General features: G+C 43.5%; 5 protein-coding genes and 1 pseudogene across 9 annotated transcripts in view; 2 read left to right on the top strand and 4 right to left on the bottom strand.

The window, feature by feature from the left end:
- The window catches only part of LOC124034102 (ELMO domain-containing protein 3-like), a 10,145-nt gene extending 10,085 nt beyond the window's left edge, over positions 1–60 (bottom strand). Inside the window, exon 1 of one of the 2 annotated variants that reach the window (XM_046346844.1) lies at positions 1–60. This exon is cut by the window's left edge and continues 40 nt beyond it. The gene's annotated coding sequence lies outside the window, so the exon portion shown is untranslated. The other variant, XM_046346845.1, reaches the window with a different exon arrangement.
- A 2,490-nt stretch (positions 61–2,550) lies between these two features.
- Positions 2,551–6,927, bottom strand: star (steroidogenic acute regulatory protein). The gene is made up of 7 exons (XM_046345201.1): positions 6,662–6,927; positions 6,254–6,361; positions 5,993–6,123; positions 5,647–5,805; positions 5,205–5,389; positions 4,927–5,020; positions 2,551–3,423 (listed from the first exon to the last, which is right to left on the bottom strand). The coding sequence occupies exons 1-7, from the start codon at positions 6,723–6,725 to the stop codon at positions 3,301–3,303; spliced, it is 864 nt and encodes a 287-aa protein (XP_046201157.1). The 5' UTR covers positions 6,726–6,927; the 3' UTR covers positions 2,551–3,300.
- Positions 6,928–28,616: 21,689 nt separating this feature from the next.
- LOC124034101 (G protein-coupled receptor kinase 5-like) lies at positions 28,617–108,943 on the bottom strand. 4 transcript variants are annotated; one of them, XR_006838519.1, is made up of 16 exons: positions 108,276–108,943; positions 43,930–44,025; positions 43,595–43,707; positions 41,091–41,168; positions 39,417–39,514; positions 38,930–39,022; positions 37,197–37,260; positions 36,966–37,106; positions 36,149–36,339; positions 35,869–35,906; positions 35,660–35,749; positions 32,250–32,458; positions 31,304–31,441; positions 30,866–31,067; positions 30,635–30,766; positions 28,617–30,509 (listed from the first exon to the last, which is right to left on the bottom strand). XR_006838519.1 is itself a non-coding variant. In XM_046346841.1 (16 exons), the coding sequence occupies exons 1-16, from the start codon at positions 108,325–108,327 to the stop codon at positions 30,426–30,428; spliced, it is 1,755 nt and encodes a 584-aa protein (XP_046202797.1). In that variant the 5' UTR covers positions 108,328–108,936; the 3' UTR covers positions 28,617–30,425. The 4 variants fall into 4 exon arrangements, 3 of the variants coding, with proteins under 3 accessions (XP_046202797.1, XP_046202799.1, XP_046202798.1); XM_046346841.1 differs by having other exon boundaries at positions 30,930–31,067; positions 108,276–108,936; XM_046346843.1 differs by lacking the exon at positions 108,276–108,943 and adding an exon at positions 49,275–49,398 and having other exon boundaries at positions 30,930–31,067.
- A 5,470-nt stretch (positions 108,944–114,413) lies between these two features.
- LOC124033230 (U6 snRNA-associated Sm-like protein LSm1) lies at positions 114,414–116,088 on the bottom strand. The gene is made up of 4 exons (XM_046345200.1): positions 115,890–116,088; positions 115,590–115,658; positions 115,230–115,345; positions 114,414–114,899 (listed from the first exon to the last, which is right to left on the bottom strand). The coding sequence occupies exons 1-4, from the start codon at positions 115,933–115,935 to the stop codon at positions 114,729–114,731; spliced, it is 402 nt and encodes a 133-aa protein (XP_046201156.1). The 5' UTR covers positions 115,936–116,088; the 3' UTR covers positions 114,414–114,728.
- A 6,671-nt stretch (positions 116,089–122,759) lies between these two features.
- Positions 122,760–131,042, top strand: LOC124034100 (BAG family molecular chaperone regulator 4-like). Its single transcript, XM_046346840.1, has 5 exons — positions 122,760–123,022; positions 125,691–125,813; positions 126,040–126,283; positions 126,389–126,643; positions 129,132–131,042. The coding sequence occupies exons 2-5, from the start codon at positions 125,692–125,694 to the stop codon at positions 129,597–129,599; spliced, it is 1,089 nt and encodes a 362-aa protein (XP_046202796.1). The 5' UTR covers positions 122,760–123,022; position 125,691; the 3' UTR covers positions 129,600–131,042.
- A 5,514-nt stretch (positions 131,043–136,556) lies between these two features.
- Positions 136,557–142,761, top strand: LOC124032985 (annotated as a pseudogene).
- Positions 142,762–144,179: the final 1,418 nt, after the last annotated feature.

Below are 144,179 nucleotides of genomic sequence, written 5' to 3'. Positions count from 1 at the left end.
TTCCACAGTTAACTTCAAGTGCATTCTGGGAATTGTGGTTTCCTGCCCTGCCTAAACTGCCTGTGCTTGGACGGTTCCTTTTCGATTACGTCATGGCTAAAGCAAAGCCAGTGATACATTTCCCAGAATGGACATTGATTGTACTGGACACTGCAAATCGATGGTATAGTAAACTGTTTATGGTAAAATAACCAAATGCACAGGTCCTGTAAAGTGGCCTGAATAATGGTATGTGTGGGTGTGCGCTGAGGCCATGGTTGTGATCGGATGCTGTACAGGTCAGAGGAGGTCAGAATGATGTGACCTTACTCACTGTACTCTATACCTTTGTTGAAGCAAAGTAGAAAAATAATACGTTTACGACTCTAATTTCATGTCTTCACGGTCCATCCCTCAAACCCCCATAGAGACATCTGGCATTTAACACAAACTGACTTATTTGACCGCTCTGCATTGGTTTCCCATTGGCACAGATCTAGAGTCAGGTTAACCACACCCAATCACAAAACTGTCCAGCACCTGGACCAGGGCACATTTTATTCATTTGGCTGACTGCACATTCACATGCTCTTCCGCTTTTAAATTTGAAGGGGGAAAAAATACCTAAAATGAGAGGTTAAACATTGCACCAAAACATTACGATTAGCGCTACATGCGGTTAGTTCACCAGTGTGTTTACAGTTATCCAATGGTGGAGGGGTAGGAAAGCAGTTATTGGTAGGAAAGCAGTTATTCCTGGTGACTGGCTGTCCCTGGCTGTGGTCAGCTCGCAGGGCTCGGCATGGACATGTACTCTGAGAAATAACAGCTCTCTGACCAGATCCCCCTGGGCACACCACCTATGTAAACCTTTGACATCATTGTGGTAGAACATGTGTGGGCCGGGGTGACGTACAGTAGGTAGTTAGACTGGTGCTCTCCATCCCATCCAGCGTCAGGGTTGGCCTGCCTGGCGGCCACAGAGAAAGACTGGGGGCATGAGGACTATATTGCAGTCGAGGACATAGTTTATGTAATTTCAAAAGAGGGAATTGAACCGTGGTTGTCATCTTGGTCAAGTATTGTATTTGATATTCCGATTGATTGTTTTGTCTATTTTGTTGGGGTACTTCACTTATTTCACTTTATGGCTGTGTTTTGAGGTTATACATTCCCTTCCCCCTTTACCCTTAACATATGTTTGTGATAGTGTCTCTTCTTCTCTTCCCATGTATTAAGCCTTGGAGTGCCTTGAACACTTATTCTACTGTAAAGGATTTCATGCAAACTTCAATTATTATGCCTCAGAACACAGTTCCAATACATGTATTTTTTCCATAACTGAAACCCACCCTCTTAACTATTCACAATCCTCAAATAATCTGTGTATGCAACAGTCAACGTTGTTGCTATGAGTTTAATTGCCTAAGAAGTGTAGGTTAAAATGTTTACAATTTATACTTTAAACCGCTGCCAAGAATATACCAATGTTAGTTATGACAGTCACCACAGGAGGTTGGTGGCACCTTTTATTGGGGAGTACGGGCAAGTGGTAATGGCTGGAGTGGAATTAGTGGAATGGTATGAAATATGGTACATCAAACACATGGTTTCCATGTGTTTAATGCCATTCCATTTGCTCAGTTCCAGCCATTATTATGAGTCGCCCTCTCTTCAACAGCCTCCACTGACAGTCATTGCTCATGTTAGATTTAGCTCATTACCTCAATGTTAGCTGTTACTCAAATTCAGAACATTTCCTTTACCAATAAAATGTATATCTTCATCCAAGTGAAATGATTTTGTCAGCCTTACTCTCAAAGATTTTGATTTAGGCAAGTGCAGCATGCTGTGCTCTGACGTGTGCATCTGTAATCCTAGAAGACGCTGGCTTCTATTAAAGAAAAAGCCTGTCTCTCTGACAAATATGACCCCCCTTTTTCACCCCTGAAACCCATTTTCCTTCAAAGCGCACACCATATCCTAGAAAAGTACAGAACTTTCTGGAACAATTGCAACTATAAATCATAGGAAAATGTTACAAGGACAATAACAGAGGGCAGACTTCCCCTTTGGCGTGAGTTGTGCTGTTGACTTCATCCCGGGGAATGTACTGCAGACCCAGGCCAAGGCTCACAGTGCTGCAGAGTCCTTCACACACATGTGAATGGTCAAACACCTGCTTGCCTTGGCAAACACAACAGCCAAATCCATTGAAGACAGGAAAATATTTTATGAACTAAACTTTGTGGTTAAAAAATACCTTTTTGAATTCCTCCCCTCAGTTGAAATGGAATATTTACGTAATGATTGTGAGGACTTGAGACGGTTCGCTTGTTTGAGTTTTTCTGTGATGTTCTTGTCATATTATGGTTGTATTAGGTCGATGTGAGATGTGTTCAGATGTGTAATAATTTGGTATTTTTCATTTGCGGCGTATTAAATGATTTTATGACTGACGATAGTATTGATCATGTTTGAGTGGTATGCCTAAAATGTTTCATTTGTAAGTGCTTTTCCACATTTTGTCAAGCGAGATAATAATAGAAGAATAATCCTTGTACATTTGAATGATGTTGAAATCATTTATTCACTTGGCAGTCATCCTAACCCAGTGTAATGCAATGACATTGTTCTACAATAAATATAATATTGAAACAAAAGTGCACATTTCACATTGAGAGTGCAATGACAATGTAATTACCAGTGCCATGGCTGGAAAAAAAAGTGACTTGGGTGGTTATTGTGCCGTAGAGACACTATACAGACTTGTGGGAACGTGTATATGTTTTGAGAAGGAGGTGTGTGAAGGGGGCTCACAGGTTGCATCTAGTCTTAAGTATCCTCTCCTAGGGCTATGATTACACAGGCAGCCACATTCTGATCTTTCTTTTCACAAATTGGTCTTTTGACCAATCAGATCAGCTCTGAAAAATAGCTAATATGAAAAGATCTGATGTGTTTGGTCAAAAGACCAATTAGAATGGAAAATTTCCGAATTGGGCTGCCTGTGTAAACGTAGCCCTAGTCTCTCCCCTTCATCTGGACTGGTGTGTGAACAGGTTAGGTGTATAGGAGAGAAGGAAAGGACATGAGGAGAGCAAGCCACTTTATACTGTTAATGCATCCAGAGTTCAAAAGAAGAAGGTTTCATTCAATTGTACTGAAATTCTGTCCTAAGAACTCAAGAGAGTAGTTAGAATTTGATTCTCTTGGAGTGCCTTTGATGGAGAAAGTGGCAAAGATGACTGGGCGGAGCTGTCCATTTAGTGGCCTGCCATTGGTGTACACACTAATCGAAAGGTCAAAGGGCATGGTGTGTCAGCATGCTGGTGCCATCTCCATGGAAACACTGTTGTCAGCCATCCTTTGCCTCAGGTGGTTGGCAAAGTCCACCTGCGTCTGAGAGAGTACTTTGTTTATGATGGTCTTTGGGATCCAACCCTGTGAGAGAACGAGACAGGAAGAGAGAACATGATAAGAAACAACAATTAAGTGTCTTCAATGCAACCATCATCAACCACAACCTTAGGCAGTGATCAGTAGCATCTGATTATAACAACACAGGTGTGTTATATTTAACAGAAATACCTCATTATGATTAAAGGCCGAACAATATATATGGGTCCATTAGGATCTTCTGATCTTCTTGACCCTAACCAGTCAGGCTTCAAGACGGGTCCCTCAACCCAGACTTCTCTCTTCTGTGTCACGGAGGCTCTCCACACTGCCAAAGCTTTCTCTCTCTCCTCTGTTCTCACCCTCCTAGATTATCAGTTGCCTTCAACACAGTGAACCATCAGATCCTTCCTCTCCACCCTCTCAGGGCTGTTCGTCTCTGCGAGTTCTAATATTGCATCCTACCTGACAGGCCTCTCCTACCAGGTGACGTGGAGAGGATCTGTGTCTGTGTCACTACTGGTGTCCCCCAGGGCTCGGTTCTAGTCCCTCTTCTCTCTATACGCCAAGTCACTAGGCTACGTCATATCCTCACATGGACTCTACTGTCATTACTATGCGGATGACACTTATCTACTTTTCTCCTTCCCCCCTTCTGAAACCCAGGTGGCGACACACATCACTGCATGCCTGGCAGATATCTCAACTTCAACGTCGGCCCACCAATATCTCAACGTCGGCCCACCACCTCAAGATCAACCTCGACAAGACGGAACTGCTCTTCCTCCCAGGGAAGGCCTGCCCGCTCAAAGACCTCTCTATCACAGTTGACCACTCCACAGTGTTGCCCTCCCAGAGTGCAACGAACCTTAGTGTGACCCTGGACAATACCCTGTCATTCTCTGCAAATATCAAAGTAGTTACCCGCTCCTGCAGGTGCATGCTCTTAAACATCCGTAGAGTACGACCCTACCTCACACAGGAAGTTGCGGAGGTCATAATCCAGGCACGTGTCCTCTCCCCTCTGGACTACTGCAACTCGCTGTTGCCTGGGCTCCCCGCTTGTGCCATCAAACCCCTGAAACTTATCCAGAACACTGCAGCCTGCCTGGTTTTCAACCATCCCAAGTTCTCCCATGTCACCACGCCTCTCCTCACACTCCACTAGATTCCACCTTCAGGATATGCTTAAACCCTACACCACAACCCGAGGACTCCGTTCTGCCACCTCAGGCCTCTTGGACCTCCCACCCCTATGGCTGCCCCCCACCCCCACCCTCCACCCCCACCCCTCCCAGCACTTGCACTCTACTCTACATTATTGATTAAAAATTGACTTTCTATGGCTGGGATATATGGTTGTCTCACCTAGCTATCTTAAGATGAATGCACTAACTGTAAGTTACTCTGGATAAGAGCATCTGCTAAATTACTAAAATGTCAAATGTCAAATTATGAAAATGCTTTTTGCAGAGGGTGTCAAACCAGATAGCTACAGTTGTATCTGTCTGACCCTAGTGATAAGATACAGGTTAATGGCCTCCATACCTTTAAATCTATGCTTAACAACCAGGTGAACTTGGTCTTGTTGGGGTCATCGGCACTGGGCCGCATCACTATACATGTTGGTCCATTCTCTGCCCTGAAAAAGTCAACAATAGTGTGTAGAACACTTATGTTAGCATATGTTGGAGTCCAACACAATATTCAAATAATTGTTTTATATGGTGTATTGTTAGTGACTTATCCATCCATCCATCCATCCATCCATCCATCCATCCATCCATCCATCTTTCCATCCATCCCTTGGGTCTAAATTAGCCTACCTAACAACTCCCCTCTGTTCGGGCATGGTGGGGTGCTGAGTGGACATGCCGGCAAGGAAGCATGTGGACCCCCGGCGCTTGGCACAGCGAACACTAACGAAGTCCCGCGGCCCCACCACGTTGCCAGGCGTGGGTCCCGACACCTCGTGGGTCACCATGGTCTCCTGACCTATCTTCTGGAGGATCTAAAGGGGGGAGGATAGGAAGAAAATGGGAGGAAGGGAGAGAGAGAGAGAGATGGAGAGGAGAGAGTCAAAAACCTCTGTATATTCCTCAATGCGAGAATGTACATTGTACCCAGAATAGAAGACTGCAATCTGTGTACACATGAGCCAATTCCTCTTAATGTTTTGTATTGTTGTTGTGTTATATATGCGATTTAGCAGAACCTTTTTATCCAAAGCGACTTACAGTGCCTTGTTTATAAAGTTGATTGTCCCACCTTGACCTCTTTGACGTTAGGGTTCCAGTCTCCCATCTGCTCCATGTTGCCCACCAGCTCCACATAGAGGTTATCAGAGCGCTGGTCCAACAGCACCTCCAGCTTAAACACCTTCCCCACATCAGGTAACACCTTACTCAGCACCTTGTCTCCATTCGCCTGGGATCATGGGACCAGATAATTAAAACTCATAGAACTGCAAGGATAAACAACAACCATAAACAACAACCTTTTATATTGCAATTTCAAAAAATATAAACGTCTGTAATTACTACGTTGAATAGGTGAAGAGGGGAATTTCCGTGTGCCAGCCCTCCTGTCTTTGGCACTATATCTCCATACTCACAGCAATGATCTCAGTGGTCCATCCATCCTGATCGCCGAGGATGCTGATAGACTTCTGCAGCGCCTCCTCTCCCTGCTTCACATATGACATCTCCGCCTCATTGTAGCCCTGCTCCTCCTCGATCCGCGAGCCTGGAGCACAGCACAGACAGAAAACAACATTATAAATAGAGTTAGAGTAGACTTTCCTTTTTGGGTATTTGTGAATGAAAGAAAGAAAAACAAGTAAGAAGTGTATTCTGAGTGGAGGGTGTGGACTTACTGAGCAGTGAGCTCCTGCGGCGGACATGGCTGATCCAGCTGCTAGGGTTGGGGCCTGCTAGCATGTTCAACTCATGGTGAATGGCCACCATCGCATTCTTCCTCAAACCTGGGACAAGGAGAATGGGAGAAAAAAGTAGATAAGAACAGTGTTATAAAAAGCAGTAGAGGAATCTACGATACATTCAATTGTTAGTACAAAAGTTAGTACAATTTAAAAATCTTTAGTGCCATAATTTAAAAATATATATTATTTGTTAAACCAAATTACTAAATATATTGTTTTGTTAGCTAACGTTCCACAACTGAAAATTACAGTTTCAGACCATGCCATGGCCACAGGGCCACAAGGCTATGAAACAAGGCTATGAAACACTAGAGAATCATTCACAAACTGTCTCTCACTAACCTGTCATGTTCCTCATATGTCTGTAGGAGATGCCAGCGCACAGTTTGAAAGTTGCAGGCAACATTTTGTATCAATTTAGTGTTTAGTTTCTGAGTGAAATAGATATTTCTAAAATATAAAAGATATAAAAGAGAGGACCCGTTTAGATTCTCGATTTTGTTCTTGGTGTCTCAAAGAGAGAAATAGACAATCCTAGAACTGTAAAACAGAGAGGACCAGTCTGGTTGTGTTGTCGAGAGGATTTTAGATTCTGTTTGTGGGAGTTGCAGTATGTGTGTCTATATAAGCATGGAGCAAGGCCGTGATGCTGTCACCTCGGAGATAAACACACACATCATCCCGCCGTTCTAATGACCCTGTGGCCAAGGATACCTCTTGGACAAGCTGAGAATGTCTCCAGGCTCTAATAAACATTGTGTCAGATAACATCCAGTGCTCCGGCACACTACACTGCACCACACACACACACACACACACACACACACACACACACACACACACACACACACACACACACACACACACACACACACACACACACACACACACACACACACACACACACACACACACACACACACACACACACACACACACACACGCCAGTTGGTGGAGAAGGACCAGTAACAGTCACATCCGCTCACACTCCCAAGGTCCCTCACCGCCAAATCACGAGAATGTATGAAATAAACAGTTTTTACTGGATGTTTGCTGGACAGAATATTCTGGCAACAGTATGTGTTGAAACCACCTTTATGGTGAGTATGATCCCATCTCTAACAATATGATATGATCTAAACAGAGCATGGTGCTCTGACACTAAGAGATATTGGACATCTTTAGCTTGGCAGAAGTTGACTGTCCTCATACAGTGCGTGGGCAATTCCACCGATTATGTGCCTTTTGAGAAGTGTAACTTGGTTGTATATAAAACTTTGTATATATACAGTACCAGTCAAGTTTGGACACACCTACTCATTCAAGGGGTATTCTTTATTTTTTACTATTTTCCACATGGTAGAATAATAGTGAAGACGAATAATGAATAATAATGAAGTACACATGTGGAATCATGTATGAACCAAAAAGTAACCCTTTGCCTTCGATGACAGCTTTGCACACTCTTGGCATTCTCTCATGCATTTTAATTAACAGGTGTGCATTGTTAAAAGTTAATTTGTGGAATTTCTTTCCTTCTTAATGCATTTGAGCCAATTGTGTTGTGACAAGGTAGGGGTGGTATACAGAAGATACCCCTATTTGGTAAAATACCAATTCCATATAATGGCAAGAACAGCTCAAATAAGCAAAGAGAAATGACAGTCCATCATTAATTTAAGACTTGTCAGTCAATCCAGAAAACTTCAAGAACTTTGAACATTTCTTCAAGTACAGTCGCAAAAACCATCAAGCGCTACGATGACACTGGCTCTCACTAGGACCGCCACAGGAAAGGAAGACCCAGAGTTACCTCTGCTGCAGAGGATATGTTCATTAGAGTTACCAGCCTCAGAAATTGCAGCCCAAATAAATGCTTCACTGAGTTCAAGTAACGCAAACATCTCAACATCAACTGTTCAGAGGAGACTGCGTGAATCGGGCCTTCATGGTCAAATTGCTGCAAAGAAACCACTACCAAAGGACATCAATACAAATAAGAGACTTGCTTGGGCCAAGAAACATGAGAAATGTACATTACACCAGAGGAAATCTGTCCTTTTGTCACAATCGTCGTATTGAGTAGACCAAAGCGCAGCGTGGTGTGAATGCATGATTTTAATGAAAGACGAAAAAAACAGGAAGTATACAAACTAACAAGACGACCGTGACCGCTATCAAAACACTGTGCTAATGTGCAACATAACATAGACAATAATCCACCAACCACAATACAAAACAGGCTACCTAAATATGGTTCCCAATCAGAGACAACGACAAACACCTGCCACTGATTGAGAAACATATCAGGCCAAAACACATAGAAATAGACAAACTAGACATACAACATAAAATGCCCACTCATATCACACCCTGTCCAAACAAAACATAGAAACAAACAACGCAAATCATGGTCAGAGTGTGACACCTCTGGTCTGATGTGGCCAAATTTGAGATTTTTGGTTCCAACCGCCGGGTCTTTGTGAGACGCAGGGTAGGTGAACTGATGATCTCTGCATGTGTGGTTCCCACCAGGAAGCATGGAGGAGAAGGTGTGAGGATGTGGGGGGTGCTTTGCTGGTGACATTGTCAGTGAATTATTTAGAATTCAAGGCACATGAAACTAGCATGGCTACCACTGCATTCTACAGTGATACGCCATCCCATCTGGTTTGGTCTTAGTGGGACTATCATTTGTTTTTCAACAGGACAATGACCCAACACACCACCAGGCTTTGTAAGGGCTATTTGACCAAGAAGGAGATGGATGGAGTGCTGCATCAGATGACCTGACCTCCGCAATCACCCGACCTCAACCCAATTGAGATGATTTGGGATAAATTGGACCGCAAAGATGGAAGGAAACGCAGCCAACAAGTGTTCAGCATATGTGGGAACTCCTTCAAGACTAGTGGAAAAGCATTCCAGATGAAGCTGGTTGAGAGAATGCCAAGAGTGTGCAAACCTGTCAAAGGGTGGCCACTTTGAAGAATCTAAAATCTTAAGTACATTATGAATTTGTTTAACACTTTTTTTGGTTTACTACATGATTCCATATACATGTTATTTCATAGGTTTGATGTCATCACTATTATTCTACAATGCAGAAAATAGTACAAATAAAGTAAAACCCTTGAATGAGTAGGTGTGTCCAAACTTTTGACTGGTGCTGTACATTCATCAAAACAAAATGATACTGTCAACATTGCAAATACATTAATCAAAAGAACACGACTGTCTGCAAAAATATTAACACAAACATACTTATCTATTGAGTCGAAGCTGACAAAAACACTGTCTGTTTTTTAAGTAATCCCAGTAGATCAATATATTTTATTTGCAGTCACCGAATCACTATCAAATTGTGCAGAATTTTTAGCTATTACTCTATTACTCTATGCATATTTTACTTTAAAAAATGTCATACACATCAAATCCAATATTGTTCCTTTTTTTTTAAGAAAATGGAAAATAAGCACATTATGTGCTAAATTAATTCACTGGTATCATCACAATCCAATTCCGTGTATTCAATACACAGGCTGTTCTGCTCATAGGTTCGTAGTTTTCCATCGGCAAGTAGAAACACAATCCCCAATAGAAATAAGCAAAGGTGAACAGAGTGGAGGAACACAACTGATATGAATTTACAGGTCTCAATCCACACCAAAGCAAAGCTCTGTAATGGAAGGTCAAAATGTTGGAGATGATGACTTAAAAGTAACTCAAGTTAAGTAGACGTAAATTAATTTCATTCTCTGGATTTCTGCAAGTCCGCAATGTTGTAAGAAATCATAAAAATGTCATGGTGTCGTTAACTTAGATCTGTACCTATATTGTACCTTTACTACTGATTTAAAAAACATTTACAATGTGCAGTAGAATTGACTGATTCCCAGAAACAGTGAACACCTTTGCAACCTTTCCTCTTCATGTGTTGATATTCTGTGAACGTAACACTTTACAATAAATGTTGTATTCACTGATGACAATTGTATTTCAAGTTTTGCAAAAGTTGGTCTAAGATATGCATTCCAGGTACAAAAGCAAGAAAATTCTGCAGATTGTATTTAAGTATTTGATCATTGTTGTTTGGAACATTTAACCACAGTTCCAAAAATAAAATACACAATTGTGAAAAACTGTAATAAAATAAATAAATAAATAGAAATACTATAGTAAGTGCCTATTAACTACTAAATAAAGTAACAGGGTTGACCGTAACAGGGTTGACTACTTCATCTTTAATCATCCATAAACCTTGGAATGAGAGCTTGTTGTGTGCAACAGGGAGGGGCAATTGAATGTTAAATCATTTCTATGGGTAGCAGGGTTGACTTACTTGACCTGCTCAGTTTTCCACCAAACAATACCCAATAATTGCCATAAAGAGTAGAACCAGTTCACCTGCATTTAACATTTGATTTGACTATTAGATGTTCAATATTTATTTTGAAGGGGGGAAAAAGGAATAGTTTCACAAGCGAGAGTTCAGTTCAGCGAGAGTTCAGTAATTAAAATGAGGGACAGGGTTTTTTCCTGCCTCAAAATGATTCACGAATTACATGAAATAAATAATCATCTACAGAAATTACTTTGTCAAAGCAACAAAATAACTAAGACTTTATAATGATGAATGTTGGGGTTGAGGGACATGTCAAAATTCGGAATTATGGCACCTAAGCACATGTCCCACGGGCAAACTCATGTAAAGTGTAAATCCGACCTGAAAATGTGCCCTATTTTTATTTTATTTTACTAGGCAAGTCAGTTAAGAACAAATTCTTATTTACAATGACGGCCTAGGAACAGTGGGTTAACTGCCTGTTCAGGGGCAGAACGACAGATTTGTACCTTGTTAGCTCGGGGGTTGAACTTGCAACCATTCCGGTTACTAATCCAACGCTCTAACCACTAGGCTACCCTGCCACCCCAAACTATAGCCTACCAGATATGCTGCAGTGTAGAAATAATTCCAGTATCATGGTACAAAACGGACCAGCCAAATGTCCATGTCTGTGGGGTTGTGTAACCCTCTGGAAGGTGTCCATCCTTTTACTGTAGCTGTGACTGTGGGTTGCTAAACCACTGACTGTCGCTTGTGGTAACAAACTATTACTCAAGGAGTCTTACATGCTTTTTTAGCCTTGCTTTCTGAGTCCAACCAAAACCCAAATGATCTTGTGAAAATATTGCTCCAATGACTTGCGTGTCAACCTAGGCAGAGAAAGTCAACATTGTTCAAGACCATTGCAACAGCATTCATATCACTAGAGCATAAGAGAACAAGCCATCTGAACTGAAAAGTCAATAAAAAGTGTCATGGAAAAAAGAGAACAGATCATAAATCATGAATGACCTTAACCTGAAACCCCTTGTCCCTCTGGCTGCATTGATTTATATCTTGGGCCTTAAAGCCTTATCATGGCTGAGTTCTGAAATAAAAAATGGAACACAGAACTCAAGGTTACTTTTGTAACCCGGTTCTGTGATAACATGAGTGAGACGTATCACATCATGGGAAATTGTCTTAGTGCATTTCATTACAGGAAGTAACCAATCACACAGCATCTGTCAGAGACAGACAGGTCGAGTGTCGAAAAAGATGGGCCCCTCCCCATAAGGTGCCACTCGGGTGCCCACCGGTCATTCTCAAGCATGTCTCTCTTCCTTGCGCTCTGCTTCATGGAGGGACAAGTGGTGAGATATCTCACTCATATTATCAGAGAACAAGGGTTACGAAAGTAACCTTGAGGTCTCTTGCAAATACTTGTTTTGATGTATCACATATGGGATATGGCCAACTACCATATCGCAGACATGCTCTCCGAAGTCAAGGTAGTCTTCAAACCGTACCATCCCTCAGAGGCTCTGACACTGAGGACAGTATGCACCAACAAAGGTGCAGTGACATCGTTGGTGAAAACCTCATAAAATGTATGAGGTCAACATGCCACATCACAAATCTCCTATGAAGAGATGCCTTTGAACGGTGCCCAAGAGGTAGCCAAACCTATGGTGGAACTAGCCCTCAGGCCCTCGAGGGCTTCAACCATTGCTATTATAGGTCAATATAATCCAATTAAAAGCTCAACAAGCGTACTGGACACAAACAGTAGAGATGCACTTCTTCAATTAGAAACTTGTCACTGACCTTAGGCATGAAGGCAGGGTTAGATAATAACATACAGTGGGGCAAAAAAGTATTTAGTCAGCCACCAATTGTGCAAGTTCTCCCACTTAAAAGATGAGAGAAGCCTGTAATTTTCATCATAGGCACACTTCAACTATGACAGACAAAATGAGAAAAAAAATCCAGAAAATCACATTGTCGGATTTTTAATGAATTTATTTGCATATTATGGTGGAAAATAAGTATTTGGTCAATAACAAAAGTTTATCTCAATACTTTGTTATATAACCTTTGTTGGCAATGACAGATGTCAAACGTTTTCTGTCTTCACAAGGTTTTCACACACTGTTGCTGGTATTTTGGCCCATTCCTCCATGCAGATCTCCTCTACAGCAGTGATGTTTGGGGCTGTTGCTGGGCAACACGGACTTTCTGTTATGCTGGTGAATGAGGACCCAAAAGCGACTTAACGAAAACAGAGTCTTTATTCCAGTATAGACAAAAGTAATAATCCTGGATATAACAAGGAGCAAACAAAACAGGAAAAACTAAAATCCACTCGTAGTAGCGAGGACCGACTGGAGACTCGACCATAGACTGCAGGTTGCTTCAGGAAGGCACCGACCGTAGCAGACTAAGACACCTGCTCACACGCAGCATCTGAAGAAGACAAAACACGACAGGGCGAGACCAGGACACAGAACAGCGAACATCATACAAGGATCCGACAAGGACAGAAGCGGAAAACAAGGGGAGAAATAGGGGCTCTAATCAGAGGGCAAAATAGGGGACAGGTGTGAAAAGAGTAAATGAGTGAGTTAGGAGAATGAGGAACAGCTGGGAGCAGGAACGGAACGATAGAGAGAAGAGAGAGAGGGAGGGGGAGAGAGAGGGATAGAAAGAGGGAACGAACCTAATAAGACCAGCAGGGGAAACGAACAGAAGGGAAAGCACAAGGACAAGACAATATATGACAAAACATGACAGTACCCCCCCACTCACCGAGCGCCTCCTGGCGCACTCGAGGAGGAACCCTGGCGGCAACGGAGGAAATCATCAATCAGCGAACGGTCCAGCACGTCCCGAGATGGAACCCAACTCCTCTCCTCAGGACCGTAACCCTCCCAATCCACTAAGTACTGGTGACCACGTCCCCGAGAACGCATGTCCATGATCTTTCGTACTTTGTAAATAGGTGCGCCCTCGACAAGGACGGGGGGGGGAGACGAACGGGGCGCGAAGAAAGGGCTTGACACAGGAGACATGGAAGACAGGGTGGACGCGACGAAGATGTCGCGGAAGAAGCAGTCGCACAGCGACAGGATTGACGACCTGGGAGACACGGAATGGACCAATGAACCGCGGAGTCAACTTGCGAGAAGCTGTCGTAAGGGGAAGGTTACGAGTGGAAAGCCACACTCTCTGGCCGCGACAATACCTAGGACTCTTAATCCTACGTTTATTGGCGGCTCTCACAGTCTGCGCCCTGTAATGGCAAAGTGCAGACCTCACCCTCCTCCAAGTGCGCTCACAACGTTGGACAAACGCCTGAGCGGAGGGAACGCTGGACTCGGCGAGCTGGGACGAGAACAGAGGAGGCTGGTACCCCAGACTACTCTGAAACGGAGATAGCCCGGTAGCAGACGAAGGAAGCGAGTTGTGAGCGTATTCTGCCCAGGGGAGCTGTTCTGCCCAAGACGCAGGGTTTCTAAAAGAAAGGCTGCGTAATATGCGACCAATCGTCTGATTGGCCCTTTCTGCTTGACCGTTAGACTGGGGATGAAAACCGGAAGAGAGACTGACGGAAGCACCAATCAAACGACAGAATTCCCTCCAAAACTGTGACGTGAATTGCGGACCTCTGTCTGAAACGGCGTCTAACGGGAGGCCATGAATTCTGAACACATTCTCAATGATGATTTGTGCCGTCTCCTTAGCGGAAGGAAGCTTAGCGAGGGGAATGAAATGTGCCGCCTTAGAGAACCTATCGACAACCGTAAGAATCACAGTCTTCCCCGCAGACGAAGGCAGACCGGTAATGAAGTCTAAGGCGATGTGAGACCATGGTCGAGAAGGAATGGGAAGCGGTCTGAGACGACCGGCAGGAGGAGAGTTACCTGACTTAGTCTGCGCGCAGTCCGAACAAGCAGCCACGAAACGGCGCGTGTCACGCTCTTGAGTAGGCCACCAAAACCGCTGGCGAATAGATGCAAGTGTACCCCGAACGCCGGGGTGGCCAGCTAACTTGGCAGAGTGAGCCCACTGAAGAACAGCCAGACGAGTAGAAACAGGAACGAAAAGAAGGTTACTAGGACAAGCGCGCGGCGACGCAGTGTGAGTGAGTGCTTGCTTAACCTGTCTCTCAATTCCCCAGACAGTCAACCCGACAACACGCCCATCAGGAAGTATCCCCTCGGGATCGATAGAAGCCACAGAAGAACTAAAGAGACGAGATAAGGCATCAGCCTTGGTGTTCTTATTACCCGGGCGATAAGAAATCACGAACTCGAAATGAGCGAAAAACAACGCCCAACGAGCTTGACGTGCATTAAGTCATTTGGCAGAACGGATGTACTCAAGGTTCTTATGGTCAGTCCAAACGACAAAAGGAACGGTCGCCCCCTCCAACCACTGTCGCCATTCGCCTAGGGCTAAGCGGATGGCGAGCAGTTCGCGGTTACCCACATCATAGTTGCGTTCCGATGGCGACAGGCGATGAGAAAAATAAGCGCAAGGATGGACCTTATCGTCAGACTGGAAGCGCTGGGATAGAATGGCTCCCACGCCCACCTCTGAAGCGTCAACCTCGACAATGAATTGTTTAGTGACGTCAGGAGTAACAAGGATAGGAGCGGACGTAAAACGCTTCTTGAGGAGATCAAAAGCTCCCTGGGCGGAACCGGACCACCTAAAGCACGTCTTGACAGAAGTAAGAGCTGTGAGAGGGGCAGCAACTTGACCGAAATTACGAATGAAACGCCGATAGAAATTAGCGAAACCTAGAAAGCGCTGCAACTCGACACGTGACCTTGGAACGGGCCAATCACTGACAGCCTGGACTTTAGCGGGATCCATCTGAATGCCTTCAGCGGAAATAACAGAACCGAGAAATGTGACAGAGGAGACATGAAAGGCGCACTTCTCAGCCTTCACGTAGAGACAATTCTCTAAAAGGCATTGGAGTACACGTCGAACGTGCTGAACATGAATCTCGAGTGACGGTGAAAAAATCAGGATATCGTCAAGGTAGACAAAAACAAAGATGTTCAGCATGTCTCTCAGTACATCATTAACTAATGCCTGAAAAACAGCTGGAGCATTAGCGAGACCGAACGGCAGAACCCGGTACTCAAAATGACCTAACGGAGTGTTAAACGCCGTTTTCCACTCGTCCCCCTCTCTGATGCGCACGAGATGGTAAGCGTTACGAAGGTCCAACTTAGTAAAGAACCTGGCTCCCTGCAGAATCTCGAAGGCTGACGACATAAGGGGAAGCGGATAACGATTCTTAACCGTTATGTCATTCAGCCCTCGATAATCCACGCAGGGGCGCAGAGTACCGTCCTTCTTCTTAACAAAAAAAAACCCCGCTCCGGCGGGAGAGGAAGAAGGCACTACGGTGCCGGCGTCGAGAGAAACAGACAAATAATCCTCGAGAGCCTTACGTTCGGGAGCCGACAGAGAGTATAGTCTACCCCGAGGGGGAGTGGTCCCCGGAAGGAGATCAATACTACAATCATACGACCGGTGAGGAGGAAGGGAGTTGGCTCTGGACCGACTGAAGACCGTGCGCAGATCATGATATTCCTCCGGCACTCCTGTCAAATCACCAGGTTCCTCCTGAGAAGAGGGGACAGAAGAAACAGGAGGGATAGCAGACATTAAACACTTCACATGACAAGAAACGTTCCAGGATAGGATAGAATTACTAGACCAATTAATAGAAGGATTATGACATACTAGCCAGGGATGACCCAAAACAACAGGTGTAAAAGGTGAACGAAAAATCAAAAAGGAAATGGTCTCACTGTGGTTACCAGATACTGTGAGGGTTAAAGGTAGTGTCTCATATCTGATACTGGGGAGAAGACTACCATCTAAGGCGAACATGGGCGTGGGCTTCCCTAACTGTCTGAGAGGAATGTCATGTTTCGAGCCCATGCTTCGTCCATAAAACAACCCTCAGCCCCAGAGTCTATCAAGGCACTGCATGAAGCAGCCGAACCGGTCCAGCGTAGATGGACCGACATGGTAGTACAGGATCTTGATGGAGAGACCTGAGTAGTAGCGCTCACCAGTAGCCCTCCGCTTACTGATGAGCTCTGGCTTTTACTGGACATGAATTGACAAAATGTCCAGCAGAACCGCAATAGAGGCAAAGGCGGTTGGTGATCCTCCGTTCCCTCTCCTTAGTCGAGATGCGAATACCTCCCAGCTGCATGGGCTCAGTCTCTGAGCCGGAGGGAGGAGATGGTTGCGATGCGGAGAGGGGGAACACCGTTAACGCGAGCTCTCTTCCACGAGCTCGGTGACGAAGATCTACCCGTCGTTCTATGCGGATGGCGAGTGCAATCAAAGAGTCCACACTGGAAGGAACTTCCCGGGAGAGAATCTCATCCTTAACCTCAGCGTGGAGTCCCTCCAGAAAACGAGCGAGCAACGCCGGCTCGTTCCAGTCACTAGAGGCAGCAAGAGTGCGAAACTCTATAGAGTAATCCGTTATGGATCGATCACCTTGACATAGGGAAGCCAGGGCCCTAGAAGCCTCCCTACCAAAAACTGAACGATCAAAAACCCGTATCATCTCCTCTTTAAAGTTCAGGTAATTGTTAGAACACTCAGCCCTTGCCTCCCAGATAGCTCTGCCCCACTCTCGAGCCCGACCAGTAAGGAGTGAAATGACGTAAGCAATCCGAGCTCTCTCTCTTGAATATGTGTTGGGTTGGAGAGAGAACACAATATCACACTGGGTGAGAAAGGAGCGGCACTCAGTGGGCTGCCCAGAGTAACATGGTGGGTTATTAACCCTAGGTTCCGGAGACTCGGAAGACCAGGAAGTAGCTGGTGGCACGAGACGAAGGCTCTGAAACTGTCCTGAGAGGTCGGAAACCTGAGCGGCCAGGGTCTCAACGGCATGACGAGCAGCAGACAATTCCTGCTCGTGTCTGCCGAGCATTGCTCCCTGGATCTCGACGGCAGTGTTACAAGAATCCGTAGTCGCTGGGTCCATTCTTGGTCGGATCCTTCTGTTATGCTGGTGAATGAGGACCCAAAAGCGACTTAACGAAAACAGAGTCTTTATTCCAGTATAGACAAAAGTAATAATCCTGGATATAACAAGGAGCAAACAAAACAGGAAAAACTAAAATCCACTCGTAGTAGCGAGGACCGACTGGAGACTCGACCATAGACTGCAGGTTGCTTCAGGAAGGCACCGACCGTAGCAGACTAAGACACCTGCTCACACGCAGCATCTGAAGAAGACAAAACACGACAGGGCGAGACCAGGACACAGAACAGCCAACATCATACAAGGATCCGACAAGGACAGAAGCGGAAAACAAGGGGAGAAATAGGGGCTCTAATCAGAGGGCAAAATAGGGGACAGGTGTGAAAAGAGTAAATGAGTGAGTTAGGAGAATGAGGAACAGCTGGGAGCAGGAACGGAACGATAGAGAGAAGAGAGAGAGGGAGGGGGAGAGAGAGGGATAGAAAGAGGGAACGAACCTAATAAGACCAGCAGGGGGAAACGAACAGAAGGGAAAGCACAAGGACAAGACAATATATGACAAAACATGACACTTTCAACTCCCTCCAAAGATTTTCTATGGGGTTGAGATCTGGAGACTGGCTAGGCCACTCCAGGACCTTGAAATGCTTCTTACGAAGCCACTCCTTCGTCGCCCAGGCGGTGGGTTTGGGATCATTGTCATGCTGAAAGACTCAGCCACGTTTCATCTTCAATGCCCTTGCTGATGGAAGGATTACACGGATCAGTCGTCCTGGTCCCTTTGCAGAAAAACAGCCCCAAAGCATGATGTTTCCACCCCCATGCTTCACAGTAGGTATGGTGTTCTTTGGATGCAACTCAGCATTCTTTGTCCTCCAAACACGACGAGTTGAGTTTTTACCAAAAAGTTCTATTTTGGTTTCATCTGACCATATGACATTTTCCCAATCTTCTTCTGGATCATCCAAAAGCTCTCTAGCCAAATTCAGACGGGCCTGGACATGTACTGGCTTAAGCAGGGGGACACGTCTGGCACTGCAGGATTTGAGTCCCTGGCGGCGTAGTGTGTTACTGATGGTAGGCTTTGTTACTTTGGTCCCAGCTCTCTGTGGGTCATTCACTAGGTCCCCCCGTGTGGTTCTGGGATTTTTGCTCACCATTCTTGTGATCATTTTGACCCCACGGGGTGAGATCTAGCATGGAGCCCCAGATTGAGGGAGATTATCAGTGGTCTTGTATGTCTTCCATTTCCTAATAATTGCTCCCACAGTTGATTTCCTCAAACCAAGCTGCTTAACTATTGCAGATTCAGTCTTCCCAGCTTGGTGCAGGTCTACAATTTTGTTTCTGGTGTCCTTTGACAGCTCTTTGGTCTTGGCCATAGTGGAGTTTGGAGTGTGACTGTTTGAGGTTGTGGACAGGTGTCTTTTATACTGATAACAAGTTCAACAGGTGCCATGAATACAGGTAACGAGTGGAGGACAGAGGAGCCTCTTAAAGAAGAAGTCACAGGTCTGTGAGAGCCAGAAATCTTGCTTGTTTGTAGGTGACCAAATACTTATTTTCCACCATAATTTGCAAATAAATTCATTAAAAATCCTACAATGTGATTTTCTGGATTTTTTTTCTAATTTTGTCTGTCATAGTTGAAGTGTACCTACGATGAAAATTACAGGTCTCTCTCATCTTTTTAAGTGGGAGATCTTGCACAATTGGTGGCTGACTAAATACTTTTTTTGCCCCGGGGCTAACAGTTCCTGAATGGTTAACTGACAGTGCGTGTAGCTCACTCACTGGCTTTGCAGCGTAAGGGCAATTAGTAAAGTGGTTTGGAAAAAGGAGACATATTTCATCTCCACATTTTTCAGTGGCTCAAAAAAGGCTGCTGTGAAAAAGCCTCAAGCATAATAGACAGGTCCCAAGATGAACCAAAGGCTTCGACACTGGATGTAAGCGAAGCGCACCCTTCGTAAAGTGATATGACAAAGGGTGCTACCCTACTGGGTAGATGTCAAGGCCTATAATTATAGGCCAAAATAATGGTTAAATAAACCTTTGCAGTAGAGAAAAACTCCCCTGTGTCAAAAGGTCCTGGATGGAGCCTCAAACATGTCACTTGCACATTGAGCGTGTAGAAGGGTCTCTGGGCACTCTGGATAGTCTCAATGACTTTGAGTGGTAAGCCTGTTGCATTCAGAGTCATCCTCTCACTGGTCAGACCTAGAGGGCCGTGGTTACTGGGTGAGAGTGGGAAGTATCTTAGCTCGCTTGGGTCATACAGATTCCTGTGTAGTTACAAGGACTCGTTGTAAAGCCAGAGAGGGATCTCTCCTACTCAGAGTTTCCCTGGCCATAGAGGAAGGAGCGTTACCCACCCCAAAAATCTGAGGGGGCACAAAGTATGTGAGGATGGCTGGAGGGTGGTCCGGAGGATGGTCCAGAAGTTGGAGAATTTCAAATTTTTCAAATACATGAAACAGCTTTTTACCGCAATCTAGAATCATAATCAGTATGCTTAATTGCATTGGTCTGCATATCTCAGGGTAAAATATTGAAAGGAATTGTTATTGCTAGCTATTCTAAAGTCTACCAACCTTGTCAGTAAGCATGCCAGCTAAGATAGTTAGACATGCTAGCTACTCTAACTTGATAGATAGCCTGAAATGGCTTCTTCGTGCCCCTGTGCCCTCTATGTGCACGATGCCTCTGCATAGAGGGGCTATTAAGATGAGGGAGAGGCTCCTTCACTCTGACTAAAGTAGAGAGTAGAAAAGGCACAGAGGACAAAACATCACCCTTGCCAAGGATGTGGCAGTGTTTCCACACCTAGAGGTTTGTTTTCACTACTTGGGAATGGAGTCTCCAAACCCTACTGGGTTGACGCTTCTAACAGGTGGAATGCTCTAGAGGTTGGAATATGCTAGTGCACATGTGTCAATCAATCAAATCTTCTTACATCAGCTTTAATCTCATAGTGCTGTACAGAAACCCAGCCTAAAACCCCAAACAGCAAGCAATGCAGGTGTAGAAGCACACAGTAACTGTGGAACCTAGTAACATTTTTGAGCAGAGCTTGAACCTTTCGGACTGTGTCTCACCATTGTGGTAACAAAGAAAAAACTCTTTCTACTCTCTTTTTCTCCACCTGGCATTATAGTAAGAGTCAAGAATAGAAAGAGGATGGAGCCTTGAGATGGATTTCAAAATCATCTCGGGTAAGAGACAAGGTCATAGTGGCGGGCACTTAGGCCCACGCTTGGCCGTTCCACATCCTCAGTGGCCTTTATCATAGGGTTCATGGGAGGTTGGGGCCTTGTGGGCTGAAGGGGTTTCGTAGAGGGCGGCTGCAGCAAATTACTGTTTGCTTCCGGTCTAAGACCTTGTTGAACGCGGAACGAGGGAGAGCTTGGTTTGTCATTTTGAAAAGTTTGTTGTTTTGAAAGTGTATTGGAAAGTTTCTTAGTAGCTAGCTAACTTGTTTGTTTGGATCCCGCGATGCACTTGGCATCAATTGCTGGGACTGCTACTCTCTGTCCAGTGATCCTGCCGAGGCCAGGTCTGAGGAGCTATTTGGTGTAACAGCTAGCCTAGCTGCTGGCTAGCTGCCTATCAAGCTAGTGGGGTTTCTTGAGGGCTTGGACCACGGATTGGCGGAAGATTGAGGTGGAGCATGCCCACAGGACTGGAAAACACACCACTGGCCCAGGTGACAGGCCCAGGCCGATAGTGGTCAAGTTCCTGAGGTTCAAAGGACAAGGTCTCTGTTCTGGAAAGAGCCAAGAACTTGAGAGGAACGTAAATCTTCCTAAACGAGGGCTATCCTGAAGCTGTGCGCCAGAAGAGGAAAGAACTTATCCCAGCCATGAAAGCTGCCCGAGCGAGTGGGGACATTGCTTACATCTGCTATGACTGTCATGTTTTGTCTTATATTGTCTTGTCATTTTGCTTTTCCTTCTGTTCGTTTTCCCCCTGCTGGTCTTTTTAGGTTCGTTCCCTTTTTTCTCTCTCCCTCCCTCTCTCTCTTCTCTCTATCGTTCCGTTCCTGCTCCCAGCTGTTCCTATTCCCCTAATCAATCATTTAGTCTTTCCACTCCTGTTCCCTATCTTTTCCCCTGATTAGAGTCCCTATTTCTCCCCTTGTTTTCCGTTTCTGTCCTGTCGGATCCTTGTATATTGTTCACAGTGCTGTGTCTTTGTATCGCCCTGTCGTGTCGTGTTTCCCTCAGATGCTGCGTGGTGAGCAGGTGTCTGAGTCTGCTACGGTCAAGTGCCTTCCCGAGGCAACCTACAGTTTGTGATCGAGTCTCCAGTCTGTTCTCGTCATTACGAGTGGAATTGTTTTTTATGCTTTATTTACCGCTCCGATTTGTCTAGGAGTATTGCATATTTCCTTTACTGGATTAAAGACTCTGTTTTCGCCAAGTCGCTTTTGGGTCCTCATTCACCTGCATAACAATGACAGGCTCATTGTCCACCCTCCCTCCCAGAAGCCTGGAAAGGATGAGAGAGCTAAGACTATGGGTTCGTAGCTTCAACCCCGCAGCACACACACACACACCAATTGATTATTAAAGGACTGCTGAATGTATATGTTTTTGTCTCTTGCTTTGTTTGCTCTTTTCCATATTGTGTCTATCTCTGATAAGCTACCCAGGAAAGTGCTGAAAATAGCTCATATTAATAAATGTATCCTTAGAAATAAGGTTCATGTAATCAATAACTTGCTAACATCAGATAACATTCATATAATAGCCATTTCTGAGAATCAATTAGATCATTCATTTGATGATACAGCAGTACCAATACAAGGATACAACATCTAGACGGAAACACTTATGGGGGAGGTGTTGCTGTATATATTTAGAGCCATACCCCTGTAATGCCAGCTAGCAGAAGACGCCCAACAGCCACTCCTGGGCTATAATACCCTTTTTGCCAACTGGCCCAGACCCACTTCTACTGCCGGTACGGGGCACGGAACCCCGCCGATCCTTCACGACTGGACTACCGACAAAATCTGCTGAAGGGGGTACTCAAACTGGCTCCGCGGCACTGCTAGCCGCGGCCCACTAATGTTAGCTGTCTAGAGCACACCGGACTGTTAGCTTAAGAGGCCCAGAGGACAAATTCTTGGCTTGGTTTACCACACAGAGCCCTGCTGATCCGTCTGCCGACATATTCAGCACGAGGGGGCCACAATAGACTTTCCTTCGTCGCGACGTCCTTCTAAGGCCTTTCTGCTAGCTGCTAGCCCCGACCCTCTAGCTTCCTGAAGCCACTCACTGGACTCCCATGATCACTCGGCTATGCATGCCTCTCCCTAACGTCAATATGCCTTGTCCATTGCGGTTTTGGCAAGTATTTATTGCCTTATTTCAGTAGCCTCTAGCCCTAGCCCTGCTTGAGCCTCTAGCCCTGCTCAATACGCCTTAGTGAACACTTTAATTCCACCTCCAACACATTCGGTGACATCATCTGGTTTAAATGATATTCCGAGAGACAATATCTCTTTCATCGTCACTCTTGTCTGTACATCATGCCTTGAATCTATTCTATCGTGCCCAGAAATCTGTTCCTTTAACTCTCTGTTCTGAACGTACTAGGCGACCAGTTATTTTAGCCTTTAGCCGTACCCTTATCATACTCCTCCTCTGTTCCTCTGGTGATGTGGAGGTTAACCCAGGCCCTGCAGTGCCTAGCTCCACTCCTATTCCCGAGGCTCTCTCATTTGTTGACTTCTGTAACCGTAAAAGCCTTGGTTTCATGCATGTTAACATTAGAAGCCTCCTCCCTAAGTTTGTTTGTTTTATGCACTTCCCTAGCACACTCTGCCAACCCGGAAGTCCTAGCCGTGTCTGAATCCTGGCTCAGGAAGACAACCAACAACCCTGAAATGTCCATCCCTAACTATAACATTTTCCGACAAGATAGAACTGCCAAAGGGGGCGGAACTCTGCAGAGATAGCCTGCAGAGTTCTGTCTTACTATCCAGGTCTGTACCCAAACAATTTGAGCTTCTAATTTTAAAAATCCACCTTTCCAGAAACAAGTCTCTCACCGTTGCCACTTGCTATAGGCCACCCTCTGCCCCCAGCTGTGCCCTGGACGCCATATGTGACACCATATGCCCTCCAAATATACCTCTGCTGTTTTCAACCAAGATCTCAGCGATCACTGCCTCATTGCCTGCATCCGTAATGGGTCTGTGGTCAAACGACCACCCCTCATCACTGTCAAACGCTCTCTAAATCACTTCAGCGAGCAGGCCTTCTAATCGACCTGGCCCGGGTGTCCTGGAAGGATATTGACCTCATCCCTTTAGTAAAGGATGCCTGGTCATTCTTTAAAAGTGCCTTCCTCACCATCTTAAATAAGCATGCCCCTTTCAAAAAATGTAGAACCAGGAACAGATATAGCCCTTGGTTCTCTCCAGACCTGACTGCCCTTGACCAACACAAAAACATCCTGTGGAGTTCTGCAGTAGCATCGAATAGCCCCCGTGATATGAAACTTTTCAGGGATGTTCGGAACCAATATACACAGGCAGTTAGGAAAGCTAAGGCTAGCTTTTTCAAGCAGAAATGTGTATCCTGTAGCACAAACTCAAAAAAGTTCTGAGACACTGTAAAGTCTGTGGAGAATAAGAGCACCTCCTCCCAGCTCCCCACTGCACTGAGGCTAGGAAACACTTGTCACCACCGATAAATCCACCATAATTTAACATTTCAATAAGCATTTCTCTACGGCTGGCCATGCTTTCCACCTGGCTACCCCTACCCCGGTCAACAGCCCTGCACTCCCCACAGCAACTCGCCCAAGCCTCCCCGATTTCTCCTTCACCCAAATCCAGATAGCTGATGTTCTGAAAAAGCTGCAAAATCTGGACCCCTACAAATCAGCCAGGCTAGACAATCTGGACCAAAATTGTTGCAACCCCTATCACTAGCCTGTTCAACCTCTCTTTCTGAGATTCCCAAAGATTGGAAAGCTGCAGCGGTCATCCCCCTTTTCAAAGGGGGAGACATTCTAGACCCAAACTGCTACAGACCTATATCTATCCTACCCTGCCTTTCTACGGTCCTCGAAAGCCAAGTTAACAAACAGATCACCGACCATTTCGATTCTCACCGTACCTTCTCCACTGTGTAATCTGATTTCCGAGCTGGTCATGGTCGCACCTCAGCCACGCTCAAGGTCTTAAATGATATCATTACCATCATCAATAAGAGACATTACTGTGCAGCCGTATTCATCGACCTGGCCAAGGCTTTCGACTTTATCAATCACCACATTCTTATTGGCAGACTCAACAGTCTTGGTTTCTCAAATGATTGCCTCGTCTGGTTTACCAACTACTTCTCTGATAGAGTTCATTGTGTCAAATCGGAGGGCCTGTTGTCCGGACCAGGGTTCAGTTCTCGGGCCGACTCTATTCTCTGTATACATCAATGATGTCACTCTTGCTGCTGGTGATTCTCTGATCCACCTCTACGCAGACGACACCATTCGGTATACTTCTGGCCCTTCATTGGACACTGTTTTAAAACTTCTTGGTGGCAGGGGGCAGTATTTTCCCATCCGGATGAAATGCATGCCCAAATTCAACTGCCTGCTACTCATCCCCAGATGATAAGATATGCATATAGATTTGGATGGAAAACACTCTGAAGTTTCTAAACCTGTTTGAATCATGTCTGTGAGTATAACATAACTTATGTAGCAGGCGAAACCCAGAGGAAAAAACATTCAGAATTATTTTTTTTGAGGTCACTCTCTTTTCAATGGGCTTTCAAGGGACCTTCTTGCAGTTCCTACCGCTTCCACTGGATGTCACCAGTCTTTAGAAATTGGTTGAGGTTTGTCCTTCAATTTTACTGTTTGTTAGAGGCACGTAACCAGAAAGGTTTGTTTTCTTCCTGTATTGAACACAGATCATCCCGTCTTCGATTTTAGCGATTATTTACATTAAAAAATAGCTAAAGTTGTATAACAAAAGTAGTTTGAAATGTTTTGGCAAAGTTTACAGGTAACTTTTGAGATATTTTGTATTCACGTTGCGCAAGTTGGAACCGGTGTTTATCTGGATCAAACGCGCCAAATAAATGTACATTTTGGATATATATCGACGGAATTAATCAAACAAAATGACCATTTGTGATGTTTATGGGACATATCGGAGTACCAACAGAAGAAGCTCGTCAAAGGTAAGGCATTTTTGAAATATGTTTTCAACATATTCAACAGCAGAAATTTGGCTTGTCACCTAAAACACTCATAAACTTCTACAGATGCACAATCGAGAGCATCCTGTCAGGCCGTATCACCGCCTGGTATGGCAACTGCTCCGCCCACAACCGTAAGGCTCTCCAGAGGGTAGTGAGATCTGCACAACACATCCCCGGGGGCAAGCTACCTGCCCTCCAGGACACCTACACCACCCAAGCCACTGCCTGTTCACCCTACTATCATCCAGAAGGCGAGGTCAGTACAGGTGCATCAAAGCTGGGACCGAGAGACTGAAAAACTGCTTTGATCTCAAGGCCATCAGACTGCTAAACAGCCATCACTAACGTTGAGTGGCTGCTGCCAACATACTGACTCAAATCTCTAGCCACTTTAATAAATAAAAATTGGATGTAATAAATGTATCACTAGTCACTTGAAACAATGCCACTTTACATAATGTTTACATACCCTAAATTACTCATCCCATATGTATATACTGTACTCTATACCATCTACTGCATCTTGCCTATGCCGTTCGGTCATCGCTCATCCATATATTTATATGTACATATTCTTATTAATTCCTTTACACTTGTGTGTGTAAAAGGTAGTTGTTGTGAAATTGTTAGGTTACTGCATGGTCGGAACTGGAAGCACAAGCATTTCACTATACTCGCATTAACATCTGCTAACCATGTGTATGTGACCAATACATTTTTATTTGATTTGTGGAATCTCCCCCCTCCCTTCCCCTCTCAGGGCTTGAGAGGGAGGGATACTGTTGTCCCCACCTTCGATCGCACCCGTGAAGTCGAGGGATTAATCCCGTTGTCAATTCGTCAAGACAGTGAGGGAAATGAATTGAGACTATCCATAATCTTGCCCAAACTGGGCTCGGTTGTGGGGAATTGGACCTCAGCCTTGGCTGGTGGCTCAGAGGTGAGAGGGGGGTCAGAGATGGAGGTACGTTTGAGCCTCCTTAAGCTCGGCCCGAATCCTTCCCCGCAATCCAGGAGCTGCAAATGCAAGAACGTGGGGTTTCGAGTGCATGGCCTGGCTCGTCCTGGGATGGCCATTGTAAAAAACAGGGCCTGCTAGTGTAGTAGCGGCTGTCATAAAAAACAACATGTGCGCCCGGTGGCTTACAATGGGAGGAGGCTAGCTCATAGCTACCAAGAGAGAGCATGGCACAGATCAATGAGACAGATATTACACCGGACCGGATGTAAAATGTGAAGCATCCGGTTGGCATTTCCACTCACTACCAATATGGTGGTGAGAGGAAGCCCTGTGGACTGCAGTGGGAGAAGATTTTGGCCTACATTCTGCTAATTTTCTCATCGATGAAGCACTTGATCTCAGTACAGTTTTCTGTTTCCAAATCTAACATCTGTTATGAACAGAGTGGAGTAAGTTTAGTAAACTTTAGGCTTTGCCAAAGTTTTAAAAATTGCATTGTTTAGGAGTGCAAGGGTGAATTTAGTTATGTCACACACACTTCACAGAGTTGGCGTTCACTAACAGAACATTTGCAAATACATGCTAGGACACGCCAATAGGCTCTCGCTAGCTCGTGCTTGGCTCTGCCTATCTTCTCGCTTGTTCTGCCCACTATGATTAATTTGCTCCCATTGGAAACAACAGGCTGTGGTCTATCTTGGGTTAGTTAGACTTCGGGCTGTTATCCTCCCACAACCTTAAAGCCGTCAACCTAAACTTTGCCGGTTTATTTAATACAAATGAGTGAATGTAGTTTAAACTAAACAAGAGGAGAGTGCTAGCAATGCTACAGTATGTGCAGGTAGAACTGCTAACTAGCATGGTTAGGTTAGTTATGGTTAGTTAGACTTCGGGCTGTTATCCTCCCACAACCTTAAAGCCGTCAACCTAAACTTTGCCGGTTTATTTAATACAAATGAGTGAATGTAGTTTAAACTAAACAAGAGGAGAGTGCTAGCAATGCTACAGTATGTGCAGGTAGAACTGCTAACTAGCATGGTTAGGTTAGTTATGGTTAGTTAGTCTTCGGGCTGTTATCCTCCCACAACCTTAACGTCGTCAGCCTAAACTTTGCCGGTTTATTTAATACAAATGAGTGAATGTAGGTTAAACTAAACAAGAGGAGAGTGCTAGCAATGCTACAGTATGTGTAGGTAGAACTGCTAACTAGCATGGTTAGGTTAGTTATGGTTAGTTAGTCTTCGGGCTGTTATCCTCCCACAACCTTAACGTCGTCAGCCTAAACTTTGCCGGTTTATTTAATACAAATGAGTGAATGTAGGTTAAACTAAACAGGAGGAGAGAGCTAGCAATGCTACAGTATGTTCAGGAAGAATTGCTAACTAGCATGGCTAGCTTGCTTTCCAACAAGCTAACCAAGTTATCTTAAGTCTTGCAGTGTGGGCTAACTAGGTCTCGATAGCGAGCCTTGTGACGCTAGCTACCACTGGAGACTGGTATAATTTTAGACAAATTCAACTCATAGCAAAATCGTTCCTTTCAATCAACCGTTCAAATGTATTTATACTGAATTTGGCCTGCTTTTGGATTACTATTATCTGGGACTATGAAACCGGCCCATAAAGTGAAAATGGTATCAATAATCTTGTGGAAATGTTATTATGAAACAAATGACTCTTGTATCGATCCATCCGTATGAGAATGCCCCGACTCTTGTATTTGCTACACAGACAGACATGAGACACAGATGGTACAGAGATGCTAAGGCAGCACAGGGTTTATTTATTCGGAGCTGCAGAGCACAGTGGGTTTGGCTTTACATTCTGTACACTCAGCACTGTAATGTACAACAATAGCAGGAAGAGATCCTCCCTCGTTCTCTCCTTTTCATCCTCCTTATCCTCTCTCTCTCTCTCTCACTTCCCAGCCTCCACCACCAGCCAAATACAGTGTGTGTGTGTGTCATAAAGAAACAAATCGATCATGAGAGAAACAAAGTGCAAACATTTGTGTGCGAGTCGTCTAGAAGATCAGGCTAAAGAGGAGGCACTTCTGATTTTCAATTTGTGAAATGATTTACAAATAAAATAATAACTGGCCAAGACTAAATGTGTAAGTTCAATTGTTTTCTGTAAATATTTAGTCTTCCTTAAAATAAGACATCAAATTCCAAAACCAGAGCTGTTCTTCCCTGTGGTTCGAGTGTGTTGGAAAGCTTCCCATTGTGAGGTGACATGTGGTCCCTTTACCAATTACTCTACCAGAGCCCTGGAACCTCAATAGTCTAACACGGCTTCCTCTCCTTTATCCGAACTGGATTGGTTAAAGCTCCTTTCCTGTAGAAAAAGGTCATATATCTTCCAGGATTCCTCACCTTTCCTTTAGGATCAGTGCAGCTGAAGAAAGGGAGGAGAGACCCCCCATTGAGACTATGGAGATGCACCCATGGTCGTGATGGCAACACAAACACAAAACAGCACTGGCTCAATGGATATTACAACATTTACATCACAGTAATATTACTTTAATGTCTGAGGTAAAACAATAACATCTGTACTGTAAAAACATCTTAATTGGTGTATAAATGGTGGCTTACTGGTTTGACAAATCTACTTAAGTCGCTCTGGATAAGAGCGTCTGCTAAATGACTTAAATGTAATGTAAATGTACTTTTTCTCAAGGTCAACAGGGCGCGGTGGTGCACTCTTTGGGAAAAGTGCAGAAAACAAGACAAGTATTGTGGTTACAATTCTAATAACACAGTTGTGTGTGTGCGTGGGGGGGGTAGGGGGGGGGGGCAGCCTGTTGTATGCAAACACATGTTTGATTGTGACTTAGGTGTAGCATAGCTGCTGCCTCAAGTTTAATATGTGATTGAATAAAGACCAGGCAAGTCCCCCTTCCTCCTCCAAAACGGATATGGCAACAATAACACAAATACATAACTGAACTATATCTTTGGCCTGAGGGTATACAAGGCAATAAGCACATTGTGTCTTGAGGTTGGTGATGTTGTTGGTTTCATGTACGTTTATAAGTGATTAGGGGAGAGGGAGGTGAAAAGGAGAAAGAGACAAAAAGAGAGAGGGGGAGGGGGGAAGAGAGGAATAAATGAACAGAGAGTGCATTTGAGTGTGAATGTGAATTTATGCAAATAATTTGATTTCTTTCAAAATAAAAAATAAACAGCAACAAAGACCCCATCTTGTATTTCCTGTGGTCTTTCTCAGACAGTGGATCCCCTGAATTAGCTAGTTTTTTCTTATTCATCAACACAGTCAGTGGCTCTTCACTACTCCAGCGATCCTGAAGGTAAGTGAAGTGTCTGAGCATTGTTTTCAAAACGTCTTTGCGTTATTGAAACGTCCCTCCAATAATTCCCCTTGGGTCCCAGGTCCGGGTCACGGTCAGCATTTCCCCTAGACTGACCATGGGCTTGGGTTGGGTGCCTCCGGAAGACTGACAGCTGGTCAGGCCAGGTGTAAACCAATCAGCAGTGAGAAGATCCTTCCGGCTCCTCCTCTGTCTGTGTGTGGTGCCACACAGAGCCATGGCCACTAGGGGGCAGAGTTTGACATGGAGTCCACTGAGTTCACACTGCAGGAAGACACGCGACTGTTGGCGATGGACACCTCGGGGTGCTGGAGGGTGGAGAGAGAGAGAAAGGGAGATTGTGTTATCTCAGTATCAGTGTGTGGATGTAACTGTGCAGTGTAAACTCTGTGTGAGACTGAGTATGTTGGTGTGTGTGTGTGTGTGTCCTCACATGTCTCCTGAAGATCCTGTCCAGCAGGCTGCGTCGGGGAGGCTCGGGGGGTGTGTTCCAGTCCAGATCTGGGGTTCTGGTCGCCTGGGGCCCGAACACATTCAGATCACTGAAACACTCTGTGTCTATCATCTATACACACAGAGACAGAGAAACAGAGAGATGGTGTAAGGACAGTATTTGACTGCCACTGACTGACAAGACCACCAATTATTCAGTCTTTCAGGTTACCTTGCAGACTACCTCTCAGAAGAGGCCAGAGGAGAGGGAAAGACGTCCCAGTTAGTTCACCCACCTCGTGCTGCCATGGGATGGACACACAGCCTGTAGAGAATTTGAAGTAGAAGTCGTTGTCGGTTTGGTCCAGATTTACTCCCTTGACTGTAGAGAACTGCTCAATGTCCAACACATCCTTACAGTACACCGCCCGGGGCTGAGAGAGAGAAGAAACGCACAGCGGGAAAGAGGGAGAAGAGGAAGAAGTATGAGAGTCTTCATTTGGAGTAGAGGTCATGATCCCTGGTCTAAATAACATATTCACCCATTCATGAATGTAACAGATTGAAACAATTGCAACAGTTTGTTGGTTCCAATATTAAAACACTTCCTGGTGTTGTTTCTAGAGCTGAAGCAGGACAAGAGTTGCCATCCTCCTCCTCCTCTACTTACATCAGGTACAAAGGAGGGCTCCTGGATGCCTGCCTCTAGTCTCTTAAAGTTGATGTTCCTGAAGAAGCAGTGAGCCTTCACCCCTGTTGACCCTTCCGTTGTACAGCCCAGCCTCTGCTTAGGATCTTTGGTCAACAGCTGGAGAGAGAGCGGGGCGAGCGCGAGACGGGGGGTGGCAGGAGAGAGCGAGAGCCGGACGGGGCGGGAGAGAGAGAGCAAGAGCAAGAGCGAGACCGGGTGAGAGAGAGAGGGAGACCGGGGGAGAGAGAGAGAGAGCGAGACCAGAGAGAGCGAGACAGGGTGGGAGAGAGAGCGGAACGTGGGGGGCAGGAGAGAGCGAGACGGGGGGCAGGAGAGAGCGAGACGGGGGCGGGAGAGAGCGAGACGGGGGCGGGAGAGAGCGAGACGGGGGCAGGAGAGAGCGAGAAGGGGGCAGGAGAGAGCGAGACGGGGGCGGGAGAGAGCGAGACGGGGCGGGAGAGAGCGAGACGGGGGGCGGGAGAGAGCGAGACGGGGGTGGGAGAGAGCGAAACGGGGGCGGGAGAGACCGAAACGGGGTGGGAGAGAGCGAAACGGGGGGGAGAGAGCGAAACGGGGGCGGGAGAGAGCGAAACGGGGGCGGGAGAGAGCGAAACGGGGGCGAGAGAGAGCGAAACGGGGGGCGGGAGAGGGCGAAACGGGGGCGGGAGAGAGCGAAACGGGGGCGGGAGAGAGCAAAACGGGGGCGGGAGAGAGCGAAAAGGGGGGCGGGAGAGAGGGAGACGGGGGCGGGAGAGAGCGAGATGAGGAGAGAGAGAGAATAGTGGGGGAGAAATGATAGAATGTACAGTCAGTCATTTTCAAATATCATGAGCTCAGCTACTCAGGGTGACTACCAAATACAGCGTGCAGTTCCTGATGACACTAACTAAGCCTACATCTTGTCAATCAATCAATGGGCTCTCACCACTCTACAGATGGCCTGGGTGTCCTCTGTAAACTTGTCGCTGTACTCCTCCTCTCCCTCCTGCACCCTCTTCTCCACTTCTTCCCTCTTCACTCGTTCTTTGCGTGCGCGGAAGGGTGAGCGTCCGGCGGTCATCTCGTAGATGAGACATCCCAGCCCCCACCAGTCTGGACTCATCCCATAGCGCTCGTTGTTGATCACCTCCGGAGCTACACACACAGCACAGTACAACAGGTTTAACGATAATATCTTAGTATGGTAAACAAATGTGTCAGGATTTTGTTTGATGATTATTGTATTCCATTTACATTTACATTTACATTTAAGTCATTTAGCAGACGCTCTTATCCAGAGCGACTTACAAATTGGTGCATTCACCTTATGACATCCAGTGGAACAGCCACTTTACAATAGTGCATCTACATATTTTAAGGGGGGGTGAGAAGGATTACTTTATCCTATCCTAGGTATTCCTTAAAGAGGTGGGGTTTCAGGTGTCTCCGGAAGGTGGTGATTGATTCCGCTGTCCTGGCGTCGTGAGGGAGTTTGTTCCACCATTGGGGAGCCAGAGCAGCGAACAGTTTTGACTGGGCTGAGCGGGAACTGTACTTCCTCAGTGGTAGGGAGGCGAGCAGGCCAGAGGTGGATGAACGCAGTGCCCTTATTTGGGTGTAGGGCCTGATCAGAGCCTGGAGGTACTGAGGTGCCGTTCCCCTCACAGCTCCGTAGGCAAGCACCATGGTCTTGTAGCGGATGCGAGCTTCAACTGGAAGCCAGTGGAGAGAGTGGAGGAGCGGGGTGACGGAGAGAACTTGGGAAGGTTGAACACCAGACGGGCTGCGGCGTTCTGGATGAGTTGTAGGGGTTTAATGGCACAGGCAGGGAGCCCCAACAGCGAGTTGCAGTAATCCAGACGGGAGATGACAAGTGCCTGGATTAGGACCTGTGCCGCTTCCTGTGTGAGGCAGGGTCGTACTCTGCGGATGTTGTAGAGCATGAACCTACAGGAACGGGCCACCGCCTTGATGTTAGTTGAGAACGACAGGGTGTTGTCCAGGATCACGCCAAGGTTCTTAGCGCTCTGGGAGGAGGACACAATGGAGTTGTCAACCGTGATGGCGAGATCATGGAACGGGCAGTCCTTCCCCGGGAGGAAGAGCAGCTCCGTCTTGCCGAAGTTCAGCTTGAGGTGGTGATCCGTCATCCACACTGATATGTCTGCCAGACATGCAGAGATGCGATTCGCCACCTGGTCATCAGAAGGGGGAAAGGAGAAGATTAATTGTGTGTCGTCTGCATAGCAATGATAGGAGAGACCATGTGAGGTTATGACAGAGCCAAGTGACTTGGTGTATAGCGAGAATAGGAGAGGGCCTAGAACAGAGCCCTGGGGACACCAGTGGTGAGAGCGCATGGTGAGGAGACAGATTCTCGCCACGCCACCTGGTAGGAGCGACCTGTCAGGTAGGACGCAATCCAAGCGTGGGCCACGCCGGAGATGCCCAACTCGGAGAGGGTGGAGAGGAGGATCTGATGGTTCACAGTATCGAAGGCAGCCGATAGGTCTAGAAGGATGAGAGCAGAGGAGAGAGAGTTAGCTTTAGCGGTGCGGAGCGCCTCCGTGATACAGAGAAGAGCAGTCTCAGTTGAATGACTAGTCTTGAAACCTGACTGATTTGGATCAAGAAGGTCATTCTGAGAGAGATAGCGGGAGAGCTGACCAAGGACGGCACGTTCAAGAGTTTTGGAGAGAAAAGAAAGAAGGGATACTGGTCTGTAGTTGTTGACATCGGAGGGATCGAGTGTAGGTTTTTTCAGAAGGGGTGCAACTCTCGCTCTCTTGAAGACGGAAGGGACGTAGCCAGCGGTCAGGGATAAGTTGATGAGCGAGGTGAGGTAAGGGAGAAGGTCTCCGGAAATGGTCTGGAGAAGAGAGGAGGGGATAGGGTCAAGCGGGCAGGTTGTTGGGCGGCCGGCCGTCACAAGACGCGAGATTTCATCTGGAGAGAGAGGGGAGAAAGAGGTCAGAGCACAGGGTAGGGCACTGTGAGCAGAACCAGCGGTGTCGTTTGACTTAGCAAACGAGGATCGGATGTCGTCGACCTTCTTTTCAAAATGGTTGACGAAGTCATCTGCAGAGAGGGAGGAGGGGGGGGGAGGAGGATTCAGGAGGGAGGAGAAGGTGGCAAAGAGCTTCCTAGGGTTAGAGGCAGATGCTTGGAATTTAGAGTGGTAGAAAGTGGCTTTAGCAGCAGAGACAGAGGAGGAAAATGTAGAGAGGAGGGAGTGAAAGGATGCCAGGTCCGCAGGGAGGCGAGTTTTTCCTCCATTTCCGCTCGGCTGCCCGGAGCCCTGTTCTGTGAGCTCGCAATGAGTCGTCAAGCCACGGAGCGGGAGGGGAGGACCGAGCCGGCCTGGAAGATAGGGGACATAGAGAGTCAAAGGATGCAGAAAGGGAGGAGAGGAGGGTTGAGGAGGCAGAATCAGGAGATAGGTTGGAGAAGGTTTGAGCAGAGGGAAGAGATGATAGGATGGAAGAGGAGAGAGTAGCGGGGGAGAGAGAGCGAAGGTTGGGACGGCGCGATACCATCCGAGTAGGGGCAGTGTGGGAAGTGTTGGATGAGAGCGAGAGGGAAAAGGATACAAGGTAGTGGTCGGAGACTTGGAGGGGAGTTGCAATGAGGTTAGTGGAAAAACAGCATCTAGTAAAGATGAGGTCGAGCGTATTGCCTGCCTTGTGAGTAGGGGGAAGGTGAGAGGGTGAGGTCAAAAGAGGAGAGGAGTGGAAAGAAGGAGGCAGAGAGGAATGAGTCAAAGGTAGACGTGGGGAGGTTAAAGTCGCCCAGAACTGTGAGAGGTGAGCCATCCTCAGGAAAGGAGCTTATCAAGGCATCAAGCTCATTGATGAACTCTCCGAGGGGACCTGGAGGGCGATAAATGATAAGGATGTTAAGCTTGAAAGGGCTGGTAACTGTGACAGCATGAAATTCAAAGGAGGCGATAGACAGATGGGTAAGGGGAGAAAGAGAGAATGACCACTTGGGAGAGATAAGGATCCCGATGCCACCACCCCGCTGACCAGAAGCTCTCGGGGTGTGCGAGAACACGTGGGCGGACGAAGAGAGAGCAGTAGGAGTAGCAGTGTTATCTGTGGTGATCCATGTTTCTGTCAGTGCCAAGAAGTCGAGGAACTGGAGGGAGGCATAGGCTGAGATGAACTCTGCCTTGTTGGCTGCAGATCGGCAGTTCCAGAGGCTACCGGAGACCTGGAACTCCACGTGGGTCGTGCGCGCTGGGATCACCAGATTAGGGTGGCAGCGGCCACGCGGTGTGGAGCGTATTCCGATGCATTAGAAATGAGAAATTAATTTTAATGTGTGGTAATAACATATGAAGGTAAGGTGGCTTACCCATGTAACCCACTGTTCCCACTCTGCCTCGTATGGGGTCCCCTTCAGGCACTTTGATGGCCAGGCCCAGATCTGAGATCCGGATGTGTCCTATGGCACAGGGGCAGAGAGTTCAGGGGTCAAAGATCAGTCCTATTTAACAGAGCCTCAGAGTTCAAATGTCCTAATCCCAGTAGTTAGGCTACAGTACAGTAGTAAGGGCAACTCACCATTATCATCTAATAGAATATTCTCTGGTTTTAAATCCCTGAAGAAAAAAAAAATGTTAATTTGGGGCATTTGACATTGGGACTAAAACCAATACATCATGTGATGACATCATGTGATCTCGGGAGACATTTGTATAGTGAATGACAATCAGAAGAATCCACTGCTAATTTTGCGAAAGGTTGGAGTAGGTAGTTGCCCCCATCTGATCCTAGATCTGTTGCAATGTGAACCTAGATCTGTGTTAAGGGAAACTGAGGTGCTATGATAACAAGCTGCCACCTGTAGACGATCGATTCCTGGTGTAGGTGGTCCAGGCCGCAGCAGATCTGGGCAGCATAGAACTGGACCCTTTCCTTCTCAAAACCTGGAGTCCCCATGCTGTAGATGTGGAACTTCAGATCCCCTCCATTCATTAAGGTCAGCACCAGACACAGAGCATCTTTGGTCTCATAGGCATATGCTAAACTCACCTATAGAGATTGATGAAAGAGAGATTGATATGAGAGAGACAGAGAGAGCGATTGGCGATCGAGAGATTGATGATCGAGCGAGAGAGACTGACGAGAGAGAGAGAGAGAGCGAGCGAGCGAGCGACTGACGAGAAAGGGAGAGAGACTGACGAGAGCGAGAGACTGACGAGAGAGAAGGAGAGAGAGACTGACGAGAGAAAGACTGATGAGAGAGAGTGAGAGAGAGAGAGAGACTGATGAGAGAGAGTGAGAGAGAGAGAGAGAGAGAGACTGATGAGAGAGACTGACGAGAGAGAAGGAGAGAGAGAGACTGACGAGAGAGAGAGAGAGAGAGAGAGAGAGAGAGAGAGAGAGAGAGAGAGAGAGAGAGAGAGAGAGAGAGAGAGAGAGAGAGAGAGAGAAAGAGAGAGAGATAGAGAGAGAGAGAGAGAGAGAGAGAGAGAGAGAGAGAGAGAGAGAGAGAGAGAGAGAGAGAGAGAGAGAGAGAGAGAGAGAGAGAGAGAGAGAGAGAGAGAGAGAGAGAGAGAGAGAGAGAGAGAGAGAGAGAGAGAGCGAAAGAGAATAAAGTGAAAGCGTGTGGACATGTATTGTGTGGTCATGTATCCAAATAATAGGAAGAGACTCACAACAAATCTGCTGTTGACCTTCTCTAGTATTTGTTTCTCATTAAGGGCCATGGACTCTCCTTTCCTCTTCTTAATTCTCTTCTTCTCCAGCTTCTTGCAGGCATACATCTTCCCTGTGGCTCGCACCTGGCACGCACACACCTGAGAGAACACAAAGTACTATATAATAGGCCAGTTCATCTCACACACACAATTCTCTAATAATTCTCAAAATGGAAAATTGTGCCTCACCTCTCCGAATCCTCCCTTCCCCAGTACTCTGTACTGTCGAAACGTGTCTTTAGTTATTGGCTGTCTGAAAACACATCTCACAGTAAATAACAGTACCAGGCACAGAGCTAGAGAGTCTCTGCACATAGGGGGTGGGGTGCTCTCGAGGGGCCCTTCTGACCAAATCAATTAAATTCATAGCTGATATGGCCTATGATAAACGCAAATTAGGCATCATCACTAGGGTCGTTAACAGTTAGTCTGCAAAACATGTTTTTACCTGTCACGGTTACCGGTCTAGCTATAGGTCAATTAGCATAACTAAATTGGAGCGTGTGTATTTTCATTCGTTTGTCATGCATCTTATTTTATGAGACGCGCACCGCATACTAGAGCCCTGTACGGGCATCAATTTATAGCCCTACCCATAGGCCCCTACCCTACCCAGGCCCGATCGCTTCTGACAAATTTAAGGCCCGGCCCGGAATGAGAAGCAACTTCCTCCAGTAGTAAATCCATTAGCTGCTTCTCTCTGTCCATCACTCGCTCCCTGCTCACTCTGCACGTGTTCTGCTCATGGTGGCTCCAAGTCTGTGAGTATCCATAGCAACGGCTCCACTCGGGCCGCTCTGCTGAGGCCGCAGTTCAGCCGTCAACGGATATTATTATCTCCCGTCTTATATTTGACGAGGTTGAAGCGCTTCTGACACCACGTTGTGATCTTAGTCAGATATGACTCTATTGCGTAGCAGAGCACGAGCACATAGGTCAGCAAAATGCTTTTTTTGTTGTTAGTGATCAATTTAGTGATACCCTGCCCGGCCCTAACCCGACGAGCCCGGCCCGGGTCGGGTAACAGAGCTCTCTACCGCATATAGAGCCTAGTTTGAGCACGCAGCGACAGCTCACACTCGCAGCTCCTCAAACATGTTCTTATGAAGCCCCGTCAATGCACAACATTTCTACATGGAATCGCGGGTGATCACAGAGTGTTGATGTCCACTGATAGAGGATCCCAGCTACCTTATTTATTTCTCAACTCAGAGATTGGAACTTATTTGGCCAACCATCTGAGCTGTAGGGCAGTCTGCATGTTGAAAACAGGTGCTTCATTGTTTGCAATATGGATGTTTTACTTCATAGCCTATTGATTAAAAAAAAAGTGGCCAAAATCCAAACTTAGAAATGGGAATGATTCGTCAAGATGCCATTGAAACCAGCATTTCTCTCCTGTTCCATTTCGTTTCCACATCAACTTTCTTTCGCGGTCCAGAAGCCAGAAGGCACAGCCCTACTCATATTAGCAAACCTTCCTAGTAAGGTATCTTTAGATTCTTCCCTCTGTCACATGCAACCGCTCGCAGCAGAATGCGCTTTAGAATCTGTTTTTCCCTCGAATTGCTTCCTGTCCCAGGCCAGCGGGCCCCTCAAGGGGGTATAGCGACAGACAGTTTTCCTCTCAGAAATCATTGCACACGCGATAGAACAACATTGTATGTACTGGGATTTTGTTTACCACCATGCTGGATGCTCATTTCCTCGTAAAAATAACAAAAGCGCCTGGGATGGACGGTGACGCTGTTGTGCCTATCGCGGCTCTCAGCTTTAAAGAAAGCTTTTACTTTGCTTTGTGGTAGGCGTGGTGTGTGGTCCCTACGCCGGTCGCACTCGTGGCCCCCCAAGCTAGCACCGTGCCATTCAATGATCACTAAAATCAATTGTTTCTGTTAGATTTAGTTTAAGCAGCACATTACCTCTCCAGCATCTTCCACTGTAGGAAACGGTCAAAGTACATGCTGTTTTGGTAGTCAGAGAAGGGAGCTCGTCTCAGGTAGTCATGGAGAGCCCTGAAGAACAGAAAGGTTAAAGCCCTGAGGCGACAGACAACAGCTTCAGTTGCAGTAAGAGGGAAGCCAGCTGATGGTCCAGTGTGTTTGCGCTTTAGCCAACTCCTCTCCGTGTTCCTTCATTGTCTTATGCAACCTCATCCCCAGTCTCTTGCACACATTGCATATACACCTGCTACACCAACCACTTCCTTTCTCCCACTGTTACCAGTGTGCTAATGAAAGTCACGTTTGACGCTTCGAAAATGCCAGCAACTTGATAGAAATGATAGGAGAGTTGGCTTCCGCACATGGAGTACGGGACGAGGCTAGCGATAAGCTAAGGTCAAGCTGTTTCTTCAGAAGAATATCATAGTTGACAAAAAGGAGAGAGACCAAAGAAAGATTCCCTTACTTGCGACAGTCACTGAAGATCTCCTTGCAGGGGTGAAGTTCCAGGTTCTCTCTACACTGCTCAGCAAGGCTCTCTGCTGCCTCCACACACTCTGACGACTACACAGGCACACGCGCACGCACACACACACACAGTCACACACACAGTCACAGTCACACACACACACAGGAATTAGTGTGGTAGGCCTGATCACTGACGACGATGAGGTCGAAGAGGTCAGTGACCTGGCAGTGTGTTGCCAGGACCGCAACCTCTCCCTCAATGTCAGCAAGACAAAGGGGCTGATCGTGGACTACAAGAAACGGAGGGCCCGAGCACGCCCCCAACTATATCGACTGGGCTGTAGTGGAGGAGGTCGAGAGCTTCAAGTTCCTCTGTATCCACATCACTAAGGGATTAACATGGTACACACACACACACACAGTCGTGAAGTAGGCACGATAATGCCTCTTCCCCCTCAAGAAGCTGAAAAGATTTGGCACGGACCCTCAGCTCCTCAAAAAGTTCTACAGCTGTAAAGCATCTTGACTGGCTGTATCACCGCCAGGTATGGTAACTGCTTGGCAGCCGACCGCAGGGCACTACAGAGGGTAGTGTATATGGCCCAGTACATTACTGGGGGTTAAGCTCTCTGCCATCCAGGACCTCTATACCAGGCGGTGTCAAAGGAAGGACCTAAAAATGGTCAAAGACTCCAGCCACCCAAGTCATACATTGTTCTCTCTGCTACCGCATGGCAAGCGGTGCCGATGCACCAAGTTTGGAACCAACAGGAACCCGAACATCTCCTACCCCAAGCCATAAGATTGCTAAATAGTACCCAAACTATCTGCATTGAACCCCCCATTTTCACTAACTCTTTTAAATCAAGAGGGGGGGGGGGTTCAATGCGAATAGTCTGGGTTGCCATTAGATAAGATGTTCAGGAGTGTTATGGCTTGGGGGTAGAAGCTGTTTAGAAGCCTCTTGGACCTAGACTTGGCGCTCCAGTAATGCTTGCCGTGCAGTAGCAGAGAGAACAGTCTATGACTAGGGTGGCTGGAGTCTTTGACTATATTTAGGGCCTTGCTCTGACACATACAGTGGGGCAAACAAGTATTTAATCAGCTACCAATTGTGCAAGTTCTCCCACTTAAAAATATGAGAGAGGCCTGTAATTTTCATCATAGGTACACCAACTATGACAAACACAATGGAAGAAAAAAACTGACTGGATCTGCAATAGGTAAGCAGCTTGGTTTGAAGAAATCAACTGTGGGAGCAATTATTAGGAAATGGAAGACATACAAGACCACTGACCACTTTCTAATTTTGTCTGTCATAGTTGATGGAAATTACAGGCCTCTCTCATATTTTAAAGTGGGAGAACTTGCACAATTGGTGGCTGACTAAATACTTTTTTTCACAGCGACTCGGTACTGGTACCCCGTGCATATAGCCAAGTTATCGTTACTCGTTGTGGATTCATTCCTTGTGTTATTATGTTTCTATTACTTTTTAAAGGTTCTCTCTGTATTGTTGGGAAAGGCATGTAAGTAATCATTTCACTGTTAGTCTACTCCTGTTGCTGGAAGCATGTGACAAATACAATTTGACGAACAAACATGTTATATTGCTCTAACAGTTGTTTCACCCATCTACATTCATCGATCCTCCCACAAAGACTTCACTCACCTGTTTAGTGAGGAACTTCCCAATAATTTCGCCTCCTCTGCTTTTCCGTTTCTCATCAGGCGCCAGCTCATAGTCATCCTAAAGAACACGGCGTCATTATACACTTACAGCACATCATAATATAACAATAGCGCCGAATAACATTTGCTTAATGCAAATCGTAATATACTGCCCGGCATAATTCAACCAATGGAATAGTCCCAAAAGTGCAAACCGCAATCCAACTGGCATCCTGGGTATGCAAATCTAGTATTTGAAAGAAAACGCATACTATTTTGACCCAGGTGCGACTGGACATTCAATACTATTCCATTATCAGGGGCAATGTATGGACGAGATCATGTTTTGAATGACATTATTGTGTGGCTACCAGTGTTGTGGAAACATGCAGCATGCGACTAGACCAGCATAGTGTGGACTGCCTTGAGTTGAAATGATCAGTCATTATCTATATCCTTAGCAGCTACAGTATTTATCAGCCAGGAGTGAGAGAGCACGGAGCGGTATAGCATTGCCAGGGGTCGTGGCATAGCCTGTTAATCCTTCACTCCCTGATCATTCTCTCACCTCTCTATCCCCATTAGCATTCCACTACACCCGCAATAACACCTTCTAAATATGTGTATTTGACCAATAGAATTTGATTTGATTTGATTTAGCCTGTCGCACGCTTCCCAGTCAAAACAGTTTGCGCATATATTATGATGAAAGCTTGTGACATTTTTGTTCGTTTTGGTGTTTGTCTGTTTGTTTTTAGGCTGTTCGAGTACACAACATAGATTTTTACGATATAGTCCATTTTTACTTTGTGGCTGGGGTGACAAGTGGATGAAGTGTTTGTTGTCATTCAACGAGAGACTACCAGCTTTCATGCAATTTCTTCACTTGAGAATCACTGCTCCAAACATTTTAGGTAGATGTAAAATTGCGTGACTAAAAACGTTGAAATTGATTACAGATTTCTTGATTTATCTTAGATTTTTGTTGGACTATTTTGAGGAAGGTCTGTCCCTCGCACGCCTTGCGTACAAACGTGTGTCGCCTAGCTGAGTTCTGCTAGGATCAAACCATGTTCTCTCCACTAGCCCACCTGACCTGAAACACACAAACACCTCTTTAACCCACAAAGACACTCTCTCTCTCTCTGACACACACGCTGCCTGGGACCCCATATGTGACCCTATGTTGCCTGGCAACCACAGTCAACACGGCAGGATTCCTTGAGGTCCTTTAGTGTCACAGTGTGTCAGACCAGCGTCACCAGATCCCCCCCCGACACACACACCTAGAGTTTCTCTCCTGACCCTGGCTGTGGCCCACTATAGTGGTCTACTCTGCTCTGAGACACAGACAGACAGAGAAAGAAAGGCGTTGGGTGAAAAGGCCATACTTCTGCCATTAGATCTGTTTCTCTGGCCTGTGTGTGTAAGACTTTCCTAGTTAAATAAAGGTTAAATAAAAATAGATAAATAAATAAAAAGTCTGCCAAAAGGCCAACGGGGCGTCTCCATTTCCCTTCGGCTAACCCCTTCGGCTAACAATTGGGTGGCTTATTCTGTGTGTGTGTGTGTGTGTGTATGTGTGTGTGCGTGCATTTGATTCTTACAATGCAGTATCTTGCCAACAATAGCAAGTCAAAATTCGGCAGCAATCACACATACACCCCTCCCTCCTGCACTGTCGTCAGAGGAAACACAGGGACCCCCAGGCGCATTCCTTCTGCTGTTACATCTCTCCCTCTCTCTCTAGCTACTGTGCTCTCTTCACTAACACCCTCGTTTATACATTAGAAGCACATGGACACACTCACAAAAAAATACAACACACAAACTTTCCTTTGGACATTGATCCTACCCGTCCATCAATTTAGCAACTTTCCAAATGGCCCAACATGAGTATTTGGGTGATGGAAGCTAGATATCTAATTTCATTATTTTCACAGGTTCACTCTCATAAAATCTTCAATTACCCTCAGATCTTTCTCCAAAAATGCATCTGCAGCTGACCCATTGTTGTTGGTGCACATATGTGGCGAGGGTAGTTTCCCTCAGAGTGTGATGGTCATTTTTAGGTTGGTGGGAAGGGGTGAAAACGGGAGGGGGTCTGACCAGAAACAATCCTCTCATTCTGTCAAGTCACATGCCTACGGTGATATTTTGGGCTTTACTCAAAATACTTAAATGTGTCATGTGCGAGGCATTCCGTCTAGACACAAGTTAACGGGGGAGACGGTTCGGGGGTTACTATTGGCTTCTGGTTACTATTGGCATTTGATTCGGAATGTTTCATCTCTGACGATTAGAGGCATTTTCACATTGAAAACCTGTAATCTGGGACACTGTGTCTAGACAGAGTAAAGGGAGGAGGCTGCTATTATAATCACTACTCAATTTGATTGTAATCTCTCAGTCAACTGAACATGATTCGTGCTGTTTGGATGACTGTTTAATCCAAGTGATGCATTTAGAAGTGTGTGTGTGTGTGTGTGTGTGTGTGTGTGTTACCATGGCGTCCAGTAGGTGGATGCATCGCAGCAATTCAGGTCTGGTCTCACAGTACAGGCGGAACAGCAGTCTGCCGATGGGCTGCTTCTCACACAGGCTCATGTAGTCCCGATCTGCCAGAAACACACACAAACTAGTATCTGGGCCTATCTGTAGAAATAACACACACATTTGGAAAGACCCAGGCACGTTTACAAACACTTACAATACATTAACAGCACAACACACATGTAATACTTGCACCCACACACAGCCGTTTGTTTTACTATCCTTGTGGGGACTTCTGGTCCCGACTAGGATAGTAAAACTAAAAACACACACCAACAGTAATATACCGATGCTGTTGCCCAGCTCAGTGCACTGGCTGATGTGGGGGAAGCGAAGGATCTCCTTCCATTTCTTACTCCTCCCTTTCCGCTTCCCTCCTCCACCTACAGAGAGAGAGGGAGAAAAGAAGGGATGAGTGGATGATAGGAACAAGCCATTTCAGAGAGGCACAAACACACACGGAAACAGTATGTGTGAAAGGAGAGCGAGAGAGAGAGAGAGAGAGAGAGAGAGAGAGAGAGAGAGAGAGAGAGAGAGAGAGAGAGAGAGAGAGAGAGAGAGAGAGAGCTCTGCAACTGACAAATTAGTTCAGCTCAAACTCTTGAGTGTGTACATGTATCATTTTTACATAACGTCTCAGCTTCTCTTTAAATCCCTTCTCTCTTCTCTCTTTTTATTCCTCCGGTTTCTTTTCTTCCTCTGTGTCATGCTCCGGGGGAATGTGGCCATCCCGAAGCAGAACAGTGTGGGTGTATGTGTGTAACAGAGAATACATCCCGGGCCAGTCCGATTCCCATCGGAACACAGAGCTTGGCCAAAGCATATTCTATAATACTGAATAACCATGCATATATTCCCAGCACACACACTCATCAATATCAGAAGATGAGCCATGTTTGATCCTGAAGTGTTGATAATGATCAATAGGTTTCCCCTTCCCTTTCTCACACTCAGGATGCCTTAACAATGAGAGAGATGGAGAGAGAGAGAGATGGAGAGAGAGAGAGAGAGAGAGAGAGAGAGAGAGAGAGAGAGAGAGAGAGAGAGAGAGCGAAAGCTACATCTTTAAGCAATAATCGAGGAATGCTCCAACAAGGACGTCATGTGTTTGCCTCTCACTGTGTGTGTGAATGTTTTAGCAGCTTTCACATCCCTTCCCCTTTTACCGAACCCCAACTCTCTCTCACACACTGACTGCTGCCACAGACCTTCTCCTCAGGCCTCTGTCTGGCCTGGGTTACATAATGGCCATGCCTCCTCCCATCCCACCTCACTGATCTGACATTGACTGGATAGGTGAAAGCTATGTAGTGGAATCCTTGCAGAGGGAAGCCTTTCAGGAACAACTCTGAGGCATAACTAGGGCCCAGAGATTTTCCTGGTTGGGTCACATCATCCCCAACCATGGGATATAATGGAGATATAACTCCAACAAGTTAAACCTATTACTGAATTATTAACCCTGACCTTAAACATTCTAAAATGATGATTGGGTATTAGCAACAGTAACTGGGACACTTTATTTTGTTACTTTATTTATTTATTTTTAATTTGGGGGGGGGGTGTTATTTATATATATATTTTCTCACCAATTTAATATGCAATTGGTAGTTAGTCTTGTCCCATCACTGCAACTCCCGTGCGAACAACTGAAGGTCGAGAGCCGTGCGTCCTCCGAAACAAAACCCAGCCAAGCCGCACTGCTTCTTGACACAACGCCTGCTTAACCCGGTAGACAGCCACACCAATGTGTCAGAGGAAACACCTGGCGACCGGGTCAGCGTACATTGCGCCCGGCCCGCCACAGGAGTCGCTAGACAAGAACATCCCTGCCGGTCAAACCCTCCCTTAACCCAGACGACGCTGGGCCAATTGTGCGCCGCCCCATGGGTCTCCCGGCCGTGGCCGGCTGCGACAGAGCCTGGACTCGAACCAGGATCTCTAGTGGCACAGCTAGCACTGCCATGCATTGCCTTAGACCACTGCACCACCCAAGAGGCCAACTGTGACATTTTTACCCAGAGCACTTCCCTAGTTACGTCTTAGAGAACAAAAATACACCCCTTTATGATTCAATGGGTAAAACAATGAACAAGTAGACATGTAGAGGAGAGAAGAGGTTATATCTTGTGAAGGGTCAATCTCAGGTCAACGTTATGTCTAAATAGTGGCCCTCCACCCTGTCTTTCAATTCAACACAATATGTACTTGACCACAATACACCTTCTTCCTCCCTCTGAATCTAACCTACTCTGTCTCTCTTCCTCTCAGTCGCTCCCTTCCTCCAACTGTTTCTAGCTCTGTCTGTCTCTTCCCTTCAATCGCCTACCTAATCTTTCCCTCTTTCTCAGTCTCGCTCTTGTCTGATTCGACCCTATGGAATCATCACTGAATTCTGGTCAGTGACTCAACTGCACTTCTGCTTTCGTGACCTCTTTCCCTGCTACTGACCAATCAATTACCTCCTCCTAGGATAATTTAAGGTCACAGGTTTGAAAACATTTTGTTAACAAGACTAACAACCTTCCTGTTGTTTCCTAGTAGAGAAAATACATTCTGGGTCAGCATTCACATATCTGGGACGAAGAATGGTGCATTTGAATTGGGGCTGTTGAACTGTACTGCATCATTTAGAGTTTGTACTCAGTCGATGCACACTTGTCAGGAGTCAAATGCATTGTGTTTTTATTTAGCATAACAGTTGTTCCCCCTGTAGAGAATTGGAGCACCATATTTGCCACATTGTTTTAGCTAAACATGTCTAGGTCCCTAGGGACCATATAAATAGATGTCGAATTCTACGGTTAGGACAATACAAAAGGAACCAGAAACGCACCCTTTAAAAGTAATTGAGAAAACTACTACACTGATCAAAGCACAATGAACACGAGTGTGTCTGTGGGCAAATTAAACTCTGTTTGTTTCAGTGCACACCACTGAAACGAACAGGGACAAAGTCTACAGGAAGAAACAGGCTCAGGACTGCTCCCACAGAGGTGTGTGTGTGTGTGTGTGTGTGTGTGTGTGTGTGTGTGTGTGTGTGTGTGTGTGTGTGTGTGTGTGTGTGTGTGTGTGTGTGTGTGTGTGTGTGTGTGTGTGTGTGTGTGTGTGTGTGTGTGTGTGTGTGTGTGTGTGTGTGTGTGTGTGTGTGTGTGTGTGTGTGTGTGTGTGTGTGTGTGTGTGTGTGGTGTTTTTAACTGCATTTTAACTGCTTGGCAAACTCGAGTAGTACCTATGTCAGTGCAGTTAATTGTTAGCAGTAACGGACAGTCTTAGAATCTCATCCAAGAATACAGGCGGTGCTATAAGACTTGCTGACAGGACTTAAGAAACAGCAGAACCAGGGATGAACATTTCAGAACATTACAAGCATGCAAGTACTTCCAGCGAAAAGAGCCCAAACTAAATGTTGGGTTGAGGAGCGGCCATGAATTCACTTCACAGATTAAAAACATAATTAAAAACAATAACCAAGGTAGACAAAGAGACTCGCAGACTAGTGCTGAGCGATAAGTGCTTTTTTGAGGTTCGGTTTCCGGTCGACTATTTAAAAAAACATTAGATGCATTACGTGGTTTGAATATTGTATGGTAGTGATGCCCATTACTGCTTATCACTTATTAAGCATCATTTACTCACATTACTTTAATAAAATATTTCAGTTGTGTATATTACATTTGTTTTATTTGATGACCACTACTTCATTCCAAATCGTAATATGACTGCTGAATACCAACTATCACATTTTTAGGTAGCGATATTGTATGGTTTTTCTGTCTCTTCTCTTCCTCTCTGTGTCTGCCCCACACAGACCGGACAAGTAGAAGGTATGGATTATGGTCATTGTAGTTCATTATCAGGTTTTCTGCTAATATTGGCCTGTTGGAGCCTACAACTCCCTACTACATCACACAGTTCGGACTTTCTATTTATCTCTAGAGAAACTGCGTTAAAGCTTACAGGAAGAAATAAAACGAACAAATAACTGATCTGATGTTGGTCAATTAGTTGATGAAGAAACAAAAGAACCAGCATTTTTGTTAAATCTCTCAGCACTATCACAGACAGGAAGACATTACACACTAAAGTGTTGACAAAGACACATTAAAGTAATTACAAGTATAATTACAGTGTAGCTACAGTGCCTTCAGAAAGTATTCACACCCGCAGACTTACTCCACACTGAGTTACAGCCTGAATTCAAAACGGATTACATATATTTTTCATCTCCCATCTACACACAATACCCCGAATGGAAAAAGTAAAAACATGTTTTTAGAAATGTTAGTAAATGTATATAAAAAATGAAATACAGAAATATCTCCTTTACATACGAAGTCATACTTTGTTTTTCCATTTCCCAATGATGGAGACCACTGTGCTCTTGAAAACGTTCAACATTCTAGAAACGGTTTTATACCTTTCCCCAGATATATGCCTCATCTCGGAGATCTACGGACAGTTCCCTTTGACTTCACTGTCAACTGTGGGACCTTATATAGACAGGTGCATTTCTTTCTAAAATCATGTCCAAACAATTGGATTCGCCACAGGTTGGACTCCAATCAAGTTGTCAAGGATGACCCAGGATGATCAAAGGGAATCGGATGCAACTGAGCTCAATTTGGAGTGTCACAGCAAAGGGTGGTGAATATTTAGATAAACAAGATATTTCTGTATTAGATTTTCAATAAATATGTGTAAATACATGTTTTCACTATGGGTATTGTGTGTAGATGGGTGAAGAAGAAAACATATTTCATCCATTTTGAATTCAGGCTGTAACACAACATGTGGAATAAGTCAAGGGGTATGAATACTTTCTGAAGGCACTGTATATGCAATTACAGCATGAAATTAAACTACATGTAACTACATGGTAGCTGTGTAACCAAATAATGGTCTCTTTCTGGGAGCACTTTCAATTCTCTTTTACAATAACAACCTAGCTAGGAGTCTGTATCAGTCAATGATAACTACTGTAGACAGGAAGATTGCTTACCCTTACCCATGATTAAATATTCCATCAACTCTGCAGTGGATTCGTAAGCTTGCTGATAAGTCACTTCCTGTCTGTCTGTGAGTGTCTTTGAACCTCTCCTGCTGTCTGGGCCATAGTGGGAGCATAAAAGATGACCCCATTACTTCCACATGATTTATAATTCTGTTACTTCCAGGGCGGGCGACCATTGCTGCTTAATGAAGGAGAAACATTGACATGAACATTCCAAGACTGCCTGGAATGGAATGCATCTGGCACTTTGTGATAGTGCTAAGCTTTTGTGGAAATATGTGACACTATAATAAACAAATAGGTTCAGATTTATAATCATAGTATAATGTTTAAAGATGTCCTCCAGCAATTGTTGTTGAAACTTTCACAGTTGAAAAGCGATACCCCAAGTATAAATACAGTAAAGTACACACACTAAACGATAAAAAAAGTTGAGCAAAATAGTGTTTTTTAGACAACTTCAATTTTCTAGGAGTAGTGCATTCAAGGAGTTAGTCTGATGGGAATCTGTGATGTCATCGGCCTCCCCTCTCGCTTGAGGTATAATAGACAAGCAATAGAGAACAAAAGAGGAAAGCCCCCCCCCCCCCCCCCCAATTATACTATGTCATGACATACCTGGACCACCTACTGCCTTTTGTTAAGTAAATCAGGTGTTAAATGAGGTGAAAAGGAGACTGGAGTGCCAGTAAGTGAAGTAGAAATCCTTGGCGAGCACAATGTCTGGGTTTGTTACTGCTTTCTGTTTGACAAGGTTGGCTTGTAAAAGTATGAATAAAGTCATAAAAAGTCTTGTATAAACTTTCTTTATCCTCTCCCCTTTCTCTCTCTCCTCCTCTGTCAACACATTCTGTCAGTGTATCACTCCCTTTCTCTCACACACACACACACACACACACACACACTCACACTCACACACACTCCGGTCAGAGTTCATTGCGTACAGGAACCCGTCAGTCTAATTTGTTCCATGCGGACTACTCCCTTTGTTTCATATTTCTGGTTTACAGCTCTGACATCATCAACGTGAGCCGAGCAAAGTAAAAATTATGTCAAAGAGAACTAGAGGTAACTGACAAAATAATGAAAACACTTGAGTAAATGAGGGATATAAAGTACATTTAAAGTAGGTTCCACACAGGTGTGGTTCTTGAGTTAATTAAGCAATTAACATCTCCATCATGCTTGGTGTTCATGTATAAAAATGCTGGGCAGGCCATTATTTTGGCTACCATGGCTATGCCCCATAGGATGACAATGCCCCCATCCACAGTGTAGGAGTGGTCACTGAATGGTTTTATGAGCGCGAAAACCATGAAACTATTTGCCACGGCCATCTCAGTCACCAGATCTAAACCCAACTGAACACTTATGGGAGAATCTGGAGCGGTGCCTGAGACAGTGTTTTCCACCACCATCATCAAATCAAATTTTATGATTCGTAGACCACAGGTGTAGACTAACACTGAAAGGCTTTAGGGCTACTTACAGGTCCATTTCCAAAAATGCAGAGTTAAAGATAAGAAATATTGTAAAAATATAAATAGTGACACAAGGAATAAATACAAAGTGAATAACAAGTATAAATAAAAAGTTAAAATAACATGGCTAGATGCAGGGAGTACCCGTACTGACTTGATGTTCAGGGGTACGAGGTAATTGAGGTAGATATGTAAGGTACATATGGGTAGGGCTAAAGTGACTAAGCAACAGGATAGATAAGACAACAGCAGCAGTGTATATGGTGAGTGTGAAAGTGTGGGTGTGGCGTCAGTATGTATGTGTGTGCATGTTATGTGTGTGGGTTGTGTGAAGTGTGTGTGTGTCTGTGTGTGTGCGTGCGTGCTTGCACACGCTCTTTGCGTTGTCAAAGTAAATATGTGTGAGTGTGTGGGTAGAGTCCAGTGTGTGTGCATAGAGTTAGTGCAAAAAAAGGGTAAATTCAGGTAGAGACAGACAGGTCAAATGGCAAATGAGGGGAGCCCCTCACATTATAAGGTTAACTGCTTACAGTTGTGCTGCGAGGTTATGCCGCCAAGTGCAAGTACAGTATTTCGGCTCTCACCTAAAGGAACATTTTTGCTTCGTCTCCTGTGGTATCTAGCGTCACACAGCTAGCTACTGAGACTTGGTTAGCCCACGCCGCAAGGCACAAGGTAACTTGGCTAGCTTTCTGGAAAGCGAGCTAACCACACTAGCATGCTTCGCCCCATGTGATAGCTAGCGTTAGCTAGGCTGTTAGCCCACTGGGTGAACACTAGCTAGCTAACACAAACACCTCATGATAAAGTGTTGAGTCATGAGCATCATAACCCGGTTAGCAATGCCTTTCTCCTGGAGTTATAAAGGGCAGCTGTACCCCATGGGAAACACACATGCTCAGGCAGCTCTCTAACAAGGCCTGCAAGTTCTGTACTGGCCCATGCAAGCTTAAGGTATGCCACTAGTTGTCTAGTGTGTCTAGCATTAAGTTGCTTTGTGCCTACTAACTGAACCGGTTCCACCACGCGGTAAGCCGGTCCATGAGACTGCCTGAAACAGACTAGCTAATGCGGCAAGAGTGGCCGTGCCACAACCTGCCTGGTAGATCTGGAAATCGTGGCGACCTGGTCTCCACTCTCCCCCTGGACGAGGCTCCGCATCAGATAGAGGGGCAGTTTACTAGTGCCAGTACTAACTGAGTGACCAGCGATCCAGCAGGAACGAAGGGGTGCCTGACCTAGGGGTACGCCCATTGCCTGTCTACGCAGACTGCTCCTGCCAAACACTACGCCCACAAATGTTTGTTTCTTTTCCGCAATGAGTCTGGATTTGACTCCCTCCACGAACCTTCTAGAATGCAAACACAATCAGACACATTCAGACTGTCTGATTGGTCCCATAAACCGATGGATTGGGCAAAATTCGGCATTGGCTTTGATACTCTGAATGGTTAGAGACGATCCAATCTCTGAAGACTATTTTGTACAACGACGCTCATTACCACGCACCTCGTATGTAGTGAAGGCGTATTTCAAGTACGCCCCAGTGGCAGAGAGGAGCAGCCAACAGTTCACTCCATGTCCTGCCCTGCTACCTCTTGGGTGCTCCTAGAACCCTTCATTTTGTGCAGCGACTAATTTTTATGCGTTCGCTCACAAGGAAGACGGAGGGAGTCCACTTTACCAGCTCTCCCCAAATCTTTCTCGAGTAGCCGAGACAGGAAGACAAACTGTCAGTCGCCACCTAGCACTCTTCCTTATTCCAGTGTTTTAACTCTGCCGCTTTCAATAAAATACAATGAAAGGACGATTTGCTCCAACACCACCAGAGGACTGGCGCGCACGCGCAGTCCAGCCCTAGGTCTTGTCCACAGACAATCAAAAGATAATTGTGGTAATGAAGAGCCCTTCGATCTTCGTTTCTGTCACTCCCCTAGGAGTAGTGCCAATAAGGAAGGTGGTAATGACAGACGAGTCACTCACTGGTTGGGGTGCAGTTCAGGAGGGAAAAGCAGTAAACGGTTGACAATGTCCCTTTCTCCGAGACACTTTTGCCTTGCCTTTGGAATTGTCACATCAGGACAGACAATACGACTGTGGTGGCATACATCAAACGTCACGGTGGCACTTGCTCTCTGCGTTTACACAGACTAACTGTCTATCAAACAGCTGTAGACTTTACCGTAAAATGCTTACTTATGAGCCCTTTCCCAACAATGCAGAGTTATTAAAAAGTAAGAAAAATAAATAGTAATTAGCAAAATAAACTATCAAATAAGGAAATAGTAACCCAATAAAATAACAATAATGAGGCTATTTACTAGGAAAACCAGTACTGAGTCAATGTGCAGGGGTACGAGGTAGTTGAAGTAATATGTACATGTAGTTAGGGGTAAAAGTGACAAGGCAATCAGGATAAATAATAAACAGAGTAGCAGCAGCGTACAGTGCCTTGCAAAACTATTCATCCCCCCCTTGCCGTTTTTCCTATTTTGTTGCATTGTAATTTAAATGGACTTTTATTTAGATTTCATGTAATGGACATACACAAAATAGTCCAAATTGGTGAAGTGAAATGAAAAAAAAATACTTGTTTAAAAAAAAAAAAAAAACAGAAGTGGTGCCTGCATAGGCATTAACTCCCTTTGCTATGAAGCCCCTAAATAATATCTGATGCAACCAATTACCTTCAGAAGCACCGTAATTAGTTTAACAAAATTCCACCTGTGTGCAATCTAAATGTCACATGATCTGTCACATGATCTCAGTATATATACACCCATTCTGAAAGGCCCCAGAGTCTGTAACACCACTAAACAAGGGGCACCACCAAGCAAGCGGCACCATGAAGACCAAGGAGGTCTCCAAACAGGTCAGGGACAAAGTTGTGGAAAAGTACAGATCAGGGTTGGGTTATAAAAAATATCAGAAACTTTGAAGATCCCACAGAGCACCATTAAATCAATTATTTAAAAAATTGAAAGAATATGGCACCACAACAAACCTGCCAAGAGAGGGCTGCCCACCAAATCTCACAGACCAGGCAAGGATGGCATTAATCAGACAACAAAGAGACCAAAGATAACCCTGAAGGAGCTGCAAAGTTCCACAGTGCAGATTGGAGTATCTGTTCATAGGGCCACTTTAAGCTGTACACTCCACAGAGCTGGGCTTTATGGAAGAGTGGCCAGAAAAAAGCCATTGCTTAAAGAAATAAATAAGAAAACACATTTGGTGTTCCCCAAAAGGCATGTGGGAGACTCCCCAAACATATGGAAGAAGGTACTCTGGTCAGATGAGACTAACATTTAGCTTTTTGGCCATCAAGGAAAACTATGTCTGGCACAAACCCAACACCTCTCATCCCCCAGAGAACACCATGGTGGTGGCAGCATCATGCTGTGGGGCTGTTTTCATCGGCAGGGTCTGGGAAACTGATCAGAACTGAAGAAATGATGGATGGCGCAAAACACTGGGAAATTCTTGAAGGAAACCTGTTTCAGTCTTCCAGAGATTTGAGACTGGGATGGATCAACCAGGACAATGACCCTAAGCATACTGCTAAAGCAACACTTGAGTGGTTTAAGGGGAAACATTTAAATGTCTTGGATTTGGAATGGCCTTGTCAAAGCCCAGACCTCAATCCAATTGAGAATCTGTGGTATGACTTAAAGATTTCGGTACACCAGCGGAATCCATCCAACTTGAAAGAGCTGGAGCAGTTTTGCCTTGAATGGGCAAAACTCCCAGTGGCTAGATGTGCCAAGCTTATAAAGACACACCCCAAGAGAATTGCAGCTGTTATTGTTAAACAAGGTGGCTCTAAAAGTATTGACTTTGGGGGGGTGAATAATTATGCACGCTCAAGTTTTTTTTTTTTTTTTGTTATTTCCAAAAATATTTTGCATTTTCAAAGTGGTAGGCATGCTGTGTAAATCAAATGATACAAACCTCCCAAAAAAATCCATTTTAATTCCAGGTTGTAAGACAACAAAATAGGAAAGATGCCAAGGGGTTGAATACTTTCGCAAGCCACTGTATGTGAAGAGTGTGAAAGTGTGTGTGAAAGTTGTGTATGTGTGAGTGTGTGGGTTGGGTAGTGACCTGTGAATGTGCAGAGCCAGTATAAGAATGCAAAAAAAGGGTGTCAATGCAAATAGTCCGGATACCTATTTGATGAACTTTCCAGCAGTCTTATGGCTTGGGGGTAGAAGCTGTTCAGGAGCCTTTCGGTCCCAGCAGAGAAAACCGTCTTTGACCATTTTTAGAGCCTTCCGCTGACAACGCCTGGTATAGAGATCCTGGAAGGCAGGGAGCTACCCTCTCTAGCGCCTTGCTGTCAGATGCTAAGCAGTTGCCATACCAAGCGGTGATGCAGCCAGTCAAGATGTTCTCTATGGTGCAGCTGTAGAACTTTGAGGATCTGAGGGCCCATGCCAAATCTTTTCAGCCTGCTGAGGGGGAAAAGGCGTTGTCGTGCCCTCACTAGGGGTGACTCATGTGCCAGACATACTGAATGTAGGAAGGAACTGGTTGTCCAGCTGGAATCCCCGTCTTGGCTCATCCCTCAGATTGGGTTAGCGGAGATCATTGTGCTGCTTTATGATGAGCCCTGGCAATTGCCTTTATGCAGGGTTCTTCTAACCCAAGCCGACAGAGATTTTCCACCCTCACCCAGACACTATGTATGGTCCTCTGAGCCTGGCCCGTGAGAGGTTGAATCTGCCACACAAGGTCCTTTAGACTATCCAGTGCCAGGAACCATTCTACGCACTCACTGTATGGAAACAAGTGGGGAATTTCTTTTAAATGGTTTGACTGAAATAAGCTCATTATCCAAGATTTTATGTTTCTTGCAGGACCTTTTGGACAGAGGGAAGGTTCTCATTGTTAAGATCCTACTCAGGCAGGAATCTCCGCCTGATTAAGTTTAGACAAGCAGGTTGACGTTTATTGTCATGAAACTTGATGGGCTAGCTGCAAAGTCAAAATTGGCAATATTGTAAAAATGTATGTAAACAAAAATTTAAGGTTAGGGTTAGGCATTAGGGTTAGCAGTGTGGTTAAGCTCAAGGTTAAGGTTGAAATCATGACTTTGTGGCTGTGCCAGCTAGTGACCACTCTGCAGAGCTGCCTCCAGTGCATGAGTCATCCCAGTATCTATTCTGCATCATCCCAGTATCTATGCTGCAATAGTCTATGTGCCGCGGGGCTAGGGTCATACTGTCCTATCTGGTGTAATTCTCCTGTCTTATCTGGTGTCCTGTGTGACCTTAGGTATGCTCCTGCTATTTGTCCCATCTCTCTCTCCCCTCCCAGAGGACCTGAGCCCTAGGACCATGCCTCAGGACTACCTGCCTGATGACGCCTGGCTGTCCCAGTTCACCTAGTCGAGCTGCTGATCCAGTTCCTACTGTTCTGCCTGCGGCTACGGAACCCTGACCTGTTCACCGGAAGTGCTACTTTGTCGTGCTGCTGATCCAGTTCCTGCTTTTCTGCCTGCAGCTATCGTGTATGCCATCTATCGAACCTGTTCACTGGACGTGCTACCTTGTCCCGGACCTGCTTTTAAGACCCTCTCTCTCCCTTTCTCTATAGCACACCTGCTGTCTCAACCTTTGAATGCTCGGCTACTAAAAGCCAACTGACATTTACTCCTGGGTGCTGACTTGTTGTACCCCTCTGTAACCAATGTGATTATTATTTGTCCCTGCTGGTCATCTATGAACATTTCATCATCTTGAAGAACGATCTGGCCTTGGGATGTTTTTCTTTTTTTGCTCATCATTAGAAAAACAGAATTCAGTCTTGGAGGTGTGTTTCCTGACCGATTTTGCATTTGGTTAAAGATGTTTGTCTCCCATGAGGTGTTAGGTGCAGTATTTCTCAAGTAAAAAAATGTGTGACGTCTTGTCTTATGTAAACAAAGTCGGAGCACCTGGGTTATTGGAGAGCAATCACCACAGCTGCTCACCCGTGTTAGTGGGTAAATGGACATTGTCAAATAAAAACCCAAACTTAATTTACCTGTTGTGATGAATGTTTCAAACTCCATTTTAGACGAGACCGAATTTATGACCAAAATCATCTTATTTGTGACTCGTTTCAGGAAACTAGTCGTATGTCACTGTTCCAGAGGCATTTGAACATAAACAATTTTTTTTATCAAAATGCGTTTTTTGGCAGAAATGCATTCTGGAACATGTGACTTTTCATGTGCCTTAATAACAAATATGTATGCCATCTGAAAATATGAATAAAACTGATAAATTATGAGCCACGGAAAAAGACAGGAACCATCCCGCTAGCCATCATGATTGGCTGAGATAATGGATGGGCTGGACATGCCGAGAGATGAGCTCGATTGGTCTGCCATGTAGCACACTTCTGTCTATAACATGATCTGCTCAGTATGTGTAGGTAATACTTTCTAATGCAGCTATTTTTGAAAGATATCACAAAGAACTGCAAAGGTGTTGCTAATAACTTTCTAGAGCACCCGTTAGAATGCCCGTTAGAAGCAGATTGTGACAGCTAAGGAGATGGAGAAAATTCTGGTGCTTGATTGCAAATTTACAGAGGGAGTCGAGAGACATAACACACTTCTCTCTGGATTACATCTTCAAAATAAGGGCAACCATGGCATCCGTGACCGAAGCATAAAGTCGTTTTCATTGCAAGTTAAAGCGTACTGTTAGCTACCTAGCTAACATTAGCTGGCTGGCTCGCTAGCTAACGTTACGTGTATGATCTGTGCAGTAATATTATTCTCAGAGCCATTTGCATTGCTAGTTATAGCCTAATGTTAACTAGCTAACAAAAATATTAAAATGCAACATGTAAAGTGCTGAAATAAAAGATTCCAGAAATATTCCCTACTCTCAAAATTCATGCACAAATTTGTTTACATATCTGGAAGTGAGCATTTCTCCATTGCCAAGATAGTCCATCCATATGACAGGTCTGGCAGTTCAAGAAGCTGATGGTTAAACAGCATGATCATTACACAGGTGCACCTTGTGCTGGGTACAATAAAAGGCCACTCTAAAATGTGCAATTTTGTCACACAACACAATGCCACAGATGTCTCAAGTTGAGGGAGTGTGCAATTGGCATGCTGACTGCAGTAATGTCCACCAGATCTGTTCCCAGAGAACGTAAGGTTGATTACTCTACCATAAGCCGCCTCCAACGTAGTTTTAAAACATTTGGTGGTACGTCCAACCGGCCTCAATTGTAACTTCGCCAGCCTAGGACCTCAACATCGAGCTTCTTCACCTGCGGGACTGGGATTGTCTGAGACCAGCCACTCTGAAAGCTGATGAATCTGTTAGTTTGCACAACCGAAAGATTTCTGCATAAACTGTTGGAAACCGACTCAGGGGAGCTCATCTGCGTGCTCTTCATCCTCACCATGGACTTGACCTGACTGCAGTTCGGCATCGTAACCAACTTTAGTGGGCAAATGCTCATGAGCGGTTTGCCGATGTCAACGTTGTGAACAGAGTGTCCCATGGTGGTGGTTGCACTTTATCGATGGCAATTTGAATGCAGAGATTTTCCGTGACGAGATCCTGAGGCCCATTGTCGTGCCATTCATCCGCCACCATCCCCTCATGTTTAGCATGATAATGCACAGCCCCATGTCGCAAAGATCTGTACACAATTCCTGGAAGCTGAAAATATCCAGTTCTTCCATGGCCTGCAAACTCACCAGACATGTCACCTATTAGGCATGTTTGGGATCGACGTGTACGACAGCATGTTCCAATTCCTGCCAATATCCAGAAACTTCTCCCACTCCTCTTCAATGGTTGTGCGAACAGTCCACAGGCCCCAATCAACAGCCTGATCCACTCTATGCGAAAGAGATGTGTCGTGCTGCATGAGGCAAGGTATCTGTGACCAACGGATGCATATATGTATTCCCAGTCGTGTGTAATCCATACATTAGGGCCTAATGAATGTATTTAAATTGACTGATGTCCTTAACTCAGTAAAAAAAAAAATGCTGCATATTATGTTTATACTTTTGTTGAGTGTAGTTGGTTAGCTACCTGCAGATTCAGACTAATAACGTTATGAATTGGGGTTATGGTTAATTGTTTAGCTAGCTACATGTTTCACTGTACCGTTTACACCTTCTGTATCCTGTGCATGTGACATAAACTCGGCAAAAAAAGCAACGTCCTCTCACTGTCAACTGCGTTTATTTTCAGCAACCTTAACATGTGTAAATATTTGTATTTACACACGTAACAAGATTCAACAACTCAGACATAAACTGAACAAGTTCCACAGACATGTGACTAACAGAAATGGAATAATGTGTCCCTGAACAAAGGGGGAGTCAAAATCAAAAGTAAGTCTGTATCTGGTGTGGCTACCAGCTGCATTAAGTACTGCCGTGCATCTCATCTCATGCACAATATTTGCCAGTTCTTACTGTGGGATGTTACTCCACTCTTCCACCAAGGCACCTGCAAGTTCCTGGACATTTCTGGGGGGAATGGCCCTAGCCCTCACCATCCGATCCAACAGGTCCAAGACATGCTCAATGCGATTGAGCTGACCAAGGCAGAACACTGACATTCCTGTCTCGCAGGAAATCACGCACAGGATGAGCAGTATGGCTGGTGGCATTGTCATGCTGGAGGGTCATGTCAGGATGAGTCTGCAGGAAGGGTACCACATGAGGAAGGAGGATGTCTTCCCTGTAATGCACAGTGTTGAGATTGCCTGCAATGATAACAAGCTCAGTCCGATGATGCTGTGACACACAGTCCCAGACCATGATGGACCCTCCACCTCCAAATCGATCCTGCTGCAGAGTATAGGCCTCGGTGTAACGCTCATTCCTTCGACGATAAACGGAAATCCGACCATCACCCCTGGTGAGACAAGAACGTGACTTGTCAGTGAAAAGCACTTTTTGCCAGTCCTGTCTGGCCCAGCGACGGTGCGTTTGTGTCCATAGGCGACGTTGTTGCCGGTGATGTCTGGTGAGGACCTGCCTTACAACAGGCCTACAAGCCCTCAGTCCAGCCTCTCTTTCAGCCTATTGTGGACAGTCTGAGCACTGATTGAGGGATTGTGCGTTCCTGGTGTAACACGGGCAGTTGTTTCCATCCTGTACCCGTCCCGCAGGTGTGATGTTCGGATGTACCGATCCTGTGCAGGTATTGTTACACGTGGTCTGCCACTGCGAGGACGATCAGCTGTCCGTCCTGTCTCCCTGTAGCTCCGTCTTAGGCGTCTCACAGTATGGACATTGCAATTTATTGCCCTGGCCACTTCTGCAGTCCGCATGCCTCCTTGCAGCATGCCTAAGGCACGTTCTCGCAGATGAGCAGGGACCCTGGGAATGTTACTTTAAGTGTTTTTCAGAGTCAGTAGAAAGACCTCTTTAGTATCCTAAGTTTTCATAACTGTGACCTTAATTGCCTACCATTTGTAAGCTGTTAGTGTTCTAACAACTGTTGCACAGGTGCATGTTCATTAATTGTTTATAGTTGATTGAACAAGCATGGGAAACAGTGTTTAAACCCTTTACAATGAAGATCTGTGAATAAATTTGAATTTTTATGAATTATCCGTGAAAGACAGGGTCCTGAAAAAGGGATGTTTCTTTTTTTGCTGAGTTTATAAACTTAGATTTTATTTGATATTGATATAGTGTTTTTACCAGAGAAGACAATGTGAAGAACAACATGACCTGCACCAAGGTCAAATTAGGACATAACGTTACGCCAGCGAGACAGTGTCCAAGTTCTAAAATTCTCCGGGTAGAATGCCCTGCTTTTATTTCGTGACACTCACAACTGTAACCTATTTTCTGTAATTAGCTCGCCATTAACTTGTAAATAATGATCTTAATACAAATGAGCTAAAGTTAATAGCTTGTCAGCTATATGATATGGTTATTAGTTGAACTGGCTAGCTGTCACGCCTTGGTCTTAGTGTTTTGTGTTTTCGTTGATTGTTTGGTCAGGCCAGGGTGTGACATGGGTTTGTTTTGTTGTATTTCGTATTGGGGTTTTGTGGTTATTGGGATTGCGGCTGAGTAGGGGTGTTGTATGGGCGGTTCTCAATCAGAGTCAGGTGATTCTCGTTGTCTCTGATTGGGAACCGTATTTAGGTAGCCTGGGTTTTGCTTTGTATTTCGTGGGTGATTGTTCCTGTCTCTGTGTAGTTTCACCAGATAGGCTGTAATTAGGTTTCACGTTCCGTTTGTTGTTTTTGTATTTGTATAGTTATTTTCATGTATTCGCTATTCGTCATTAAAGACATGAGTAACCACCACGCTGCATTTCGGTCCGACTCTCCTTCAGCAGACGAACGCCGTTACATTCACGGTGGGAACCACACATGCAGAGATCATCCGTTCACCTACTCTGCGTCTCACAAAGACACAGTGGTTGGAACCAAAAATCGCAAATTTGGACTCATCAGACCCAAGGACAGATTTCCTCCGGTCTAATGTACATTTCTCGTGTTTCTTGGTCCAATCAAGTCTCTTCTTCTCATTGGTGTCCTTTAGTAGTGGTTTCTTTGCAGCAATTCAACCATGAAGGCCTGATTCACACAGTCTCCTCTTAACAGTTGATGTTGAGATGCGTCTTACTTGAACTCTGTGAAGCATTTATTTGGACTGCAATTTCTGAGACTGGTAACTCTAATGAACTTATCCTCTGCAGCAGACGTCTTCCTTTCTTGTGGCAGTCCTCATGAGAGCCAGTTTCATCGTAGCATTTGATGGTTTTTGCGACTGCGCTTGAAGAAACTTTCAAAGTTCTTGACATTTTCCGGATTGACTGGCCTTCAAGTCTTAAAATAATGATGGACTGTCGTTTCTCTTTGCTTATTTGAGCTGTTCTTGCCATAATATGGACTTGGTTAATTACCAAATAGGGCCATCTTCTGTATACCACCCCTACCTTGTCACAACACAGCTGATTGGCTCAAATGAAGGAAAGAATTTGCACAAAATAATTTAACAAGGCACACCTGTTAATTGAAATGCATTCCAGGTGACTACCTCATGAAGCTGGTTGAGAGAATCAAGGCAAAGGGTGGCTACATTGAAGAATCTCAAATGTAGAATATATGAACTTTAACACTTCACTTTTTTGGCTCCTACATGATTCCATATGTGTTATTTCATAGTTTTGATGTCTTCACTATTATTCTACAATGTAAAAAATAGTAAAACATATAGAAAAACCCTGGAATGAGCAGGTGTGTCCAAACCTTTGTCTGGTAATGTACATGTTATTCAGTAATTTCACCCAAGCTGCTTGCGAGCGTCTGCATAGCCAGGCCAGAACTTGGTTTAGATCCAGTATGGCATGTCTACTTGGATAGAAAGAGAGCATTTGGCAAGAGCGCAATGCTCTTTGCTCCCTGAGCACCCATCTGCGAGGATGGGCCCTTCACTCTTCTACAGCTATCCTGTTGGATAATGGAGGCTATTATACATATATAATAGCAAGTCTGGCAGCCTTCGGATGGGCCTAATCTCTTCTTAGAGATTTGAGACACCATGTACAATGTTGGGCCTCCCTTCACTCTGTTATGAGTTGTTTTCCAGACGGGTTGTCTCTGCACCTATGTGGTGCGTACTTCCTCAGTTTCAGAGCCTCTGAGAGTTGCTGATGTTGGGACTACCCTGGCTTCGGAGAGCAGGTTTGCAATACAGGAAATGACCAGATCACATAGTGAGAGAGAGCGAATATCTGAAAGAGAACTCAACGTTACCTTCATAACCCTGGTTCTCTGATAATATGAGTGAGATATCTCACCGCATTTCCCTGCTTGCAAGAGAAGCATGCTTGTGAATGACCAGAGGGAGAACGAGTGGCTCCTTAGGTGAGGGACTCACCTCATTCTCCACTCGACATGGTGGTCTCCAAGAGACGCTTGTCATTGGTTTTCTTCCGAGAGTCTTAGTGAGTCGACTGAATCTCATAGTGAGAAATATCACTTATATTATCAGAGAACCGGGGTTACGTAAGTGACCTTGAGTTACCGTCATCCTAAAAATCTGTGTGTGTACGGTACTCAAGGTGTGTGTACCATCATATTACTGCTCCTGAGTGAAAGGGAACTTTGCAGAGTGTGTCCACGTGCATGTGTGTGTGTGTAAGACAGAATGTATAGTTTTAGGAGTATTTGGAGTGCGGAGAGTTGAGTTGAGGCTAGGACAGAGGCCAGGAAAGGACACAGTCACACACACACACACACACACACACACACACACACACACACACACACACACACACACACACACACACACACACACACACACACACACACACACACACACACACACACACACACACACACACACACACACACACACACACACACAACTGCAACCAGATTGTCCCTTCTTTGGGACTACGTGGGAACCACTTCAACAGCGCAAAACATCCAGAGATCTTGCCAAGAAAGTCTATTACTCAAAATACTTATGCAAAAAGACTTCATTGGGTTAAATAATGTGTGAACTCCCTGGCAATAGCATTAAACAAAGGAACAAAAGTTTCAGTGTCGTAACTTGAGAGAGCATGGTGTTTGTTAACAAAAACAGCATATAGTGCCTTCAGAAAGTATTCATACCCCTTGACTTATTCCAAATGTTATGTTACAGCCTGAATTCAAAATGGATGACATTATTTTTCTCATCCATCTACACACAATACCCAATAATGACAAAGTGAAAACATTGTTTTAGACATTTTTGCAAATGTATTGAAAATGAAATGCAGAAATATCTAATTTACATAAGTATGCACATCACTAAGTATACACATGTTAAAATCCCTTTTGGCAGCGATTACAGCTGTGAGTTTTTCTTGGTAAATATCTTAAGAGCTTTGCACACCTTGATTGTACAATATTTGTGCATGATTCTTTAAAAAAGTCTTCAAGCTCTGTCAAGTTGGTTGTTCATTGCTAGACATCCATTTTCAGTCTTGCCATAAATTTAAGTCAGAACAGTAACTAGGCACTCAGGAACATTCAATGTCGTCTTGGTAAACAACTCCAGTGTATATTTGGCCTTTATTGCAAACAGGATGCATTTTTTAAATATACTGTATGCATTCTGTACAAGCTTCCTTCTCTTCAATCTGTCATTTAGGTTAGTATTGTGGAGTAACTACAAACGTGTTGTGCCATCCACGGTTTTCTACTATCACAGCCATTAAACTCTAACTGTTTTAATGTCACTACTGGCCTCATGGTGAAATCCCTGAGCGGTTTCATTCCTCCCTGGCAACTAAGTTAGGAAGGATGCCTGTGTCATTGTAGTGACTGGGTGTATTGATACACCATCCAAAGTGTAATTAATAACTTCATCATGCTCAAAAGGGATATTCAGTGTCTTCTTTTTTCCCATTTTGACCTAAATTACCGTAGGTGCACTTCTTTGCGAGGCACTGGAAAACTTCTCTGGTCTTTGTGGTTGAATCTGTTAAACACTATTATTGCATACAGAGACTCTATGCAACTTATCATGTAACTTGTTTAGCCCATTCTTACTCCTTAACTTATTTAGTCTTGCCGTAATAAAGCGTTTGAACTTATTGAATCAAAACATTTCAGCTTTTCATTTTAAATTAATTTGTAACATAATTCCACTAACGATTCTCGTCCTCGTCTGATGAGGAATATGAAGGATCGGATCAAAATGCAGCGTGGTACGTGTCCATGTTAACTTTATTAATCTGAACACAAAATAACAAAGTTGAAACAATGAAAAAACGAAACAGTCCTATCAGGTGACAAAACACAAAACAGGAAACAACTACGCACAAACATAGGTGGGAACAGGCTACTCTCAATCAGAGACAACGATAGACAGCTGCCTCTGATTGGGAACCATACCAGGCCAAACACAGAAATACAAAACATAGAACAAAAACATAGAATGCCCACCCCAACTCACACCCTGACCAAACCAAAAATAGAGACATAAAAAAGGAACTAAGGTCAGGACGTGACATCCACGTTGACATTATAGGGTATTGTGTATAGAGCAGGGACACAACATCTCAATTGTATCCATTTTAAAGTCAGGCTATAACAACAAAATGTGGATAAAGTCAAGTGTGAAATCACACATACAGTCAACACACTACACAATCTTACACTGCGGATGTGACAGCTAAAAAACCACATCCTGAATTCTAGACTGTATGACACACACAATAAAAAACCCACATCTGCAAACTGTATGTATGCAGGTGAACTTGAAAGTCAGATAATTTCGTTTTCACTGTACTTGTGCGTGTGACATTTAAACTTGTTAGCACATAGTGTGAGAATCCTCATTTAACCATGTGTAAGGTAGAACCCAATGCCCACCAATTTCCCATCAGTGTGTTGACAGTGGTCTAACACAAAAATAGAGTTGATAGAAGGTGGGCTAATAATGCCTTCCTCCGATGTTCATTGGAGGAAGGCACATTGTTGTCCAGTTCCATTTCTGTTCCACTTACCTTGGTCCTTCCCAGGGGTGGAGTGCTGCCAGAGCACGGAAGAGGATAGATCCCTCACTTTTTTCCCCACAAAATTTGAGAACGCACATTGTAAAATGTATTCTGATGAATTCAAAAATAAATAATATTTCATTACCACTAAAATTCCATGAAGAATGATTGAATGACAAACCAAATAATAATGTGAAGCAGCCTAGAGGTAGGCATAGTAAATGATGGTTTCTTCGCCAGCGGCAAGAATGATGAAGAACTATAGGCTACGTGTGTGTGCACTTTGGAGGCCCGACCACTTGGGCCAAATAGCGTCTTAATGTTCATAAAACTCCACGAGCCCTCTCTCGCGCAGTGGAACCAAGAATGATATGTGACCACTTGGTTACGGTGACACCGTTCTACTGAGGACACCCAAACCAGAGTGGCCACTGCAAAGCCCACGGAGCCTGACCCTCTCTGGACGTTGCTGTAGCCCTGGTTGGGATATTCTTGGTATGTCAGAGTGGGCAATTGGAAATGTGAATTGGGCCAAGTTGAAGGTAAAAATGTGTTTAGGTTATAGTTTATTGAGATGCATGAATACACCACCAAAAGATTGATTTTATGGTTGTTTTAAAACAAATTTCCTGAAATGCAACATAGTAATGATTTATCTTTATTACTTGGTCAATTGATTTGATATCATGTTTGATCTATGCAAATAAATTATATGAATATATAGTTCACCTCTGCTTTCTTTTATTCTGTAATAGTGTATATTGTAACCATGTGTTCAAGCTAATCAAATCAAAGTGTATTTAGGATACAGCATGTAAGCTACACAATACAACGCAAACAGTAACTCACAATAACGCTCCTCGCAAACGGTGCAAATTATATTAAGCTATATATATGTATTTGTATTTAAATTAGGCTATAGCCTACTAATAGCTATACCACACAGTAGTTATAATCCTATTAGGCTATAGCCAACAAATAGCTACACCACACAGTAGTTATAGCCCTATTAGGCTATAGCCAACAAATAGCTACACCACACAGTAGTTATAGCCCTATTAGGCTATAGCCAACAAATAGCTACACCACACAGTAGTTATAGTCCTATTAGGCTATAGCCAACAAATAGCTACACCACACAGTAGTTATAGTCCTATTAGGCTATAGGCCTACTGCAAATTGTTGTTCTTTATTCCATAATTGGCTGAATAGCCGAGCTATCCTTCAGCACCACAAGTTGGTTCAACATCTTAAAGATCATTGCGCGATCCTGGCACTGTCCTTCCGGCACCTATGCCTAATAGTCATACTTATTACTTATTCGGTTAGCTGAAGTCAAATTCTCATGTGCCAAAACTCAACAGAGCTCATGCGCCAAAACTCACTAGGCAGGTCTGCTAGCTGCAGATACCCATAGACCTCCTGTCATTGTGCTTGACGCTAGTGAGCATTGACTCGCAAAACTACCTCTTACTTCCTTCATACTGGACACAGAAACATAAAAAGTTCATCTGACGAGGTCAGTAAGGGTAGGTAACAACTCATCCGCCATGCTGATCCTCAACACGGGGGGTGTGTGCTTAGTCCCCTCTTGTACTCCCTATTCACTCATGACTGCATGGCCAGGCACGACTCCAACACCATCATTAAGTTTTCTGATGACACAACAGTGGAAGGTAGGACTGATCACCGACAACGATGAGACATAGGGAGGTCAGAAACCTGGCCGTGTGGTGCCTGCACAACAACCTCTCCCTCAACGTGATCAAGACAAAGGAGATTATTGTGGACTACAGAAAAAGGAGGACCAAGCACGCCTCCATTCTCATCGATGGGGCTGTAGTGGAGCAGGTTGAGAGCTTCACGTTCCTTGGTGTCCACATCAACAGACTATAATGGATCAAGACAGTCATAAAGAGGGCCCAACAAAACCTATTCCTCCTTAGGAGACATGGGTCCTCAGATCCTCAATTATTTTTACAGCTGCACCATTGAGGCAGTGGTTCCATCACTGCCTAGGTATGGCAACTGCTCGGCCTCCGACCGCAAGGCAGAGGGTAGTCCGTATGGCCCAGTACATCACTGGGGCCAAGCTTCCTGCCATCCAGGACCTCTATACAAGCATAGGAAGTGCCTAAAATTTGTCAAAGACTCCAGCCACTCTTGTCGTAGACTGTTTTCTCTGCTACCGCACGGCAACCGGTGCCAGAGTGCCAAGTCTAGGTCCAAGAGGCTTCTAAACTGTTTCTACCCCCAAGCCATAAGACTCCTGAACAGCTAATCAAATGGCTACCCAGACTATTTGCATTGCACCCACCCTATTTTACACTGCTGCTATTCTGTGTTTATTATCTATGCATTGTCACTTTAATAACTCTACCTACATGTACATATTACCTCAATCACTTCGACTAACCGGTGCCCGTGCACATTGACTCTGTACCGGTACCCCCTGTATATAGCCTCGCTACTGTTATTTTACTGCTGCGCTTTAATTATTTGTTACATTTATTTCTTATTTATCTATTTTTTTACTTAACACTTATTTTTCTTAAAAATGCATTGTTGGTTAAGGGCTTGTAAGTAAGCGTTTCACTGTATGTGACAAATAACATTTGATTTGATTCTGGGGAAGTAGATAAAGTTGCCAAAATCCTCAAGTATATCTAACACCATCTGCTCTAATTCGCTCACGAAAGTAATTCAAGAAGATCTAAATGCATATTTCGATGACACTGATTGAGATCAATCAAATGATTGGCATGAAGATGCAGTTTGGACGTTTCACCAGTAAAACGTGAAGAATTATCATTCACAATTGACAGTGATGATGGCCTGTTTTTAAATTAGGTAACCTATGCCTAACTTTGTGTTTGAGGGTATTCAAATAAAAAACTGTTCTGTAGACAATGTGTGGGCATAGGCAGTAGTTGCAATTGGAGGATGCATTTTATGCATATTCTATAATGATAGGCTATTCAATTGGCTGCACAAATTTTGGTTGAGGAAATTATCAAGTAATACAACATTTAAAATCTGCTCCCTCGCCTACAAATAAAACTCGCACAACACCACACTATACACACACATCATATGCTGCTGCTACTCTGTTCTTTGTTTTACTGTTATCTATCCTGATAACAAAATAGTATGTAAAGGAAAAAAACTAAAAAGAAGTGAGCCTCCCATCCCATTCCCCCATAAAACATTTCTCCATCCAACGTAAAAAGTTTCCTTGATGTTAAATAACGTCTGATACAAACTTAAAAATGTATAAGTTGATGGTTCGGTTTATGGGATGGCAAGATCATATTTTTCCATATTTTGTTCCAATTAAAGGGCCTTTCAGAATCACTTAGATCTGTGGACCACACTCTTTTTACAGTGGTAGAAAAGATACTCAATTATCATACTTGAGGACAAGTAAAGATAACTTAATAGAAAATGACTCAAGTAAAAGTGAATGTCCCTGTCAGGACCCGGTTATGAACCCAGGTCTCCGGAGTGAGAAACAGTCACTAAACCAACTGAGCCACGAATAGTCAGCAGAACCCAGAAGATGAGGCAGACACAGCAGTACTTGAGACGGTGTATTTAATGAAGTAAAAAGTGAAGTTCTTCAGGAAAACTGAGTAAAACAAAGGGTTTAAATACAATCAGGGGAAACGAGGCACAGGTGCAAATAATAATGGGTTTCAAGGGAAAACAAAGGTCAAAAGGCACAATGGGGGCATCTAGTGACCAAAAACTGGAACAACCCTGGCCAAATCCTGACAGTCCCACAGTAAAATACTACATAAAAGTCTAAAAGTATTTGGTTTTAAATATACTTAAGTATAAAAAGTCTCATTTCTACAATATACAGTGGGGAGAACAAGTATTTGATAACCTGCAAAATCGGCAGTGTTTCCTACTTACAAAGCATGTAGAGATCTGTAATTTTTATTATAGGTACACTTCAACTGTGAGAGATGGAATCTAAAACAAAAATCCAGAAAATCACATTGTATGATTTTTAAGTAATTAATTTGCATTTTATTGCATGACATAAGTATTTGATCACCTACCAACCAGTAAGAATTCCAGCTCTCACAGACCTGTTAGTTTTTCTTTAAGCCCTCCTGTTCTCCACTCATTACCTGTATTAACTGCACCTGTTTGAACTCGTTACCTGTATAAAAGATACCTGTCCACACACTCAATCAAACAGACTCCAACCTCTCCACAATGGCCAAGACCAGAGAGCTGTGTAAGGACATGTTACGGTTTTCTTCCGTCGAAGGAGAGTCGGACCAAAATGCAGCGTGGTAATTTCCATACATGTTTATTGAACGACAAAAAACACGAACAATACAAAACAACAAACGGAACGTGAAAACCTATACTGCCTATCTGGTGACTACAAACACAGAGACAGGAACAATCACCCACGAAATACTCAAAGAATATGGCTGCCTAAATATGGTTCCCAATCAGAGACAACGATAATCACCTGACTCTGATTGAGAACCACCTCAGGCAGCCATAGACTATGCTAGACACCCCACAAAACCCCAAGACAAAAACGCACCACAAAAACCCATGTCACACCCTGGCCTGACCAAATAAATGAAGACAAACATACTATACTTCGACCAGGGCGTGACAGGACATCAGGGATAAAATTGTAGATCTGCACAAGGCTGGGATGGGCTACAGGACAATAGCAAGCAGCTTGGTGAGAAAGGTAACAACTGTTGGCGCAATTATTAGAAAACGTTAGAAGTTCTAGATGACGGTCAATCACCCTCGCTCTGGGGCTCCATGCAAGATCTCACCTCGTGGGTCATCAATAATCATGAGGATGGTGAGGGATCAGCCCAGAACTACACGCCGGGACCTGGTCAATGACCTGAAGAGAGCTGGGACCACAGTTTCAAAGAAAACCATTAGTAACACACTACGCCATCATGGATTAAAATCCTGCAGCGCATGCAAGTTCCCCCTGCTCAAGCCAGCGCATGTCCAGACCCATCTGAGGTTTGCCAATGACCATCTGGATGATCCAGAGAAGGAATGGGAAAAGGTCATGTGGTCTGATGAGACAAAAATAGAAGCTTTTTGGTCTAAACTCCACTCGCCGTGTTTGGAGGAAGAAGAAGGATGAGTACAGCCCCCAAAAATCCATCCCAACCGTGAAGCATGGAGGTGGAAACATCATTCTTTGGGGATGCTTTTCTGCAAAGGGGACAGGACGACTGCACCGTATTGAGGGGAGGATGGATGGGGCCATGTATCACAAGATCTTGGCCAACAACCTCCTTCCCTAAGTAAGAGCATTGAAGATGGGTCGTGGCTGGGTATTCCAGCATGACAACGACCCGAAACACACAGCCAGGGCAACTAAGGAGTGGCTCCTTAAGAAGCATCTCAAGGTCCTGGAGTGGCCTAGCCAGTCTCCAGACCTGAACCCAATAGAAAATCTTTGGAGGGAGTTGAAAGTCTGTATTGCCCAGCGACAGCCCCGAAACCTGAAGGATCTGGAGAAGGTCTGTATGGAGGAGTGGGCCAAAATCCCTGCTGCAGTGTGTGCAAACCTGGTCAAGAACTACAGGAAATGTATGATCTCTGTAATTGCAAACAAAGGTTTCTGTACCAAATATTAGGTTCTGCTTTTCTAATGTATCAAATACTTATGTCATGCAATAAAATGCAAATGAATTACAAAACAATAATACAATGTGATTTTCTGGATTTTTGTTTTAGATTCCGCCTCTCACAGTTGAAGTGTACCTATGATAAAAATGACAGAAAACCTGCAAAATCGGCAGTGGATCAAATACTTGTTCTCCCCACTGTACTTAAGTATCAGAAGTTTAAAAAAATAAAAAAGTACAAATAATTTCAAATTCCTTATAATTAAGCAAACCAGGCAGCACAATTCTAGTTTTTTTTAAATGTATGGATAGACAGGGGCACACTCCAACACTTAGACATAATTTACAAGTACATTTTTTTTGTTAGTCCACCAGATCAAAGGCAGTAGGGATGACAAGGGACGACAATTTTCCTGTCCTAAGCCAGCGTATCCCAAACTCGGTCCTCGGGACACCAAAGGTTGCAAGTTCTGGTTTATGCATGAACACTACACAGCTGATTTTTTTTTTAAATGAAAGCAACTGGGATGTTAGTCCATTTAGTGAGGTAGGATTTAATTGATTTAAGTGGTCTGCTAAAGTTTCTGGCAATGGTTTTATCTGAGGAAGGGAATATATCTACTCCCAAATATTGTAAATGGGAAACAATTGGGATTCCATAAGTAGAGATGGAGTACTCCATCGGGGTAGGGCAGATTTGGTTAGATTAATTTTACAATTTGAGATTAAGCTGAATTTACCTATGATCTTCAATGCGTTTGGGAGCGATTGAGATACATTGTCTAGATAGAGTAAAATACAATCTGCGTATAATGAAATGATCAGTAGATTTGAGGGAAATTTGTGTTATTTCACTCAATTGATGAATGGCCTGGGCCAGGTGTTCCATTGATAATAAAAACAGCGAAGGAGAAATTGGAACGCGTTGCATGCTGCTCTAGTGATTCTGAACGGCACAGATATTACCTGTTATAACTATGGCTGAGGGATTGGCATATAGTATTTTAATTATATTAATGAAAGGGGGGCCAGTTCCCATATGTTCCAAGACAGACCAGAGACATGACAATTCTATTATATCACAAACTTGTTCTGCATTAACAGATGAAACAGCCCGAGGAGCTGTTGTTCCTGATTAAACATTTAAGATATGTAAAAGTCTGAGGTTATCCTAGGATAAATGTTTTTTAATAAACCTGCTTGGGTCCGTGTGGACCAATTCGGGTAAGTAAGTCTCGAGACGACAACATTTTGGAAAACAGTTAAATATCTGTGTTTATCAACAAACAAAAAAGTCCCGACTGGTGCAGCGGACTAAGGCACTGCAGTGCTTGAAGCGCCACTATAGATCTGGATTCAATCCAGGGCTGTGTCGCAGCCGACCCCGACCGGGAGACCCATGAGACAACGCAAAATTGGCACAGAGTCGTCCGGGTTAGGGGAGAGTTTGGTCGGCAGGGATGTCCTTGTCCCATCGCGCTCTAGTGACTCCTGTAGCGGCCCGGGCACAGGCACATTGACACAGTCGCCAGTTGTACGGTGTTTTCTCAGACACATTGGTGAGGCTGGCTTCCGGGTTAAGCAGTGTGTCAAGAAGCACTGTGGCTTGGCAGGGTCATGTTTCGGGGGATGTATAGCTCTAGACCTTTGCCACTCCTGAGTCCGTACAGGAGTTGCAGCGATGGACAAGACTAACTACAAATTGGATATCACAAAATTGGGGAGAAAAAGGGGTAAAAAAAAGACCTAATTGATTCCCTAATTTTAAATATACCTCAGGGGGAATAACATTCGATCCAGGTGATTTGACTTTATTCATGCTATCCAATGCTCAGTGGTGGAAAATGCACTCAATTGTCATAAAAGTAAAGATACCTTAATAGAAAATGACTCAAGTAAAAGTGAAAGTCACACAGTAAAATACTATTTGTGTAAATGTCTAAAAGTTAATGTAATTGCTCAAATATACTTCAGTATCAGAAGTAAAAGTAAAAATACTTTAAAATTCCTTATATTAAGCAAATCGGACAGCACAATTTTCTTGTTTCTTATGTATTTACGGATAGCCAGGGGCACACTCCAACACTCAGACTTCCATTTAGAGAGTCCGTTAGAGGCAGTAGGTGCTGACCAGGGATGTTATATTGATAAGTGCGTGAATTGGACCATTTTCCTTTCAAAATATAATGAATGCTTTTGGGTGTCAGGGAAAATGTATGGAGTTAAAAGTACATTATTTTCTTTAGGAGTGTAGTGAAGTAAAAGTTGGCTAAATTATAAATAGTAAAGTACTGTCATGACTATCCTGACCAGGTCAGCTTACAGGAGACCACAACCTTACAGATTATCTCTCAACCCCAACAGAGGAGGAGAAATCTAGGGGTCTGAAGATGTGGGGATTTTATGACCCCTCACGCCCCTGGTAAATCTCAGGCCACAGACAAATTCCTTTGTCCTGTTACTATGGAGAACCAGCCTCAGAACATTAAACATGAAATAAAGGGACTTTGGAACAATGGTTTCCATCAGCCACAATGGTGGTCATGACGATAGATGGAATGTTTTGTTATTAAAGGTTAATAGATGATGTTATTACGAAGACCTTGTAATGTGAAGAGTTTTCCTAGTATATGTTTGATGTTTATACATTGTACGTTGTACGGAAAAACTCCAAATCAAAGAGAATGTTTTGGGGATGATGAAATGTTAAGTTAGTTGTCTAAAATTAGATTTGAATCAAATCTAGACCTTGCCTCATTAACTTGGTACGCCCAGAGAATTGCCCTAAAGGCGGGTACGCCCACTTCTGACCCAAGGGTATAAAACCTGTGTGTATAGAATTTACAGGAGGGCTGGTTGACTCAAGCTGCAGCAAAGGTCTAAAAAATCAACGAACCCAGAACGCAACGCAAGTTTGAAGACAAAAAAATCATTTTCTACCCAAACTATGGATGAGTAGCTGTGTCTAAGCAGGTGAATTCAAGTCGAACCACCTAGCCTCTATCTCCCATCGAATCATGGTATCTAAAGGGTTTCATTCCTATGCTGTGAGCTCTGAGCTACAGAGCTGTCTGTCCTCAGAAGACCCCTTCCAGAGCAAAGGGTGAGGGAACAGACTCCTAAGCCAAAAGGACACTGACATTGGGAGGACGATCAGAGAGGTGCGCCGGAGTAGTGCGTCATCGAGCAGCTGAACGGTCCGCGCAGAGAATCCTTGGAGGTCTACCCTACGTAATTACATCATTATTGTCACGTTCTGTCCATCGTTCGTATGTGTTTTCCTTGTTTTAGTGTTGGTCAGGACGTGAGCTGGGTAGGCATTCTATGTTGTGTGTCTGGTTTGTCTATTTCTATGTTTGGCCTGATATGGTTCTCAATCAGAGGCAGGTGTTAGTCATTGTCTCTGATTGGGAACCATATTTAGGTAGCCTGTTTTGTGTTGGGTTTTGTGGGTGATTGTTCCTGTCTCTGTGTTTTGCACCAGATAGGGCGGTTTTTGGTTTTCCACGTTCATTGTTTTGTAGTGTTCATGTTTATCCGTTTTTCATTAAACATGAGTCAAAATAACCACGCTGCGTTTTGGTCCTCCTCTACTTCACCACAGGAAAACCGTGACAGACTCACCCACCAACCAAGGACCAAGCGGCGTGGTAACGGGCAACGGCAAAAGCAGCAGCAGGAGAAGGAACAGAGGCAGCAGCAACAGGAGCAGCAGCAGCAGCAGTGGGAGATGCTGCACTATTTGGATAAATGGACTTGGGAGGAGATCCTTGATGGAGAAGGACCCTGGGCAGAGCCATGGATGGAATTGGAGCTGTCGGTGAAGCAGAGTGCTGAGTCTGAGAGTGTGGAGGATGTATTGGACAGAGTAGAAAGAAAGCTGTTGGTTTGGCATAGTATGCACGGCATACCAGTGACAGCACCACGCATCAGGACTACAGTGCGTCCCGCCTGTCCAGCGCTGCCGGAGCCTTCCTCCTCTCCAGCGCAGCCAGAGTCTCCCGCCTGTCCGGCGCTGTCAGAGCTACCGCCCCTCATGCCAGAGGCGCCAGAGCCCCTCATTCCAGAGGCACCAGTGCTCCTCAGTCCAGCGCTACCAGAGCCTTTTTCTCCTGTCTGCCCAGCGCCGCCAGTCTGCCCAGCGCCGTCTGAGCTACCCGTCTGCCCTGCGCCGGCTAAGCTAACAGTCTGTCCAGCGCCGCCAGTCTGCCCAGCGCCGTCTGAGCTACCAGTCTGCCCCGCGCCGTCTGAGCTACCAGTCTGCCCAGCGCCGCCATTGCCGCCAGTGCCGCCAGTCTGCCCAGCGCCGTCTGAGCCAACCGTCTGCCCAGCGCCGTCTGAGCTACCAGTCTGCCCAGCGCCGCCAGTCTGCCCAGCGCCGCAAGTGCCGCCAGTCTGCCCAGCGCCGACAGCGCTGCCAGTCAGCCAGGATCCGCCAGTCTGCCAGGATCCGCCAGAACTGCCAGTTGGCCAGGATCTGCCAGTCAGCTAGGATCTGCCAGTCAGCCAGGATCCGCCAGTCGGCCAGGATCTGCCAGTCAGCCAGGATCAGTTAGATCCGCCAGTCTGCCAGGATCCGCCAGTCTGCCAGGATCCGCCAGAACTGCCAGTCAGCCAGGATCTGCCAGTCAGCCAGGATCTGCCAGTCAGCCAGGATCTGCCAGATCTGCCAGTCGGCCAGGATCTGCCAGTCGGACAGGATCTGCCAGTCAGCCAGGATCCGCCAGTCTGCCAGGATCAGTTAGATCCGCCATTCAGCCAGGATCCGCCAGTGTGCCAGCATCCGCCAGTGTGCCAGGATCCACCAGTGTGCCAGGATCCACCAGTGTGCCAGGATCCGCCAGTCTGCCAGGATCCGCCAGTCTGCCAGGATCCACCAGTCAGCCAGGGTCCGCCAGTCAGCCAGGGTCCGCCAGTCTGCCAGGATCCGCCAGTCTGCCAGGATCTGCCAGAACTACCAGTCAGCCAGGATCCGCCAGAACTGCCAGTCAGCCAGGATCCGCCAGTCGGCCAGGATCCGCCAGTCGGCCAGGATCCGCCAGTCGGCCAGGATCCGCCAGTCGGCCAGGATCCGCCAGTCGGCCAGGATCCGCCAGTCAGCCAGGATCCGCCAGTGTGCCAGGATCCGCCAGTGTGCCAGGATCCGCCAGTCTGCCAGGATCCACCAGTCAGCCAGGGTCCGCCAGTCAGCCAGGATCTGCCAGAACTACCAGTCAGCCAGGATCCGCCAGAACTGCCAGTCAGCCAGGATCCGCCAGTCAGCCAGGATCCGCCAGTCAGCCAGGATCCGCCAGAACTGCCAGTCGGCCAGGGTCTGCCAGTCGGCCAGGATCTGCCAGTCGGCCAGGATCCGCCAGTCGGCCAGGATCCGCCAGTCGGCCAGGATCCGCCAGTCAGCCAAGATCAGTTAGATCCGCCATTCAGCCAGGATCCGCCAGAAGTGCCAGTCAGCCAGGATCTGCCGGAACCACCAGCCAGCCAGGATCTGGTAGATCCATCAACCTTTCTGAGCTTCCTCTCACTCCTGAGCTTCCTCTCACTCCTGAGCTTCCCATCGGTCCCGAGCTTCCCCTCGGTCCCGAGCTTCCCCTCGGTCCCGAGCTTCCCCTCGGTCCCGAGCTTCCCCTCGGTCCCGAGCTTCCCCTCGGTCCCGAGCTTCCCCTCGGTCCCGAGCTTCCCCTCGGTCCCGAGCTTCCCCTTGGTCCCGAGCGACCTCAGTCCAGTGGGGCCCATTGTTAGGTTTCCTAGGCCAAGGTTAGCGGCGAGGGTCGCCACTCAAGGGACACTTGAGCGCCAGAGCCGCCACCACGGAGAGATGCCCACCCAGACCCTCCCCTATAGGTTTAGGTTGTGCATTCGGAGTCCGCACCTTGGGGGGGGGGGGTTCTGTCACGTTCTGTCCATCGTTCGTATGTGTTTTCCTTGTTTTAGTGTTGGTCAGGACGTGAGCTGGGTGGGCATTCTATGTTGTGTGTCTGGTTTGTCTATTTCTATGTTTGGCCTGATATGGTTCTCAATCAGAGGCAGGTGTTAGTCATTGTCTCTGATTGGGAACCATATTTAGGTAGCCTGTTTTGTGTTGGGTTTTGTGGGTGATTGTTCCTGTCTCTGTGTTTTGCACCTGTTTTTGGTTTTCCACGTTCATTGTTTTGTAGTGTTCATGTTTATCCGTTTTTGATTAAACATGAGTCAATATAACCACGCTGCATTTTGGTCCTCCTCTACTTCACCACAGGAAAACCGTGACAATTATATTCTGACCCATAAGAGCGGCAGTTTGGGGCAAGGCTAGGGTTAGAATAAGCATAGCTGACAAATTCATCCAAATGTATATTTCTCTCGTGAACTTTCTCTTTTTCTCTCTCTTTGAAATCCCCATTTTAGGTAACACGCACCATAGTGTGTTGGCCCGTTATATTAAGTTCTAATCAATAGCCTATAATGTGTTTTGTCTATGTGTATCTTTTATCATCATTTTAGCTTTTTAGTAAATAAATATTCAACTAAGATTGGTGTGGTACGATCTCATTGGTGAGACCCGGGTCCGTGCAGATTCACGGGCTATACGACGTTCAGAACGAGATTGGTAGAGGCAACTGGTTAATTAGCGGCTGTTGTAAAATCGATATTCTATTTTGGAAATAGTAACTCAATAAAAACTAGTTTTTCCATGGTGCCCCAGGTTAATGAGTTAATAATTGCTTGATTCAGTTAATCACGCAATTAGAAACTTTAATCATTCGAAGAACAACAGTCATCACATTAACTAATACAACGTCACGACAGTAAAGATACCCCAAAAAACTACTTGAGTACTACTTTAAAGTATGTTTACTTGAGTACTTTACACCACTGCCAATGCTCAAGTTCAATACGAGAGATTTGGGCTTCTTCTGTTGAGAGAAGAGGAGTTGTTAATAATTTTAGAAAGGACATAGTCTGGATTTGCAATCAGAGGTGTACAGTTCTTTATAATGTTGGGACAATCTTTTTGATTGTAATTCCCCTGTTTCAGATACAATAGTTGCTATGTCAGCTAATTGATCATTTTTTAATTAATTTTTTTATTTTTATTTTACCTTTATTTAACTAGGCAAGTCAGTTAAGAACTAATTCTTATTTTCAATGACGGCCTAGGAACAGTGGGTTAACTGCGTTGTTCAGGGCCAGAACTTAAGATTTCTACCTAGACAGCTCGGGGAGTCCAACGCTCTAACTACTAGGCTCCCTGCCGCCCCATTACTGTGTAACATGTTGGCCAGTAAATTACTGGGATGATTACCATGGAAGTAATGATTGAGTCTAACAACTCGATGGATGGCAAATTCTGCTCTCCGTCTTATCAATAAATTAAGTTCTGTCTTGACTTTGGAAAGAGTAGTAGCTAACTGGTCTGAAAAAGTGTTTGTTGAGAACGCTCTGTTAACGCAATTAACAACATTTCTAATTAGGATGTCTTTAATTGTGATTTATTCAACCCAGACGCAAATGCATTTGCATTATTTTTCATAAAACCTTTTGTTGCCATTCCATAAAATTCAGGGGTCATCGACAAATTTGATTGATCGTTATGAATTCATTTAAGTTCAGTTTCAAATTAATTACAGAATGCAGGATTTTGTAGTTTTGAAACGTTGAGCCTTGTGGCTCTTTGAAAATATTCTGAAATGTCTAATTGGCAGTACTAGGCGTGGTGATCGGTGATCAAGCGCATAGGTCAAATATTTTAATATTTTCTTAATTTGAGAAAATAGGGGTATAGATAAAAATATAAAATCAATTCGGGATGATGTTTTATGCTTGTTTGAGTAGAAAGTGTACTCGTTTGCATTTGGATTATGTGCTCGCCAGGCATCACTGAGGTTGTAATTAGAGAGTATACTGTATGTTGGAGAGCCTTGGTTGCGTGTGCATTGTAGTTGGTTTTATTAGATTATTCCCGCAAGTCCAAAATTGCATTTTCGTCTCTCCTAATACAGTGAGGGAAAAAAGTATATGATCCCCTGCTGATTTGTACATTTGCCCACTGAAAAAGAAATGATCAGTCTATAATTTGAATGGTAGGTTTATTTGAACAGTGAGAGACAGAATAACAACAAAACAATCCATGTCAAAAATGTTATAAATTGATTTGCATTTTAATGAGGGAAATAAGAATTTGACCCCTCTGCAAAACATGATTTAGTACTTGGTTGCAAAACCCTTGTTGGCAATCACAGAGGTCAGACATTTCTTGTAGTTGTCCACCAGGTTTGCACACATCTCAGGAGGGATTTTGTCCCACTCCTCTTTGCAAATCTTCTCCATGTCATTAAGGTTTCGAGGCTGACGTTTGGCAACTCGAACCTTCAGCTCCCTCCACAGATTGTCTATGGGGTTAAGGTCTGGAGACTGGCTAGGCCACTCCAGGACCTTAATGTGCTTCTTCTTGAGCCACTCCTTTGTTGCCTTGGCCGTGTGTTTTGGGTCATTGTCATGCTGGAATACCCATCTACGACCCATTTTCAATGCCCTGGCTGAGGGAAGGAGGTTCTCACCCAAGATTTGACAGTACATGGCCCCGTCCATCTTTCCTTATATGTGGTGAAGTTGTCTTGTCCTCTTAGCAGAAAAACACCCCCAAAGCATAATGTTTCCATCTCCACGTTTGACGGTGGGGATGGTGTTCTTGGGGCCATAGGCAGCATTCCTCCTCCTCCAAACAAGGCAAGTTGAGTTGATGCCAAAGAGCTCCATTTTGGTCTCATCTGACCACAACACTTTCACCCAGTTGTCCTCTGAATCATTCAGATGTTCATTGGCAAACTTCAGATGGGCATGTATATGTGCTTTCTTGAGCAGTGGGACCTTGTGGGCGCTGCAGGATTTCAGTCCTTCACGGCATAGTGTGTTACCAATTGTTTTCTTGGTGACTATGGTCCCAGCTGCCTTGAGATCATTGACAAGATCCTCCCGTGTAGTTCTGGGCTGATTCCTCACCGTTCCTATAATCATTGCAACTCCACGAGGTGAGATCTTGCATGGAGCCCCAGGCCGAGGGAGATTGACAGTTATTTTGTGTTTCTTCCATTTGCAAATAATCGCACCAACTGTTGTCACCTTCTCACCAAGCTGCTAAGCGATGGTCTTGTAGCCCATTCCAGCCCAGTGTAGGTCTACAATCTTGTCCCTCAATCTCGCCAAGCTGCTTGTCTTGGTCTTGGCCATAGTGGAGAGTTTGGAATCTGATTAATTGATTGCTTCTGTGGACAGGTGTCTTTTATACAGGTTACAAACTGAGATTAGGAGCACTCCCTTTGAGAGTGTGCTCCTAATCTCAACTCGTTACCTGTATAAAAGACACCTGGGAGCCAGAAATCTTTCTGATTGAGAGGGGGTCAAATACTTATTTCCCTCATTAAAATGCAAATCAATTTATAACATTTTTGACATGCGTTTTTCTGGAGGGGATCAAATACTTTTTTCCCTCGCTGTATGTGACGATCATCTGAAAAAGTAGACCAAGGTGCAGCATGGTAAGTGTTCATGATCTTTAATACTCAGAACACCAAACAAAAACAATAAAAGGAATAACAAACGTCACGTTCTGCCGGCTTCACAGAGCTGACAAAAAACAAGATCCCACAACATAGGTGGGAAAACAGGCTACCTAAATATGATTCCCAATCAGAGACAATGATAGACAGCTGCCTCTGATTGGGAACCACACTCGGCCAAAACCAAAGAAATACAAAACATAGAATGCCCACCCCACCCTGACCTCACCAAATAGAGAAATAAAACGGCTCTCTAAGGTCAGGGCGTGACATAATAACACAATGGAACTCAGTTAATTTAACAATATGCTGTTCAGAGAATCCAAAAACTTAGGATCATACACATTAATAAAGACAATTTTATTTTCATTATGGATACATTAAGGAAAGTGATTCTGACTTCTTGGTCTTCGCCTTTCCCCCAAGACGGTGATTTTGAGTTTATTATGCATCATTATGCATTGTGTTTCGATTTTATTTCAGAAAGGAATGTTATATTCATTATAGAATTGTTATCTTAAGTATTGATAAGCTCATGGATGTGTAACAAAAAATGCCAAGAGTGTGCAAAGCTGTCATCAAGGCAAAGTGTGGCGACTTTGAAGTATCTCAAATAGAAAATATATTTTGATTTGTTTAACACTTTTTTTGGTTACTACATGATTCCATATGTGTTCTCATAGTGTTGATGTCTTCACTATTATTCTACAATGTACAAAATAGTACAAATAAAGAAAAACCCTGGAATGAGTACTGTAGGTGTCCAGACTTTTGACTGGTACTGTACAGTGGATCTTCACAATTGTTCATCATGGCCTATAGGCCAAGTCCTTCCAGGGAGATTAATTAAATAGCCTGTCCTAGAAAAAAATAACAAAAGCAATTAGCCCATATATAGGACTGGCCATTTCTCCTTAGTAGTAGCAAAACATATCATGTAGGGGAATAGCTTCCATCTAATATAGCTATATATAGCTATAAGTAGCCCCAGTCCTTGTGACAAGTTAATATATTGACCATTGTTCATTAAATTGGCATGATGTCAACACAGTGTTAATATCCTGGACCAAAATATAAATGCAACTTGTAAAGTGTGTTGGTCCCATGTTTTATGAGTTAAAATAAAAGATTCCGTTTAGTCTTTTAAGAGATTTATTTGCCCTTAGTTTGTGCTGTTTCCAGGACACACCTCTGTCGCATTGGCTGTCTTCTCCAGACTTTCCACTTTAGTTGAATAGGCATCCACTTTAGAAGTAAGCAATTCGAGTGACTAATTTACAAGTTGAGAGCAGAGGTAATGCCCTCACAAACAATCTCTCGGTTGGTAGCGGCCAGCTCTTTCTGTTGTCTGGTGTTGAGCCGCCATGTTACCACTAAAGGTCTACCGATTATGATTTTTCAACGCTGATACCGATTATTGAAGGACCAAAAAAAGCTGATACCGTTTAAATCGGACAATTTTGTTGTTGTTGTTGTAATAATGACAATTACAACAATACTGAATGAACACTTATTTTAACTTAATATAATACATCAATAAAATCAATTTAGCCTCAAATAAATAATGAAACATGTCCAATTTGGTTTAAATAATGCAAAAACAAAGTGTTGGAGAAGAAAGTAGAAATGCAATATGTGCCATGTAAGAAAGCTAACGTTTAAGTTCCTTACTCAGAACATGAGAATATATGAAAGCTGGTAGTTCCTTTTAACAGGAGTCTTCAATATTCTCAGGTAAGAAGTTTTAGATTGTATTTATTATAGGAATTATAGGACTATTTCTCTCTATACCATTTGTATTTCATTAACCTTTGACTATTGGGTGTTCTTATAGGCACTTTAGTATTGCCAGTTTCACAGTATAGCTACCGTCCCTCTCCTCGCTCCTACCTGGGCTCGAACCAGGAACACAACGACAACAGCCACCCTCGAAGAAGCTTTACCCATGCAGAGCAAGGGAAACAACCACTCCAAGTCTCAGAGCGAGTGACACTTGAAATGCTATTAGCGCGCACCCCGCTAACTAGCTAGCCGGGAGTTGATAGGCTTGAAGTCATAAACAGCTGCTGGCAAACGCACAAAAGTGCTGTTTGAATGAATGCTTACGAGCCTGCTGCTGCCTACCATCGCTCAGTCAGACTGCTCTATCAAATCATAGACTTAGTTATAACATGATAACACACAGAAATACGAGCCTTAGTTAATTAAAACGGGATTGCAGCCCTAAGAAGTTAACGGGATTGATATGACAACAGCCAGTGAAAGTGCAGAGCGCCAAAGTCAAACAACAAATATCGCATAATTATAATTCCTCAAACATACATGTATTTTATACCATTTTAAAGGTAATCTTGTTGTTAATCCCACCAAAGTGTCCGATTTCAAATAGGCTTTACACCAAAAGCACCACAAATGATAATGTTAGGTCAGAGCCAAGCCACAGAAAAACACAGCCATTTTTCCAGCCAAAGACAGGTGTTGCGTCTTTGGCTATGCCGGATTAAGTGATGACATGCTATTCTATAAAATAATTTCTCCGTAATTAATATTACCTGATTGAGCTAATCATGTAAATGTAATTAACTAAAGAGTAGGGGCACCAATAAATAATATTTATAGAGCTGTTATCTTCCGAATAAACTCTTAAAGACCTAGTAATATTTTACATCAATAAGCAGTCAATATTAATCGTCACCTTAATTTAGTCTCATCTGAAAGTTGTAAATTCTTGGTTATCTGCACGAACCCTGGCAAACAAGTTGAATCAGTAATAAAAAATTGGGTTTAATTATTTATTTACTAAATATTAACTAATCACACAGAATTACACATACACGTAATTAAATCATAACTTGATTACAAATTACGTCATAAAGGAAAACGTCCCTAGCGGGCGGAACAGATATGACAGCTTGTTACACAAAAGAAAAGGGCTGGGTTTGAGTGAAAGAGCGGGAAGACTGAGGAACAAAGAGCGAAGCTGTGCTATCGTAAATACAGTATCTTATGCATTGTAAATTACCGCCCATTTGGAAAAGGAAAATAAAATAAATATTTACTCTGAGCTGTGCTCAGAAGGCCGTGTTGCCAAACCGAGTCCTTTGAAGAATGTCTCTGGTGATCAATTGGATACTTTCTAGTAACGTCGTTGTGTGGTAGACAGGATACTCTGTCTGTTCCTTCCTAACCTGCGTTTGCAGCTGCTGTTGCTAACTCAACGGCTAGGAGGTATCACTTCTGTAGTGAATAAGAGTTCAAAGTTCATACCATTCGCAACCAAAGCTCACACTGATGTTGGCTTCGTTCTGTAGTTATTTTCTGAACCATTCTGACATCGGACCGTCGTCCTCACATCCTCGGAACAGGAGGTTATATTGTCGTCAAGGGCTTATATAGGATGGGAGAGGAGGGCGTGTTTGAAAAGTTTTATAGCACATGTCCCTTCACAGGGGCGAGCCACTGATTGAGCAGAGACCTATTTTATGAAAACCCAAATCTCACATTTTAGAAGCTAAAATCATATTTCATCCCATCACAAATAATTTCCTATTCAAACATTTAAATTGAACAACAATTCCATGTGAATCCGATAACTCTGATGTGTAGACTTTCCACTGTAGAGTTTATGTCATCTTATCATTGATGAGAATGTCTCAGATGACCCCCGGACTGACATAATATTCATTAACTACCACCGCATATGTTCAATTGGTCGGATTACCAGAATATAGTTAATTTCCCCCCACCTTCTGATGTTCCTAGAATCTCTATGTTAACCAAGGTTTTTGCAAATGTAACATCAGTAGGTTAGAGAGAGGAAAAAGGGAGGAAGAGGTATTTATGCACAAATAGAGAAAATTAATCACTAACCTTTGATGAACTTCATCAGATGACACTCATAGGACTTCATGTTACACAATACATGTATTTTTTGTTCGATAAAGTGCATATTTATATAAAGAAATCTCAGTATAGATTGGCGCGTTATCTTCACTAGTTCCAAAAACATCCGGTGATATTGCAGAGAGCCACAATTGTTAGACATGGAAATATAGATACACTTCTCCTTAATGCAACCGCTGTCAGATTTCAAAAAGCTTTACGGAAAAAGCAAACCATGCAATAATCTGAGTACAGCTTTCAGACAACAAAGCAGCCAAACAGATATCCGCCATATTGGGTAGTCAACATTAGTCATAAATAGCATTATAAATATTCACTTACCTTTGATGATCTTCATCGGAATGCACTCCCAGGAATCGCAGTTCCACAATAAATGTTTGTTTTGTTCGATAATGTCGATCATTTTTGTCCAAAGAGCTACTTTTGTTAGCACGTTTGGTAAACAAATCCAAAGTCATGAAGCGCATTCCCTAGTTGCAGGCGAAATGTCAAAAAGTTCTGTTACTGTCTGTAGAAACATGTCAAACGATGTATGGAATCAATCTTTAGGATGTTTTTAACATAAAACTTCAATAATATTCCAACCAGAGAATTCCTTTGTCTTCAAAAAAGCAAAGGAACGCAGCTACCTCTTATATGAAATGCGTGTGACCAGCGCGTGACTGCTGCCAGACCTCTCTCATTCTGTCCCACTTCACAGTAGAATCCTCAAGCAATTTTCTAAAGACGGTTGACATCTAGTGGAAGCCTTAGGAAGTGAGTCATAACCAATATCCCACTGTGTATTTAATAGGGGCTGGGTTGAAAATCGACCAACCTCATATTTCTCACATCCTGTTTGGATTTCTTCTCAGGTGTTTGCCTGCCATATGGGTTCCGTTATACTCACAGACATCATTCAAACCGTTATAGAAACTTCAGAATGTTTTCTATACAATACTAATAATAATATGCATATATTTGCAACTGGGACTGAGGAGCAGGCTGTTTACTCTGGGCACCTTTCATCCAAGCTACTCAATACTGCCCCTGCAGCCATTTAACTGACGTGCCTAGTTAAATAAAGATTAAATAAAGGTGTAAAAAAATTTTTTTAAAAACGGACAAATCGGTGTCCAAAAATACTGATTTCCGATTGTTAGAACTTAAAATCGGCCCTAATTAAATCGCCACTCAAATTAATCGGTTGACCTCTAGTTACCACAGGTGAATTGTGAACAAAGCCGGGACAAAGCCCTGCTAGTTATTTCTTGTCATACAAGGAACATCCCACTTCATTTTAGAGGTCCGTTAATTCGTAGTAATTTTGCCAAAAAGAAAGCCACGCATTTCAATGCATGCCAGATGGAGCCAGATTAGAGAAATGATTTAATTATTTTCCTTTTACTCTGCATCGTTGGTAAGGGTACGTACTGTAAGCAAGCATTTCACTGGAAAGTCTACACCTGTTGTATTCAGCGCATGTGACAAATACAATTTGATTTGATTTTGATTTGAACCTAAGACCCAGCAGCAAGGCCATCAGCAGAGCTAGGTGAAGCCACCACCTTCCTCAGCACTGTGAGGAAGTCATGTGTGACCCGAGTCTTTCTTACAACCAGGAAGTCAATACTGTTGTAATACAAGGTTTAGTGCTCTCAACAATGTCATCCTGTCTGATCCAGAAAAATATTTTGCATTGAGGTCAGAGCATATAGAGAGAGTTCATTCAGGTCTCATCTACACACACTGCTAATGGGAGACTAACAGGGTGAATTACCAGGTTAGTAAATTGGATTAACGTGATATCAAGGGAGTGTTGTTGACTCTGAGGGATCCAGTGGTTAGCCAAAACAAATATTTATCCACAGAAAGACATTAAGCAGTGATAAGAGATCTCTATCCTTCCAGTCAAACAAAGAGTGTGTGTGTGTTGGATACTGAGAAATGCTCTGCCTAACCATCAGAGTGAATGGGGACTATGGGAGGAACAGCTCATTGCTACCCAGTTCCACTGAGGTGATGTCATTGTTTGCACTTTTATGGCGAATAAACGGACCTGGTGTTTAAATGTCTTATATCGTCACAATAATAATGGGATGTTCCAAGCAGCTGTAACATCTATTAGTGTGCTTTATGCAAACATCAATGACGTACGTATGGCTGTAGCATTCACACAGGGCTATTCTTCTCAGTGGCACATGCTAAACTACTTAGTGGGGGTCATAGAATAAATATCTTTCATAGATCGGGCCAGTCCCATCAAGTTATAGCCTGATAATGTGACCTCACCTGACTAATAAAAACTCCTGGCTCTGCTCATTGATGAATAAAGAACACAAAATAAATCCTTATGTTCAATGCAATAAATAGAGTGTATTAGGAAAGTTTTCAGATCCCTTCCCTTTTTCCACATTCTGTTACGTTACAGCCTTATTTCTAAAATGGATTACATTATTTCAATTCTCAATCTACACACAATACCCCATAATGACAAATCAAAAACTTTCAGCAAATGTATTAAAAAAAAATTTAAACAACACCTTACCCTTTGCTATGAGCTCATTTTGAGCTCAGCTGCATCCTGTTTCCATTGATCATCCTTGAGATGTTTCTAGAACTTGGAGTCCACCTGTGGTAAATTCAAATGATTGGACATGATTTGGAAAGGCACACATACACCTGTCTATATAAGATCCCACAGTTGACAGTGCATGTCAGAGCAAAAACCAAGCCATGAGGTCGAAGGAATTGTCCGTAGAGCTTCGAGACAGGATTGTGACGAAGGCACAGATCTGGGGAAGGGTACCTAAACATTTCTGCAGCATTGAAGGTCCAAGAACACAGTGCCCTTCATCAAGTTTGGAGCTGGCCGACCAGCCAAACGGAGAAATTGGGGGAGAAGAGCCTTGGTCGGAGAGGTGACCAAGAACCCGATGGCTGGGAGACTAGTCAGGATCGAGGGAAAGATGAGCATTCACCTTCCAACAGGATAACGAACCTAAGCACACAGCCAAGACAACGCAGGAGTGGCTTCGGGCCAAGTATCTGAATGTCTTAAAGTGGCCCAGCCAGAGCCCGGACTTGAACCTGATTGAACATCTCTGGAGAGACCTGAAAATAGCTGTGCAGTGACGGTCCCCATCCAACCTGACAGAGCTTGAGAGGATCTGCAGAGAATAAATGGGAGAAACTCCCCAAATACAGGTGTGCCAAGCTTGTAGCGTCATACCCAAAAAGACTCAAGGCTGTAATCGCTGCCAAAGGTGCTTCAATGTAAATGTGATAGTTTTTTCTTTGTCATTATTGGGGTATTGTGTGTAGATTGAGGAGAGAAAATAAATCATCCATTTTAGAATTCGGCTGTAACGTAACAAAATATGGAAAAAGTAAATTGGTCTAAATACTTTCCTAATGCACTGTATACTTGGTACACTGACCTATGTTTTGAGTTTTGTGAGAATTTTTTTCAAATTGAGATCATACAATGGAATAATACAAAAAAACATACTGGGGAATAATAACGACAAGCATGATATGTAGTGAGAATATACTGAATACAAATCATGATCACTCCAAGTACAATGTACACTGAGTAAAAAAACAAGGGTGATGTCATGAATAGGCCTTCCGAGAGAGATCCCAGACAGAGGTGGTTAGACCGGTTCCTGATCACACAAAAACCGTGCTCTGATGCTGGTCTATCTTAGACACTCTGTGTGTGTGTGTGTGTGTGTGTGTGTGTGTGTGTGTGTGTGTGTGTGTGTGTGTGTGTGTGTGTGTGTGTGTGTGTGTGTGTGTGTGTGTGTGTGTGTGTGTGTGTGTGTGTGTGTGTGTGTGTGTGTGTGTGTGTGTGTGTGTGTGTGTGATAGATTGAGATTGAGCGAGAACAAGAGGGGGGGGTTACACTTCCAGTATGGGAAGAGTCAGGTACCACAAGCTTCCTGTTCTATAAATATACCACACACGTAATGTGAGAAAACATGCTCATCACCCAAGCTTCACTCTCTGGGCTGAAGTTACATATTAAGCAACTGTGTGACAGCACACAGCTGAGGGCACACTGGGTGACACATGCTATACAGCTACAGGAGAAGAACAGAACAGTCCAAAGGGGCAGCCAGCACTAGGCCTACTGCTATGAACCCTGCAATAGGAACAATGGTACAGACTAAACCTTTGAAGTGATCCAATCTTAGGCTAGCACTGATTCTGTCCAACTGGTTTTTGTCAAGCAGATAGGCTTACTCTATTTCTCGGTCTCCAACACAGACAAACATAACAGCACAAGCACAACACACAAACAAATGCACAGCACAGCACAGCACAGCCACACACACACACAGCCACACAGCCACACACACACACACACACACACACACACACACACACACACACACACACACACACACACACACACACACACACACACACACACACACACACACACACACACACACACACACACACACACACACACAAAAATACAGACCAACAAGACAAAATCAAAGCAACTCGCCACACAGCAATCCCGGAAACAGGGTTAAAGTGATTACGATAGCCCTCTCTAGGTTCTCTGCTTCCTTTCCAGCTGTTCCCCATTTCCTTTCCTCTGTAAACACACACACACATATTTCCTCCCTCTGAATGCTCATCTCATCCATCCTCTTTCTTCTACCAGCTCATCCTCTCATCTCTTCTCCTCGTTTGTTCACTCACTCTCCTACCCTCCCCTCATAAGCATCCGACCTGTAACCCTCATCTTCTCTCTTCTCCCTTATTCTACCATGTCTCATGTCGTGCTGGGAGCTCTAAAATGAGCAATGGTTCTGGGGCATACCAAGGGACTCAGAAATACCAAAAACAGCCTTTAAATAGAGAACTCTGATAAGGTCTGTGAACTGGGAAAATAGCCAAAATTTTACAACACCAAAAGGCCAGCGTTGGTCAACATCTAGCCCATAACTGATACATGTTCATTCCCTTTTCTGGTGTGTGTGTGTGTGCAGCGAAAGTACACAAGTGAAACTCTTGTCAGAGTCGAGCAGTTTCCAATTTACAAACATCAAATATTCATTAGGTCGAAAAGAGATTAAACAGAGATACATGGACAGGCACTCACATAAGAGACAATTCTACAAGCAAAATAGAAAACTCGAGCTACCTTTCAACTTTATGAGGATGGGGGCTGTCCAGTAAGAGTCGGATAGTCATTGCTCTGTAGCTATGCGTGAGAGAGAGCTCGTATGGGAAACCCTTTTCCCTTGGTCTTCTTTTTATCGCCATGCAAACAAACTTAACCACCCAGAGGGGAAACTGGCTGGCCTGCCTGGTCCTCAACTCTCCTCTTATGGATTTGATTCCCCTCCCATTAATGTTGTTCTGTTGTCTCCCCAATAAAAACTCCACACCATTATGTCATGGCTCAGCCCTCCGAGAGAAGCCCTGAGGGAACACACTCCAAGCTTTGCGTTTGTGTGTGTGTGTGTGTGTGTGTGTGTGTGTGTGTGTGTGTGTGTGTGTGTGTGTGTGTGTGTGTGTGTGTGTGTGTGTGTGTGTGTGTGTGTGTGTGTGTGTGTGTGTGTGTGTGTGTGTGTGTGTGTGTGTGTGTGTGTGTGTGTGTGTGTGTGTGTGTACAGATCATTAACAGACTACTTGATGGCGGTGTCAAAATTCCGTCTAATAGCATCCTCTCATCTCTTTTCCCTCACAAATGCACTGGATAGCAAATACGTGTTCATTGCGGTTTTCCCTGACTGTCACTGACCTACCAGATAAGTGATCGTGGAAGACAGGACACAAGACGAGAATAAGCTTGTTTAGTAAAAACTACTGAAAAAGTGGCTAATGATGTCTGACACAGAGGTGGATTTCAATTCAATAACCTGCTCACTTCACTTCAATTTGCCCTCGTTGACTCACCCTCTAAAGATATGAGAGGACTGCCAAATCCAATGTTACAAAAAGGAAAACCGAGAAAGTTGCCAAGCTTCAACTGTACTTCGATATAAGCACACACAAGCCTATGGCCGACCACTTACTCAATCTTTAAAGAGCATGAAGCGTTTTGTTTGCACTTCTGGTTTGCTGAGACTTGTGCTATAATACGATCAAGCAGCATTTTTTCTCACCTTACAACAAAGGCTCCTCATAAACTAGGCCTGAGGTCAGATCCATCTACATCATCTGTCGGGAAAAAAAAATGCAGCTTGATAGTGCATGGTTCACATCCTAACTGCAGTTAGCTGGAGCATGGTTGGTGCTTGCAGCACTACAGTTGTGTTTCCTGCATGAGACAGATAGTGTATTTACATTTGGTCAAGGTCACGTGGTAAATGAGTCACAATCTTTTTTTACAGACAGGGCCAAGTCTTAATGCTATGTATGTTTTTGTAGGTATTTGTTAGTGCTTTAATTCAATACTAACAAGTAATTGTTTAAATGCATCTTTCATTAAAATAATTGATTAGTGTTTGGTAAAGGAGTCACAGCCAGTTAAAGGCCCAGTGCACTCAAAAACATGATTTTTCTGTGTTACTGTATATTATATACATTACCAGTCAAAAGTTTAAACACATCTACTCATTCAAGGGTTTTTCTATATTATTACTATTTTCTACATTGTAGAATAATAGTGAAGACATCAAAACTACGAAATAACACATATAGAATCATGTAGTAACCAAAAATAGTGTTAAACAAATCAAAATATATTTGATATTTGATATTCTTCAAAGTAGCCACCCTTTGCCTCAATGACAGCTTTGCACACTCATAGCATTCTCTCAACCAGGCCTTCGTGGTCAAATTGCTGCAAAGAAACTACTACTAAAGTACACCAATAAAAAGAAGAGACTTGCTTTGGCCAAGAAACACGAACAATCGACATTTGACCAGTGGAAATGGTCTGATGAGTCCGAATGAGATTTTTAGTTCCAAGCACCATGTCTTTGTGAGATGCAGAGTAGGTGAACGGATGATCGCCACATGTGTGGTTCCCACTGTGAAGCATGGAGGAGGAGGTGGTGTGATGGTGATTTGCTGGTGACACTGTCAGTGATTTATTTAGAATTCAAGGCACACTTAACCAGCATAGCTACCACAGCATTCTGCAGCGAGATGCCATCCCATGTGGTTTGCGCATAGTGGGACTATCATTTGTTTTTCAACAGGACAATGACCCAACACACCTCCAGGCTGTGTAAGGGCTATTTGACCAAGAAGGAGAGTGATGGAGTGCTGCATCAGATGACCTGGCCTCCACAATCACCCAACCTCTACCAAATTGAGATGTGTTTTTGATGAGTCTAACCACAGAGGGAAGGAAAAGCAGCCAACAAGTGCTCAGCATATGTGGGAACTCCTTCAAGACTGTTGGAAAACCATTCCAGGTGAAGCTGGTTGAGAGAATGCCAAGAGTGTGCAAAGCTGTCATCAAGGCAAAGGGTGGCTACTTTGAAGAATCTAAAATATATTTAGATTTTCACCAGGCGGTAAATTTGTTAATAGACCAATAAAAAAAGAGAATTCCAAACCTCTGTGCCAATAAAAGCTAGTTTACAATTTCCCCCTCTTGCTTGAGAAATTGCTCTTTGCAACAAAAAAAGTATACCATTATAATTGGCATACTGGATCCCGGACATCCTGACAGGCAGACCACTGGCTGTGAGGATTGGCAACAACACCTCCTTCACACGGACTCTTAACACAGGGGCCCCCAGGGGTTTGTCCTCAGCACTCTGCTATACTCCCTGCTCACCCACGACTGCATGGCTTTGCACGACACCAACTCCATCAAGTTTGCTGACAACACCATGGTTGTAGGCCTGATAACCAACAACAAGTCAGCCTATAGGGAGGAGGTAAGTGAACTGGCATTGTGGTGCCAGGACAACAACCTCTCCCTCAACGTCGGCTGAACAAAGGAGTTGATTGTTAACTTCAGGAAGCAGAAGAAAGATCATGTCCCGATCCACATCAAGTAGTAGAGCGAATTAGCAGTTAAGTTCTTTGGCGTCCACATCACTGAGGACTTGACATGGACCAACATGCTTGTCAAGAGGGCGCAACAGTGACGCTACTTCCTAAGGCAGCTGATGAAATTTGGCATGCCACCACGGGTCCTCTCCAAATACTCAAGAGCATCCTGACTAAGCCATCCTGAAAATGGCCCAGTACATGACTGGGACCATGCTGCCACCCATCCAGTACATCTTCTTTAAAAGGTGCCTGAGGAAGTCTCGCAGCATCATCAAGGACCCCACACAGACCAGCCAAAAGCCCAAAATAGACACTCTAATGTACTAGTCCTCTTGCTCAGTTGTGCACTGTGACCTCCCACTTCTCTTTCTATTCTGGTTAGAGTCAGTTTGCGCTGTTCTGTGAAGGGAGTAGTACACAGCATTGTACCAGATCTTCAGTTCCTTAGCAATTTCTCGCATGGAATAGCCTTCACTTCTCAGAACAAGAATAGATTGATGAGTTTCCCCAGAAAGTTCTTTGTTTCTGACCATTTTGAGCCTGTGATCGAACCCACAAATGCTGATGCTCCAAATACTCAACTAGTCTAAAGTCGGCCAGTTTTCAGTTTTCAGCTGTGCTAACATAATTGCAAAATGGTTTTCTTATGATAAATTAGCCTTTTAAAATGACAAACTTGTATTAGCTAACACAACGTGCCATTGGAACACTGGAGTAATGGTTGATTATAATGGGCCTCTGTACAGTGACTTGCGAAAGTATTCTCCCCCTTGGCATTTTTTTCCTATTTTGTTACCTTATAACCTGGAATTAAACACATTTACACAACATGCCTACCACTTTGAAGATGCCAAATATTTATTGTGAAACAAACAAAAAATAAGACCAAAAAAAACAGAAAACTTGAGCATGCATAACTATTCACCCCCTCAAAGTCAATACTTTGTTAAAGCCAGCTTTTGCAGAATTACAGCTACAAGTCTCTTGAGGTATGTCTCTATAAGCTTGGCACATCTAGCCACTGGGAATTTTGCCCATTCTTCAAGGCAAAACTGCTCCAGTTCCTTCAAGTTGGATGGATTCCACTGGTGTACAGCAATCTTTAAGTCTTACCCCAGATTCTCAATTGGATTGAGGTCTGGGATTTGACTAGACCATTCCAAGACATTTAAATGTTTCCCCTTAAACCACTCGAGTGATGCTTAGCAGTATGCTTAGGGTCAATGTCCTGCTGGAAGTTGAACCTCCGTCCCAGTCTCAAATCTCTGGAAGACTGAAACAGGTTTCCTTCAAAATTCTCCCAGTATTTTGCGCCATCATTCATTCAATTCTGACCAGTTTGATGCTGCCACCACCATGCTTCACTGCAGGGATGGTGTTCTCTGGGTGATGAGAGGTGTTGGGTTTGCGCCAGACATATCATTTTCAGTGATGGCCAAAAAGCTCAATTTTAGTCTCATCTGACCAGAGTACCTTCTTCCATATTTTTGGGGAGTCTCCCATATGTGTTTTGGAACCAAATGTGTTTGCTTATTTATTTCTTTAAGCAATGGCTTTTTTTCTGGCCACTCTTCCATAAAGCCCAGCTCTGTGGAGTGTATGGCTTAAAGTGGTCCTATGGACAGATACTCCATTCTCCCCTGTGGAGCTTTGCAGCTCCTTCAGGGTTATCTTTGGTCTCTTTGTTGCCTCTCTGATTAATGCCCTCCTTGCCTGGTCTGTGAGTTTTGGTGAGCGGCCCTCTCTTGGCAGGTTTGTTGTGGTGCCATATTCTTTCCATTTGTTAATAACAGATTTAAAGGTGCTCTGTGGGATGTTCAAAGTTTCTGATATTTTTTATAACCCAACCCTGATCTGTACTTTTCCACAACTTTGTCCCTGACCTGTTTGGAGAGCTCCTTGGTCTTCATGGTGCCGCTTGCTTGGTGGTGTCCCTTGCTTGATGGTGTTGCAGACTCTGGGACATTTCAGAACAGGTGCGTATATACCGAGATCATGTGACAGATCATATGACACTTAGATTGCACACAGAAGGACTTTATTTTTAACTAATTATGTGACTTCTGAAAGTAATTGGTTGCACCAGCTCTTACTTAGGGGCTTCATAGCAAATTGGGAGAATACATGTGCACGCACCACTTTTCCATTTTTTTTTTTTTTTCATTTCCCCAATTTGGACTATTTTGTGTATATCCATTACATGAAATCCAAATAACAATCCATTTAAATTACAGGTTGTAATGCAACAAAATAGGAAAAACGGGGATGAATACTTTTGCAAGGCACTGTAGATATTCCATTAAAAATACATCTACCGTTTCCAGCAACAATAGTCATTTACATCATTAACAATATCTACACTGTATTTCTGATCAATTTTATGTGATTTTAAATGGACAAAAACATGATGCTTTTCTTTCAAAAACAAGGAAATGTCTAAGTGACCCCAAACTTTTGAACGGTAAGTGTACACTCATCCACATACATGGAGTACACAAAGCATTAAGAAAATGCTCCTTCCATGACATACTGGGGATGGGAGCGTTGCTGCATGGCTATTTTCAGGTCTCTCCAGAGATGTTGAATTGAGTTCACTTAGGGTCATTGTCCTTTTGGAAGGTGAACCTTTGCCAGGTCTGAGGTCCTGAGCGCTCTGGAGCAGGTTTTCATCAAGGATCTCTCTGCACTTTGCTCTGTTCACCTTTCCCTTGATCCTGACTAGTCTCCCAGTCCCTGCGACTGACAAACATCCCCACAGCATGATGCTGCCGCCACCATGCTTCACCGTAGGGATGGTGCCAGGTTTCCTCCAGATGTGATGCTTGGCATTCAGACCAAAGAGTTCGATCTTGGTTTCATCAAACCAGAGATTCTTACATTTACATTTACATTACATTTACATTTTACATTTACATTTACATTTACATTTAAGTCATTTAGCAGACGCTCTTATCCAGAGCGACTTACAAATTGGTGCATTCACCTTATGACATCCAGTGGGACAGTCACTTAACAATAGTGCATCTAAAACTTAGGGGGGGTGGGGTGAGAGGGATTACTTAACCTATCCTAGGTATTCCTTAAAGAGGTGGGGTTTCAGGTGTCTCCGGAAGGTGGTGATTGACTCCGCTGTCCTGGCGTCGTGAGGGAGTTTGTTCCACCATTGGGGGGCCAGGGCAGCGAACAGTTTTGACTGGGCTGAGCGGGAGCTGTACTTCCTCAGTGGTAGGGAGGCGAGCAGGCCAGAGGTGGATGAACGCAGTGCCCTTGTTTGGGTGTAGGGCCTGATCAGAGCCTGGAGGTACTGAGGTGCCGTTCCCCTCACAGCTCCGTAGATTCTTGTTTCTCATGGTCTGAGAGTCCTTAGGTGCCTTTCCACAAACTCCAAGCGGGCTGTCATGTGCCTTTTACTGAGGAGTGGCTTCCGTCTAGCAACTCTACCATAAAGGCCTGATTGGTGGAGTGCTGCAGAGATGGTTGTCCTTCTGGAAGATTCTCCCATTTCCACAGAGGAACACTAAAGCTCTGTCAGAGTGACCATCGGGTTCTTGGTCACCTCCCTGACCAAGGCCCTTCTCCCCCGATTGCTCAGTTTGGCTGGGCGGCCAGCCCTAGGAAGGGTCTTGGTGGTTCCAAACTTCTTCCATTTAAGAATGATGGAGGCCACTGAGTTCTTGGGGAACTGAAAATGCTGCAGAAATGTTTTGGTACCCTTTCCCAAATCTGTACTTCGACACAAGCCTATCTCGAAGCTTTATGGACAATTCCTTCGGCCTCATGGCTTGCTTTTTGTTCTGACATGCACTGTCAACTGTGGGACCTTATATAGACAGGTGTGTGTGCGCCTTTCCAAATCATGTCCAATCATTTGAATTTACCACAGGTGGACACCAAATCAAGTTGTAGAAACCTCAAGGATGATCAATGGAAACAGCATGCATCTGAGCTCAATTGAGTGTCATAGCAAAGGGTCTGAATACTTATGTAAATAAGGTATCTGTTTATAATTTTGTATAACTTTGCAACAATTTCTAAAAACCTGTTTTCACTTTGTCATAATTTTTTAATTTTTTTAATTTCACCTTTATTTAACCAGGTAGGCTAGTTGAGAACATGTTCTCATTTGCAACTGCGACCTGGCCAAGATAAAGCGTAGCAATTCAACACATACAACAACACAGAGTTACACATGGAATAAACAAAACATACAGTCAATAATACAGTAGAACAAAAGAAAACAAAAAGTCTATATACAGTGAGTGCAAATGAGGTAAGTTATGGAAATAAATAGGCCATGGTGGCGATGTAATTACAATATAGCAATTAAACACTGGAATGGTAGATCGACAGAAGATGAATGTGCAGGTAGGGATACTGGGGTACAAACTAACAAAATAAATAAATAAATAAATACCAGTATGGGGATGAGCTAGGTAGATAGATGGGCTGTTTAACAGATAAGCTATGTACAGGTGTAGTAAACTGCTCTGACAGCTGGTGCTTAAAGCTAGTGAGGGACATGTAAGTCTCCAGTTTCAGAGATTTTTGTAATTCGTTCCAATCATGGGCAGCCGAGAACTGGAAGGAAAGACGACCAAATGAGGAATTGGCTTTGGGGGTGACCAGTGAGATATACCTGCTGGAGCGCGTACTATGAGTGGGTGCTGCTATGGTGACTAGTGAGCTGAGATAAGGTAGGGCTTTACCTAGCAGAGACTTGTAGATAACCTGTAACCAGTGGGTTTGGCGACGAGTATGAAGCGAGGGCCAACCAACGAGAGTGCACAGGTTGCAGTGGTGGTTAGTATATGGGGCTTTGGTGACAAAACGGATGGCACTGTGATATACTGCATCCAGTTTGTTGAGTAGAGTGTTGGAGGCTATTTTATAGATGACATCACCGAAGTCGAGGATCGGTAGGGTGGTCAGTTTTACGAGGGTATGTTAGGCAGCATGAGTGAAGGATGCTTTGTTGCGATATAGGAATCCGATTCTAGATTTAATTTTGGATTGGAGATGCTTAATGTGAGTCTGGAAGGAGAGTTTACAGTCTAACCAGACACCCAGGTATTTGTAGTTGTCCACATATTCTAAGGCAGAACCATCCAGAGTAGTGATGCTGGACGGGCGGGTGCGGGAAGTGATCGATTGAAAAGCATGCATTTAGTTTTACTTGCATTTAAGAGCAGTTGGAGGCCACGGAAGGAGAGTTGTATGGCATTGAAGCTCGTCTGGAGGTTAGTTAACACAGTGTCCAAGGAGGGGCCAGAAGTATACATAATGGTGTCGCCTGCGTAGAGGTGGATTAGAGAATCACCAGCAGCAAGAGCGACATCATTGATGTATATAGAAAAGAGAGTCGGCCCGAGAATTTAACCCTGTGGCACCCCCATAGAGACTGTCAAAGGTCCGGAAAACAGGCCCTCCGATTTGACACACTGAACTCTATCAGAGAAGTAGTTGGTAAACCAGGCGAGGCAATTATTTGAGAAACCAAGGCTGTCGAGTCTGCCAATAAGAATGTTGTGATTGCCAGAGTCGAAAGCCTTGGCCAGGTCGATGAATACGGCTCCACAGTAATGTCTCTTATCGATGGCGGTTATGATGTTGTTTAGAACCTTGAGCATGGCTGAGGTGCACCCACGACCAACTCTGAAACCAGATTGCATAGCAGAGAAGGTATGGTGGGATTCCTAGGTTTTGGCCTTTCTAGGGAGTTTTTCCTAGCCACCGTGCTTCTACACCTGCATTGCTTGCTGTTTGGGGTTTTAGGCTGGGTTTCTGTACAGCACTTTGAGATATCAGCTGATGTGCGAAGGGCTATATAAATACATTTGATTTGATTTGATCGCTGAGATCTTGATTGAAAACAGCAGAGGTGTATATGGAGGGCAAATTAGTTAGGATGACATCTATGAGGGTGCCCGTGTTCACTGATTTGGGGTCGTACCTGGTAGGTTCATTGATAATTTGTGTGAAATTGAGGGCATCAAGCTTAGTTTGTAGGATGGCCGGGGTGTTAAGCATGTCCCAGTTTAGGTCACCTAGTAGCACAAGCTCAGAAGATAGATGGGGGGCAATCAGTTCACATATGATATCGAGGGCACAGCTGGGGGCAGAGGGAGGTCTATAGCAAGCGGCAACAGTGAGAGACTTGTTTCTGGAAAGGTGAATTTTTAGAAGTAGAAGCTCAAATTGTTCGGGTACAGACTTAGATAGCCTGTAGAGTTCTGTCTTACTATCTTTGCAGTAGATTGCAACACCACCCCCTTTGGCAGTTCTATCTTGGCAGAAAACATTATAGTTAGCAATGGAGATTTCAGGGTTTTTGGTTGTTTTCCTAAGCCAGGATTCAGACACGGCTAAGACATCTGGGTTGGTAGAGTGTGCTAAAGCAGTGAGTAAAACAAACTTAGGGAGTAGGCTTCTAATGTTAACATGCATGAAACCAAGGCTTTTACATTTACAGAAGTCAACAAATGAGAGCACCTGGGGGGTGGGAGTGGAGCTAGGCACTGCAGGACCTGGATTAACCTCCACATCACCAGAGGAACAGAGGAGACGTAGGATAAGGGTACGGCAAAAGACTATATGAACTGGCCGTCTAGCACGTTCAGAACAGGGAGTAAAAGGAGCAGGTTTCTGGGCACGATAGCATAGATTCAAGACATAGTGTACAGACAAAGGTAAGGTAGGATGTGAGTACATTGGAGGTAAACCTAGGCATTGAGTAATGAAGAGAGAGATATAGTCTCTAGAGATGTTTAAATCAGGCGATGTCATCGCATATGTAGGAGGTGGAACAACATGGTTGGTTAAGGCATATTGAGCAGGGCTAGAGGCTCTACAGTGAAATAAGACAGTAATCACTAACCAGGACAGTAATGGACAAGGCATATTGATATTAGAGAGAGGCATGCATAGCCAAGTGAACATATGGGTCCAGTGAGTGGTTGGGCTGGCTGGGGACATGGCGATTCAGACAGTTAGCAGGCTAACAAGCTAACAGTTAGTAGGCCGGAGCTAAACAAGCTAGCAGCTAGTAGACTAGGGCAAGCTAGCAGTTAGCAGGCCGGGTTAGCAAGCACGGGGTATTGTGTGTTGATTGCTGAGGATTTTTTATTTATTTAATCCATTTTAGAATAAGGCTAAATGTAACACGTAACAAAATGTGGAAAAAGTCAAGGGGTCTGAATACTTTCCGAAGGCACTGTAGTTCAGTACAGTAAAGAACAATACTTTAAATTACTGTACTCTACTCTAGTGTGCTCTATTATACTAAACCCTACTTTACAGCACTGTATTGTACTGCCCAATACTAAACTCTACTTTCTTTACTCTACTGACTGGCTCAAATTCGGACTGACCAAAATTTCAACTACTTTTCAACTTCCATGGACGTCTGTCTGACAGTAGGTGCTCAGTGGGTGAGAGGGCTGGTTACAGTAAAAGGCAAGAGAGGGGGGCTCATGTGTATGTGTCAGTAAGAGCCGAGAGAAGTGACATTAGCTGGAGAGAGAGTGAGAAGAGAGAAAATGTCCAGACTGTTTTCACACTCTTGCTTAGACCACTACAAGACAGAAAGAGAAAGACAACATTTATGAGCTGAACATAACAGTATGCCAGTGGAAGGAAGGACAGTAGCAGGAGACCCAACTGTGGTCTGTGAATACTATGAATTCCCATTGCAGCCAATTCAGTTGCAATTATTCTGTTAGATTTTCTTAGTCATTGTGCTACTGATTTCACAAAAGAATGACAGGTTTTAATCACTTAATAAATCATAGAAATTTGGTTTATCAGTAAAAACTAACAGTAAAACTGTAATTGTAATTTCCCCTTTCCAAAATTGTTAAAACATTTTAGTAATACTTTTATAATGTTCCCTTTCCTTCGAGGGCACTGCCAGAATACCCAACCACTCACCCATCACAAATCAGTCTACAAGAGAATGGACATGGTTACACTATAGTCAGCTACGACATGAAAGACTACACTGGATTTAGGGACAGAGTTGGTGGCTCACACCATTTCACCCTTCCCACTGTATAGCCTCCCTGGAAATATAGGTGTTCTCCTTTAATCCATCCGTCTCGTTCTTTCTTTCAAAATCACCTTGAAGAATGTCATATTTTTCTTGTCTCATTACCACACTACAGACTGCTGAAGTAAAACACACCAATTCAGCCAACTGCTATATTATCTTGTGCCTGGAAATATATGGTGACCTTTCCAATAACACTGCTGTGCATAGAGGCGTGTGTGGGGTCAAGTACAGGTCAGAGGTAGCTGCTGGCTTTAGAGAAAGATGGCTACCATTTACTCGCCATGTTTCTCCTCAGTAGAAATGAGTGGAATTCTTACCTTTTATCGGTGTAACTACACTGTTGTTTGTTCTACAATGTTTGGTTTTGGTTTAGGGTCTGTTTGGCCCTAAAATCTGCTGGTTTGTTTTGATCAGACAATCAATAATCCTTTTCCTTCATTCAAGAACACTTTTCTATGGTCAAGAACATGTTTGCCGTTCATTCTTGATAGAACACTTGTTCCTTTATTCTAGAACACTTTGTCCCTACGCTCTAGTTTATAGAACACCCTTTTAATTTAGAGCAGCTGCTTAACATGACATAATTGCCTCAGGTTAAAGGTCATCCATTCAACATAGCTTAGTTTAACCTTCTACACTTACAAGGGCAGGAGTATCTATCTGAAAACAGAGAAGAAGTGGATTGGCAATGCTGTCCTTAGACTGTTTTGTTGTTTAGGCATGAACCTAAAAATCTCAGGCTGGCACCTAGGCTTCAGTTCAGTTGCTACAAGTCTGCAATACCAACAAAGCATCTGGATTCAACAACAAACTTTTCCCTTTACCGGCCTTCATTTAAAACGGCTGTTGGCGTTCATTTAAGCTGCGGTTCCACGGCTGCTGCCAATGTGAGAGTTATGAATGGGGAAGCGCGTACACACACACAATAAACTCAGGGTCTACTGAAGGATGTTAATCTGTTATCTCAAATTACATACACACAGGAATTCATACACTCCTTAAAGAGAGACACACACACACCTCTGTAATTGAGATGCCTCCCTTCCACAGCTCAGCACAGAGGAAGTGGATTTCTGAAGAAATGCTTCCTAAAAATCAAGTAAAAGTGACGCCTAGTATTTAAACAGAAACACTGCTGTTCTCGCTGTTATACATTGAGTGTGCAAAACATTAAGGACACCTGCTCTTTCCATGACATAGACTGACCAGGTGAATCCAGGTGAAAGCTATGATCCCTTCGAGATGTCACTTGTTAAATCCACTTCAATCTGTGTAGATGAACGTGAGGAGACAGGTTAAAGAAGGATTATTAAGCCTTGAGACAGTTAAGACATGGATTGTGTATGTTTGCAATACAGAGTAGGAGCCAGGCACATCGGTTTGTGTCAAGAACTGCAACGGTGATGGGTTTCCAAGCTCAACAGTTTCCCGTGTGTATCAAAAATGGTCCACCACCAATAGGACATCCAGCCAACTTGACACAACTGTGGGAGACAATGTAGTCAAATATGGGCTAGCATCCCTATGGAACTCTTTCAACACCTAGTCGAGTCCATGCCCTGATAAATTGAGGCTGTTCAGAGGCCAAAAAGGGGGTGCAACTCAGTATCAGAAAGGTGTTTCTAATGTTTTGTACACTCCGTGTATAACCCTTTCAGGGTAGTCATAGGTAAAACACCTACTGGGTTCACACACTTCTGCTTTCCTAATGTTCAAACTACTATTAAAAAGATCAACGTAAAAACATTTTGTCGTCTTAACCCTTTTTGGAGGACTGAGGGGAAAGGTCTTTAAGCGAAAAAGCAAAAACGCAGCGGAACAGTACAACAAGCGCAGTCATTGTGTTTTCATTTGAAGAGAGAGAACTTATGAACAAGAGAGATAACTTATGGATTGTACCTTTAGTACTTCTTATGGATTGTACCTTTAATACTTCTTATGGATTGTACCTTTAATACTTCTTATGGATTGTACCTTTAACATTTCTATGTTCAACATGTCAGCATCTCTGAAATGCTGTGGTCTGTGACTGGTAATAGGAGCTGTTAGGTGATCCTCAGCAGAGGTGAAATGGCTGAATGGACATTTGGATTTCACTGCATCATCCCCTCAGCATCCTCCACCATGACACAATTACTGGACACCAGGGAGAAAAGGATGGAGATTGGATGACCACAACGCAGTCAATCTGTCATCAAAACTTCATGCAACCTTTCACTTCAGCTAACACTGCAGGATACATTCATGATATACACTGAGTACTCAAAACACATCAGTATAGATTAGATTTTTTTATTTAACCTTTATTTAGATGAAGGGGAGGAGTCAATTTAAATGATTTTTGCCATGCCATTCAGAGGGTGACTGGGCAAGACAAAATAAATATTGAAGTGCCTTTGAACGACGTATGGTAGTAAGTGCACCGGTTTAAGTCAAGAACAGCAACGCTGCTGTTTTCCACTCTCAACAGTTTCCCCATGTGTATCAAGAATGGTCCGCCACCCAAAGGACATCCAGCCAACATGACACAACTATGGGAAGCATTGAAGTCAACATGGACCAGCTTCCCTGTGGAAAGCTTTTGACAACTTGTAGAGTCCATGCCCAGACGAATTGAGTCTGTTCTGAGGGCAAAAGGGCGGGGGGGGGGGGGGGGGTGCAACACAATATTCGGAAGGTGTTCCTAATGATCGGTATACTCCGTGTAATAATGTAACTGTTGTGTGTGTGGGTTTAGCCTTTTCCAGATTCTGAATAACACTCAGGTCTTACTCGCTACTCCGTTATTGCTTAGTATTTGAGAGAGAGGAGGTGAGATAGACTTACTGGAATCTCAACTGTGACATCATCAAAAGTCCTCTTCAGCAGGCCCGAATATGTTCAAATCCATCCTCTGGCCCTTTTTACAAATCCTTCTTTGGAGTGATCACTTACCTAACATAACTGAATTGGCTAAAGTTTACGCTTAGACCAAACCAGTCATGTCAGATTAGTGATGATTACTTACTTCAAAAGGAAGAAAGCAGAACAGAGAGATGCATTTACCAAGTACTGGAAGAGGGCCTCTCCTTCTCTCTGGTCAGCGTTGCAGAAGGAAGGGGATATTGATGGCTTTTTATTTCTCTGCTTGGCTAGGGTTCACTTTATTTCAGTGATTTCGGAAGTGTGAGGACACTGGCGTAAACACTGGAAGCGCAGTGTAAACTAGGCCTTCCTGTTGTCTCTGTTACTCTGGGAGAATTTGGACAGGGAATGCGTGTCTCTCCGCTCAGCTTTGGCTGAGACATACTTGCATAAATAAACAGGAATAAACATGGTTCTCCCTTCCCCATTCTCGCCATGTCCTTGGCCTGTGACCTCTCAACCAGCGTGCGTACACACACAGATAGGAGCGTCCCTGTACACCGCAGACTCCAACAGGCATTCACACAACCCTTGACACTATGTGCTCTGTCAGATAACGCCCCTAGTAACTCTAACATTACCAGGCCAAATCTAAACAACTAAGCACTCAATGGATCCAATATACAACACACTGAAATCAGCAAAGAATCGTGAAAGAAAACTCAACAGTTGATCAGTTGTTATGGCTCCATCTTCACCAATATCTTATACCACAGCTCTTCACAGGGAAAATCTATGTTGATCACGACTCCCGGCGATGTATCAGACCATGGTTTACACTGTGCCAAGTTGCAAACCCGTATGCTGGCTCGGGTATAGAGCAGCTGGGACGACAAGAATGTCATGGGTTGTCATACCATGGGTTTGAACAGCGGCGAACCGTGACTATAGGACCTAGGCATTCAGAGGGACCAAAAATATTCTAATACTTTGTACCCCCCCCCAAAAAAAATAATCAAGAACAGAAAACATAGCATCACTTGATGCGTCCGATATTATATATTCTGTAGTCGGGCCCTTTTATTTCTAGTGAAGGAGGAGCAATGCTTTTTAACGACATTATGAAACAAACAGGCCGTGCTTCAGGCTGCCACACACACAGAGATAGAACCGGCATGGACACAACACGTGACACCCAGCATAAAATAATGCGACCAGCAAAACAAAAAACACACAAACCTATGGTAGCATAACACCACCATCACCAATAGTGACAACCAGTGGCAACCCGTCATTCAGGGCAGGGCCCCACCTGTTTTGGGGATGCTTGCCTGTTTTGCATGTTATTGTGGCATTAATATCTTATTGTGGCATTAATATGTGTCACATATCAATTTGCAAACAATGTAAAAAACAAGATATATCATTGAGTTAATAAAGCTGCATACAAACATGGTCTCTTTTTTGTTTTCTTGAGTAAGGCAGCTCCAAAATGCATGTGTTTCAACCTAGCTCAGTGCTTTCTGTGGTAGTGGGGCAAGCCATCAGACAATACAGAGCGTTGCACTGTGATTGGCTCAGTGTTTTGTCACTGTGTGGTCCCAAATCTGGGATTAACAGGCACTTTTCCAAGTTTGAAATGATAAACATTCAACATTGGCCATGATGTCAATGAAGCATGAGTTGTACCACGCTCAAAACAACTGTTAACTCGGAACTGTGAAGTCTTGAACTCTGAAGTCAAGTCAAGTTAACTGGGAAGTTGGGAATAAACAAGCTCTGACTGGGAAAATACATTTTGAACGGTCATCCAGAGAATGACAGACATTGATGACAAAATTTGCCCACAAAAGGACCGCCACGCCACCTTCCTGTTCAAGTGAACACAGCACAACAAGGTGAGTCCAAAAATGTAACGTTATTGCATGCTGCTGCATAAATGATGTAATAATGCCAGGGAGATATGTATACAGCATAGTAAGATGTTAGTAGCCCATGTGCCTCACCCTAATAATTTGGTTTAATTGCCCCTCTTAATTTCACGTATTGTTCTACTGTAGCCTATAATCTGTTTTAGAGAATTGTAATCATTGAATATTGTAAGAGCTTTAATTTTTTGCTTATATGCCCCCTTTATTTATCCTAAGGTTCTGACTTGGTGTACAAGGAAGAACACTGTAAGAACGGCCCATGTTCTGAATTCTGTCACTGTACATTTAAAAAATGCTAAACAAATAGTTATACTGATTAACATCCGTCCTAGCTCGCTCATAAATGTCTTAATCTAAATTATCGATTGCCACTTATCCGCTTGCCATCCCCTTATGCCATAGTTTGTACATCGCAACTGTCATTATAAACCACATTTGTTTAATCAATTCAGCCATATCAGCTGTTTTTTTAAAGCAGTAAATGAGGCTGAATGAACTGTTTCGGTGCCAGACAAGGCTCCACTGATAGCCAGGTGTAGCAGTGGTAAGATGTTGGGACTGCTGTTGGTACAGCTTTATGAAGGCCCTAACAGTTTGTGGGCACCGTTTGTCACCATTATAGTGCAATTAATGTATTGTTTAGTGTTGTGGCTTTGCTGGCATGCTTCCAACTTTGTCTTTTTCTGCCCCACCAAGATTTACATTCTAAAATCGCTACTGGTGACAACAACAAGTGTCACGTCGAAGGTGACAGGTTTATGTTGCTGAAAGGACAGTGACCATAATACCTGTGCACATAGACACGGCTGATAGACAGGTAACAGCAGTCACACAGAGCATGACATAATTATAAAGAATAAGCAGCGCATTCACTCCAGTAGGCCCCATGAAATCATAACAATACAAAAGCACAACCATTTCATTTAAAAAATGAAATGAACAAACCAGCTTTTACTTCTTATTGTAAATATATTTCCGTCACACTAACCAGTGATCTAAAGTTTAAATGGAACAATGTTTCACAGTCATTATTTTCAAAGGGATACCTAACAGCATGTGAGCTGCATAAAAAAAAAACAGTTCCACTCACCAGATGATAATTTGTAAACAAAGGTTGAAAGTTGATCTTGAAAAGGGTGTAGCTAACAAATTAGCTACAACATCCACCCTGAAGATGATAGGAGCTGCTGCTGCCGCCATCGCTATTGTCACAGTACTACAACACAAGCTAGCATTTTCATTATCACACCACTAAAACACAAGCTAGCTAACGATACTAGCGTTAGCGTGGGAAAACTACTGCTTCCTCCACTGATTATTTTCTCTTGTGCTCTGTCGTTACGTGTCTCTCCAACCCTGTTCCTGGAGAGCTACCGTCCTGTAGGTTTTCACTCTAATCTAACTCTAATCTATCGTATTTTATTCTAATAATTTGCTGGTTGATAAATTTAATCAGGTAAATTACAACTGCCGTTGGATTGTAAACCTACAGGAAGGTAGCTCTCCAGGAACAGGGTTGGAGAGCTCTGGCCTAGACACATTACTTTTCTGTTTTTTTTGCCATTGTAAGTCAAAATGTGATTGGGTCATTCCACTATCACACCAAATTCTGCTCCAATACAGTTGAATGGCAGAGGCCTTCTGTCCAACTTCTGAAAGCCTAGCCAATGGCTTGCTGAGCTAGCTAGATTTTTCTACCTAGAGACCACCAAAGAGAATCCTGATTATATATTTTTTCTTTTTAGTATTAACCCTTCTCTTTCCAATACAAACTGAAGAGATTAAATCAGAAGATCATTACAATTATTGTAAAAATGAAATATACATTTAAAAATATAAATATATAAATATATATTTTAAAAAATCTATATATAAAAATATATATAAAAAAAAAAAATAAAAAAAAAAATAAAAAAAAAATATATATATATATATACACACACACACACACACAGTACCCACTAAGCGCAAACCAGATTGTATGGCGTATCGCTGCAGAATGCTGTGGTAGCCCTGCTAGTTACGTATTCCTTGAATTCTAAATGCATCATTGACAGTGTCACCAGCAAACCACCCCAACATCATCACACCTCTTCCTCCATGTTTCACAGTGGGAACCACACATGCGGAGATTTTCCGTTCACCTACTCTGGTAACTCTATTGAATTTATCCTCTGCGGCAGAGGTATCTCTGGGTCTTCCTTTCCTGTGGCGGTCCTCATGAGAGACAGTTTCTCTGATGGTTTTTGTGACTGCACTTCAAGAAACTTTCAAAGTTCTTAAAATGTTCCTCATTGCCTACCTTCATGTCTTAAAGTAATGATGGACTATTATTTCTCTTTGCTTATTTGAGCTGTTCTTGCCATAATATGGACTTGGTCTTTCACCAAATAGGGCTATCTTATCTATACCACCCCTACCTTGTCACAACACAACTGATTGGCTCAAACGCATTAAGAAGGAAAGAATTTCCACAAATTAACGTTTAACAAGGCACACCTGTTAATTGAAATGCATTCCAGGTGACTAACCAGTGAAGCTGGTTGAGAGACTGCTAAGAGTGTGCAAAGCTGTCATCAAGGCAAATGGTGGCTACCTTGAAGTATATATATATATATATATATATATATACACACACACACACATCCTTAGGCCTTGCGGTTCCCCACTGGGTTTTAATCTTCTTGGTTCACCTGAGGACTGGTTGCCAAATACTTGACCTGTGCTATAGAGATTATGATTGATGCTCTGATTTTCTTTGGAATCATCTGTGATCTGGTGTTTCTTTACACTGTAATAAGATGGTTTCAACCAGCATTTCAAAACAACAAAGGACCCTTGTACAAAAGTGGTACACTGACTACAAACATCAGTCTCTGTCTGTGACCCAATGCAGCCCAAAGAACCCATAGCCACATTACACCATGCACAACAGTGTGTGGGTGTGTTTCTCTGAGTAAGAGCAACACAGCCTTGTCAGTTTCTGTAATATTTATTCAGATAGACGGAAGCTTGCAGCATTAACACGAGATAAGAGCCAAAACATTCTCATTAGTAACCTAAGGCAGTGTCAATAATTTCAGCAGTTCGATCAGTGGTCGAGTCTAAAGTGAAGGTGTATGCGTATGTGTTTGATCAAAGAATGTCAACAACAAAGCTGCAAACAGATGCAAACAGATGCAAACAGTCGGTAAATATGAAAATGACAGAACCTAAGTGTCCAATCGCAGGGTTGTTTGGGGTCGCGAATTGGAACAGGCTACATTTCGCTGTACGGAGACCACCATGGCAACTTAGATTCAGATCACGTCATTTCTTCATCATAAATGTGCCAACTGAAGCAAATGATCATCAGATCAGAGTTTGACCCCAGTTTTAGCAATGCTGAATGGTTACAGTTTCATCGCTGCTCAATAGTCTAATCATAAATCACGAAGTCAACAATTTGATTTAGATGTTTTGTTGCATTTGGAGACCTTTGCCCACACCGTAACGTAAGAGCTGTCAAACTGATATTAGGCCTGGAAATAGGCTATCTCAATGGAGATAAGATAAATAATATACGGTTTAAAAGCCTAGAATTAACCAATAAAACATGTTGTTTGATAATGATGATGATGGTGATGATGTATGTTATAGGCTCGATTGAAGAGCGTAGCATCTGTATAAATATCATGTTCTCAGCCAAAGTAGATTACATCACTGTAGCATTCGCCACATGGAATTCGAAACCACTTCTATGCGTAAAAATTGTCCAGTAATTGTATTAGGCTGTTTGAAGACCTACCTTCTCTTGCTTTTAGCAGTACCGTATTGGCCACAATATTCTCCAGTTCCATCTAAAATTCTTTGATATTTGCTGAATAGATTTTAAAAAGAAATCGACAGCAACACCTCGCTCTTCACGGATGAATTGCTTTTCGTTTTATTCCAAATCCGAATGAAATGTATACATTTCAAACTCGTTCACGGTCTACACACTGGATAAAGGAGAAATCCTTGTCAAATTAACTAGGCATGGATCATATCGTCGGCTCCGAATGCAGCGTTGGGAGGGCATTTCCATTCCAATTCCGAAGACCGTTGTGTTTCGTGCGTAATTTGGCGCGGAATCCCATCAAAGGATAGATCACGGTTGAGCCATCAATACAGCCGGAGACCACGGCAAGACCTACATCATTTAGTAACGCATTCCTAACAGCGGCTGAAGCACAGCACAGTAGCACTGGGGGGAGTTGGTGAAGTGTACTAGAACATCAAGGTGCTCCCCCTCTCGGTGCAAAGGCTTAATAAAAAAAAATGGGCTTGTTTTTTTCTTTTGGTTTGGCCAACAATATCCCCCACGTTTGGCGAAGCTACAAGCAGTTGTTCTGGTCAATATTTCGGTTAGATTTGGATAGCTTGCAGGGGGACTAAACGCACAGCCTATATAAATTGAATGATATGTAGTAAGGGTTCGCTAATCTTCAACCACCAAATTGGTTCCAATATTCCATTCCACCGCCCGTTTTACACACATCCATTCGGATTTGGCCCATGGCGTATGTACGTTAATAGATAAGAGTATTGGTTTCCACTAACTTCTATATCCACAAAGTCAGATTCCACTGGCACAAAAGTCAAATTTGCAACAAAAATGTTTTTTTTTGTCTTCATTTAAGGTTAAGCATAAGATTTGCAATTTTAAGAAGATACATTTAAGAAATGCGCAGGGTTTATTACTTGTAGTTAAAGACACGTATTATCCTTTATATTGACCAGATACTCAAGTGGCCGCTCAAACATTGGAAATATATTTTTTCAAAAATGGAAGTCAGTTGGGAGGAGTCAAGGTCAGGTGGGACAATTCTAGCCAATGAGAGGGCAGATATTGGGTGAACAACAGGCACAACTCCGATATAAAGTTTTTTTTTTTTCTCAAAGTTGCCCGGAAGTCACATGTTCTACGTATATCAGGACACTCATAACAACCTAAGCATAACGAAACTTATATTCGACCAAATAAGCCACACGTAGCAACTAAGCAATTCCATTTTTTGGTTCACCAAATTCAATACTCTCTCATTGACCTCCATACAAAAACTCCTCGCTTGATTATAGTGAAGGGGAAAAAACGTCACCTGCTGGAGAAGACAGATTTTGGGCCCAGTTTTCCCTCTCTTCGCCTCTTCCTCTCTGGTATAGACGCTAGTGACGACCATAGCGTATCCGTGTCTGGCTGTCATATGCTGTTTTTCATATGACATAGTTTGGATAACCTAACCTAGTTCTATTTAATTGACATAATTATGAAAAACTGATGAAATACAAAATCGTATGATCTCAAGATCTCATAGACCTACCAGTACTTATATATATATATTATATATATTTATATACCAATATTTATACAATTGGTGATGCTCTGCCTGTCTACAATAGGTTTATATACACTGAACAAAAATATAAATGCAGCATGCAACAATTTCAAAGATTTTACTGAGTTACAGTTAATATAAGGAAATCAGTCAATTGAAATACATTAAGTAGGCCCTAATCTATGGATTTCACATGACTGGGAATCAGTGGTGTAAAAATACCTTAAAGTACTACTTAAGTTGTTTTTTGGGGTATCTGTACATTACTATTTATATATTTTCCAACTTTTACTTCATTAAATTCCTAAAGAAAATAATGTACTTTTTACTCCATACATTTTCCCTTACACCCAAAAGTACTCATTACATTTTGACAGAAAAACGGTCCAATTCACACACTTATCAAGAGAACATCCCCGGTCATCCCTACGGCCTCTGATCTGACGGACTCAATAAACACACATGCTTTGTTTGTAAATTATGTCTGAGTGTTGGAGTGTGCCCCTGGCTATACGTCAATAAAAATACAATTAAATTGTGCCGTATGATTTGATTAATATAAGGAACTTGAAATGATTTACACTTTTACTTTTGATACTTAAGTACATTTTAGCAATTCCATTTACTTTTTATACTTAAGTATATTTAAAACCAAATACTTTAAGACTTTTACTCAAGTATTATTTTATTTGGTGACTTTCACTTTTACTTGAGTCGTTGTCTATTAAGGTATCTTATGATGATTGAGTATGTTTACCACAACTGCTGGGAATACAGATATGCATAGATCAGAAAAACAGTTAGTATCTGGTGTGACCACCATTTGCCTCATGCAGCGCAACATAGAGTTGATCAGGCTGTTTATTGTGGCCTGTGGAATATTGTCCCACTCCTCTTCAATGGTTGTACGAAGTTGCTGGATATTGGAGGGAACTGGAACTGGAACACGCTGTTGTACACGTCAATCCAGAGCATCCCAAACATGCTCAATTAGTGACATTGAAGTGCTTTGAAAGGCTGGTCATGGCTCACATCAACACTATCATGCCGGAAACCCTAGATCCACTCCATTTTGCATACCGCCCCAACAGATCCACGGATGATGCAATCTCAATCGCACTCCACACTGCCCTTTCCCACCTGGACAAAAGGAACACCTGTGTGAGAATGTTGTTCATTGACTACAGCTCAGCGTTCAACACCATAGTGCCCTCAACGCTCATCACTAAGCTAAGGATCCTGGGACTGTTCACCCACGAGTGCAAGGCCAAGCTCAACTCCAACACCATCATTAAGTTTGCTGACAACACAACAGTGGTAGGTCTGATCGCCAACAACAATGAGAGCCTATAGGGAGGAGGTCAAAGACCTGGCAGTGTGGTGCCAGGACAAAAACCTCTCCCTCAAAGTGAGCAAGACAAAGGAGCTGATCGTGGACTATAGGAAAATGAGGGCCGATCAGGCCCCCATTTACATAAATGGGGCTGAAGTGGAGCGGATTGAGAATTTCAAGTTCCTTGGTGTCCACATCACCAACAAACTAACATGGCCCAAACACACCAAGACAGTAGTGAAGAGGGCACGACAACACCTTTTCCCCCTCAGTAGAATGAAAATATTTGGCATGGATCCTCAAAAAGTTCTACTGCTGCACCTTTGAGAGCATCCTGACCGGTTGCATCACCATCTGGTATGTAAGGCGCTACAGAGGGTAGTGCCCCCAGTACATCACTGGGGCCAAGCTTCCTGACATTCAGGACATATACTAGGTGGTGTCAGAGGAAGGCCTAAAAAAATCTCAAAGACTCCAATCACCCAAGTCATAGACTGTTCTCTTTGCTACAGCACTACAAGTGGTACCGGAGCGCCAAGTATAGGACACATCTTTGTTTTTACACTGCTGCTACTCGCTGTTTATTATCTATGCATGGTCACTTTACAAACTACCTCAATTAACCTATACCCATGCACATTGACTCGGTACCGGTACCCCCTGTGTATAGCCTCGTTTTTGTTAATTACATTTCTTGTGTTGCTTTATTTTATTTAGTAAATATTTTCTTAACTCCATTGCTTGAACTGCATTGTTGGTTAAGAGCTTTTAAGTAAGTATTTCACGGGTAAAGTCTACAACTCTTGTATTCGGCGCATGTGACAAATAACATTTGATTTGATTTCTGGTGAGTATGCAGACGACTGAAGAACTGGAACATTTTCAGCTTCCGGGAATTGTGTAAAGATCCTTGAGACAAAGGTCCATGCATTATCATGCTGAAACATGAGGTGATGGCGGCGGATGAAAGGCACTACAATGGGCCTCAGGATCTCGTCACGGTATCGCTGTGCATTCAAATTGCCATCGATAAAATGCAATTGTGTTCATTGTCCGTAGCTTGTGCCAGCCCATACCATAACCCCACCATGGGGCAGTTTGTTCACAACGTCACATCACAAATCGCTCTCCCACACAACACTATACATGATGTCTGCCATCTGCCCAGTACAGTGAAAACCGGATTCATCCATGAAGAGCACACTTCTCCAGCGTGCCAGTGGCCATCCAAGGTGAGAATTTGCCCACTGAAGTCAGTTACGAAGCCAAACTGCAGTCAGGTCAAGACCCTTGTGAGGACGACAAGCACGCAGATGAGCTTCCCTGAGACAGTTTCTGACAGTTTGTGCATAAATTCTTGGGTTGTGCAAACCTAGTTTCACCAGCTGACCCGGTGGCTGGTCTCAGACGATCCTGCAGATGAAGAAGCTGGATGTGAAAGTCCTGGGCTGTTATGGTTACACGTGGTCTGCGGTTGTGATGCTGGTTGGACGTACTGCCAAATTCTCAAAAACAACGTTGTTGGTGGCTTATGGTAGTGAAATGGACATTCCTGTAGTCAAATTCCTGTAGTCAATATGCCAATTGCACACTCCCTCAAAACTTGAGACATCTGTGGCAATATGTTGTGACAAAACTGCACATTTTAGAATGGCCTTTTATTGTTTACAGAACAAGGTTCATCTGTGTAATGAGCATGTTGTTTAATCAGCTTCTTAATATGACACACCTGTCAGGTGGATGGATTATCTTGGCAAAGGAAAAATGCCCACAAACAGTGATATAAACCAATTTGTGCACAACAATTCAGAGAAATACGCTTTTTGTGCATATGGACAATTTTTGGGATCTTTTATTTCAGCTCATGAAACATGGGACCAACACTTTGCCATCTTGGCAAAGGAGAAATGCTCACAAACAGGGATGTAAACGAATTTGTGAACAATTCAAAGAAATACACTTTACATGTGTTTATATTTTTGTTCAGTGTAGTTATTAGTTATTTGGAGAATTTGGCACCATCACCTGGGACACTAGGGGGAGTGTTTGTATTACCTCCACTCCCTTTTCCCCTTCTATTCATAACAGGAGAAACTATTGAGCAGTATGATATAAAAAAAACTAAAACATCAGTAGGCCTAATAACACAGAAAGAAGACAAGGGATCCAAATATGATCCAAATTCAGTCAATGTGCCACATGCTTGAAAGTTGAAAGGAACTCAACTACTGGGCGTGTTCGAGCAGATCAGATTTCTGCAGTCGGTGGCCATCGTTGATCACCAACTTTCAATGTGTGTTGCATTAGGCCATGGCCACATTACAATTTTGTGTATGAAAATTCCATATGGACGCAATCCTTTTTCAAATAGGAGTCTTCTGTTACCGGATAAATGACACAGAGTTCCTGACCAAAAATTCACAAATTGTCCATCTTTTTAAGTATGCAACTAGACTGAACACATCTGAAAAAAGTGGAGATGAGTTGTATTTTTGACGGACAAAAATGGACAATGATATATGTCATATGATTGCATCCATGTTCAAGTCTCAGTATTCCCATACCCTTTAGACACCAACTGCACCCTGTAGCCACGGCCTGCATTGTGGGTGGCTCTATTGTCAACCAATTAGGGTGTTTTTGTTTGACCCACACTAACGTCCCACACAATGTCAATTGAACCTTGATTGTGGGAACCTTAAACAGTATACTTTCATATCAACTCCAAGTACAAAAACGACCCTTACTGTATGTACACTGTTTCACTTCTGAAGCTCAGTTGGTAGAGCATGGCGCTTGTAAGCCAGGGGTTTCGACTGTAGAATGTATGCACACATGACTGTAAGTCGCTTTGGATAAAAGCGTCTGCTAAATGGCATATATTATGAAGAGGTTTACTGTGGCACAGCTTGTACCTGAACCATAACACTTCCTGAGCTAATTGAAATGCAACTGGTGAGGAAGTGCTGTAGCTCCGTGGCAACCTGTGCCACAGTAAACATCGCCCAAAGAATCTGTGTTAAAACGGTTGCCTGGAGGAATGAACCCAAACTGTATTGCTTGATGAAGTAGAACAGTGTTCCATTGTCATACGCTTATAAAGAGTCCTGTTACAATTTCTACAAAGTGAACCTCCGTATTAAAATAAACACTTGGAAAACAAATCTTACCATTACAGTTTAAGTCTGTTTACACAAACATAAAGAACCCATCGTTATGTGCTCTTGACAAGTTATACGTTTTGTGGAATGAAAATCATATTTAATTGATTTATCGAATGAAATGTAGTCTTCCAGACAATTTAGTTTGTGTGGTCTACCCTCAATTCCTGCATTACGCCAGTCATTAAATCTAACAAAAATGCATCACTTAAATCATTGCTTGCTTTTGCACCAATGAGCCATTATCAAAATGAAATCCGTACAGTATTTAGTGTGATGCTGCTTCATCTATAAACCACACATTCTTCTCCCCATCGCCAAAATAATCCCGTATTCAACACAGAACTGGGAAGTATAGTATAACAGAGGAAAATAGAACAGAAGTGCCTTCAGTATTCATCAAGATTATCTGCCTTAGGGATGGATAGGCCTCTGTCCTTCAGTGCGGTCACCTTGGCTTTCTCTGTCTCCTGCTTGGCTTGCTGTTGCAATCGCTGCTCCTCTAGGATCTCCTCTATAGAAACCTGCTGCAAGACTGTGTCACACGGCTTATCCATGTCCTAAAGAGGGAAACGCCATATTAAACATACTGTAAACCTACATGTCCTGTCCTGCTGAGAACAATCGCAGTGGCACACACATGTAAACCGCAGCAACTGATTATCATCAACTGTGTGATCAGTGTGTGAACCACGCAACTGAGGTGACAACTAAAGTTTCAGGCAAAATGAATCATGTGAGCATATTGGAAAACTGCTATAGACTCAATTAACTGGCCTAATCAACAGGCTACTTTAACACAAACACATTTCTATGTGTAGGCATACTGTACGAGGAAGGCTAAATAATCATTGATAAAGAACAAGAGGGTGGCATGGATGAATACTTACTATTTCACCAAGCAAAACAACGTTCTCTCCTCTCACAATGAAGATTCCTCTGGGGATGTCCCCAAACTTCTTGCCCACATGGATGCGCTCAACTGTTTGATGGAAAACTAGGTTGGCTGAAAGAGAGGTTAAGAGATAGTGCAGTTGATATAATTTTCCCTGTGATTGCCTGAATGTAGCTACTTGTGAATACATCACATTATTTCAAGGCTTACGTAGTAGGTGTTTTAGTAAATTCATTTCCATCTCAATGTATGGAAGATATCCATAGGGGATCTAAACTAGAGCTAACTTAGTATGCCAAGTGAACTAGTGTGTTTAAACTACTATATGATTTGTTAGGTGGTTTATTTGCCATACCAAACTGGTCGATGCTTCTAAGAAACCCAATTAGCGTTCTTCCATCGCGAAGAAGTACAAGATGCTTTTCTGCAAGAGAAAAATTACTGTTTATAGTAGCGCGACAGCAAGCGGATACAAAGTATCCAATCGTTGTCCCCAACACTGAGTTTGGAGAATAAATAGTTACAAGATGGGGTTTACAATATAACTGTATCTAATAATCATGATCATCATCACTGTTTTCCGAAGGTTGGAAACCGTGCGGACTTGCTCACACTGCTGCAGTCACTCAGCCTAACATTCGCTATCCCTACTTACTGTCTATGTCATCAATGAGACTCGCGGTCCCTGGCATGTAGTTCATTGTGATCGTGTGTAGCTATCTCTGCGGTTAAATTGTAGCTAATCACTGTGTATAAAATGTATTAAGCCATGAATCGTTCAAAATAAGATCAGAGTCTTAATAAGCATCTCTTCAGCAACACTAAAAAAGCACTTCCGGGTCACGGAATTTCCGATATTTTCATAACAAAAGTCCCCAATTTAGGAGTAGAAAGGTTCCAACAACCTGTATTCTCTCTACAGGAAGCACACTTGCAGTAATGCACGCTCGGGAAAATACTTCCTGTCAAATATTAAACCCTTTAAGCACCAATGGCAAGGAACATTGGAATTGTTTTCTTCTATTTATTCTGATGATCTAATATAGATACACTACATGACAAAAAGTATGTGGACATCTGCTCATCGAACATCTTATTCCAAAATCATGGGCATTAATACGGAGTTGGTCCCCCCTTTACTGCTATAATAGTCTCCACTCTTTTGGGAAGGCTTTCCACTAGATGTTGGAACATTGCTGCGGAGACTTGCTTCCATTCAGCCACAAGAGCATTAGGGTGATTAGGCCTGGCTCGCAGTCAGCGTTCCAATTCATCCCAAAGGAGTTTGATGGGGTTGAGCTCAGGGCTCTGGGCAGGCCCGTCAAATTCATCCACACCAATCTCGACAAACCATTTCTGTACGGACCTTGCTTTGTGCACGGGGGCATTGTCATGCTGAAACAGGAAAGGGCCTTCCCCAAACTGTTGCCACAAAGTTGGAAGCACAGAATCGTCTAGAATGTCATTGTATGCTGTAGCATTAAGACTTCCCTTCACAGGAACTAAGGGGCCTAACCCGAACCATGTAAAACAGACCAGACCAGACCATTATTCCTCCTCCACCAAACTTTACAGTTGGCATTATGCATTGGGGCAGGTAGCATTCTCCTGGCATCTGCCAAACCCAGATTCATCCGTCGGACTGCCAGATGGTGAAGCGTGATTCATCACTCGAGAGAACGCGTTTCCAATGCTCCTGAGTCCAATGATGGCGAGCTTTACACCACTCCAGCCGACGCTTGGCATTGTGCATGGTGATCTCATGCTTATGTGCGGCTGCTCGGCTATTGAAACCAATTTCATGATGCTCCCGACTAACAGTTCTTGTGCATATGTTGCTTCCAGATGCAGTTTGGAACTAAGGATTTAGATTTAGGACATTGCATGTTTCTAATAATGTAATACCTTTAAATAAGCAGCCCTTTCATTTTTAAGACAAATTTCCTGTGTCTATGACGCCCGCCGCTTGGTGAAATGCAGACCCGGTGGCGAGCATGGTGAAACTGAAAAGACATCGTCTGTCCTTTTGAATCAGAGTCTTTACCTGATAAAGTAATGATAGGATGTGTCAATTATTCAGTGAGAGCTATTGTGCCAAACCCACAACAGTGTTTCTGATGCTAAGCTCATGGTCATGTTGCAGTAGAGTGTAGGAGGGAGATTCCAAGATGTGAGAAGTGTGCAGGAAGACATGGGACAAAGCAATGTGTGGTGTCGGTGGAAAAAAACTGTCACTGTCACTAGCCGGCTACCACTTGATTACTCATCCCTGAACCTTAGAGGATGCTTCCCTATGTACATAGATCTGGAACACTGGTCACGTTAATAATTTTTACATACAGCGTTACTCAATTAATATGTATACGCTGTATTCTAGTCAAGTACATTCTATTCAACTATTGCTATACATGTACAATTCTACACATGTATTCTTCAGATGTACTATGTATTCTGTCCACATACTACCCATAATGTCTATACATTCCATCACACACATACAGTACCAGTCAAACGTTTGGACACACCAAGGGTTTTTCTTTATTTGTACTATTTTTACATTGTAGAATAATAGTGAAGACATCAAAACTATGAAATAACACATATGGGAAAAAAAGTGTTAATATATTTTACATTCTTCAAAGTTGCCACCCTTTGCCTTGATGACAGCTTTACACAATCTTGGCACTCTCAACCAGCTTCACCTGGAATGCTTTTCCAACTGTCTTGAAGGAGTTCCCAGATATGCTGAGCACTTGTTGGCTGCTTTTCCCTCACTCTGTGGTGCAACTCATCCCAAACCATCTCAATTGCATTGAGGTTGGGTGATTGTGGAGGCCAGGTCATCTGATGCAGCACTCCATCACTCTCCTTGGTCAAATAACCCTTACACAGCCTGGAGGTGTGTTGGGTCATTGTCCTGTTGAAAAACAAATGATAGTCCCACTAAGCGCAAACCAGATGGGATGGCATATCGCTGCATAATGCTGTGGTAGCCATGCTGGTTAACTGTGCCTTGAATTCTAAATAAGTCACAGACAGTGTCCAAGCAAAGCACCCCCGCACCTCCTCCATGCTTCACGGTGGGAACCACCGCTGTGTTAAAAAGACACGGCGGTTGGAAATAAAAATCAAAGCTTTCCACCGGTCTAATGTCCACTGCTCATATTTCTTGGCCCAAGCAAATCTCTTCTTTTTATTGGTGTCCTTCAGTAGTGGTTTCTTTGCAGCAATTCGACCATGAGGGCCTGATTCACACAGTCTCCTCTGAACAGTTGATGTTGAGATGTGTCTGCTACTTGAACTCCGTGAAGCATTTATTTGGGCTGCAATGTTTGAGGCTGGTAACTCTCAAGAACATATCCTCTGCAGCAGTGGTAACTCTGGGTCTTCCTTTCCTGTGGTGGTCCTCATGAGAGCCAGTTTCATCATAGTGCTTGATGGTTTTAGAGACTGCACTTGAAGAAACTTTAAATGTTTTTGAAACTTTCCAGATTGACTGACCTTCATGTCTTAAAGCAATAATGGACTACCTTTTCTCTTTGCTTACTTGCTCTGTTCTTGGCATTGGCTCAAATGCATTAAGGAAAGAAATTCCACAAATGAACTTTGAACAAGGCACACCTATTAATTCAAATGCATTCCAGATGACTACCTCATGAAGCTGGATGAGAGAATACCAAGAGTGTGCAAAGCTGTCATCAAAGCAAAGGGTGGCTACTTTGAAGAATCTCAAATATAACAAAATATATTTTGATTTGTTAAACACTTTTTTGGTTTCTACATGATTCCATATGTGTTATTTCATAGTTTTAATGTCTTCACTATTATTCTACAATGTACAAATAAAGAAAAACCATTGAATGAGTAGGTGTGCCCAAACTTTTTTTTTTGTTTGACTGGTACTGTATGTGTGTGTGTATATACACACACGCACATACAGTCAGGTCCATAAATATTTGGACATTGACCACGTTATTAACATTTTGGCTCTGTATGACACCACAACGGATTTGGAAGGAAACAATCAGCTGAAAGTGCAGACTTGGATTGGGGTGGGGATTTATTTATTTATTAAATAGTGGTATACAGTGGCGATTTTAGCATGTAAATCTTGGTGGGACCACAAAAAAACATGTGGGATGCATGCCAGCAAAGTCACTACACAACAGAACACTAAACAATACAATAATTGCACTATACCAGTGCTACACCTGGCTATCAGCAAAACAGCGCATTCAGCCTCATTTGCTGCCTTTAAAAAAACATAGCTGATATGGCTGACTTGCTTAAACAAATGTGGTTTCGACTGACAATTGAGATGTACAAACTATGGCATAAGTGGATGACAAGTGGATAAGCGTCAATCTGTAATTTTGATAAAGACATTAATGAGCGAGCTAGGACGGACGTAGTCAACATAACTATTTGTTCAGCACTTTTGAAATGTACAGCGACAGAATTCAGAACATGGGCTGTTCTCACAGCGTTCTTCTTGTACACCAAGTCAGCACCATATGATAAATAAAGGAGGCATATATGCAGACAATGAAAACTCTTACAATATTCTATGATAACATTTCTCAGGTTATAGGCTACATGTGCACCACCAAGTCAGAACAGTCAGCAAAATTAAGAGGTGAATATAGACCAAATTATTAGGGTGATGCACATGGGCTGCTAACAGCTTACTACCCAACATTTATGCAGCAGCATACAAGACATTTTTGGACTCACCTTTTGTGCTGTGCTTAATTGAACAGGAAAGTTGCACGGCGGTCCTTCATGGGCAAATTTTGTCATCAAAGTCTGTCATTCTCTGGACTTATGGTGCTGACAACTGGGAACTCGGGAAACAAAGGTTGAATCAGTGATGACGTCAGTGACCTTCAGGTCGTAGCTCTAGAAAGAGACCCGAGTTCCAATTCCGAGTTGGATGAAAGTTCAAAACGTATTTTCCCAGCTGTAGCTCGTTTTTCCAGAGTTCTCAGTTGTCTTGAACAGACTAAAGTCAGATTTTGCAGTTAAGTTGTTTTGAGCGCGACACGAATCATGCTTCATTGACAGCATGGCCAATGTTGAATGTTTATAATTTTAAACAAGGAAAAGAGACCCTTAACCTTAGATTTGGGACCACACAGCCGCTCCACTGAATAGCAGGCTAATGATTGCTTTGTAATGCTTGCAGTTAGCCACTGATTCCTTCCAAACCACTCATTGCTGGATTCCTGATTTCCAACATGTTGTGTAATGTAGCCATCATCCTCCACATACACCACCCGTTCTGCCAGTCACATTCTGTTAAAGGTCCCCAAAGCACACATATCCCTGGGTTACTCCTCTTTTCAGTTTGCTGCAGCTAGCGACTGGAACGAGCTTCAACAAACACTCAAACCGGACAGTTTTATATCAATCTCTTCATTCAAAGACTCAATCATGGACACTCTTACTGACAGTTGTGGCTGCTTTGCGTGATGTATTGTTGTCTCTACCTTCTTGCCCTTTGTGCTGTTGTCTGTGCCCAATAATGTCTGTACCATGTTTTGTGCTGCTACCATGTAGTGTTGTTGTCATGTTGTGTTGCTACCATGCTGTATTGTCATGTGTTGCTGCATTGGGTCTCTCTTTATGTAGTGTTTATGTTTACTGATCATGAAAAGCTACTTGCTGTATTAACCAAAGATGGTACAGTATGAAGATACACGAAAACTGCTTCTCCAACAGAAATCCCAGATCACACTTGTAGGCAATGTTATTCTTCTTCTGTGGATTTTATATGGCAGTTGGCAACCAACTTTAAGGTGAAGGAAAAACGAAACCACACACTGCTCTTGGTAGTATCACTGATATTTAATGAGCTTATGACCTAAAGCATGACATTTCTACCTTTAGATTTTGTGGCATAGAGAAAGTTAAGATATCAGACAGGGGAGGTTATATTAATAATACTCTGAGCAAAAGAGAATGTTTTTGAATTTTCACCCTCCAGACATTATTTCCTAAAGGACTTAATGATGAAAGGTCTATGTATGTTATGTTGTGAATTTGAACGTGAATTATGTACCTATTAAAGATTACTCTGTTTTTCTTAAGATGTCCCCAATGATTAATGATAACTTGCTGTGTCCTCATTGTGGTTTTATGGAATTGTTTAAAGTGTCTTATTTATACAATTTTGTAGTGTTTGTGAGATGCATGTTATATCAGGTAGCACTTATATGTTTTTCCTTTGCCTCCAACCCCTTTCCCATGCGTGGAACGGATGTGGGTGGGGCTAGGTCTACATAAGGGTACTAATTTTATTTTTTTATCACAAAAGCTCTGACGAGGGCCGTGATGCCGATACTTAAGCTTATTAAACATCAGTGATAATACCAATAGCAGTGTGCGGTTTCCTTTTTCCTTCATTTTGTTCAACGGTTGCCATGCACCTGCAAAGAGATTGCTCAGATTTTCGAGTGCCTTTTGAATTATGAATCAACTTTAAGGTGCATCATCGCCAGCAACTGGACTGGAGTGTGCACCAGAGACAGTGAAGTCGGATGTTCCCCACCACTTTCAATGTGCTACTTAGCCTTGTGTGTCCCAGTCTCAGCCTTGTGACTGCGCTTTCCTTCCTCCCTTCTCTCTCGGCCTGAGGACCACCCGTCCCCACCTTTTATAATAATAATAATATATGCCATTTAGCAGACGCTTTTATCCAAAGCGACTTAGTCATGTGTGCATACATTCTACTTTTCCTGGATCTTATACAGGTGTCTTCCTTTACTCTCCCTGTTCCACAACTCTTGACACTTTTTTAACCACTTCTTATTAATCTGCTTTACTGATTGACAATTCCATCTCGACATTAGATTGTTAAAGATTGGCGATGTCATGGCGACTTTGTCTAAACTCGTGCGTAGAAACACGCGCCGAACTGCGCATGTGCAGGCGGTCAAAATCAAAAGGCGCCTCCTTCACTATAAAGTTGTTTTTGAGGAAAATAAAAGTTCAGTTTCTCACTTTCACGAGGTTGAAGTAATAACACGTTCAACTACTTAAGACACTGTCTCGAACCTAGGTTGTGTCTTTAGATTGAGAAAATTAACAATTAAAGGCACCATTGTTCACTTCTCTCATTGACTTCCAAACCCCTGCCTGGTCGTTTGGTCTGTTTCGCAAGCGTTCTCGAAAGTTTTGCGACGTTGTGGTCTGTGTTTAGAAACTCTGTGGTATAACTATGATAGAGCTAAATATAAACAATTGTTTTGCATGAAATAATCGTAAATGTTGAGTTCTGACGATGCTCTTCAAGTGGTGATGATATTACAACCAAATAGTTCAAATGTATTTAATAATACTTTGAAAAGGGTAAGCAGTTGTCATTGGTTTTAGCGGAGCTGGGATCGACTTGCCACCCAGCAGGCAAATAGGTCGTGCAGAGCGCACGTTATTGTGACGTTTTATTGATAACGACCTATTCTACTGACGCACGTGGTGAAAAGGGAAAAGGGAGGGGCGAAAAATTAAAGGGGCAAAGCATAAAATTACTTGTCATTCAAACGTTTCCATACTTTGCTGTCCATGATCAATGCATTAACTGGAGCGTTTCAATAAAGCAAATTTGTCCCCAATATCAGTCTATCCTATTTGACAGTTAATTGTATCACGATTATTTGTATGGCAAACGACAGGAGTGCTGGGGACGCTGCTTGGGTTATGCATAATCAAATGCCGTCGAATCCCAAAGCCGCCTGGCCTTCAAATTACAACTCAGAAAATAATAACGTGAACTGGAGTAACGCTATGGTAAGTCACATTGTGTAGCTAATTCATATCAACACGTTCTTGTGTTTTTAATTTTAGAACACACGGGTTAATGTCAGTAAACAAGCTTTGTCTCGTACTGTGTAAATTTAACGTCATTCGCTCAAGCTAGTTAGCTAGCCTACGTTTTAGCCAGCTAACGTTATCTAGCTAGCCGTCTTCTGACAGTATATCCAATCTAGCTAGTTAGTAAGATTTGCAATACTGCTTGCTTAGCTACATTTGACATGCAGATTTTCTAGCTAGCTATCTCGTTTGTAGTATATGATACATAGCCTAGTTAGACAAACAGTTGAGACTACAATGCATAGCTAACTAGGTATCTATAACTAATAGTCCAATACCAAAGGGTCCTAACATTACTTTTTTATGGAGCTTTGAAGACAACTAGGAACTTGAGGGAAAAACGAGGCCAAATCATGACGTCAGTCATATTCAGGTCGCAAAAGGAGCTGTAGAAAGATACCCATTTTGGTCCATTCAACAACTGAGCGATACAACCCCTGTTAAATCAGGATGTTGTATCTATACCTTATCTCATGCCTTTATTGGAACGGATTTAGTGATCATATCTGTTGGAAAAAGTTAATGTTGCCACACATAACCTACTTGTTAACAAAATTAAGGAAGTTTCCTTTTAAAATTGTTCTTAAATATTATCCTGCCAACCACTATATGAAGAAGTTTAAGGAACACATCAATTCAAATTGTACCTTTTTGTAATGACCATCCAGAAATGGTGTTGCATCTTTTTTGGCATTGTATGCATGTAAGGAAACTGTGGCAAGACATCAGAAAAAATGTATGAAGATTTTACACTATTGTGGAGAGATGTACTGCTTGGATTATTTACCTACAATAGAAATAAAATGAAACTATTTTATGTAATTAATTTAATTATTTTGGCCAAATTTCACATTCACAAATGTACATTTACAAACAAAAGAGCACATTTTCTTACCTTACAAAAATAAATTGAACTATATATTAAGACAATTAAATACTACTCGAACAAAAAGCTGTTTTTATAAATCTATGTCCCTTAGTAGGGTCCTTGTGTAATGTGATATTGTACCCCCTAGCCAAATTGTCCTTCGTATATTATTTATATATACACACGTGTGTTCCCACATGTACTTCCTGTATTGATTTATTGTTAATAATTATACATTTTTTAAATCTGGAAATAAAAATAAACAAATAAAGCTGTAGAAAGATGCCAGAGTTTCCTGTTTGGAATTCCAAGTTGGATGACAGTAAAAAAAATATTTTTCCCAGTCAAAGCTTATTTATTTTATAGTTCCCAGTTGTTTTGAATGCCGCAATAGACCATCGGTGACTTAACGTCACCACATTTGTTTCCGATGAGAATAGAGAGCAATAGTAATGGCTTCTTTTTGTAGGCACCAACTCTGCCATGGTTTTGAACAAAGTCTAAGGGAAAATCTAGTTTTTGTAGGGTTTTTGGTATAAACGGCGAAAATAAGGAGTGTGGGAAACACAGACGTAGTAGATCTTATACGTTTTGTACTATGAGAATCTTCATCAGCTAACCTCACCTTTTGTGAATTTTGAAGCAGTTATATATATTTTTTTTAAACCCACAAAGCACAAAGGCTTCATAATTCATAATATCTGTCAGTTAACATTACTTTTATCTTCTAGAACAAAACTTTTATAAGTCTGTGTTTACCTCAGACCTTCAGCGTTTATTCCAAAACCCTATTCTTTCCCCATTTTAATTTTGCTATAGGAATGGGTGACCGAAACAGGTAAATCATTTCTGTTTTTTAGGTCTACAAGCTGGCGAGCTCTATGCTCAGTGTTGCATTTGATGATCAGGAAGTCTTTTTTTCAGCGTGTCACCATCTTGCTACATGGACAAGTTTTTGGAAACATGGCATGTGCATTTTGAGCTACTGTAGGAAGTGACTTTGCAGGCTAGCTCAGTGGACTATTTCAAGTTGAAGGCTGATGAGGTACTGCAGGCTGCCACTAGCAACTAAATTATCCTTATACCTTTGTTGGGTGTGATTTTCAAAAGAAATCTGTTCAACAACATACATCTGGTGAAATGGAAGCAATTATTGGTACCATGATTGTGGTGGGGGGGCGAGTGGAGTATATCCATGAATATGGACCACAAAGAAGTTTTCTGGAAACAATGCCTGTGGTATGGTGGTCAGCCTTCAACTTGAAATCCTCAATGCTAGGGGGCAGTCATTCCCTGCATTACCTCTTATAGTCCAAGGACCTTACATGTTCTGTTTTTCCATAAACAAGCACTGTAACATGGAAACATGTCAGCGTGGGAACCCTAATCCTATTAAGTTGCGTAGTAATTTAGGCTGATATGAAAGATACTTTACTTTGTTTACAAAACCATACGGCAAGCAAGTGTTAACATTCAGAACGAGCGCCGGTGCTCTTATCAAAACTAGCTAATATTGTGTGATGGCTGCTAGCTAGCTATTATGTAATACAGTAGGAAACGTTTTTACATTCGATCAGTGTCAGTCTTGCTGCATTTGACTATTGGATACTTTGGTCAAACAAGTCTAGGGTTCTGGTTTACTCAGGTCAATATGACTAGTTCAAACTGTGCTGATTTGGAGGCCAGGTAAATAAATCTCTCCCCGTATGCTTACAGGATGCTTCCCAATACCCTGGTTACTCCTCAAACTACTGGTACCCCCAGTCACATTCCACAGCAGGGCACTATGCAAATGCATATCCTTCAGGATCTGACGTGCAGCCACCTTACAACCCACAGGTGCAGTACAGCCTCATGTTATGTCATAGCAAAGGCCCTCTAAATCCAAGGCTATATATGGGAATTAATTCCTTATCTCAAGACTAAAGTGCTCTCAGCCTTCCGTGACACTTTGTCACGCACACATACTTTCACAGACCGGTAGTCTGGCATGCACTTTCACACACTTACGGATGTAGGCACACACTTTCTCTCTCTCTCTCTCCCTCGCTCGCTCCCTGTCCAGGCAATGCAAGCATATCCAAATGGCCACAGTGTCTATAACCCTGGTCCAGGCCAGTATCCGGCAAGTTCTTTCCACCCGTCCAACCCATTCTACTGTGCAGACCAGATGCCTCCCAGGCAGGCCCCAGGCCAGTACCCTAGCCAGTGCTGCCCAGGACCAGAGCAGAGCACAGGGGGGGTCAGGACAACCACACGCCCAGCACCAACATCAGCACCACCACTATCCTGGACCACACTGTCAAGGGGTAAGTTCATTCAACCAGTACAGGGCAGTGTTTAATGGTGTCTGATGTAAAGGCAGTTGGGTATAATGGATCTTGTTTTCTATTTTATACCTTGATCTTCTTTAGGCCTCTGGCTATCTTCCTGGGTCTTACTCGCACTATGGGGAAGGTAGTCCTGCGTTGCCACCAAACCCCCCATACTCCACTGGACAGGCCATTCACCATAGGCCGCAGGCTGAGGCTTGGGCCCACTCGGGTGGGTATGGGCCCTCACACCAGCGGTGGCAGCCAGACAGCCACTATGGGACCCCTGTCCACCCCCAACAACCCCCAGCATGGCCAGGGACAGGCACTGGAGCCCCACCCTCCTATGAAGCCAAGGTAGATGTGGAACACACAGGATGCATCTCAATGACTTAAAGTGGCTTTTTGTCTCATCTCCTTTATTTGCACATATTGTTTCTGAAATAAAATCCAAGTGGGCCTAATTTACTTCTTGGAAGAAAAGGGGATATGTCAGATAAAAGCTCAATACTTCCTCTGGTACCCTAGCTGTTTTGGGTCTGAATTTTAATAACTTCTATTCATTCATTATACACTAGTCGTCTAAGACAGGTGGGCAAACTACGGCCCGCAGGCCACATCACACCGGCTAGTAGATATTACAATTGTTATTTTGGTTTTTTTTTAAAACACTCCAGGACACATCTTGATGTCTAAAAAAATATATTGAACAAAAATATAAACACAACATGCAACAACTTCATTGATTTTACTGAGTTACGGTTCAAATGAGGAAATAAGCCAATTTGAAATACATTCATAAGGCCCTAATCTATGGATTTCGCATAACTGAGAAAACATATATTCATCTGGTTACAGATGCATTAAAGAAAAATGGGCTTCAGGATCTCGCCACAGTATTTTTGTCCATTGAAATTTCCGTCGATAAAATGCAATTGTTTGTCTGTAGCTTATGCCTGCCAATACCATTACCCCACCGCCACCATGGGCCACTCTGTTCACAACGTTGACATCAGCAAACCGCTTGCCCACACATCGCCATAAACGTGGTCTGCGGTTGCGAGGCCAGTTGGACGTACTGCCAAATTCTCTAAAATTACATTGGAAGTGGCTTATGGTAGAGAAATGAACATTTAAGTCTGGCAACAGCTCTGGTGGTCATTCCTGCAGTCAGCATGCAAATTGCGCGCTCCCTCAACTTGAAACATCTGTGGCATTGTGTTGTGACAACTGCACATTTTATTGTCCACAGCACAAGGTGCACCTGTGTACTGGTCATGCTGTTTAATCAGCTTCTTGATATGCCACATCTGTCAGGTGGCTGGATTATATTGGAAAATGAGAAATGCTCACTACTAGGGATCTAAATAGATTTGTGATCAATTTGGTAGAATACATTTTTTTGCCTATGGAAAATTTCTGGAATTTTTATTTCCACTCATGAAACATGGGCCAACACTTTACATGCGTTTTTATATTTTAGTTCAGTGTAGGTTGAAATGATAATCATCCTAATATACACTACATATACAAAAGTATGTGGACACCCTTTCAAATGAGTGGATTCTGTTATTTCAGCCACTTCTGTTGCTGACAGGTGTATAAAATCAAGCACACAGCCATGCAATCTCCATAGACAAACAAACTGTAGAATGGCCTTACTGAAGAGCTCAGTGACTTTCAACATGGCACTGTCATACGATGCCACCTTTCCAACAAGTCAGTTCGTCAAATTTCTGCCGTGCTAGAGCTGCCCCGGTCAAGTGTAAGTGCTGTTATTTTGAAGTGGAAACTTTTTTAGGAGTGACAACTGCTCAGCCGCGAAGCGGTAGGCCACACATGCTCACAGAACTGGACCGCCGAGTGAAATGCAGAGCTTGTGAAACTTGTCTGTCCTCTGTTGCAACACTCACTACCGTCAGCACAAGAACTGTTCGTCGGGAGCTTCATGTAATGGGTTTCCATACCTGATCAGCCACAAACAAGCCTAAGATCACCATGCACAATAAAAGGCGTCGACTGGAGTGGTGTAAAGCTTGCCACCATTGTGCTTCTGGAGCAGTGGAAACGTGTTCTCTGAAGTGATGAATCACACGTCACCATCTGTCAGTCTGATGGACGAATCTGGGTTTGACGGATGCTAGGAGAACGCTACCTGCCTCAATGCATAGTGCCAATTAAAGCATGACAATGCCCCTGTGCACAAAGCGAGGTACATACAGAAATGGTTTGTCGAGATTGTTGTGGAAGAACCTGATTTGTCCCCAGTGGAACCACTACTTTTGGGCACCCGAGTGGCGCAGCGGTTTAAGGATGTCTGTGCTAAATGCGTCACTACAGACACCCTAGTTCGATTCTAGGCTGTATCACAACCAACCATGATTGGGAGTCCCATATGAAGGTGCACAATTGGCCCAGCGTCGTCCTGGTTTGGCTGGTGTAGGCCATCATTGTAAATAAGAAATTGTTCTTAACTGACTTGCCTAGTAAAATAAACTAGGCCTAATCGCCCAAAATCAGTGCCCGACCTCACTAATGCTCTTGTGGCTGAATGGAAGCAAGTCCCTGCAGCAATGTTCTACTGGAAAGTCTTCCCAGAAGAGGGGAGGCTGTTATAGCAGTAAAAGGAGGACCAACTCCATATCAATGCCCACGATTTTGGAATGAAATATTTCACGAGCAGGTGTCCACATACACTACTAGAAGTATTTTCAAAACTGCCCTCTTTCTAGCCTGCACATGCATTTTGAGGAACAAATTGAATTTCAAAATCATGTGGCCCTCAAGCCAACAAGTTTGTTTGCCCACCCTTGGTCTAAGACAATCTTTTTTTTTACTTCCTCAGGACCAGCACTACGCAGGACCCCACCAGCGTGCCCCACAGGTGGGACCCAAACCCAGACTGGCCCACTCCCCTAACCCCACCAATGGCAAGCCTGTCGACTTCAGCTCACCTCCCCAGATGTACAATAAACCAGGGCGAGGAGGGGCGCAGGAGCCAAAGCCTTCCCAGGGTGAGCCTCCACCCCCAATCCCAGCTCCAGCCCAGCATCAGGGAGCGATCCACAACCCTAGCCTGGCCAAAGTCCAGCAGGTCATGGCCCGGGTGCTTTTGCTCCATGAGGATGTGGACGAGTTTGTGGGTAAAAAATCGGACAAGAGTTACAGGTACCTAGAGGAACTGCTTACTAAGGAGCTGCTGGTGTTGGACTCAGTGGAGACTCAGGGACAGGAAGTGGTAAGGCAGGCCCGGAAGGAGGCTGTGCAGAGGATCCAGGCCATACTGGACCGGCTGGAGAAAAAGGCCTTCTGAACTGAACCAGTTATGTATATGGACGGGTCTTACTGTTCTTTTCTTGTGACATTTGAAACTTCCACAGTCAGGTTGTGGGCCTTATTTCAGATTTAAACCGATCCCTTAGAATTCATTGGAGTCCTAAGTCCTTGTTTGTTGTCTACACCTCCCGGATCGGAAAGGTTTAGATTGGCTGATTGTCAACAAGGGTTTGGTTTGGAATCGGGCTAGCTTGGGATACTTTATGCAGGTGTGATTACAACATACATAAGATGCCATTTCAAAGTAGTCATGATGGAAAATTGAATGGTTGTACATATCAAGTTATGATGTTGGGTTAGTTTTCATAACCCGACATTAGTGTCCATGACTGCTTAAAGCGTCTTATGTCATACTTATGCCCGTGCAATGTAGTGTCGCCATGTTCCTTTCGAAGTAGGTAGACATTTCCCCTTAATCACTGGTACAGGATCAGATAAGTTTTCGGTTAGGATTTGGAGTAGGCTGATCTGATCCTAGATCTGTGGTTAAAGGCCATGTGTTCCATTCACCATGTTTTCTTAGATGATGTGAACTAATGGCACTGCCATGAGATTTCCCCTTTATCACTCACCCCAACATTGTCACCCACTTGTCATTGCAAGCAGAATGCAAACACAGCCTTCCAAATCGGTACTGGGTAATGTATTCTGTTTATTTGACACTTCAGGATATACAAGGGTAGGGTCAATTGCTTTTCAATGTGGTCGATTTTAAAGAAATGTATTGAAATCCACTTAATTGAGAAGTGGCGCAATGAAAATATTGAGCAAGGTTCAATTCACATTCTGAATAGATGGAATTGATCCCAACCCTGGTATGTACTGTTTTGTAGTTGGTCTACAACTTCTTCACAATGCTATTTCCATTGACTGGTGGTAGACAGTGTAAGTGCAGATCTAGGATCAGTTTTTAGAAGGATGAAAAGGAAAACTGACCTTTCTTTTGGTGTGATCTCTGACCATTCTACCACATAGTTTGACCAATCCAGTCTCGGACCAGTGACTATTTGAGGGAGGAAACGAAGGATGCATTGTCAAAGTATTGGATGAGGAGGTTGGATCAACGATTTCCTAGACTGTGATTGGTTCTTATAAATCACAAGTGCCATAATATCGGCAGGTGCTTTTTCAAATCTTAAAAAAAATAAACAATCTCTAAAGCTTTGCATGGAACAAAATGTTATGTTTGTCATATTAGTTTATTTTTTTCCCATGTGCTGGTATTTTTTTGTGTTAAGATTATTGCGTATTAGTTCGATTGATGTGTGTGTAACAGACCTGTAAAAGGTCATGTCTACAGAGGTTTCTGATTAAGTGCATGTTTCCAACGTTTAGATGGAAATATTTGCCTGACTGATTTTAGAAGTGACTATAGCTCAAACTGAGGACTTGCATTAAATGTCAGGACTTTTTAAAAATATGTTGTATTTATGCAATTGTCTTTTTGGATAACATACCGTAAACACTCACAATTAACAAGAGTTCATCATCTTATAGGTGAGAGAGAGAGAATGACAGACATTTTTGAATGAAGGGGTGCTGATGGTGAGACAAAGCACATGCCACTTGATCTCTTTCCCTCTAGGGATTTAGATAATTCTGTGAATAGTTTCCCTCCACTAAAAGACAACATTTTTCTCATGGCTGGCCATTCTGAAAATAACATTTTTTAGTGAAGTTGAGACTGCTCTGTATGTCCGCGCCCATATCATTGCCTGACTACTAGCATTCAGATATTTTTAAAAAGGTGTGAACACATATGTTCTCGCTGAGCAATTTTGAACACTCATTGAATTTGATTTGTGGGACAGTGTCAGAAGGCTTTGAAGACTCACTGAAGCAAACCAACTTTATTAATCCTACACTTGTTCATTCAATTCCTCATCAGGATTCCTTTGAAACTAATCTACAATCAATAGTTTTGCTGCTTTAAAGGGCCCAGTTTATCAAAAGCATTTTAAGGCTAAGTTAATCTTAACCATAGGAGCCTATGGTTCTAACGATTAGCTTAGCCTTACACTACCCTTTCCAAAACCAGTTCCACTGAAAGGTGGCAGCAGCTACAACAAAAACTGTCGGACCGGGCTTCAAACCACTTTGAAAAACTGGATTTCTACGTAACCTATGGAGGTATGGTAGCAGAGATTTGTCTACTTTAAAAGCCAAACAAAAAGATTTGACCTCAACTCCACCTGTCCTGGAACGACAGACAACCTCCTCGTTAGGTGGAGATTGACCTTTCACCAGGGCTGGCAAGTGTTTTGGTATTTTATTAGGATCTCCATTAGCTGTTGCGAAAGCAGCAGCTACTCTTTCTAGGCTCCACACAAAACATGAAACAATACAGAATGACAATACAGAAAATCAATAGACAAGAACAACTCAAGGACCGCACGACATACATTGAACGACTGTGCTTCCCTGGGAAAGCCATCACCCATGCAGGCAAAGTGTGGTGCAGACTTTACATTGGAGACCAGTAAGTGCAGTGACAATACCTGTCCTTTTTATATTGGTTGACTGGAAAATATGGTCAGGAAAAATGGACAAGAATTGATCAACAGAGATTAATCCAAGGCATGTTTTGGGCAAGGCTCAGGTGTGCGGAAAGCGGATTGTAAATCTTTTTTTAAGCACTTGGGCCCTAAAGTAACATGCACTCTAAAGCAGAGTTATATATCGTGAAAGTGCATAGGCCAATCTGGTCACTGTTCCCAAAGTGGACGTCAGCAGTGTGAATTCTGTATAATATCAGATTGCCAGTTATTTGCTCTTATACAATCTCTCTATAGATCTAGCATCAACTCCAGGCTTCAGTGTCCAGAACTTTGAGTTTCTACACAGCCTCGGATATGACTTGTCCATTGTAGACCGTATAAATATCTACAGTATTTTCATAGTTGTGCAATATGTTTTTTAATAAACTTGAAACTTGTGGTTTTCAAAAGGACAGTGCTATGAACGTCGCCCAGCTGGCAAACCATCGTGTCACCCATGTCTTGAACACAGACCACAGTAAATGACGAGAAGGGGCGGAGACATACCAGGGCACGAACATCAAGTACCTTGGCATCGAGGCCCACAACTCCTGTATATTTTACATGATTGTCAACTTCCAGACTGCGCTGAATTCACACACTGGGCCCTCCGGGTTCAGTAAAGTGGAATGTTGCAAAATTTGTGAGTTCAATAGTGATACTCCATCTAGCATTGTAAGTACTAGCTTGTTACAGAGTAAGACGTTTTTACATTGGGGAATGCCTGTATAGTAAGTGTGTTATGGCCAAGTGTATGATGAAATGTACATTAAAGAGTTGTTTCCTTCGCCAACATGACATTTCTATCTGCAACGCACTGAAAGGTCAAACTAAAAGGAGGCAAATGTTTCCAGAGGAGAAGTGAACACACTGTGCTTAGTGTGCTTTCTCCCCTCTCCCTCTCCCCCTTTCTACCCTCTACCAGTGGCGGTAGATTCCATTTAAGATGGAGGAAGATTTTTATTAATAAGCATGGCCTTATTTATATTAAAGCATATTGGATGACTGTCATTCATATTCCATTCACCCAGTTCAATGTAATAGAGAATGGTTTAGGCTACTACATTATACTAACATTTTCCCTATACCCATCATGAGGTTACTATAACCTAGCCTATGAATGAAAGTTTACAACATAGGTCCATATAGGTTGAGAGACAAATTTGAGGTGATAGACACATGGACTGACTGTGACATTCAATACCGCCGTGCACACTCTTGCCTGCATCTAGCTGATATAGGGTGTAATCGTTAGTCCAACAGTTTCTATTGGACAAATTCAGATAGGTTTATCCCTGTTTTGTTCCTTATAAGAAATGTTTTTTCAACAGAATCATAGGAATGAATACACCCCGATCAAGCGTAAACACAGTTCACTTTCATAGCAGCCACGTTGTATTCCTTCTTGCATGCGCACTCATATCAACTCTTCCCTTCGCTGGTGGACTTAAATGCACAACACATCAGCACAACACATCAGCTGTATGTAACCAGATGGAAAAAAAACATTCCAAGCCAAACTGCTACACACAGCCTACATCGTTGTCACCATATTAGCTAAAGTAATGTCATAGTCAGCATAGCTAATAGAACTAGCGCGTTAGTAAACCCGCTACAATCCTGCAGTAATGTTACAGTCTATTGACTGTACAATGTAACGTTACTGCATGATTGTATTGGGTTTACTAATGCGTAAGCAGTTACACCGGCGGGCACCGGTGGCAATAAATTAATAAAATAAGAAGTTTACCTTGACTTGGAAGAGTTCCAGTGTTGTGTTGAATAGTCATAGCCAGCTAGCTAACATAGCATCGTTCTGTTGAGCAGGGTGTTTCAGTTGGCTGAACTAGCTAGCTGCATTTACTAGCTAAGTAAGTGAAAGTGAAAACAAATTGCTCACTATCTCTTGACTCTCCTTTATTTTGGAAGACTGTTCAACGATTATCTTTCTCTCTTTGAGTCAATTACTCATCACATGTTATGCACTGCAGTGCTAGCTAGCTGTTGCTTATGCTTTCAGTACTAAATTCATTCTCTGATCCTTTCAATGGGTGGACAATATGTCAGTTCATGCTGCAAGAACTCTGATAGATTGGAGGACGTCCTCCAGAAGTTGTCATAATATCTAAGTCTATGGAAGGGGGTGAGAACAGTGAGTATCCTAGGTTTTGTGTTGAAGTCAATGTACCCAGAGGAGGATGGAAGATAGCTGTCCACCGGCTACACCATGGTGCTACCCTACAGAGTGCTGAGGAGGTTACTGAAGACCTTTGCAAAATTGTGTGTTTTAATCAGTTATTTGGTGACGTAATTATATTTAGTTTTATCTTCAAATAACTTTTTAATGTTTTACATTTATTTTTATTTAACTCACTGAGGATGGTCCTCCCCTTCCTCTATGGAGCCTCCACTGCTCTATACCCCATCTTTCCCTGAGGTATAGTGCTGGTGCACGGTGCTGTTGAGGTGAGCCGTTCAGCCACCCTGGTTCTGGCCTACCTGATGCTGAAACGGAACCCAATGCTGAAACATCCACCCGGTGGATGCCATCTGTGCCGTGAAGGACAGCAATGGTGTAATCTCCAACAGAAGCTTCCTCAGACAGCTCACCAACTTCAACACCAAACTGTATGGCTACCTCCGCAAAGCTTCCAACACCTAGAAGTCTCTGATTATATCAGGTTCTCTTTTATTCTATTTGAGCAGTGGGTCATAAACCTTTCAACATTGTCAACATTGTTGGTATAGGGTATGTATGGAGACTTGCATTCTACACTAAACAAAAATATAAACGCAACATGTAAAGTGTTTCATGAGCTGAAATAAAAGATCCAAGTTCCATATGTACAAAAAGCTCATTTCTCTCTCAAATTATCTCTCAGATTTTGTGCACAAATTTACATCCCTGCTAATGAGAATTTCTCCTTTGCCAATATAATACATCCACCTGACAAGTATGGCATATCAAGAAGCTGATTAAACAGCATGATCATTACATATGTGCACCTTGTGCTGGGGACAATAAAAGGCCAGATGTCTCAAGTTTTAAGGGAGCGTGCAATTGGCATGCTGACTGCAGGAATGTCCACCAGAGATGTTGCCAGAGAATTTAATGTTCATTTCTCTACCATAAGCTGCCTCCAATGTCATCTTAGACAATTTGGCAGTACGTCCAACTGGCCTCACAACCACAGACCACGAGTATGGCGTTGTGTGGGTGAGCGGTTTGCTGATGTCAACGTTGTGAACAGAGTGCCCCACTGTGGCGGTAAGGTTATGGTATAGGCAGACATAAGCTACGGACAACGAACACAATTGTATTTTATCAATGGCCATTTGAATGCACAGAAATACTGTAACGAGATCCTCAGGCCCATTGTGAGGCCCATTTATTTTAAGGTATCTGTGACCAACAGATGCATATCTGTATTCCCAGTCATGTGAACTCTATATATTAGGGCCTAATGAATTTATTTCAGTTGTCTGATTTCCTCCTATGTAACTCAGTAAAATCTTTGACATTGTTGCATGTTGTGTTTATTGTTCTGTGCAGTATAGATCCCAGTATTCAAAGTTCAGCAGAGAAAGTTATTATTTTCCTAACCCTGTCTGGCTGTAGAATTATTTGTACATTAATCAAATTTCAATCAAATATATTTATAAAGCCATTTTTATATCAGTAGATGTCACAAAGTGCTTTACAGAAACCCAACCTAAAAAACCCATTCAGCTAGCAATGCACTGTGGCTCGGAAAAACTCCTTAGAAAGGCAGAAACTTGGACAGGAACCAGGCTCTGATGGCTGTGCCAGGTGGAGATAGTACATGGCCATTAAGGCCAGATTGTTCTTCAAGATGTTCAAACGATCATAGATGACCAGCAGGGTCATTCGGAGGTCGAGACAGCAGATGCAGTAGAGAGAGAGAGTCAAAAACACGACTGATGAACAAGTCAGGGTTCCATAGCAAAAGGGAGAACAGTTGAACCTCCCTTTAGAGGTCTGAGACATCACTGATGGTTTGGAGGTCTGAGAAATCTGTCTTCTAGGGAAGTAAATAAAAATATGAAAGAGAGGGTGAAAAGCTTCAAGTTCCTCGGCGTGCACATCACTGACAACCTGTATCCTGCCCTGAACTTTAGTCACTGTTACTAGCTGGCTACCACCCGGTATTCAGCCCTGCACTTTAGACACTGCTGCCCTATGTACATAGTCATTGAAAACTGGTCACTTTAATAATGTTTACATACTGTTTTACCCACTTCATATTAGAGCCCTTTACGGGAATGCCCGCAAGGTTCAGGCCCTACCCTACCCAGGCCCAATTTGCTTCTGCTAAATGTAAGACCTGGAATGACCAAAATCAAAAATAACTTCCTCTGTTGGAGAGGAGCAGCTAATGGCGGCCCTGAGTCTGTGAGTATCCAGAGCAATGGCTCCGCTTGGGCTGCTCTGCTCAATAAAGAGACGAGAGAGCTGTTAGCTACTTTTCGTCACTCAACTCCGACAAAATTCAAGGAACCTTATTCTTTTCTGTGAAATAATCTCTCCTGTCTTATATTTGACGAGGTTGAAGCTCGTTCGACACAATGTTATGATCTTAGTCAGATATGACTGTACTGCGTAGCAGAACACGAGCAAATGGCTCAGCTTCAAAATGTTTATGAACAATTTAGTGATACCCAAGCCCTGAACATACCCTAGTTATTGATGAAAAACAGGCCCTTCCTAACCCTATGTATAATGTCGGGGCCGATCGGGCTTGGGTCGGGTATTGCAGCAGACAACCACATCGGGTTCCACCCCTATCTGGTAAAAACAAGAAGAAGCGGTCACCAACCCTGGACAATTAAGGAGGGGAGAAACATTGCCTGGAACATGACAGCGATTTCAGTTTACTTGAGTGGCCTGCGCATTCCCCAGACCTCAACCCAATAGCACATCTTTGGGATGAGATGGAAAGGACTGCTCACAGCATGAATGTACCGCCATCCAATCTGCCATCGCTTCAACATGGACCAACATCCCTGTGGAACTTTTCCGACACCTTGTAGAATTCCCCAAAGAATTTAAGGAAATTCTGGAGGCAAAGTATCCTGTACTAGATGGGTATACCTAAAAAACTGCCCACTGAGTGTATACTAAGTATACCAAACACCTTCCTAATATTGAGTTGCAGCCCCACCTTTTGCCCTCAGAGCAGCTTAAATTCTTTGCAGCACGGACTCTACAAGGTGTCGAAGGCGTTCCACAGGGATGCTGGCCCATGTTGATTTCAATGCGTCTCACAGTTGTATCAAGTTGGCTGAATGTCCTTTGTGTGGTGGACCATTTATAACATACACAGGAAACTGTTGAGCTTGAGCAATCCAGCAGCATTGTAGTTCTTGACACAAACCGGTGCACCGGGCACCTACTACCATACCCCATTCAAAGGAACTTAAATCTTTTGCCTTGCCCATTCACCCTCTGAATGGCACACATACACAATCCATGTCTCAATTGTCTCAAGGCTTACAAATCCTTCTTTAACCTGTATCCTCCCCTTTATCAACACTGATTTGAAGTGGATTTTAACAAGTGACATCAGTAAGGGATCATAGCTTTCACCTGGATTCTCCTGGTCCGTCTGTCACATAAAGAGCAGGTGTCCTTAATGTTTTGTTTACCAGTGTATATTTATATTCTGACATTACTTGTTCTAATATTTCTTGATTCGTCTTTTTCCCGTCTATTGTTAGGTATTACTGTACTGTTGGAGCTAGGAACATAAGCATTTTGCTACACCCACAATAACATCTGCAAAATATGTGTTGCCACCAATACAATTGCATTTTTGATTTGAAGTATACAGAGTCAGGGGGACGTAAAGTGGTTCCCATCAGGCACCACTCTACTTCCACCAATATAAAGTTATATGCATTCATACTCACTGTTGAAACCACAAAGAGGAATTCGGCCATTTTGTACCCCAAACTTTGTCTCCCAAGACGTCTATACCAATATTACATCAAAATAACTGGTTGAACATTAGCAGCCCGTAGCTGTGCATGGCTGATCATCCAAAATGTGATTTCTCAAAACTTGACCTTTACAGCTTTCCATCAGTGCCTGTTCTCCTCTCCAACAAGTAGAAATGTCCTGTATTTTGTTTTTATGTGATTGCAAACCAAATGTATCTGATATAGAAGGATCTTTCATATCTTTCGTGAGATTCCTAAAGATTGGAAAGCAGCCACGGTCATCCCCCTCTTCAAAGGAGGAGGCAATCTAGACCCGAAATGTTACAGACCTATACCCATCCTGCCCTGCCTTTCTAAAGTGTTTTGAAAGTTAATAAACAGATCACCGACCATTTCGAATCCCACTGTACCTTCTCCGCTGTGCAATCTGGTTTCTGAGCTGGTCACGGGTGCACCTCAGCCACGCTCAAGGTCCTAAACAATATCATAACCGCCATTGATAAAAGACAGTACAGTACTGTCTTCATCGACCTGGCCAAGGCTTTCGACTCTGTCAATCACCATATTCTTATTGGCAGACTTAACAGCCTTGGTTTCTCAAATGACTGCCTCGCTTGGTTCACTAACTTCTTCTCAGATAGAGTTCAGTGTGTCAAATTGGAGGGCCTGTTTTCCGGACCTCTGGCAGTCTCTATGGGGGTGCCACAGGGTTCAATTCTGGGCCAACTCTTTTCTCTGTGTACATCAATGATGTCGCTCTTGCTGCGGATGATTCTTTGATCCACCTCTACGCAGACGACACCATTCTGTATTCATCTGGCCCTTCCTTGGACACTGTGTTAACAAACCTCAAAATGAGCTTCAACGCCATACAACACTCCTTCTGTGGCCTCCAACTGCTCTTAAATGCTAGTAAAACGAAATGCATGCTCTTCAACCGATTCTTGCCCGCACCCTCCCGCCCGAATAGCATAATTACTCTGGACGATTCCAACTTAGAATATGTGGACAACTATAAATGCCTATGTGTCTGGCTAGACTGTTAACTCTCCTTCCAGACTCACATTAAGTATCTCCAATCCAAAATTAAATCTAGAATCGGCTTCCTATTTCGCAACAATGCATCCTTCACTCATGCGGCCAAACATACCCTCGTAAAACTGACTATCCTACCGATTCTTGACTTTGGCGATGTCATTTACAAAATAGCCTCCAACACTCTACTCAGCAAATTGGATGCAGTCTGTCACAGTGCCATCCATCACCAAAGCCCCATATACTACCCACCACTGCGACCTGTATACTCTCGTTGGCTGGTCCTCGCTACATATTCGTCGCCAAACCCACTGGCTCCAGGTCATCTATAAGTCTTTGCTAGGTAAAGCTCCACCTTATCTCAGCTCACTGGTCACCATAGCAACACGCGCTCCAGCAAGTATATCTCACTGGTCATTACCAAAGTCAACACCTCCTTTGGTTGCCTTTCCTTCCAGTTCTCTGCTGCCAATGACTGGAATGAATTGCAAAAATCACTGAAGTTGGAGACATATCTCCCTCACTAACTTTAAGCGTCAGCTGTCAGAGCAGCTTACCGATCGCTGCAGCTGTACACAGCCCATCTGTAAATAGCCCATCCAGCCAACCAACTACTTACCTCATCCCCATATTTGATTTTCTGCTCTTTTGCACACCAGTATATCTACTTGCACATCCTCATCTGCACATATATCACTCCATTGTAAATTGCTAAATTGTAATTACTTCTCCACTATTGTCCTATTTTATTGCCTTACCTCCTTACTTAATTTGCACACACTGTATACAGATTTTTCTATTGTGTTATTGGCTGTACGATTGTTTATTCCATTGTGTAACTCTGTGTAGTTTTTGCCGCACTGCTTTGCTTTGTCTTGCCAGGTCGCAGTTGTAAATGAGAACTTGTTCTCACCTGGCCTACCTGGTTAAATAAAGGTGATCTATCCTGCAGCCTGCTGTTCATCGGAGGTTCATCAAATCTGTAGATGTCAGACTTTTCCAGGGTAGTAGAGATCTTTTACATGTCAGAGGCGCTGCTGAGCAAAGCTGGCTAATGCTCTTTTTGCCTCTTTGTCCATTTTGATTGTCTGTCTGTTTACCATCAGTAAACATCTTACATGCTCCAAACACTCTTTAATTAGACTTATGTGTTCTCTTGTTTCAGGCCAATGAGGAAGGAGATTCCTTCCCTATCTGGGGCACGTGTCTGTGGATGCAGCCGTTGACTTTTCTGATGGCCATAGAGAACCTGCTGACCAAAACCACAGCTGAGAAGATGGCCCTGCCCCTGAACCTCACCACAGGTATGGCCCAGTCCTTTCACACCTCTATAGGGGAGTCAAGTGCTAGGGATAAGGACAAGGATACGGTCTGGGACTGGGTCTGAAGACTTCCACATACTGCACATTCTAAAATCCACCACTAGAGGGCAGGGAATACAAGCTTCAAGTTTTAGAGATGCTTCTGATCAAGACAGAATTTCAGTGAAGCTCTTGAGTTAAACTACACCCTGACAACTCCCAACACTCATTGCAAAACCGTTTCCATCTTCATAAAGTGCATTTATGCTTCTTCTGGGCTGATTCGAGAGGACTGATGAATTCTCTCCCCATGGTTGCAATTAAAAAACTTTTTGAATGTCTCGTTCCCCTTTCCCCGCGGAGGCCCATTCCAGTCGAATGTACAAGGGGTTCCCCAGTGATGTCAGATAGGCATTATCCCAAGAAGCTTTAACAGAGAATGTTCACCATTATGGAGTGACCACGAAGTTGTAATCATACTTTAAATTAATCATTTTTCTTAGTATCTCTTTTGAATACAATATGACTGGTTTTGACTATCAACTCCCTTGCTTATGGCCTTTTCTTACAGACATTCAAGGAAAATGAGAACCTGCAACATTTTGTGTCCACAAACAAGGCTAAGAATGGTGCCATCTTTGTCTCAACCATGGAAGGGAATCAACTACAAGTACAACTACAGTTTTTTAAATAGGCCTTTAACAGATCATACATAGTTGTTTTTTTAGATAAAGCAATGTAAATCACTGTGGGCTGCATAATCTGTAACGAACTATGCTGCACAAAGTAATTGTTAGTATCACAATATTATAATAGTTTTATAATAGTTGTAGTGGAAATTTCCTGTATTTACCAAATCATGAGAGCAAACCACACACAAGTCAGACTTATCATAAAGTCCATCTTTAATTATATGAGCTCCATCACAACCAAGTGACTCTCAGATCAATTCAGTGTCTATAAATGAATTCTCTGAGAGTCCTTACAAAACAGTTCTTAGTATCATTTATAGCCAAGACACACCCATCTCAACTCACATGACGAATAACAGATCTTAGGAACATTACAAAGGAAGACTTTACTTGAGAGAGGAGTATTCCATAGCCAGACAGCATTAGCTATAAATTATTGTTCAGTTTGCTCTCCTAAAACGAGGTTCTACTTCTCGTTCTTGGTACAACATAGTACCAAGACATTAGGATATATATCAATTGTCATTTTAGACACTCCCATTCTGGACAAGCTCATGGAGACACAGTGACTGGCACACAGACATTGTGGAGCCAAGAGATAATTGGTTCCCCCCTCAATCATCCATTCACATGGTTTAAAAGATATGTTTACATATGAAGACAAGCTTGACCTCTCCCCTCTCTGCGGCCCAAGTAACTGAACCTTGACAGAGAACAGATAACTGCAACTGGCCAACAGTATCATCCAAAAATAGACATTCTAATGACATATCTCACATAAGCATGCAATAAAAATAAAACATCTTATCTATGTTACCCAACTATTCTGATTAATCCCCAACAGGACGTTGGGTGATGATGTAGAATCCTGCCACTAGGGGCAACAGTGAGCGCTGTTACCTTCAAATAGGTTTCGGTTTTGCTCTGGCATTGTGGATGGGGATGGCGGATGGTCGTAAGCATCTGCCTCTGATTCCAAAGGTTGCAAGGTTGAATCCAGCAATAGAAAGTTGTTTTTGTTTTAAGCTTATCCCAAATCTTAACACTTACCTTAACCATGCGGAGTCAATGCCTAACCTCAAGTCAGTGCCTAAACTTAACCTTAAACACCTTGAAATTTGACGTTTGAGAAACATGGATGAACGTCTAAATTGGTCGTAAGGTAATGTGAGCTCCTGTGTTGAGTCTGGAGTATGATTCTTCCAGGGAGGACTTACCCATTCTATGGGATCCAGTGGCATCCTGGCGTTAACCGCTTCCAGTGGGACCCCAACCTAAACTTCCCCCACTCCTCAGAAGCTGTACGCGATGCCTCCTCCTTCAATGAAGGTGGGTAATCACACCTAATGAAGTTGAATCTTTGTGTCCTTCAAGTCAGCCAAATACAGTGTATTGCACATGTTATTTCACGATTGTGTAGTGTTATCTTGTGAGGTATAGTAAATTGCAACATTTTTGCCTTTTGATGCACAATAAAGTTCTATTCTATGTTAAAGGTAGGAGAAATTTGCATCACACTCGACCAGCCTGAGGAAGGTGCCATGTCGCTCATATACAACTTCACACCAACCTACCCTGGCAACTTCACTGGATAAGAGCAGATCTACTTCTGAGATGTTGATGTTCTGCCCTCACAACTGTACCATTAATCTAAATGTTATGGGATGTTATGAGAAGTTTACAATGTGCACTAACTATAGGCTGTGACATGTTCATTTCTAAACTCAGCAAAAAAAGAAACGTCCCTTTTTCAGGACCCTGTCTTTCAAGGATAATTCGTAAAAATTCAAATAACTTCACAGATCTTCATTGTAAAGGGTTTAAACACTGTTTCCCATGCTTGTTCAAGGAACCATAAACAATTCATGAACATGCACCTGTGGAACGGTCGTTAAGACACTAACAGCTTATAGACGGTAGACAATTAAGGTCACAGTTATGAAAACTTAGGACACTAAAGAGGCCTTTCTACTGACTGAAAAACACCAAAAGTAAGATGCCCAGGGTCCCTGCTCATCTGCGTGAATGTGCCTTAGGCATGCTGCAAGGGGGCATGAAGACTGCAGATGTGGCCAGGGCAATAAATTACAATGTCCATACTGTGTGACGCCTAAGACAGAGCTACAGGGAGACAGGACAGACAGCTGATCATCCTCGCAGTGGAAGACCACGTCTAACAACACATGCACAGGATCAGTACATCCAAACATGACACCTGCGGGACAGGTATAGGATGGCAACAACAACTTCCCGAGTTACACCAGGAACGCACAATCCCTCCATCCGTGCTCAGACTGTCTGCAATAGGCTGAGAGAGGCTGGACTGAGGGCCTGTAGGCCTGTTGTAAGGCAGGTCCTCACCAGACATCACCAGCAACAACGTCACCTTTGGGCACAAACCCACCGTCGCTGGACCAGACAGGACTGACAAAAAGTGCTCTTCACTGATGAGCCACGGTTTTGTCTCACCAGGGGTGATGGTCGGATTTGCGTTTATCGTCGAAGGAATGAGCGTTACACCGAGGCCTGTACTCTGGAGCGGGATCGATTTGGAGGTGGAGGGTCCGTTATGGTCTGGGGCGGTGTGTCACAGCATCATCGGACTGAGCTTGTTGTCATTGGAGGCAATCTCAATGCTGTGTGACAGGGAAGACATCATCCTCCCTCATGTGGTACCCTTCCGCAAGGCTCATCCTGACAGCATGACAATGCCACCAGCCATACTGCTCGTTCTGTGCGTGATTTCCTGCGAGACATGAATGTCAGTGTTCTGCCATGGCCAGCAAAAAGCCTTGATCTCAATCCCATCGAGTATGTCTGGGACCTGTTGGATCGGAGGGTGAGAGCTAGGGCCTTTACCCCCAGAAATGTCCGGGAATTTGCAGATGCCTTGGTGAGAGTGGATAACATCTCACAGCAAGAACTGGCAAATCTATTGCAGTCCATGAGGAGGAGATGCACTGCAGTACTTAATGCAGCTGGTGGTCACACCAGATACTGACTGTTACTTTTGATTTTGTCCCCCCTTTGT

This window comes from Oncorhynchus gorbuscha, linkage group LG04, assembly GCF_021184085.1.
Source record: "Oncorhynchus gorbuscha isolate QuinsamMale2020 ecotype Even-year linkage group LG04, OgorEven_v1.0, whole genome shotgun sequence".
Taxonomy (NCBI): Eukaryota; Metazoa; Chordata; class Actinopteri; order Salmoniformes; family Salmonidae; genus Oncorhynchus; species Oncorhynchus gorbuscha.
This window is presented reverse-complemented; position numbering and strand designations above follow the sequence as displayed.

Coding starts and splice junctions, on each gene's coding strand:
- star (XM_046345201.1), bottom strand. CDS start 6,725: ATGTTGCCTGCAACTTTCAAACTGTGCGCTGGCATCTCCTACAGACAT. Junction 5,806..5,992: donor GGACCACTGAGATCATTGCT/GTGAGTATGGAG, acceptor CCATGATCCCAG/GCGAATGGAGACAAGGTGCT. Junction 3,424..4,926: donor TGTTAAGCATAGATTTAAAG/GTATGGAGGCCA, acceptor GTTCTCTCACAG/GGTTGGATCCCAAAGACCAT.
- LOC124034101 (XM_046346841.1), bottom strand. CDS start 108,327: ATGGAACTGGAGAATATTGTGGCCAATACGGTACTGCTAAAAGCAAGA. Junction 37,261..38,929: donor CAGTGGAAGATGCTGGAGAG/GTAATGTGCTGC, acceptor ATGTGTTTTCAG/ACAGCCAATAACTAAAGACA. Junction 37,107..37,196: donor GGAAGGGAGGATTCGGAGAG/GTGAGGCACAAT, acceptor GTGTTCTCTCAG/GTGTGTGCGTGCCAGGTGCG.
- LOC124033230 (XM_046345200.1), bottom strand. CDS start 115,935: ATGAACTACATGCCAGGGACCGCGAGTCTCATTGATGACATAGACA. Junction 115,659..115,889: donor TCTCATTGATGACATAGACA/GTAAGTAGGGAT, acceptor TTTCTCTTGCAG/AAAAGCATCTTGTACTTCTT. Junction 114,900..115,229: donor TTGTTTTGCTTGGTGAAATA/GTAAGTATTCAT, acceptor TTCCCTCTTTAG/GACATGGATAAGCCGTGTGA.
- LOC124034100 (XM_046346840.1), top strand. CDS start 125,692: ATGCTTCCCAATACCCTGGTTACTCCTCAAACTACTGGTACCCCCAGT. Junction 125,814..126,039: donor AGCCACCTTACAACCCACAG/GTGCAGTACAGC, acceptor CTCCCTGTCCAG/GCAATGCAAGCATATCCAAA. Junction 126,644..129,131: donor CACCCTCCTATGAAGCCAAG/GTAGATGTGGAA, acceptor TTACTTCCTCAG/GACCAGCACTACGCAGGACC.